This window comes from Oncorhynchus kisutch, linkage group LG16 (assembly GCF_002021735.2).
Source record: "Oncorhynchus kisutch isolate 150728-3 linkage group LG16, Okis_V2, whole genome shotgun sequence".
In the NCBI taxonomy this organism is placed as follows: domain Eukaryota; kingdom Metazoa; phylum Chordata; class Actinopteri; order Salmoniformes; family Salmonidae; genus Oncorhynchus; species Oncorhynchus kisutch.
Genome location: NC_034189.2, coordinates 9,201,640 through 9,309,139, shown reverse-complemented (window position 1 = coordinate 9,309,139; position 107,500 = coordinate 9,201,640). Strand labels below are relative to the sequence as shown.

At 44.7% G+C, this 107,500-nt stretch overlaps 2 protein-coding genes across 3 annotated transcripts in view; one reads left to right on the top strand and one right to left on the bottom strand.

Moving 5' to 3' along the window:
* dok1b (docking protein 1b) overlaps positions 1-15,347 on the top strand; it is a 29,892-nt gene extending 14,545 nt beyond the window's left edge. Inside the window, exons 3-7 of the mRNA XM_020475300.2 lie at positions 3,932-4,102; positions 6,127-6,220; positions 8,020-8,192; positions 12,645-13,086; positions 13,339-15,347. Of these exons, the coding sequence (XP_020330889.2) occupies positions 3,932-4,102; positions 6,127-6,220; positions 8,020-8,192; positions 12,645-13,086; positions 13,339-14,315 (1,857 nt within the window). The 3' untranslated portion in view covers positions 14,316-15,347. The remainder of the gene's footprint in view (positions 1-3,931; positions 4,103-6,126; positions 6,221-8,019; positions 8,193-12,644; positions 13,087-13,338) is intronic.
* An 11,832-nt stretch (positions 15,348-27,179) lies between these two features.
* On the bottom strand, positions 27,180-89,485 carry m1ap (meiosis 1 associated protein). Of its 2 annotated transcripts, none has more exons than XM_031791733.1 (13): positions 89,287-89,485; positions 85,504-85,785; positions 85,049-85,240; positions 79,194-79,311; positions 78,803-78,868; positions 45,460-45,645; positions 43,008-43,167; positions 39,969-40,028; positions 39,681-39,762; positions 37,462-37,665; positions 33,964-34,079; positions 33,397-33,475; positions 27,180-27,643 (listed from the first exon to the last, which is right to left on the bottom strand). In XM_031791733.1, the coding sequence occupies exons 2-13, from the start codon at positions 85,756-85,758 to the stop codon at positions 27,461-27,463; spliced, it is 1,701 nt and encodes a 566-aa protein (XP_031647593.1). In that variant the 5' UTR covers positions 85,759-85,785; positions 89,287-89,485; the 3' UTR covers positions 27,180-27,460. The 2 variants fall into 2 exon arrangements, with proteins under 2 accessions (XP_031647593.1, XP_031647594.1); XM_031791734.1 differs by having other exon boundaries at positions 27,180-27,640.
* Positions 89,486-107,500: the final 18,015 nt, after the last annotated feature.

Sequence of the window (107,500 nt, the reverse complement as noted above, 5' to 3'; positions counted from 1 at the left end):
GATACCTAGTCAGTGTTGAGGAGAGGGGATACCTAGACAGTGTTGAGGGGAAAGGGGATACCTAGTCAGTGTTGAGGAGAGGGGAAAGGGGATCCCTAGTCAGTGTTGAGGAGAGGGGAAAGGGGATCCCTAGACAGTGTTGAGGGGAAAGGGGATCCCTAGTCAGTGTTGAGGGGAAAGGGGATCCCTAGTCAGTGTTGAGGGGAAAGGGGATACCTAGACAGTGTTGAGGGGAAAGGGGATACCTAGTCAGTGTTGAGGGGAAAGGGGATACCTAGTCAGTGTTGAGGGGAGGGGAAAGGGGATACCTAGTCAGTGTTGAGGGGAGGGGAAAGGGGATACCTAGTCAGTGTTGAGGGGAAAGGGGATACCTAGACAGTGTTGAGGGGAGGGGAAAGGGGATACCTAGTCAGTGTTGAGGGGAAAGGGGATACCTAGTCAGTGTTGAGGGGAAAGGGGATACCTAGACAGTGTTGAGGGGAGGGGAAAGGGGATACCTAGTCAGTGTTGAGGGGAAAGGGGATACCTAGACAGTGTTGAGGGGAGGGGAAAGGGGATACCTAGTCAGTGTTGAGGGGAAAGGGGATACCTAGTCAGTGTTGAGGGGAGGGGAAAGGGGATACCTAGTCAGTGTTGAGGGGAGGGGAAAGGGGATACCTAGTCAGTGTTGAGGGGAAAGGGGATACCTAGTCAGTGTTGAGGGGAAAGGGGATCCCTAGACAGTGTTGAGGGGAAAGGGGATACCTAGACAGTGTTGAGGAGAGGGGAAAGAGGATCCCTAGTCAGTGTTGAGGAAAGGGGATACCTAGACAGTGTTGAGGGGAAAGGGGATACCTAGACAGTGTTGAGGAGAGGGGAAAGGGGATCCCTAGACAGTGTTGAGGAGAGGGGAAAGGGGATCCCTAGACAGTGTTGAGGAGAGGGGAAAGGGGATACCTAGACAGTGTTGAGGAGAGGGGAAAGGGGATACCTAGACAGTGTTGAGGAGAGGGGAAAGGGGATACCTAGACAGTGTTGAGGAGAGGGGAAAGGGGATACCTAGACAGTGTTGAGGAGAGGGGAAAGGGGATACCTAGACAGTGTTGAGGAGAGGGGAAAGGGGATACCTAGACAGTGTTGGGGAAAGGGGATACCTAGACAGTGTTGAGGGGAAAGGGGATACCTAGACAGTGTTGAGGGGAAAGGGGATACCTAGACAGTGTTGAGGGGAAAGGGGATACCTAGACAGTGTTGAGGAGAGGGGAAAGGGGATCCCTAGACAGTGTTGAGGGGAAAGGGGATACCTAGTCACTGTTGAGGGGAGGGGAAAGGGGATACCTAGACAGTGTTGAGGGGAAAGGGGATACCTAGACAGTGCTGAGGAGAGGGGAAAGGGGATACCTAGACAGTGTTGATGGGAGGGGAAAGGGGATCCCTAGACAGTGTTGAGGGGAGGGGAAAGGGGATACCTAGACAGTGTTGAGGGGAAAGGGGATACCTAGTCACTGTTGAGGGGAGGGGAAAGGGGGATACCTAGTCACTGTTGAGGGGAGGGGAAAGGGGATACCTAGACAGTGTTGAGGGGAGGGGAAAGGGGATACCTAGACAGTGTTGAGGGGAGGGGAAAGGGGATCCCTAGTCACTGTTGAGGGGAGGGGAAAGGGGATACCTAGACACTGTTGAGGGGAGGGGAAAGGGGATACCTAGTCACTGTTGAGGGGAGGGGAAAGGGGATACCTAGTCACTGTTGAGGGGAGGGGAAAGGGGATACCTAGACAGTGTTGAGGGGAAAGGGGATCCCTAGACAGTGTTGAGGAGAGGGGAAAGGGGATACCTAGTCAGTGTTGAGGAGAGGGGAAAGGGGATACCTAGTCAGTGTTGAGGAGAGGGGAAAGGGGATACCTAGTCAGTGTTGAGGAGAGGGGAAAGGGGATACCTAGACAGTGTTGAGGGGAAAGGGGATCCCTAGACAGTGTTGAGGAGAGGGGAAAGGGGATACCTAGTCAGTGTTGAGGAGAGGGGAAAGGGGATACCTAGTCAGTGTTGAGGAGAGGGGAAAGGGGATCCCTAGACAGTGTTGAGGGGAAAGGGGATCCCTAGACAGTGTTGAGGGGAAAGGGGATACCTAGACAGTGTTGAGGGGAAAGGGGATACCTAGTCAGTGTTGAGGAGAGGGGAAAGGGGATACCTAGTCAGTGTTGAGGAGAGGGGAAAGGGGATCCCTAGACAGTTTTGAGGGGAAAGGGGATACCTAGACAGTGTTGAGGGGAAAGGGGATACCTAGACAGTGTTGAGGGGAAAGGGGATACCTAGACAGTGTTGAGGGGAAAGGGGATCCCTAGACAGTGTTGAGGGGAAAGGGGATACCTAGACAGTGTTGAGGGGAAAGGGGATACCTAGACAGTGTTGAGGGGAAAGGGGATACCTAGACAGTGTTGAGATCACATCAACTCGCTATTTGCATTCGAGGTTTGGTCCAACAGAATGGGTCATACGGACACCAAAACACATGGAGACGTTATTACACTGTAATAGAGGAGAAGATAACAATACTCTTTTTATGTCTCAACTACTCCAATTGAGACAGACACTAGTAGACAGACACTAGTAGACAGACACTAGTAGACAGGCACTAGTAGACAGGCACTAGTAGACAGGCACTAGTAGACAGGCACTAGTAGACAGGCACTAGTAGACAGACACTAGTAGACAGACACTAGTAGACAGACACTAGTAGACAGACACTAGTAGACAGACACTAGTAGACAGACACTAGTAGACAGACACTAGTAGACAGACACTAGTAGACAGGCACTAGTAGACAGGCACTAGTAGACAGGCACTAGTAGACAGGCACTAGTAGACAGACACTAGTAGACAGACACTAGTAGACAGACACTAGTAGACAGACACTAGTAGACAGACACTAGTAGACAGACACTAGTAGACAGACACTAGTAGACAGACACTAGTAGACAGACACGAGTAAAACAAGAGTATCAATGAACATTGATTCAGGAAAATGAATGCTCAGTTTGTAGCGAGCGGCATTGGGGTAACCACGTTCCGTTAGCAGCATTTCAGTCCAACACTGTTATACTAGCTGTCTAGTCTGTGTTTTATACACGTGAAATAAGCATAATACACTATATAACCTGTTCTCATGCTGAGAAATAAGGTTGGCCACTTGATTTCAACATCTGAACTAAGTGGACAGGCTAGCCTGCTGTTAAAACAATTGGAGATGGACAGAATGGGGTGTTCATAATAATTAGACTGTTCAACCTCGTTAGCTAGCAAATAGATCCAAGTTGCCTAAACTTGAAAAATGAACATTAGCTACTCACTAGCACGTGGGCTTGTGCTTGACAGATTGTTTTAAGACAACTGTGTTAATGTTCTATAATGGACAACTGTGTTAATGTTCTATAATGGCTGCTACCAGAAGTTGGTCATTATTAGTGAATGTGCATTTTGCATGGTTCTGGTTACATCTGTGACAAAAATGGCAATTTTATAAAACAGACTTGAAAGCCAAATCAGTGATTATTGCAACAAACAAAACTTTGATAAAATAATTGTGATTGTGGAAGGCTTATATTTAGCCTAGGTTTATCTTCACAAGCCCTGAATTCATAAGATTATTGCTGACTGATTGAAATGCAGTGTATTTGGGTCTTTAATTATACAATGTTTATTTAGATATATGTCTTGAATCACCCATAAGTTTGAAAAACTGTAGATATGATTTTTAGGCCATATCTCCCAGCCCTAGTTGTTGGTTCAAATCCCCGGATCGATGGGAAAATGTGGTAGGGGGGAGGGGCTTGAGGGGTTGGGTTGAAAGTTCAAAAATAAGAATGAATTTTTCTGTCCCAAGACTATATAAAATGAATAATCATCTCTATCTCTCTCTCCCCTCTACTGCTCTGTCCCTCTCTCTCCTCCTCAGGTTATCCGTCTATCAGATTGTATCTCTATCCTCCCTGCCCTCACTGAAGCCTGTCCCAAAGACAATATGTCCGCCTTTTGTGTGGAAACCAACGACAAGACTCATGTGCTCGCCGCAGAGAGAAGCGTCAGCACAGAGTGGGTGGAGAAGATGTGTGAGATCGCCTTTGGGGTATGGAGTGAAGAAACACCTCTCTCTCTCCCTCATTCTTTCTCTCTCTCTCTCTCCCTCATTCTTTCTCTCTCTCTCTCTCCCTCATTCTTTCTCTCTCTCTCTCTCTCCCTCATTCTTTCTCTCTCTCTCTCTCCCTCTGTTTCTGTGCTATGTGGGTTTTCAGTACCAGATACTGAGGGAACTTCCTTAGGTCTTCTAGCCGTTTAGCCTTCTAGCCGTTTAGCCGTCTAGCCTTTTAATATTCTAGCATTATAATCTTCTAGCCGTCTAGACTTTTAGCTGTCTAGCCTTTCAGCTGTCTAGCCTTCTAGCTGTCTAGCCTTTTAATCTTCTAGCTGTCTAGCCTTTTAATCTTCTAGCTGTCTAGCCTTTTAGCTGTCTAGCCTTCTAATCTTTTAGCTGTCTAGCCTTCTAGCTGTCTAGCCTTTTAATCTTTTAGCTGTCTAGCCTTTTAATCTTCTAGCTGTCTAGCCTTTTAATCTTCTAGCCTTTTAGCTGTCTAGCCTTTTAATCTTCTAGCCTTTTAGCTGTCTAGCCTTTTAATCTTCTAGCTGTCTAGCCTTTTAGCTGTCTAGCCTTCTAATCTTTTAGCCATCTAGCCTTTTAGCCATCTAGCCTTCTAATCTTTTAGCCGTCTAGCCTTTTAATCTTTTAGCCGTCTAGCCTTTTAGCCGTCTAGCCTTTTAGTATTCTAGCATTTTAATATTCTAGCCTTCTAATCTTCTAGCCTTTTAATATTCGAGCCTTTTAAACGCCTAGCCTTCTAGCCTTTTAATATTCTAGCCTTCTAATCTTCTAGCCGTCTAGCCTTTTAAAATTCTAGCCTTTTAATCGTCTAGCCTTCTAATCTTCTAGCCTTTTAATATTCTAGCCTTTTAATCTTCTAGCCGTCTAGCCTTTTAGCTGTCTATTCTTTTAATCTTCTAGCTGTCTAGCCTTTTAGCCGTCTAGCCTTCTAGCTGTCTAGCCTTTTAATCTTTTAGCTGTCTAGCCTTTTAGCCGTCTAGCCTTTTAGCCGTCTAGCCTTTTAGCCGTCTAGCCTTTTAATCTTTTTCGCTGTCTAGCCTTTTAGCTGTCTAGCCTTTTAGCTGTCTAGCCTTTTAGCCGTCTAGCCTTTTAATCTTTTCGCTGTCTAGCCTTTTAGCTGTCTAGCCTTTTAATCTTTTCGCTGTCTAGCCTTCTAGCTGTCTAGCCTTTTAAGCCTTTTAGCTGTCTAGCCTTTTAGCCGTCTAGCCTTTTAGCCGCTTCGCCTTTTAAGCTGTCTAGCCTTTTAATATTCTAGCCTTTTAATCTTCTAGTCGTCTAGTCTTCTAGCTGTCTAGCCTTTTAATCTTCTAGCCTTTTAATCTTCTAGCCTTTTAATCTTCTAGTCGTCTAGCCTTTTAGCTGTCTAGCCTTCTAATCTTTTAATCTTCTAGCCGTCTAGCCTTTTAGCTGTCTAGCCTTCTAGCCTTTTAATCTTTTAGCTGTCTAGCCTTCTAGCATTGTAACGCTTCCAGCCCTTTGAGTATAGGGTGTAGGCTGTATATCAGTTAGAGATGTTCACCTGCACTGAGAAGGAGAAAAGGGAAGATACTCTTCAGACAGCGTGGGAGTTTAGATTTGCTCACTCAGTGTTTCTCTCTCTCTCTCCACCCTCCCTCTCGCCCTCTCTCCCTTTCTCTCTCTCCCTCTCTGTCTCTCTCTCCCTCTCTGTCTGTCTCTCCCTTTCTCTCTCTCTCCCTCTCCCTCTCCCCCCCCCCCCCCTGTCTCTCTCTCTCTCCCTCTCTGTCTCTCTCTCTCTCCCTCCCTCTGTCTCTCTCTAAGGTTGTAAAATGTGTGGAAAAGTACGATTCTTATGTGAGTCTGAATTATAGCAATAACTGAATCAATTAATAATTTCCACCTCCCTCTCGCCCTCTCTCTTTCTCCCCCACACTCTTTTCTCTCTCTCTCTCTCTCTCTCTCTCTCTCTCTCTCTCTCTCTCTCTCTCTCTCTCTCTCTCTCTCTCTCTCTCTCTCTCTCTCTCTCTCTCTCTCAGGGGGTTAGTGGTAGCAGCAGTAGCGTGTCTGACTCTAATGGAAAGACTAATCTACAGATGGCTGAGAATCTCATCTATTCCAGCCGAGAAGAGGGTAAATACACACACACACATACACACACACAGCCACTAATACCCCGTGAGTTTTGTGAGTGCATTGAGCCTGTAAAAAAAAAAACACTTCTTCCACAAACAGTGGTTATGGACTAATCATTTCTTAGCAACGTTCATATCAACAAGACTCTGTGGAGACCGGATTAGCTTTCTTAATCAAATCACCTCAGTGTCCCAAATGGTCAACACAGCCCCTCCCTTTCACAGACAGTGAGAGTCTGTCTGTTGACATATATTTATATGGAGAAGCTGGGGGAAGGTACAGCATTTCAAGGTTTTATTATTATTATTAATTAGACTGTAACATCTTGTAAATGTTCCCAGCTAAAAGCTGAATTTCAGTATACAGACAAATGGTCAACACAGCCCCTCCCTTTTCAGTATACAGACAAATGGTCAACACAGCCCCTCCCTTTTCAGTATACAGACAAATGGTCAACACAGCCGCTCCCTTTTCAGTATACAGACAAATGGTCAACACAGCCCCTCCCTTTTCAGTATACAGACAAATGGTCAACACAGCCCCTCCCTTTTCAGTATACAGACAAATGGTCAACACAGCCCCTCCCTTTTCAGTATACAGACAAATGGTCAACACAGCCCCTCCCTTTTCAGTATACAGACAAATGGTCAACACAGCCCCTCCCTTTTCAGTATACAGACAAATGGTCAACACAGCCCCTCCCTTTTCAGTATACAGACAAATGGTCAACACAGCCGCTCCCTTTTCAGTATACAGACAAATGGTCAACACAGCCCCTCCCTTTTCAGTATACAGACAAATGGTCAACACAGCCCCTCCCTTTTCAGTATACAGACAAATGGTCAACACAGCCCCTCCCTTTTCAGTATACAGACAAATGGTCAACACAGCCCCTCCCTTTTCAGTATACAGACAAATGGTCAACACAGCCCCTCCCTTTTCAGTATACAGACAAATGGTCAACACAGCCCCTCCCTTTTCAGTATACAGACAAATGGTCAACACAGCCCCTCCCTTTTCAGTATACAGACAAATGGTCAACACAGCCCCTCCCTTTTCAGTATACAGACAAAAAAACAAAGAAGAAGAAACATATTGAGAATGGAAGTTCTTAAAGGGAGAGAGGGAAAAGCAGGGTTGTACAGCGTTCATCGCTATGGTGATGCAACAAACTGTCACTTTCTGTTCAAGGCTGACTGACAAACGAAAAGGCCAAGGGTTAAAAAAAGAACACACATTTTAAACCACAAGACCCGCAGTTTTATTTGAATCTAGAATGGTTTAATTCTACTTCTGACTTCCCTTTCAATTTAAATTGCTAAACAGATTGTGAAAATAGTATGGAAGGCAAGTCTTCCGAACGACACTCCTGCTTTCTCAGTCTGTGTTCTTTGTAGACTAGTCCCTGGCATTGGGTTCATCACTGTCTCTAGAGGAAAGTGGAGACTACTGGGGAAAACAACTGGGGAAAACACTCTCTCTGTCCCTCTCTCTCAGTCTCCCTCTCTGTCCCTCTCTCTCTGTCCCTCTCTCTCTCTCTCTCTGTCTGTCCCTCTCTCTCTGTCCCTCTCTCTCTCTCTCTCTCTCTCTCTCTCTCTCTGTCCCTCTCTCTCTCTCTCTCTCTCTGTCTGTCCCTCTCTCTCTGTCCCTCTCTCTCTCTCTCTCTCTCTCTCTCTCTCTGTCCCTCTCTCGATCTCTCTCTGTCTCTCTCTCTCTGTCCCTCTCTGTCTCTCTCTCAAAATAAAGGTTAGATTTATGGTTTTGTCCCTTACCCCTCCCTCTCTCCCCCTCTACAGTGAATGAGTTCTGGGTAAGTGTGCAGAGGACCGAGGCCTCAGAGCGTTGTGGTCTGTTGGGAACCTACTGGCTGAAGGCTGACAATGACAGTCTTATACTGAAGGAGTCCAGGACCAAGAGCAGTCTACTGATCTGGCCCTACAAACTACTGAGGAGATATGGACGTGACAAGGTGGGTTTATATATACACACACACACACCAGCTTTTTCCGTTAGGTAAATGTGGCGCCCGACAACGTGACCAGGAAGATTTTAATTTCCCAGTAATTTGAGAAATGCACCAGACCCATATGCATTGGGTGAGTAACCTATTAGGGCGTCTCAACCACGGTGCTCAGAATGACACAAATCACATGTAGATTATGGTAATTCATATTAACAGAACATACAACTCCTGTAATGGAACAGCCAATAAAACGTCATTTTCAAACATTTGCCAAAATACAATTTGTGAGAAATCACCATTCTAAACAGAGCACCTGATGCATTATATGACAGAGATGAACATCTCCTTTAGAAACGTAGAAAGACGATGAATCTGAAGATACAACAACTAGGATTGGTCGCAAATATGACTAGGATTGTGCTTTTGGCTTCTGGACAATGAATGAAAGAAAGTTCAAGTGAAAACCAATGTAACAGGAGATAAATGGCATATGAGGAAGTCCTTTCATTGGCAGCTCGTGACAAAACAACTAGCTGGTTATTGAGTTGCTGCTGTCCGTGAAAAAACATCTCAAATATGTGAAGATAATGTGTCTTGAGTATCATTTAAAATGTTGAGGAGGAGTCTGTGGTGAGGATAGCCTATCGCCGTGTCCCTCTCCAGAATCCACCCAGCTGTCTCCTGCTGATTTTTGAACATTCATTGTTTCATTTCATAACCATCATTTGGGAGTTTTGTATTTGTATTTTGCAGGGATGTAAACTGCTGAGGGCCCAAAAAGGTGACACTGTTTTGTTGTTGCACTGAAACATGTAGTAAATCCCTGCTAGGAGGCAATGCAGGTTTTAACTAATTAAATAACACAGATGAGGATGATCTACATGATCAGTCTCTGTGTGTGAAATAAAAAGTGGTTGATGTGAACCTAACTCACAGCTAAAACATGTAAAGAAAGCAATCCAATGTTATTTGTTGCCTAGACTTTACTGCAAATGACACTCAAGTCTTGAGAAAAAACAATACATTACTATTGCAGTTAGCCATGACAGCCTTTATAACAGAATGCTTGTTACCATGACAGCCTTTATAACAGAACGCTTGTTACCATGACAGCCTTTATAACAGAACGCTTGTTACCATGACAGCCTTTACAACAGAACACTTGTTACCATGACAGCCTTTATAACAGAACGCTTGTTACCATGACAGCCTTTATAACAGAACGCTTGTTACCATGACAGCTTTTATAACAGAATGCTTGTTACCATGACAGCCTTTATAACAGAATGCTTGTTACCATGACAGCCTTTATAACGGAATGCTTGTTACCATGACAGCCTTTATAACAGAACGCTTGTTACCATGACAGCCTTTATAACAGAACGCTTGTTACCATGACAGCCTTTATAACAGAACGCTTGTTACCATGACAGCCTTTATAACAGAATGCTTGTTACGATGACAGCCTTTATAACAGAATGCTTTTTACCATGACAGCATTTTTAATAGAACGCTTGTGACCTCACATAAATATTGCACTTGGGAAAACAACATCTTAAAGTAGAAATATAATGAAACAAACAGGCATTGTATTTTTGTTCCATTATAGTGGCCACTACAGTAGACATCGATCAAGTGCACAAGGCTACATGTGTGCAGAAATAACGTTCACAGAGTAAAAAAATGTTATAATTCCCCCTCACTCACACCACAAGTGTTACTGTCAAGTTCAACACAACAAAAGCAATATATTTGGGCTACACGGCACATTATTACATTGTACACTTTCTGCCTGTGGACATCTGTTCTACAATGTGCCAGCAGAGCAAGATACCCTTTGTTGGCATAAATGATCTCTTTCAGTCAGAGAGGACACCTGGGACAACCCCTTTTTATCCACTGTATTGAAAGAGGGAAAGTGTGTGGTGTTCCTTTTCACATCTATGGTGGCATCCAGCTTAAACCAGGCCCAGCTCCAGGCCCAGCTCCAGGCCCAGCTCCAGCTCCAGGCCCAGCTCCAGGCCCAGCTCCAGCTCCAGCTCCACTTGATCCCTGAATCCACTTGTTTAAAACCTCTCTGGGCTAGGTGGGACATTAGCGTCTGACAGCCTGCTTGATCCCTGAATCCACTTGTTTAAAACCTATCTGGGCTAGGTGGGACATTAGCGTCTGACAGCCTGCCTAACATATTCTTTTTTTTTTCTTCACCCGGTCAATTTGGCCGGTAACAATTTTATTTATCGACTTTTTTCATATATTTTTTTTTACCGACCAAAAGCCTGCCATTATTGGCTAACGGAACCTCTGACACACAGGTGTATGGATGCCGAACGCACGCACACACTCATTTTAACATTCTGTCATAAAAAACACATGTTCAAAGTCAATAAAAAACATGTTTTCCTGTCTTAAGAGGTACGTTTTTTAAATTTAATTTTTTAACTATAGTCAATTTCAAAATAAAGTAACGGGGTTGACCGTAAGAGGGTTAACGATTTCTTCTTAAATGAGCCTTAAATCCCTTTGTGAGGGGGAATGGAAGCTTGTTGTGTGCAACAGGAAGTTGCAATTGAATACAAGCTTCATCCTTTTTTTTGTGTCATTGTTAATTCATTTCTAGCCTGTCTGTCTATGCGTAACAGGTTGGACGTGTTTTTCTGGACCCGCTCCCCTGCTTTTAGTCTATGATTTAGAATATTAGATGTTCAATGGTAAAAAAATAATTTTTAAAGGAGTAGTTTCACCATATAAAAACCGAGAGGTCAGTTCATGTAACATGGTTGACCTGAAAATGAGTTAAAGTAAAATACTAAAAAGAATAACCTTCGGAACTGACTTTGTCAAAGCAACACAATAACTAGGGCTTTACAATGATGCTGAAACCTTGGACAAATGTTGGGATTGAGGTGGTTCACATCTTCCTCGAAGTGACACAGGGTTGCTGAATTATTAGTTATTACTGAGTTATTACTATTACCACTACCTATTACTATTATCACTACCTGGGGTTATTACTATTACCACTACCTATTACTATTACCACCACCTGGGGTTATTACTATTACCACTACCTATTACTATTACCACTACCTATTACTATTACCACTACCTATTACAATTACCACCACCTGGGGTTATTACTATTACCACTACCTATTAATATGACCACTACCTGGGGTTATTACTATTGCCACTACTTGGGGTTATTCCTATTACCTCTACCTGGGGTTATTACTATTACCACTACCTATTACTATTACCACTACCTATTACTATTATCACTACCTGGGGTTATTACTATTACCACTACCTATTACTATTACCACTACCTATTACTATTACCACTACCTGGGGTTATTACTATTACCACTACCTATTACTATTACCACTACCTATTACTATTATCACTACCTGGGGTTATTACTATTACCACTACCTATTAATATGACCACTACCTGGGGTTATTACTATTACCACTACCTATTACTATTACCACTACCTATTACTATTACCACTACCTATTAATATGACCACTACCTGGGGTTATTACTATTGCCACTACTTGGGGTTATTCCTATTACCTCTACCTGGGGTTATTCCTATTACCTCTACCTGGGGTTATTACTATTACCACTACCTATTACTATTACCACTACCTATTACTATTACCACTACAACAACCACCCGAGCCACTGCCTGTTCACCCCGCTATCATCCAGGCGAGGTCAGTACAGGTGCATCAAAGCTGGGACTGAAAGAGACTGAAAAACATCTTCTATCTCAAGGCCATCAGACTGTTATATAGCCACCACTAGCCGGCTACCACCCGGTTACTCAACCCTGCACCTTAGAGGATGCTGCCCTATGTACATAGTCATGGAATCACTGGTCACTTTAATAACGGAACACTAGTCACTTTAATGATGTTTACATACTGCTTTACTCATCTCATGTGTATATACTGTATTCTATTCTACTGTATTTTAGTCAATGCCACTCCGACATTGCTCGTCATAATATTTTATATATTCCTTCATTTCATTATTTTACTTTTAGATTTGTGAGTATTGTTGTGAATGGTTAGATACTACTGCGCTGTTGGAGCAAGAAACACACGCATTTCGCTACACCCGCAATAACATCTGCAAAATATGTGTATTTGACCTGTGGGTTTTACTTCATAACCATGATGGTGACTTGCTTTCTTTCAGTCAGTGGCTTTAGAGATGTTTTTTAGGAGATGGGTGTTGTCAGCTGCTGTTTTGTTTATACGGCCTGATGTCTTGTCTTATGAATCGTATCAATTTCACAATAACATTTCACAGACTAGAGACAATAACACTAAGTTATTATACATTTATCATCAAAATAAGAGTCAGAATAAAATGAAAGCTTGTTTGTCCCTCTCTCCAGGGGACACTATGTTGTATAATGTTTGTTTGTTTGTTTTGTTTTCAGGTGATGTTTTCGTTCGAGGCAGGGCGGCGCTGCGATTCTGGTCCGGGGAACTTCAACTTCGAGACCAAACAGGGTAACGAGATCTTCCTCATCGTGGAGCAGGCCATCCAATCACAGAAAGCCCTGGCCGAGGAGTGCCACTCCAGCTACCATTTGAGCAGCCTGGAATCCGACCTTGGCTCTGCCCTCATTCAGCAACGCAGCTCCGTGGCAATGGGAGGTGGCCTGGTAGTCGACGGCAACACCAGTAACCGGGATCTGGATGGAGATTCCAGTTCCGGAGGGAGTAAGCCCGGATCAGCCGATGGAGTGTTCGGGAGGAGGGAGGGAGATGGAGGGAAGAGCCAAAATCAGAACCAAAAAGGGAGGAGTTTACCAGAGCCACCGCCGTTGGTGATAGGAATGGGGGGGACGCCCCCGCGCTCACCCATGCCTCGAGGAGGTTAGTCTCATCATGTTTAGTGTACTTTTAGAATCATACTCATTTTAATGTGACTGGGGGTTTTGAAAAGTGCCTAAAATTAGATGTATTATTGTAAGTAGGAGGAGGAAGTTGTGATTATTGTATTGAGATTGTAAAACGTTTGATGTTTTAAATACTTTGATTGTTTTCTTTTTTTCGTGACTGAGTGTACATGCTGATGACTGACAAACCAATTTTAATATTGATTAATCCAATATTTGTTGTCTTTAGGTAAAGGAGTCGGAGCGACCTCGTCTCAAGAGGAACAGGGGAGTGTGTACTCTGAACCCGCTGACTCTGTCCGTCTCTCCTCTCTCTCCGCTGGCGACTGTCTCTACTCTGACCCTGTGGATACAATCAAGACACAGACCCCCAACTCCCTAAACCTTCCAATCCCCACCCCCCGACTCCGACCCCTCGGCGACGAGGGAGGGGTCACCGGGATTGGGGGTCGTAACCATGGCAACACCCAGCCCGATCCCCTCTATTCGGACCTCTATGATCGAATCAGTTTGGATCTGATACAGAAGATGGGTGTTATGGGGCTGGAGGAAGGAGGAGGAGGGAGAGGGAGAGGAGGGAGAGGAGGAGGAGGGGGGAGAGGAGGAGGGGGGAACATGCGTTCTCTCGGGGGTCAGGCGGAAGGAGCATCGTCATCGTCACTCACCGACGCCGAACACATCTATGATGAACCAGAGGGGCGAGCAGGAGGTGGTGTTTTGGGAAAAGACAGCCCTCCTCCTCAGCCCCACGAGGGGCTCTACAACCTGCCTACAGACAACTACGCAGTCCCCTCCTATGGAAAACAACCACAGCCTCCCCTCGTCATCAGAGGACCAGGGGGCTCCAAGTGGCCACCCAAGCCTGCTACCACCCCCAAGCCCAAAAAGGCTGCTCTTCCTCGGAAGGATCCCGTGCCTCTGCCCCTGGGGAAGGCTGGGCCTGGAGGTCCAACTAACCTGAACAATAATAACAGTAGCGGAGGAGGGGCCAGGGGTGTAGTTGGGGGAGGGGGAGACCGGGCCTGGGGTGTAGGTGGGGGAGGGGGAGACCGGGCCAGGGGTGTAGGTGGGGAAGGAGGAGGGGAAGGTAGGCACACAGAGCTCTACAGTAAAGTGTCAAGACACAAGCCCCCTCCTAATCCCTGGTACCCCCACACCGGCCTGCGATCCCCTGATATCATCTATGACAATTTGGGAGACATTTAAGCCCCTAAACAGGACTGGATGGTTGTATTCATGAGGCACCAAATGGAAGAAAACGGACTGAAACAGTGAGGACAACCTGGACTTGTCCCATAAGAAACTCCATTTTGAACACGACCCAGGAGATTAAAAAGTGGTGGCTTGACCGCGATCTTCTCCTGTTGCATCTTGGGACATGTAGTTCAGGGAAGACGCGTACCATACCATGGGTGTAAGCAAAGCTAACCAAGAGGACATGGGACGTGTGTGTGGAATGTTTGGTCAAACACAACAGTTGGCCAACAGAAACCTCTATGTGGCTAAGCAGACAGAGACACAGGTTGTTTCCCAAAGAGCACCCTATTCCCTAATATAGTGCACTACTTTTGACCAGGACCCTATAGACCCTGGTTAAAAAGAATGTACTTCATAGAGAATAGGACACACATTTGGGACGCACACTCAGAAGTGGGAAATACTTATGTGGTTGCAGCAAGTTGAGTGTTCTGCGTGTCAGCGGGAGACGTGTGTGTGTGTGTGTGTGGCTGTGTCAATGTTGACTATGCACTTACTGGAAAGACTATAACATGTTTCTGCTTTGTAAACTGATATGATGCTAATCACTCATCATAATCTGTAACCTTCAAACAGACATTTTAGAGCAAAAAAACTGTGATTGTTATTTTTTTCATCATCACGTCTAAACTATGGAGACTCAACTGTTGGAGATCGAGAACTTATGAAATGGGGGACTTTCAGAATTGGGACCTCAATGGACACAACATGTGATTGTTTTGTCTGTGTCCCAAGTGGCACTATGTTCCCTATTTGGTGCATTACTTTTGACTAGAGTCCTATGGGCCCTGGTCAAAAGTAGTGCACTTCATAGGGAATAGGGCACCCTTTGTTCATTTTGTTTGTTGTTGTACCTATCTCCAGCTACTAAACATGTAATGCAGGTGTGTGTGTTTTTTTCTTTCTGTGTGTCAAAAACAGCTGTGCTGTGTTGTAAATATGATAAAAATTCTATTAATAAAAATCTGAGAAAGAAATATACCTATATTTAGTGTTTTCCATCTAAAGCAACATTCATTCCAACTACAGTGTCACAGATTGAACAGTCGTTGGCTGCTGAATTGTAAAACCTATTGGTCAAAAGAAACTCAAAACAGCTGTTTTGAGTGTGTGTGTGTGTGTGTGGACTATCCCTATAGAATAGTCAGATAAGACTCAAGGGGAATATTTTTGATTTCTTTGACAGATGTGACCTTTGGATTGGACCAGAGTGTGTTTTGTAACGAGTTGAACCAGGAAGACAGAAGTTTTTATGTCTGCTCCCTCGTTTCGAAACTACAGGTTAAACTGTGCGAGTGGAGTGGTGTGTGTATGTGGGTCTGTATAGGGTTGAGAGAGGAGGGCAAAGTGATGGACAGACCAGGGATTCAGAAAGATGGGGGGGGTGGAGGTGTATCTAAAATATAATCGCGAGGTAAAGGAGCGGGAGCTGGAGGGAAAGAGGGAAGAGAAAGGAAAGTGAGAGAATTTTAAAAAAGAAGTCAGAGAAAGTGTTTGTGTGAGGTGATGAGTGAGGAAAAGGGAGAACGAGAAGGTATGTGGAAGAAAGAGGATTAAGAAAGGGTGAGAGGGAGGAGAGAGACAGACAGGAAAAGGCCTATATAACAGCCAACCAGACACGATGTTAATTTAGCCAGCATTCTTTCATCCACGTCAATTTAGTTTGTTTTTTAAAAGTTTTTTTCTTTTTTTCCCTGAGGTCTTGGTTAAGATTCACGGCATGCTAGCGCTGGCGTCCCTGGAACGTTGCTAACAACAACCAGACAACAGAACGCCACGGTGAAAAGAAAGAAAGGAATCTTTCAGGTCAATTTCATGGCCTCGGTAGCAGCCGGTCGTTAGGAAAACAACAAAACAAAAATGGGGATTCTAGAAGATGTCATAATGCTATCGTTGAGAGCATGAACACTCAAGCCACCTCTTCTCTCTCTCTGTGTCTCTCTCTGTCTCTCACACACCTTTAACCTTATATTTAAATAGATCATTCACACATTAAATGTATTGTGTGTGGGGACTGTCTGCTATATTTTAGCCAAGCTCCAGTGGTTTAGTTTATTCAGTGAGGAAGTGCCTAAATGTTTCTCTCCTCCCGTGCTTTCCCTTTGACCTTTTAGACAGCTGTTATGGTTAGTGCTATGCGGGGTTCCTTGGGACGACCCTACCCTAAACCTTAACCAATGGGGGGAGGGGCGTCCCAAGGATCTCATCTGCGCCATAACTTAATTTAACCTAGTGAGTGTCTGACTGTGTGTGTGTGTCTGTGTGTTACAGCCTGGATGCCTGATAACATCCGGCCAGCAGGTATTTTCTATTAACCTCTGTGTACCGTGTGTGTGTACTGTGTCTGTACTGTGTGTGTGTCTCGCCGTGTGTTTACAGCTGTCCGGTCTCCCACGCATCTGCCATCAAGGCACTCAAGAAGCAGAGTCACTCAGATCTCTTCGATCTGTATCCATGAGGCACAAGATGGTTATTTCTTACATTATTCAGCCCAGCAAATGTTTTGTGTTATTACACACAGCCGGAAATAACTTTTGGATATCAGAGCGGCGGTAACTCACCAGCATTACCAGTTATACGACCAGGAATACGACTTTCCCGATTTGGATCCTTTGTTCGTACCCCCCTTGGGATTTTAACTTATTCCAGAGGCTGTGAGTGTCACAAAGCTCTGTGATGTCACAAGTGGGTGAAATTTATGTTTTTGTGAGTGGACTTCTAGTCCGACTCAGGAGGCGCGCACACCACCCACCGCTTCCGAGTATATTACTCGCTAATGTTCAGTCTTTGGCTAATAAAGTTGACGAGCTCAGGGTGAGGATCTCCTTCCAGAGACACATCAGGGATTGTAACATTCTGTTTCATGGAAACATGGCTCTCGGGATATACTGTCTGAGTCCATACAGCCAGTTAGGTTGTCAGTTCATCGCGCAGACAGGAATAAATATCTCTCCGGGAAGAAGGGCGATGGTGTATGTTTATATAATTAAACGACTCGTGGTGTTACAGTGATAACGTACAGGAACTCAAGTCCTTTCGTTCACCCGACCTAGAATACCACACAATCAAATGCTGACCGTATTACCTCCCAAGATAATTATTTTTAGTTATAGTCACAGCCGTGTATATTCTCCCTCAAGCCGATACCACGACGGCCCTCAAAAGAACTACACTGGACTCTATGCAAACTGGAAACCACATATCCTGAGACTGTATTTATTGTAGCCGGGGATTTTAACAAAGCTAATCTGAGAAAAATGCTACCAAAGTTCTACCAACACATTGACTGTAGCACTCGCTCTGGTACAACATTGGACCACTTCTACTCAGCTTTTCGAAATGCCTACAAAGCCCTCCTCTGTCCTCCTTTCGGCAAATCTGATCATGACTCCATTTTGCTCCTCCCTGCCTATATACAGACACTTAAACAGGAAGTACCCGTGCTATGGACTATTCAGTGCTGGTCTGACCAATCAAGCTTCACTATTGTGTTGATCCCGCCGACTGGGATATGTTCCAGGTAGCCTCTGAGAATAACATTGACGAATACACAGATACGGTGACTGAGTTTATTAGGAAATGTATAGTAGATGTTGTTCCCACTGTGACTATTAAAACCTACCCAAACCAGAAACGGTTTGCATTTGCGCAAAACTGAAAGCCATGGTTAATTGCTGTGGTGTGCGCAAGGTGACTGGGAAAATGGCAAAATACAAACAGCGTAGTTGTTCCAGGGAGGCAGGTAGCCTAGTGATTAGAACGTTGGACTAGTAACCGAAAGGTTGCAAGATCGAATCCGCGAGCCGACAAGGTAAAAATCTGTCATTCTGCCCCTGAACAAGGCAGTTAACCCACTGTTCCTAGGCCATCATTGAAAATAAGAATTTGTTCTTAACTGACTTGCCTAGTTAAATAAAGGTAAAATTAAACAATTTAAAATTCCCTCCGTAAGGAAAACAAGCAAAACCTCAGAACAGAAACAAAGTGGAGTCACAATTCAATGGCTCAGACATGTGGCAGGGTCTACAGGATATCACAGATTACAAAGAGAACACCAGCCATGTCACAGACACCAATGTTTTGCTTATGGACAAGCTTAACACCCTTTTCAACCGCTTTGAGGATAACACAGTGCCACCGACGCGGCCCGCTACCAAGGACTGTGGGCTCTCCTTCTCTGTGGTTGTTGTGAGTAAGACATTTAAGCGTGTTAACCCTCGCAAGGCTGCTGGCCCAGACGGCATCCCTAGCCGCATCCTCAGAGCATGTGCAGACCAGCTAGCTGGAGTGTTAACGGACATATTCAATCTCTCCCTGTCCCCACATGCTTCAAGATGGCCACCATTGTTCTTGTACCCAAGAAGGCAAAGGTAACTGAACTAAATGACTATCGGCCCGTAGCACTCACTTCTGTCATCATGAAGTGCTTTGAGAGACTATTCAAGGATCATATCACCTCCACCTTACATGTCACTCTAGACCCACTTAAATTTGCTTACCGCTCCAATAGATCCACAGACGATGCCATCGCACTGCACACTGCCCTATCCCATCTGGACAAGAGGAATACCTATATAAGAATGCTGTTCATTGACTGTAGCTCAGCATTCAACACCATAGTACCCTCCAAGCTCATCATTAAGCTCGGGGCCCTGGGTCGGAACCCCGCCCTGTGCAACTGGGTTCTGGACTTCCTGACGGGCTGTCCGAGATAAGGTATTGAGATAAACTTTTGTTATTGACCAAATACGTATTTTCCACCATAATTTGCAAATAAATTCATTAAAAATCCTACAATGTGATTTTCTGGATTTTTTTCTCTCATTTTGTCTGTCATAGTTGAAGTGTACCTATGATGAAAATTACAGGCCTCTCTCATCTTTTTAAGTGGGAGAACTTGCACAATTGGTGGCTGACAATTCTTTCTTTTTTGCCCCACTATATATAGTGCAGCAGCTTCTAAGGTGCTTGTGGTGGCTATTTAACAGTCTGATTGTCACGTTCTTATCTCAGTTCCTTTGTTACTGACTAAATACTTTTTTGCCCCACTGTACATAGACTTGAAATCCCTGGCCACTTTAATAATAGAACACCAGTCACTTTAATAATGTTTACATATCTTGCAGTACTCATCTCATGTGTATATACTGTATTATATTCTACTGTATCTCAGTCTATGCCGCTCCAACATCGCTCATCCTAATATTTATATATTCTTAATTCCATTCCTTTACTTTAGATTTGTGTGTATTGTTGTGAAATTGTTAGATATTACTGACTTGTTGGAGCAAGAAACGTAAGCATTTCCGCTACACAATTAACATGTGTACGTATAACATCTGTTAAACATGTGTATGTGACCAATAGAATTTGATTTGGTCAGAAGTAAAGAGGGACTTAAGGGTGCCACTTGGAAACACACCCTCGTTTGAAGAAGTTTCAGTTTGTCTCTTTATTTTCCTTCATTTCTCTTTATTGGAAGATTTACTTTGACTTCCTCGCCTGTGTAGACTTCAGTTATAAACTTAGCTTGACATCCCCCTCCCAGAAGTTTATTCATAGATTTTGTAATTCGGTACATTGTTAAACTACTTCTATCTCAGTGGTTGACTCAGGGTAGTGTAGCATCACGTTGACTTCCTGTGTCTGTGCGTTTCATTTCCTTGTCCTCTCCTCTAACTCTGCACCGCAGCAGAAAAATATGCCCCCTGCTCAGCTTTTTCCTTCGATTGTCCTCTCTCTGACTCACACACACACACACACAACTGAAACTGAAACGGCTGTGAAAAGAGGAAGTCCAGTATGAAGGGCACACCAGCCCTCTGAACTAACATTAACCCGCGTCCTTCTCAAAACACTTTGGAGGACAAGGTCGACGGACCTCTGGCTTTCTCATACAGTAGGTTTTGAGAAGGAGATGAGGAGAGATGACGCCCAGAAGTATGCAATTGAGATCTTCCCCCTTGTGTTTTAGTTTGTGTGTGTGATGCGTATGTTTTGGGTGTGTCACTATTTGGCCACAGGGACTTCTAATCAGTGATAACTGCTGATCACAACTGAAACTAGCAGGTTCCACATGCAGGAACTTGTTTTATTTGAATATATTTCGATCTGTACAGTTAAAGTATTATCAAATACAGTACACTGGATAGGTTCAGTGAAATGTGTTGCTTTACAGGGTCAGCCATAGTAGTACGGCGCCCAATGGAGCAAATGAGGGTTAAGTGGCAACTAACACAACAGAGGACCACAACAGAACATGAACATTTTTGTGAACATTTAAATAGAACAACACTGATTACATTCAACTACATTCACAGCCAGTCAAACAGAACTTCTATCAAAGTTTCAATATGGGGAGTTGTGGTTTATATCAGAGAGTAGTTGAGATGAGAGACAGGTTTCCATATCAAAGCTCTGTGATGTCACAAGCGGGTGAAATTTGTTTTTTTTTTGTTGACAAAGATAAATAATAAAATATAGTCAGGCAAGAACACACAAAAAACACCTGAACTTGGTCAGTGACTGAAATTCATCTCTCAGTGGGTGGAGGGGTTCTGTTCTGTGACATCACAATGCCATGACCTCGCCCCGTACACTGTGAGTGGGTGGAATGGCGGGAGCCTTTTAAACGATTGGCTGTCTTGTGTGACATCACAATGCCATGACATCACCCGGACACTGTGAGTGGGTGGAATGGCGGGAGCCTGTTTAACAATTGGCTGACAGTTTCAAGTCTTGTGTGACATCACAACGCCGTGATGCCACAGTGTCATACTCTTCAGGGTTGTAGAGTTCAGTGGGTGGGCGGAATGGCGGGAGCCTGTTTAACCACTCAAGTGTGTGTGTGTGTGTGTGTATGTGACTGTGTGTAATTATGAGTGTGTGACCGAACTCCTTGAATGGGTATATTATTGAATGACATCGTCACACAACAACCTCAGTTCTAGCCTCAACCCCGCTCTGACCTGTTCCTCCAGTACCCCCTCCATCACTCCATCCACCCCGATCCAGCTTCCTTTACCCCCTCTGTCACCCCCCTGATCCAGCTTCCCTTTCCCCCTAGATTACAGCCCTGGTCTACGTCTCAAACCGAACCCTATTCCCTATATAGTGCAGTACTTGTGACTAGGACTGACAGGGCTGGCCCATAGGGCTCTGGTCAGATGTAGTACACTAAGCAGAGAATAGGGTGCCCTTTGGAACTGAAGAGAGAGAGAGAGAGAGAGAGACCCCCTCTGTTTATTATGTCTCAGCAGTACACAGCAGGCGTTTGACTACTGGGGTGGGACAATGCAGACAATGCCTGCGTTTTACACATCGAACCTGTTTAAATCAGTCGTTATTTTTTTTCTGGTCTTTAATTGGTTGCTTTTTATGCCGCCTCAGCACTCTGGGCACGGCAGCGAGGGAAACGAAATCTAACTAATTAAGTATTGTGAGAAGGTTTTTAACAGGGGTGTTAAATCCATGAAACAACTATAGCTCTAACGATACTGTTGGAAGAGTGTGTGTTTGTGTGTGTGTGTGGTTGTAGGGTTACTGTAGGAAGAGTGTGTGTGTGTGATTGCAGTGTTACTGTAGGAAGAGTGCGTGTGTGTGTGTGATTGCAGTGTTACTGTAGGAAGAGTGCGTGTGTGTGTGTGTGTGGTTGCAGGGTTACTGTAGGAAGAGTGTGTGTGTGTGGTTGCAGGGTTACTGTAGGAAGAGTGTGTGTGTGTGATTGCAGTGTTACTGTAGGAAGAGTGCGTGTGTGTGTGTGTGTGGTTGCAGGGTTACTGTAGGAAGAGTGTGTGTGTGTGGTTGCAGGGTTACTGTAGGAAGTGTGTGTGTGTGTGTGGTTGCAGGGTTACTGTAGGAAGAGTGTGTGTGTGTGGTTGCAGGGTTACTGTAGGAAGAGTGTGTGTGTGTGTGTGTGTGTGTGGTTGCAGGGTTACTGTAGGAAGAGTGTGTGTGTGTGTGTGTGTGGTTGCAGGGTTACTGTAGGAAGAGTGTGTGTGTGTGTGTGTGTGTGTGTGTGTGTGTGGTTGCAGGGTTACTGTAGGAAGAGTGTGTGTGTGTGTGTGTGGTTGCAGGGTTACTGTAGGAAGAGTGTGTGTGTGTGTGTGTGTGTGTGTGTGTGTGTGTGTGTGTGTGTGTGTGTGGTTGCAGGGTTACTGTAGGAAGAGTGTGTGTGTGTGGTTGCAGGGTTACTGTAGGAAGAGTGTGTGTGTGTGGTTGCAGGGTTACTGTAGGAAGAGTGTGTGTGTGTGTGTGACCAAGCTTCTTTTGAGGCCTCACCGACTCACCGTACAAATGACTCTACCATATGAACAGTTGGAAGCGTGTCCATCTTGTTTGCAAACTTTGGATGTGGCCTAGAATTGCAGTCCCTCAGGGTAAGGGTTGAACTGGCTCGTTCCTCGAGTATAGCATTCGTGAGTCTACTTGCGTGTTTGCCATGTCTCTTCCTTAAGAGGTAAGTAGAAGTTGCTTGGAGCTCGAGGGAGTAGGGTGAAGTTGCCCCCTAGACGCTGATCTTGGGTCAATGTTATATTTTTCCCACTAAGGGTTATTTGTTAGGAATTGGGCAGGCAAAGATGATCCTAGATCTGTACCTAAGGGAAACCTGCTTGCTTGTATGTTAAAGTGCTTTGAGTTTAACATTGGGGGGGGGCCTACTTGCATGTTGAGCTTATTGGTTGAGTTCAGTCTAACACGGAATCGTCAGTAAATGTTCATAGGTCTGTGTCTAGGAGAAACTTCACCCTGGAGCGAGGTGGAATAACAGTCTCACAGCATCGTTCTGTGTCTAGGAGAAACTTCACCCTGGAGCGAGGTGGAATAACAGTCTCACAGCATCGTTCTGTGTCTAGGAGAAACTTCACCCTGGAGCGAGGTGGAATAACAGTCTCACAGCATCGTTCTGTGTCTAGGAGAAACTTCACCCTGGAGCGAGGTGGAATAACAGTCTCACAGCATCGTTCTGTATCTAGGAGAAACTTCACCCTGGAGCGAGGTGGAATAACAGTCTCACAGCATCGTTCTGTGTCTAGGAGAAACTTCACCCTGGAGCGAGGTGGAATAACAGTCTCACAGCATCGTTCTGTGTCTAGGAGAAACTTCACCCTGGAGCGAGGTGGAATAACAGTCTCACAGCATCGTTCTGTGTCTAGGAGAAACTTCACCCTGGAGCGAGGTGGAATAACAGTCTCACAGCATCGTTCTGTGTCTAGGAGAAACTTCACCCTGGAGCGAGGTGGAATAACAGTCTCACAGCATCGTTCTGTGTCTAGGAGAAACTTCACCCTGGAGCGAGGTGGAATAACAGTCTCACAGCATCGTTCTGTGTCTAGGAGAAACTTCACCCTGGAGCGAGGTGGAATAACAGTCTCACAGCATCGTTCTGTGTCTAGGAGAAACTTCACCCTGGAGCGAGGTGGAATAACAGTCTCACAGCATCGTTCTGTGTCTAGGAGAAACTTCACCCTGGAGCGAGGTGGAATAACAGTCTCACAGCATCGTTCTGTGTCTAGGAGAAACTTCACCCTGGAGCGAGGTGGAATAACAGTCTCACAGCATCGTTCTGTGTCTAGGAGAAACTTCACCCTGGAGCGAGGTGGAATAAGTCTCACAGCATCGTTCTGTGTCTAGGAGAAACTTCACCCTGGAGCGAGGTGGAATAACAGTCTCACAGCATCGTTCTGTGTCTAGGAGAAACTTCACCCTGGAGCGAGGTGGAATAACAGTCTCACAGCATCGTTCTGTGTCTAGGAGAAACTTCACCCTGGAGCGAGGTGGAATAACAGTCTCACAGCATCGTTCTGTGTCTAGGAGAAACTTCACCCTGGAGCGAGGTGGAATAACAGTCTCACAGCATCGTTCTGTGTCTAGGAGAAACTTCACCCTGGAGCGAGGTGGAATAACAGTCTCACAGCATCGTTCTGTGTCTAGGAGAAACTTCACCCTGGAGCGAGGTGGAATAACAGTCTCACAGCATCGTTCTGTGTCTAGGAGAAACTTCACCCTGGAGCGAGGTGGAATAACAGTCTCACAGCATCGTTCTGTGTCTAGGAGAAACTTCACCCTGGAGCGAGGTGGAATAACAGTCTCACAGCATCGTTCTGTGTCTAGGAGAAACTTCACCCTGGAGCGAGGTGGAATAACAGTCTCACAGCATCGTTCTGTGTCTAGGAGAAACTTCACCCTGGAGCGAGGTGGAATAACAGTCTCACAGCATCGTTCTGTGTCTAGGAGAAACTTCACCCTGGAGCGAGGTGGAATAACAGTCTCACAGCATCGTTCTGTGTCTAGGAGAAACTTCACCCTGGAGCGAGGTGGAATAACAGTCTCACAGCATCGTTCTGTGTCTAGAAGAAACTTCACCCTGGAGCGAGGTGGAATAACAGTCTCACAGCATCGTTCTGTGTCTAGGAGAAACTTCACCCTGGAGCGAGGTGGAATAACAGTCTCACAGCATCGTTCTGTGTCTAGGAGAAACTTCACCCTGGAGCGAGGTGGAATAACAGTCTCACAGCATCGTTCTGTGTCTAGGAGAAACTTCACCCTGGAGCGAGGTGGAATAACAGTCTCACAGCATCGTTCTGTGTCTAGGAGAAACTTCACCCTGGAGCGAGGTGGAATAACAGTCTCACAGCATCGTTCTGTGTCTAGGAGAAACTTCACCCTGGAGCGAGGTGGAATAACAGTCTCACAGCATCGGCTTTGGTTGATAGTGGTGGTTTATTGGGTTATTAGTATGGTGGTTGGTTGTGGAAAGTTATTTGTGTTGTTGAGCTTTGGTGTGTTATTAGTGTTGTCGAGGTGTTATTAGTGTTGTTGAGGTGTTATTAGTGTTGTTGAGCTGTTAGTGTTGTTGAGGTGTTATTAGTGTTGTTGAGCTGTTATTAGTGTTGTTGAGCTGTGGTGGGTTATTAGTGTTGTTGAGCTGTTATTAGTGTTGTTGAGCTGTTATTAGTGTTGTTGAGCTGTGGTGCGTTATTAGTGTTGTTGAGCGGTGGTGGGTTATTAGCGTTGTTGAGCTGTTATTAGTGTTGTTGAGCTGTGGTGGGTTATTAGCATTGTTGAGCTGTAGTGGGTCCATAGTGTTGAGCTGTGGTGGGTTATTAGTGTTGTTGAGCTGTTATTAGTGTTTTTGAGCTGTTATTAGTGTTGTTGAGCTGTTATTAGTGCTGTTGAGCTGTTATTGGTGTTGTTGAGCTGTGGTGTGTTATTAGTGTTGTTGAGCTGTGGTGTGTTATTAGTGTTGTTGAGCTGTGGTGGGTCATTAGTGTTGTTGAGCTGTGGTGGGTTATTAGTGTTGTTGAGGTGTTATTAGTGTTGTTGAGCTGTGGTGGGTCATTAGTGTTGTTGAGCTGTGGTGGGTTATTAGTGTTGTTGAGCTGTGGTGGGTCATTAGTGTTGTTGAGCTGTGGTGGGTTATTAGTGTTGTTGAGGTGTTATTAGTGTTGTTGAGGTGTTATTAGTGTTGTTGAGGTGTTATTAGTGTTGTTGAGCTGTGGTGGGTCATTAGTGTTGTTGAGCTGTGGTGGGTTATTAGTGTTGTTGAGCTGTGGTGGGTCATTAGTGTTGTTGAGCTGTGGTGGGTCATTAGTGTTGTTGAGCTGTGGTGGGTCATTAGTGTTGTTGAGCTGTGGTGGGTTATTAGTGTTGTTGAGCTGTGGTGGGTCATTAGTGTTGTTGAGCTGTGGTGGGTCATTAGTGTTGTTGAGCTGTGGTGGGTTATTAGTGTTGTTGAGCTGTGTTGGGTTATTAGTGTTGTTGAGCTGTGTTGGGTTATTAGTGTTGTTGAGCTGTGTTGGGTATTAGTGTTGTTGAGCTGTGGTGGGTCATTCGTGTTGTTGAGCTGTGGTGGGTCATTAGTGTTGTTGAGCTGTGGTGGGTCATTAGTGTTGTTGAGCTGTGGTGGGTCATTAGTGTTGTTGAGGTGTTATTAGTGTTGTTGAGCTGTGGTGGGTCATTAGTGTTGTTGAGCTGTGGTGGGTTATTAGTGTTGTTGAGCTGTGGTGGGTCATTAGTGTTGTTGAGCTGTGGTGGGTTATTAGTGTTGTTGAGCTGTGGTGGGTCATTAGTGTTGTTGAGCTGTGGTGGGTCATTAGTGTTGTTGAGCTGTGGTGGGTTATTAGTGTTGTTGAGCTGTGGTGGGTCATTAGTGTTGTTGAGCTGTGGTGGGTCATTAGTGTTGTTGAGCTGTGGTGGGTCATTAGTGTTGTTGAGCTGTGGTGGGTTATTAGTGTTGTTGAGCTGTGGTGGGTCATTAGTGTTGTTGAGCTGTGGTGGGTCATTAGTGTTGAGCTGTGGTGGGTCATTAGTGTTGTTGAGCTGTGGTGGGTCATTAGTGTTGTTGAGCTGTGGTGGGTCATTAGTGTTGTTGAGCTGTGGTGGGTCATTAGTGTTGTTGAGCTGTGGTGGGTCATTAGTGTTGTTGAGCTGTGGTGGGTCATTAGTGTTGTTGAGCTGTGGTGGGTCATTAGTGTTGTTGAGCTGTGGTGGGTCATTAGTGTTGTTGAGCTGTGGTGGGTCATTAGTGTTGTTGAGCTGTGGTGGGTTATTAGTGTTGTTGAGCTGTGGTGGGTTATTAGTGTTGTTGAGCTGTGGTGGGTCATTAGTGTTGTTGAGCTGTGGTGGGTCATTAGTGTTGTTGAGCTGTGGTGGGTCATTAGTGTTGTTGAGCTGTGGTGGGTCATTAGTGTTGTTGAGCTGTGGTGGGTCATTAGTGTTGTTGAGCTGTGGTGGGTCATTAGTGTTGTTGAGCTGTGGTGGGTCATTAGTGTTGTTGAGCTGTGGTGGGTCTATCTCCTGTAGTACATTTCTGCTGTTTTATTGAACTATCATCTTTGAGATGTTTGTTCTCAGGACTCCATTGTGAATGAGACACTGGTCTCAACTGGGATCCCGTGAATAAATAAAAAGTTCAGTAAAAAATAACAAAATGAATCTATCAGTACTATCTATCTATCTATCTATCTATCTATCTATCTATCTATCTATCTATCTATCTATCTATCTATCTATCTATCTATCTATCTATCTATCTATCTATCTATCTATCTATCAGGGGAAACTTCATTCTGGAGCAAGGTGCAATAATAGTCTCACAGCATCATCAGCAAATCGTCGTCGTGGGAACAGAGGGGTGTGGCGGTGGCCCGGGGGTCTGGGGTCATGGTGAGGGTGGGGCGAGACATCTTAGAGGGAGGAGGGGCTGAGGGGAGGGGCGCCACGGTGGCCCTGACTCTCCTGTTACCCCCCTGGAACTGACGACCCTGCTGCTGCTGCTGAGGGGGATGGAGGGAGGAGATAGAGAGGAAGGAGTAAGTTCCTGTGTATTGTGTGGGAGAGAGAACAAACACCGTTGTAAATACAACTCATATTTATGTTTATTTATTTTCCTTTTTGTACCTTAACTATTTGCACATAATATGACATTTGTAATGTCTTTATTCTTTGGATGTACATTTTTATTGTTTATTTCACTTTTGTATATTATCTAAACTTAGCAAAAAAAAGAAACGTCCCCTTTTTCAGGACCCTGTCTTTCAAAGACTACAGGACGGACAGCTGATCGTCCTCACAGTGGCAGACCACAATGTAACAACACCTGCACAGGATCGGTACATCTGAACATTACACCTGCGGGACAGGTTCAGGATGGCAACAACAACTGCCTGAGTTACACCAGGAATGCAATCCCTCCATCAGGGCTCAGACTGTCGGCAATAGGTTGAGAGAGGCTGGACTGAAGGCCTGTTGTAAGGCAGATCCTCACCAGACATGGCCTATGGGCACAAACCCACCGTCGCTGGACCAGACAGGACTGGCAAAAAGTGCTCTTCACTGACGAGTAGCGGTTTTGTCTTACCATGGGTGCTGGTCGGATTTGCGTTTACCGTCGAAGGAATGTTACACCGAGGCCTGTACTCTAGAGCAGGATCGATTTGGAGGTGGAGGGTCCATCATGGTCTGGGGCAGTGTGTCACAGCATCATCGGACTGAGCTTGTTGTCATTTCAGGCAATCTCAACGCTGTGCGTTACACAGAAGACATCCTCCTCCCTCATGTGCTACCCTTCCTGCAGGCTCATCCTGACATGACCCTCCAGTATGACAATGCCACCAGCCATACTGCTCGTTCTCTGCGTGATTTCCTGCAAGACAGGAATGTCAGTGTTCTGCAATGGCCAGCGAAGAGCCCAGATCTCAATCCCATTGAGTACATCTGGGACCTGTTGGATCAGAAGGTGAGGGCTCGGGCCATTCCCCCTAGAAATGTCCGGGAACTTGCAGGTGCCTTGGTGGAAGAGTGGGGTAACATCTCACAGCAAGAACTGGCAAATCTGTTGCAGTCCATGAGGAGGAGATGGACTGCAGTACTTAATGCAGCTGGTGGCCACACCAGATACTGACTGTTACTTCTGATTTTGACCCCCCCTTTGTTCAGGGACACATTATTCAATTTCTGTTAGTCACATGTCTGTGGAACTTGTTCAGTTTATGTCTCAGTTGTTGAATCTTGCTTGTTATGTTCATACAAATATTTACACATCTTAAGTTTGCTGAAAATAAACGCAGTTGACAGTGAGAGGACGTTTATTTTTTTGCTGAGTTTAGTTCACTTGCTCTGGCAATGTTAACATGTTTTCCCGTGCCATTAAAGCCAGAGAGAGGGAGAAAGACAAAGTCACTGTGTATTTCACATTACAAATCGATTTTGTTATTTGCGAGAAAGGGAGTGGAAAGAGAAAGTGACAGAGAGAAAAACAGAAATAGACGAGAGGTGAGATACTGTTAAGGGGGAGGAGAGAGAGGCAGACCTGTCTGTCAAGAGACGACAGGCTATGTGCACACTGCCCACAAAATGAGTTGGAAACTGAGCTGCACTTCCTAACTTCGTGCCAAATGTATGACCATATTAGAGACACATATTTCCCTCAGATTACACAGACCCACAAAGAATTTGAAAACTAATCCAATTTTGATAAACTCCCATATCTACTGGGTGAAATACTACAGTGTGCCGTCACAGCAGCAAGATGTGTGACCTGTTGCCACAAGAAAAGGGCAACCAGTGAAGAATAAACACCATTGTAAAACACAACCCATATTTATGTTTATTTATTTTCCCTTTTGCACTTTAACTATTTGCACATTGTTACAAAACTATATATAGACATAATATGACATTTGAAATGTCTTTATTCTTTTGGAACTTTTATGAGTGTAATGTTTACTGTTCACTTTTTATTGTTTATTTCACTTAAGTTAATTATCTATTTCACTTGCTTTGGCAATATAAACATATGTTTCCCATGCCAATGAAGCCCTTTGAATTGAGAGAGGTCAGGGGGAGAGAGTGAATTACATGATCTATTTGCATTGCAGGAGACCTTATCAGAGATGACCCATAAAGCTCGCTCACACACACACACACACACACACACACACACACACACACACACACACACACACACACACACACACACACACAACCAAATGACCCGATCAGGAAACACTATGGGCTGTAGTAATAGCTGAAAGCGACATGTATGGCATGATAATGAGTGACTAGGAGTTCATAGCACCAACAGACTGGCAACTCAGGCTAAAAAGAATACCTAAGAATTGACTAAAAAAGAAGAAGTCTATTGGTTGTGAGGTAATCATTGGAAGACACAGAGAAGTCTCCACGGTAACGGCCGGGTGACAGTTCCAGTTCCGCTCTCTCTCTCGTCTCTCTGACCCAGATTGAGACAGGGCGATTCGATTCGCTCAATCACTCCTCTAATACAATGAAATCACCCTGGAGACAGAGTGTGTGTGTGTGTGTATGAGTGACTGTATGTTTGAGTGAGTGAGTGAGTGAGTGCATGTGTGCGTGCATACGTGTGAGAAACCTTTGATACATATGTCTCTGAAGTCAAGAAGTAAAATACTGCCATCTAGTGCATACTTTCAGAAGCAAAATTATCAGCTATATCATAATACAACATCTATATCATCTATATAATTTATATAGTCTATCATTTATATAATCTATAACATCTATATCATAATACAACATCTATATCATCTATATAATCTATATAATCTATAACATCTATATCATAATACAACATCTATATCATCTATATCATCTATATAATCTATATAATCTATAACATCTATATCATAATACAACATCTATATCATCTATATAATCTATAACATCTATATCATAATACAACATCTATATAATTGATATAGTCTATATAATTTATATAATCTATAACATCTATATCATAATACAACATCTATATCATCTATATCATCTATATAATCTATATAATCTATAACATCTATATCATAATACAACATCTATATAATTGATATAGTCTATATAATTTATATAATCTATAACATCTATATCATAATACAACATCTATATCATCTATATCTATATAATCTATATAATCTATAACATCTATATCATAATACAACATCTATAACATCTATATCATCTATATAATCTATATAATCTATAACATCTATATCATAATACAACATCTATATCATCTATATCATCTATATAATCTATATAATCTATAACATCTATATCATAATACAACATCTATAACATCTATATCATAATACAACATCTATATCATCTATATAATCTATATAATCTATAACATCTATATCATAATACAACATCTATAACATCTATATCATAATACAACATCTATAACATCTATATCATAATACAACATCTATATAATTTATATCATCTATATAATCTATATAATCTATATCATTTATATCACCTATATAACCTATATCATCTATATAATCTATATAATCTATAACATCTATATCATAATACAACATCTATAACATCTATATCATAATACAACATCTATATAATCTATATCATCTATATAATCTATAACATCTATATCATTTATATCACCTATATAACCTATATCATTTATATAATCTATATAATCTATAACATCTATATCATAATACAACATCTATAACATCTATATCATAATACAACATCTATATAATCTATATCATCTATATAATCTATAACATCTATATCATTTATATCACCTATATAACCTATATCATTTATATAATCTACATCATAATACAACATCTATATCATTTATATAATCTATAATTTATATAATCTATATCATAATATAACATCTATATAATCTATATCATAATATAACATCTATATAATCTATATCATAATATAACATCTATATAATCTATATCATAATATAACATCTATATAATCTATATCATAATATAACATCTATATAATCTATATCATAATATAACATCTATATAATCTATACAATCTACATCATCTATATCATTTATATCACCTATATAACCTATATCATTTATATAATCTATATCATAATACAACATCTATATCATCTATATTTTTATTTTTTTAACCTTTATTTTACATTTATCATTTATATAATCTATATCATAATACAACATCTATCTAATCTATATCATAATACAACATCTATATAATTGATATAATCTATCATTTACATCATCTATATCATAATACAACATCTATATAATCTATATCATAATACAACATAAACTATATCATAATATAACATAATCTATATCATAATACAACAAGGAAGTAATACTACGTGTATGTTGTGTAGTAAGCTGTTAGTAGCCCATGTGCCTCACCCTAATAAATTGGTCTATTTTCACCTCTTAATTTCACCTACTGTTCTGACTTGGTGGTGAACATGTAGCCTATAACCTGTTTTTGAGAAATATAATCATTGAATATTGTAAGAGCTTTCATTGTCTGCTTCTAGGCCCCCTTTATTTATCCTACGGTTCTGACTTGGTGTACAGGGAGAACACTGTAAAAACAGCCCATGTTCTGAATTTTGTCGGCTGTACATTTCAAAAGTGCAGAACAAATAGTTACATTGACTACGTCCGTCCTAGCTCGCTCATTAATGTCTTAATCGAAATTACGGATTGCCTCTTATCCGCTTGTCGTCCCCTTATGCCATAGTTTGTACATCTCAATTGTCAGTAGAAACCACATTTGTTTAAGCAAGTCAGCCATATCAGCTATGTTTTGTAAATGAGGCTGAATGAACCGGTATAGTTCAATTAACGTGTTGTTTAGTGTTGTTGCTTTGCTGGCATGTATCCCACATTTTTTTTGTTGCCCCACCAAGATTTACACACTAAAATCGCCACTGCACAGAGATACCGTGACGAGATCCTGAGGCCCATTGTCATGCCATTCATCTGCGGCCATCACCTCATGTTTCAGCGTGATAATGCACAGCCGCATGTTGCAAGGATCTGTACACAATTCCTGGAAGCTGAAAATGTCCCCGTTCTTCCATGGCCTGGAAACTCCCCAGACATGTCACCCATTAAGCATGTTTGGGATGCTCTGGATCGACGTGTACGACAGCGTGTTCCAGGTCCCGCCAACATCCAACAACTTCGCACAGCCATTGAAGAGGAGTGGGACAACATTCTAAAAGCCACAATTAACAGCCCGATCAACTCCATGTGAAGGAGATGTTTCGCGCTGCATGAGTCAAATGGTGGTGAGACCAGATACTGACTGGTTTTCTGATCCAATCCCCTTCCTTCTTTTAAAGGCGTCTGTGACCAACAGAAGCATATCTGTATTCCCAGTCATGTGAAATCCATAGATTAGGGCCTAATGAATTTATTTCAATTGACTGATTTCCTTATATGAATTGTTACTCAGTAAAATCTTTGAAAAATCGTTACATGTTTCGTTGATATTTTTTGTTGTTGAGTGAATGTTATTACACTACAATCAAGTTGAAACAGAACAAACAGCTCAAGTACAACCATGAACTTTGACCCCAGTCATAAATGTCCAACGGTTAAACTAATCATTCACCAGGAACACATCATAAGCAGAGAAAAAGATGGTTCTGTGGTCATAGAAAAGGAGAAACAGAGTTAAGGATCGTTAGTAGTAGACTGAACAGGGACAAACAAACCTGTCTTGGCTGTCGAGCGGGTGTAGTTGACGGGCCCACTGCTGGCCGTGGTTGGTCCCTCCGGGCAGTCTGTTGGGGTCTGTAGGGGAAATGACAGATCAACTGTTGTATTGTAGTAAGGGTGGTGACAGCAGTCCCCTGTATGGATATGAGGGTGGTGACAGCAAGTACCTGTATGGATATGAGGGTGGTGACAGTAGGTACCTGTATGGATATGAGGGTGGTGACAGCAGTCACCTGTATGGATATGAGGGTGGTGACAGTAGGTACCTGTATGGATATAAGGGTGGTGACAGTAGGTACCTGTATGGATATGAGGGTGGTGACAGCAGTCACCTGTATGGATATGAGGGTGGTGACAGCAGTCACCTGTATGGATATGAGGGTGGTGACAGTAGGTACCTGTATGGATATGAGGGTGGTGACAGCAGTCACCTGTATGGATATGAGGGTGGTGACAGTAGGTACCTGTATGGATATGATGGTGGTGACAGCAGTCACCTGTATGGATATGAGGGTGGTGACAGTAGGTACCTGTATGGATATGAGGGTGGTGACAGTAGGTACCTGTATGGATATGAGGGTGGTGACAGTAGGCCCCTGCTCCTTAGGTGCTGGTAGAGGTTACTCCTCAGAGAGAGAGGGTTGAAGAGAGACTCTTCTTCTAGCTGACCCACACAACTCTGATGAGAGAGAAGAGAGAGAGAGATCTTTTTATTTTTAAATTCATTTTATTTCACCTTTATTTAACCAGGTAGGCTAGTTGAGAACAAGTTCTCATTTGCAACTGCAACCTGGCCAAGATAAGGCAGAGCAGTGTGACACAGACAACAACACAGTTACACATGGAGTAAACAATAAACAAGCCAATGACACAATAAACAAGTCAATGACACAGTAGAAAAAAAAGAAAGTCTATATACAGTGTGTGCAAAAGGCATGAGGAGGTAGGCAATAAATAGGCCATAGGAGCGAATTATTACAATTTAGCAGATTAACACTGGAGTGATAAATGAGCAGATGATGATGTGCAAGTAGAGATACTGGTGTGCAAAAGAGCAGAAAAAAAAACTATGGGGATGAGGTAGGTAGATTGGGGGGGCTATTTACAGATGGACTATGTACAGCTGCAGTGATCGGTTAGCTGCTCAGATAGTTGATGTTTAAAGTTGGTGAGGGAAATAAAAGTCTCCAACTTCAGCGATTTTTGCAATTTGTTCCAGTCACTGGCAGCAGAGAACTGGCAGGAAAGGCGGCCAAATTAGGTGTTAGCTTTGGGGATGATCAGTGAATTATACCTGCATCCAGTTTGCTGAGTAGAGTGTTGGAGGCTATTTTGTAAATGACATCGCCGAAGTCGAGGATCGGTAGGATAATCAGTTTTACTAGGGTAAGTTTGGCGGCGTGAGTGAAGGAGGCTTTGTTGCGAAATAGAAAGCCGAGTCTAGATTTGATTTTGGATTGGAGATGTTTAATATGAGTCTGGAAGGAGAGTTTACAGTCTAGCCAGACACCTAGGTATTTATAGTTGTCCACATATTCTAGGTCGGAACCGTCCAGGGTAGTGATGCTTGTCGGGCGGGCGGGTGCGGGCAGCGAACAGTTGAAAAGCATGCATTTGGTTTTACTAGCGTTTAAGAGCAGTTGGAGGCAACGGAAGGAGTGTTGTATGGCACTGAAGCTCGTTTGGAGGTTAGTTAGCACAGTGTCCAAGGAAGGGCCAGAAGTATACAGAATGGTGTCGTCTGCGTAGAGGTGGATCAGGGAATCGCCCGCAGCAAGAGCGGCATTGATATATACAGAGAAAAGAGTCGGCCCAAGAATTGAACCCTGTGGTACCCCCATAGAGACTGCCAGAGGTCCGGACAACAGACCCTCTGATTTGACACACTGAACTCGGTCTGCAAAGTAGTTGGTGAACCAGGCGAGGCAGTCATTAGAGAAACCAAGGCTATTGAGTCTGCCGATAAGAATACAGTGATTGACAGAGTCGAAAGCCTTGGCCAGGTCGATGAAGACGGCTGCACAGTACTGTCTTTTATCGATGGCGGTTATGATATTGTTTAGTACCTTGTGCGTGGCTGAGGTGCACCCGTGACCGGCTCGGAAACCGCATTGCACAGCGGAGAAGGTACGGTGGGATTCGAAATGGTCAGTGATCTGTTTATTAACTTGGCTTTCGAAGACTTTAGATAGGCAGGGCAGGATGGATATAGGTCTGTAACAGTTTGGGTCTAGGGTGTCACCCTCTTTGAAGAGGGGGATGACCGTGGCAGCTTTCCAATCTTTAGGGATCTCGGACGATACGAAAGAGAGGTTGAACAGGCTGGTAATAGGGGTTGCAACAATGGCGGCGGATAGTTTTAGAAAGAGAGGGTCCAGATTGTCAAGCCCAGCTGATTTGTACGGGTCCAGGTTTTGCAGCTCTTTCAGAACATCTGCTGTATGGATTCGGGTGAAGGAGAAGCTGGGGAGGCTTGGTGAGTAGCTGCGGGGGGGGAGGAGCTGTTGGCCGGGGTTGGAGAAGCCAGGACGAAGGCATGGCCAGCCGTTGAGAAATGCTTATTGAAATTTTAGATTATCATGGATTTATCAGTGGTGACCGTGTTACCTAGCCTCAGTGCAGTGGGCAGCTGGGAGGAGGTGCTCTTGTTCTCCATGGACTTTACAGTGTCCCAGAACTTTTTGGAGTTAGAGCTACAGGGTGCATATTTCTGCTTGAAAAAGCTGACCTTAGCTTTCCTAACTGACTGTGTGTATTGGTTCCTGACATCCCTGAACAGTTGCATATCGCGGGGACTATTTGATGCTATTGCAGTCTGCCACAGGATGTTTTTGTGCTGGTCAAGAGCAGTCAGGTCTGGAGTGAACCAAGGGCTATATCTGTTCTTAGTTCGGCATTTTTTGAACGGGGCATGCTTATCTAAGATGGTGAGGAAATTACTTTTAAAGAATGACCAGGCATCCTCGACTGACGGGATGAGGTCAATATCCTTCCAGGATACCCGGGCCAGGTTGATTTGAAAGGCCTGCTCGCAGAAGTGTTTTAGGGAGCGTTTGACAGTGATGAGGGGTGGTCGTTTGACCGCGGACCCATAGCGGATACAGGCAATGAGGCAGTGATCGCTGAGATCCTGGTTGAAAACAGCAGAGGTGTATTTGGAGGGCAAGTTGGTCAGGATAATGTCAATGAGGGTGCCCGTGTTAATGGATTTAGGGTTGTACCTGATGTGTTCCTTGATGATTTGTGTGAGATTGAGGGTATCTAGCTTAGATTGAAGGACTGCCGGGGTGTTAAGCATATCCCAGTTTAGGTCACCTAACAGAACAAACTCCGAAGCTAGATGGGGGGTGATCAATTCACAAATGGTGTCCAGGGCATAGCTGGGAGCGGAGGGGGGGTCGATAGCAGGCGGCAACAGTGAGAGACTTATTCCTGGAGAGGTACATTTTTTAAATTAGAAGTTCAAACTGTCTGGGTATAGACCTGGAAAGTATGACAGAACTTTGCAGGCTCTCTCTGCAGTAGATTGCAACTCCTCCCCCTTTGGCAGTTCTACCTTGACAGAAAATGTTGTAGTTGGGTATGGAAATCTCAGAATCTTTGGTGGCCTTCCTAAGCCAGGATTCAGACAAGGCAAGGACATCAGGGTTGGCGGAATGTGCTAAAGCAGTGAGTAAAACAAACTTAGGGAGGTTTCTGATGTTGACATGCATGAAACCAAGGCTTTTTCGATCACAGAAGTCAACAAATGAGGGTACCTGGGGACACACAGGGCCTGGGTTTACCTCCACAAGAAAGAGACAAAGAGAGAGACATTTGTAATGCCTTTATTCTTTTGGAACTTCTGTGAGTTTAATGTTTACTGTTCATTTTAATGTTTTTTCCCTTTTGTTTATTATCTATTTCACTTGCTTTGGCAATGTATGTTTCCCATGCCAATAAAGCCTTACATTGAATTGAAATTGAGAGAGAGAGAAAGAGAGATGAGAGACATACAGAGAGAGAGAGTGTGTATGTATATTTAGTCATAGTAAAACAGGTGATTTATCTACAGTCTGTACCTGTATGGTGGTGAGTGCATCAGGTGGGGGGTCCTGATTTGAGACAGGCAGTTGGCAGGGCAGCAGCATCTCTCTGTTTGCCACAGGTTTGAGGAGGAGGGAGAGAGAGGCAGAGGGCTGAAGGAGGTAGTGGCAACACACACCAGAACCAATAGAACTGGAACCAATCGGCTCTGAACGCACCAGTAGGAACCAGTCACGAGCCTGGAAAGAGAGAGGGAGCATTGAGGAGGAGGGAGAGAGAGAGAGAAAGAGAGCAGAACAGACCACCCCAGACCATGACCATGGCCTCGACATCACAGCAGGACAGACAAATGAAGAAACCCAGGGGATCACAACCTCTCTGAGCACCCTCCCTGTCAGCTACCCCCCCTGTCAGCCACCCTCCTGACAACCATCCCTGTCAGCCACCCTCCTGACAACCCTCCCTGTCAGCCACCCTCCTGACAACCCCCCCTGTCAGCCACCCTCCTGACAACCCTCCCTGTCAGCCACCCTCCTGACAACCCCCCCTGTCATCCACCCTCCAGACAACACTCCCTGTCAGCCACCCTCCTGACAACACTCCCTGTCAGCCACCCTCCTGACAACCCCCCCTGTCAGCCACCCTCCTGACAACCCTCCCTGTCAGCCACCCTCCTGACAACCCCCCCTGTCAGCCACCCTCCTGACAACCCCCCCTGTCAGCCACCCTCCTGACAACCCCCCCTGTCAGCCACCCTGATAGTCCTCCTGACAACCCCCCCCCCTGCCAGCCACCCTGATAGTCCTCCTGACAACCCCCCCTGTCAGCCACCCTGATAGTCCTCCTGACAACCCCCCCTGTCAGCCACCCTGATAGTCCTCCTGACAACCCCCCCTGTCAGCCACCCTGACAACCCCCCCATCAGCCACCCTGATAGTCCTCCTGACAACCCCCCCCCTGCCAGCCACCCTGATAGTCCACCTGACAACCCCCCCCCCGTCAGCCACAAAAGTTAATATTATGTGTAAATAGTTAAAGTACACAAGGGAAAATAAATAAGCATAAATATGGGTTGTATGTACAATGGTGTTTGTTCTTCACTGGTTGCCCTTTTCTTGTGGCAACAGGTCACAAATATTGCTGCTGTGATGTAACACTGTGGATTTTCGTTTATCAAAATTGTGTTTGTTTTCAAATTCTTTGTGGGCCTGTGTAATCTGAGGGAAATATGTGTCTCTAATATGGTCAGACATTGGACAGGAGGTTAGGAAGTGCAGCTCAGTTTCCACCTCATTTTGTGGGCAGTGAGCACATAGCCTGTCTTCTCTTGAGAGCCATGTCTGCCCACGGCGGCCTTTCTCAATAGCAAGGCTATGCTCACTGAGTCTGTACATAGTCAAAGCTTTACTTAAGTTTGGGTCAGTCACAGTGGTCAGGTATTCTGCCACTGTGTACTCTCTGTTTAGGGCCAAATATCATTCTAGTTTGCTGTTTTTTTGTTAATTCTTTCCAATGTGTTAAGTAATTATCTTTTTGTTTTCTCAGGATTTGGTTGGGTCTAATTGTGCTGCTGTCCTGGGGCTCTGTAGTGTGTGTTTGTGTTTGTGAACAGACCCCCAGGACCAGCTTGCTTAGGGGACTCTTCTCCAGGTTCATCTCTCTGTAGGTGATGGCTTTGTTATGGAAGGTTTGGGAATCGCTTCATTTGAGGTGGTTGTAGAATTTAACGTCTCTTTTCTGGATTTTGATAATTAGTGGGTATCGGCCTAATTCTGCTCTGCATGCATTATTTGGTGTTCTACGTTGTACACGGAGGATATTTTTGCAGAATTCTGCATGCATCGTCTCAATTTGGTGTTTGTCCCATTTTGTGAAGTCTTGGTTGGTGAGCGGACCCCAGACCTCACAACCATAAAGGGCAATGGGCTCTATGACTGATTCAAGTATTTTTAGACAGATCCTGATTGGTAAGTCAAATTTTATGTTCCTTTTGATGGCATAGAATGCCCTTCTTGCCTTGTCTCTCAGCTCGTTCACAGCTTTGTGGAAGTTACCTGTGGCGCTGATGTCTGTCTCTCTCTCTCTCTCTCTCTCTCTCTCTCTCTCTCTCTCTCTCTCTCTCTCTCTCTCTCTCTCTCTCTCTCTCTCTCTCTCTCTCTCTCTCTCTCTCTCTCTCTCTCTCTCTCTATATATATATATATATATATATCTCTCATCATCCCTCGTTAACTTTCCCTCCCTCCCCCCTACTGACCCGGAGTGTGTGACAGAGAGCATGGAAGAGGTGATGGTTTCTCTCCATCTCATCCCAGTCCATTTGCCAACAGGTGGTAGGCCTGAGGATCAAATTAAACTTTATTTAAGTGCATTTCAATTTGCAAAACACTTTTTTATTTTATTTTTTATACTGTAAAACAATGAAATGAAAAGACGCCGATAATAAGTAAAAGAAGATTAAACACAAATAAAACATTTAATGAAATGATTGAATAAAGGCTAAAAACTTGGTTTAAAAACCTCAGTGGACCTCAGTCCATCTCACCTGATGATGAGGGGCAGGCCGTACAACACACTCTCACACACACCGTCTGCACGCAGTGTCCTGCAACATACACATTAATACAGTAGACACACAGTGTCCTGCAACATACACATTAATACAGTCTGCACGCAGTGTCCTGCAACACACACATTAATACAGTCTCCACGCAGTGTCCTGCAACATACACATTAATACAGTAGACACGCAGTGTCCTGCAACATACACATTAATACAGTCTGCACACAGTGTCCTGCAACACACACATTAATACAGTCTGCACGCAGTGTCCTGCAACACACACATTAATACAGTCTCCACGCAGTGTCCTGCAACATACACATTAATACAGTAGACACGCAGTGTCCTGCAACATACACATTAATACAGTAGACACGCAGTGTCCTGCAACATACACATTAATACAGTAGACACGCAGTGTCCTGCAACATACACATTAATACAGTCTGCACGCAGTGTCCTGCAACACACACATTAATACAGTCTCCACGCAGTGTCCTGCAACATACACATTAATACAGTAGACACGCAGTGTCCTGCAACATACACATTAATACAGTCTGCACGCAGTGTCCTGCAACATACACATTAATACAGTAGACACACAGTCTGGAAGCAGTGTCCTGCAACACACACATTAATACAGTAGACACACAGTCTGCACGCAGTGTCCTGCAACACACACACATTAATACAGTAGGCACACAGTCTGGAAGCAGTGTCCTGCAACACACACATTAATACAGTAGACACACAGTCTGCACGCAGTGTCCTGCAACACACACATTAATACAGTAGACACACAGTCTGGACGCAGTGTCCTGCAACACACACGTTAATACAGTAGACACACAGTCTGGACGCAGTGTCCTGCAACACACACATTAATACAGTAGACACACAGTCTGCACGCAGTGTCCTGCAACACACACACATTAATACAGTAGACACACAGTCTGGAAGCAGTGTCCTGCAACACACACATTAATACAGTAGACACACAGTCTGCACGCAGTGTCCTGCAACACACACATTAATACAGTAGACACAGTCTGGACGCAGTGTCCTGCAACACACACGTTAATACAGTAGACACACAGTCTGGACGCAGTGTCCTGCAACACACACATTAATACAGTAGCCACACAGTCTGCACGCAGTGTCCTGCAACACACACGTTAATACAGTAGACACACAGTCTGCACACAGTGTCCTGCAACACACACATTAATACAGTAGACACACAGTCTGGACGCAGTGTCCTGCAACACACACACATCCTCCATAGTTGTTTTGCATCTGATTTACATACACGTGTGTGTGTGTGTTTGTGTGTTTGGTTTTGGAAAAATAATGATTATAATTTACATAGCGATGAGCCAACCGTCCCCAGTGGTGACATCATAGGACAATACATCCTCTCATGCTCACCTTGGGACTGTGTGTGTGCGTGTGTGTGTGCGTGTGTGTGTCTGTGTCTGTGTGTGTGTGTGCGTGTGTCTGTGTGTGTCTTTGTAAAATAATTACGTCAGGCATTCAGGTAAACAGGTCTCTGTGTGTGTGTGTGTGTGTGTGTGTGTGTGTGTGTGTGTGTGTGTGTGTCTGTGCGTGTGTCTGTGTCTGTGTGTGTGTGTCTGTGTGTGTGTGTCTGTGTCTGTGTCTGTGTGTGTGTGTGTGTCTGTGCGTGTGTCTGTGTCTGTGTGTGTGTGTCTGTGTGTGTGTGTCTGTGTGTGTGTCTGTGTAATATAATTACGTCAGGCAATCAGGTAAACAGGTCTCTGTGTGTTTCAATAACAACCTTTCATGAAACCATCCGTGATGCATTCAGGTTCTGTTCACAATAGTCCAACTGTTTATGTGTCAATGTGTGTGTCAGTGTGTGTTATTGAAATGAGTGTGTGTTACAGACATGTGTGTGTCAGTGTGTGTAATTTAAATGTGTCTGTATGTGTCAGTGTGTGTTATTGAAATGTGTGTGTGTGTGTTACAGACTTGTGTGTGTCAGTGTGTGTTACAGACGTGTGTGTGTGTGTTACAGACTTGTGTGTGTCAGTGTGTGTTACAGACGTGTGTGTGTGTGTTCTATGTGAGTAATGAGCATGGTTCCTCATAGATCCAAACATTTCAAAGCCACTCTACAAATTAGGCTAAATTTAAATGGTTTAATTACATTGGGATAGCGATAAGCATTACATTTCAAAACGAGTAAAAGTGTGTGTGTGCATGAGTGTGTTCGCATGAGTGTGTGGCGTGTGTGTGTGTCCCACAGCCCTAGGCCATGTATCCATGTCTGGTTATGAATGAGTCCATTCTTTGTAGTTCTGGAATGCCCAGGCCGACCAATCACATCAAAGTCTGCTTTGTTCTGAAGACACAGTGAGATGTGTTCATCGCTATGTTTTAATGGGGCAGAAATGGACACTTTAACATGTCTGTGTGTGTCATGATTTTAGGCTGCAACGCTCTCTCTCTGTGTCTCTCTCTCCCTCTGTGTCTCTCTCTCTCTCCCTCTGTCTCTCTCTCTGTGTCTCTCTCTCTCTCCCTCTGTCTCTCTCTCTCTGTCTCTCTCTCTCCCTCTGTGTCTCTCTCTCTCTCCCTCTGTCTCTCTCTCTCTCCCTCTGTCTCTCTCTCTGTGTCTCTCTCTCTCTCCCTCTGTCTCTCTCTCTGTGTCTCTCTCTCTCTCCCTCTGTCTCTCTCTCTGTGTCTCTCTCTCTCTCCCTCTGTCTCTCTCTCTGTGTGTCTCTCTCTCTCCCTCTGTGTCTCTCTCTCTCTCTGTCTCGCTCTCTGTGTCTCTCTCTCTCTCTCTCACTCTGTCTCTCTCTCTCACTCTGTCTCTCTCTCTCTGTGTCTCTCTCTGTGTCTCTCTCTGTGTCGCTCTCTCTCTCTGTGTCTCTCTCTCTCTCTCTGTGTCTATCTCGGTCTCTCTCTCTCTCTCTCTGTGTGTCTCTGTCTCTCTCTCTCTCTCTCTCTGTCTGTCTCTCCCTCTCTCTGTCTCTCTGTCAGTCTCTCTCTCTCTCTTACTTGATGACTCTGAGTCTCTGAGGCGGAGGGCTCTGATTGGCCAAGCCCTTGCCTGACACCAGGAAGTCCTTGGTGCTCTCCGTCTTGACCCCAAGGTCAGGGATCAGAGGTAAGAGGGCGGGGCTTAGGAGACGCTCCTGCATGTCACACTTCACACACACTGCAGACAGGGACAGATGGACAGAGAGAGAAAGAGAGGGGGGGTATGAGTGATGGGGAGAAAGTGGAGAAAAAGAGGGGATAGAGACAGAAAAGAGAGACAGAGAGAAACAGAGGGAGACAAGAGGAAACATACAGAGACAAGAGGAAACATACAGAGAGACAAGAGGAAACAGAGGGAGACAAGAGGAAACATACAGAGAGATGAGGAAACAGACAGAGAGAAACAGACAGAGAGACAAGAGGAAACAGACAGAGAGACAAGAGGAAACAGACGGAGACAATAGGAAACAGACAGAGAGACAAGAGGAAACAGACAGAGAGACAAGAGGAAACAGACAGAGAGAAACAGACAGAGAGACAAGAGGAAACAGACAGAGACACAGACAGAGACAGAGACACAGACAGAGAGACAAGAGGAAACAGACAGAGAGACAAGAGGAAACAGACAGAGACAAGAGGAAACAGACAGAGACAAGAGGAAACAGACAGAGAGACAAGAGAAAACAGACAGAGAGACACAGACAGAGACACGAGGAAACAGACAGAGAGACAAGAGGAAACAGACAGAGAGACACGAGGAAACAGACAGAGAGACAAGAGGAAACAGACAGAGAGACAAGAGGAAACAGACAGAGAGACAAGAGGAAACAGACAGAGAGACAAGAGGAAACAGACAGAGAGACAAGAGGAAACAGACAGAGAGACAAGAGGAAACAGACAGAGACAAGAGGAAACAGACAGAGAGACGAGAGGAAACAGACAGAGAGATGAGAGGAAACAGACAGAGACAAGAGGAAACAGACAGAGAGACAAGAGGAAACAGACAGAGAGACAATAGGAAACAGACAGAGACACGAGACAGAGACAAGAGGAAACAGACAGAGAGACACAGACAGAGAGACAAGAGTAAACAGACAGAGAGAAACAGACAGAGAGACAAGAGGAAACAGCAGAGACAATAGGAAACAGACAGAGACACGAGACAGAGACAAGAGGAAACAGACATAGAGAAACAGACAGAGAGACAAGAGGAAACAGACAGAGAGACAAGAGGAAACAGACAGAGACAAGAGGAAACAGACAGAGACAAGAGGAAACAGACAGAGACAAGAGGAAACAGACAAGAGAGATGAGAGGAAACAGACAGAGACAAGAGGAAACAGACAGAGAGATGAGAGGAAACAGACAGAGACAAGAGGAAACAGACAGAGAGATGAGAGGAAACAGACAGAGACAAGAGGAAACAGACAGAGAGACAATAGGAAACAGACAGAGAGACACAGACAGAGAGACAAGAGTAAACAGACAGAGAGAAACAGACAGAGAGACAAGAGGAAACAGCAGAGACAATAGGAAACAGACAGAGAGAAACAGACAGAGAGACAAGAGGAAACAGACAGAGAGACGAGAGGAAACAGAGAGAGACGAGAGGAAACAGACAGAGAAACGAGAGGAAACAGACAGAGACTAGATGAAACAGACAGAGAGACAAGAGGAAACAGACAGAGACAAGAGGAAACAGACAGAGAGATGAGAGGAAACAGACAGAGACTAGATGAAACAGACAGAGAGATGAGAGGAAACAGACAGAGACAAGAGGAAACAGACAGAGAGACAATAGGAAACAGACAGAGACAAGAGGAAACAGACAGAGAGACACAGACAGAGAGACAAGAGTAAACAGACAGAGAGAAACAGACAGAGAGACAAGAGGAAACAGCAGAGACAATAGGAAACAGACAGAGAGAAACAGACAGAGAGACGAGAGGAAACAGAGAGAGACGAGAGGAAACAGACAGAGAGACGAGAGGAAACAGACAGAGAGACAAGAGGAAACAGACAGAGAGACACAGACAGAGAGACAAGAGGAAACAGACAGAGACAAGAGGAAACAGACAGAGACAAGAGGAAACAGACAGAGAGACACAGACAGAGAGACAAGAGGAAACAGACAGAGAGACACAGACAGAGAGACAAGAGGAAACAGACAGAGAGACGAGAGGAAACAGACAGAGACAAGAGGAAACAGACAGAGACAAGAGGAAACAGAGAGAGAGACACAGAGAGAGAGACAAGAGGAAACAGACAGAGACAAGAGGAAACAGACAGAGACAAGAGGAACAGACAGAGAGACAAGAGGAAACAGACAGAGAGACAAGAGGAAACAGACAGAGAGACAAGAGGAAACAGACAGGGAGACAAGAGGAAACAGACAGAGAGACAAGAGGAAACAGACAGAGAGACAAGAGGAAACAGACAGAGAGACAAGAGGAAATAGACAGACTACTACCTGGACTAGCTCTCTGTCCATGACTAGGTGTAGTAATCTCTCCCTGTAGTCCAGGTGGTAACAACAGGTGGAGTTGTTCCTTCTTCCCGCCCTGGTCATGAAGCCACGCCTTCAACACCATCTCCATGGCAATCACACTGTTCTCTACATGCTGCAGGTCGATCTCTGTACCTAACATCAGACTGGCTGGGGGAGGGAGGGAGACGGGGGGGGAGAAAGAGGTGAATATGGAGATAGGGGGAGAGAAAGAGAGAGGGGGATGAATATGGAGATAGGGGTAGAGAAAGAGAGAGGGGGATGAATATGGAGATAGGGGGAGAGAAAGAGAGAGGGGGATGAATATGGAGATAGGGGGAGAGAAAGAGAGAGGGGGGATGGAGATAGGGGGAGAGAAAGAGAGAGGGGGATGGAGATAGGGGGAGAGAAAGAGAGAGGGGGATGGAGACGGGGGAGAGAAAGAGAGAGGGGTGGAGACAGGGGGAGAGAAAGAGAGAGGGATGGAGACAGGGGAGAGAAAGAGAGAGAGGTGAATATGGAGATAGGGGGAGAGAAAGAGAGAGGGGGATGAATAAGATAGGGGGAGAGAAAGAGAGAGGGGGATGAATATGAAGATAGGGGGAGAGAAAGAGAGAGGGGGGATGAATATGGAGATAGGGGGAGAGAAAGAGAGAGGGGGATGAATATGGAGATAGGGGGAGAGAAGAGAGAGGGGGATGAAGACGGGGAGAGAAAGAGAGAGGGGTGGAGACAGGGGGAGAGAAAGTAGAGAGGGGATGAATAAGTAGGGGAGAGAAAGAGAGGGGGATGAATATGGAGATAGGGGGAGAGAAAGAGAGAGGGAGGAGAGAAGAGGGGGAGGGAATGAAGACGGGGGAGAGAAAGAGAGAGAGGTGATATGGAGATAGGGGGGAGAGAAAGAGGAGGGGGGATGAAGACGGGGGAGAGAAAGAGAGAGGGGGTGGAGACAGGGGGGAGAGAAAGATGAGAGGGGTGGAGACAGGGGGAAGAGAAAGAGAGAGGGGTGGAGAAGGGGGAGAGAAAGAGAGAGAAGGAAGGGTGGAGACAGGGGAGAGAAAGAGAGAGAGGGATGAATATGGAGATAGGGGGAGAGAAGAAGAGAGAGGGGGATGGAGACGGGGGGAGAGAAAGAGAGGAGGGTTGTAGACAGGGGGAGAGAAAGAGAGCAGGAGGGATGTAATATGGAGATAGGGGAGAGAAAGAGAAGAGGGGTGGAGACAGGGGGAGAGAAAGAGAGAGGGGGATGGAGATAGGGGAGAGAAAAGATGAGAGGGGTGGAGACAGGGGGAGAGAAAGAGAGAGGGGGATGGAGACAGGGGGAGAGAAAGAGAGAGAGGGATGGAGACGGGGGGAGAGAAAGAGAGAGGGGGATGGAGACAGGGGGAGAGAAAGAGAGCGGGATGGAGACGGGGGAGAGAAAGAGAGAGGGATGGAGACGGGGGGGAGAGAAAGATGAGAGAGGGGGAGAGATGAATAGAACAATAGATAGAGAACAGTATCTATCTCCTGCAGGTCGTTGTCAGGGCTCTGTTTAAAGCAGATTCGCACTTGCATCACCTAACAACTAGAGGGCAGTAAAGCCCAGCTTTTGCAGCCCAAACAGGCGTTCTTGAGTTAGCCAAACAGAGCATGAGTTGAGTTTGCCAACAGAGCATGAGTTGAGTTAGCCAACAGATCATGAGTTGAGTTAGCCAACAGAGCATGAGTTGAGTTAGCCAACAGAGCATGAGTTGAGTTAGCCAACAGATCATGAGTTGAGTTAGCCAACAGAGCATGAGTTGAGTTAGCCAACAGAGCATGAGTTGAGTTAGCCAACAGAGCAATGAGTTGAGTTAGCCCAACAGAGTGTTCAGAAATCACCATGGAGATGATCATACAGGATATAGTGTACTATAGAGAATGGCCAACAGACGTACACTGAAGAGTCTCCAAAAGACTGACTTACATTACGGCCAAGAAACCACGACGTAGGCCTGGAGTGCCTGGATACAGCCCTTAGCCGGGGTATATTGGCCATATACCGCAAACCTCCCGAGGTGCCTTATTGATATTATAAACTTGTTACCAATGTAAACAGAGCAGTAAAAATACATGTTTTGTCATACCCGTGGTATACGGTCTGATATAACACGGCTGTCAGCCAATCAGCATTCAGGGCTCAAACCACCCAGTTTATAATAGCCATTTAGTACTAGGCAGTGTCTTCCATCCTCTCAAACAGCACTCTATTCCCTACATAGTGCTGTGCTCCTCTGGCTGAAAGCAGTTGCACTACATAGGACATAAGATGCAGTTTGAGACTGATATTCTTGTAGAGAGCAATACCCAGGTACATTCAGGTCTGACAGGTAAGTTCTCCCGTCCAATTTCCCTTTTCTCTCATTCAGTTCTCCATTCTGGTTTCTCTTTTCCTCTCTCCCCCTCCCTATCTCTGCCCCCCCCTTCTCTCTCTCCCCCCTCCCTATCTCTGCCCCCCCTCTCTCTCTCCCCCTCCCTATCTCTGCGCCCCCCCCGCCCCTTCTCTCTCTCCCCCTCCCTATCTCTGCGCCCCCCCGCCCCTTCTCTCTCTCCCCCTCCCTATCTCTGCCCCCCCCATCTCCCCCCCCCTTCTCTCTCTCCCCCTCCCTATCTCTGCCCCCCCCTTCTCTATCTCTGCCCCCCCTTCTCTCTCTCCCCCTCCCTATCTCTCTCCCCCTCCCTATCTCTGTCCCCCCCCTTCTCTCTCTCCCCCTCCCTATCTCTGCCCCCCCCTTCTCTCTCTCCCCCTCCCTATCTCTGCCCCCCCCTTCTCTCTCTCCCCCTCCCTATCTCTGCCCCCCCCTTCTCTCTCTCCCCCTCCCTATCTCTGCCCCCCTTCTCTCTCTCTCTCTTCCATGTATTCTCTACAGAGAGGCATTCAATATTTGTGTGTGTGTGTTAGGGACTTAGCCTGCTACGACACTGATTGACGGGTTCCCATAATGTATCTGCACTCAGTGCTCCACACACACACACACACACACACACACACACACACACACACACACACACACACACACACGAGAGGAATCAAATTTGATTTGATTTGACACACACACACACCTTACTCAGGGCAACAGGAAAGTATGGGCTAGAGATCATAAATCCCTATGCGTGTTTCTGGCCCAAAAGAAGTGCACTATGTCATTGACTAATGTGACTCTCCCTACCCGATCGACAAGTCAAATCGCTTTCTGAAACGTCTGTGTGTGTCTCTTCTAATGTTAGTCTACAAGAGCCCTGTGAGAGCCCTAATGTATAGAATAGGGGATACTGGTGGAATCTTAAATAGTACCCTATAGTAGTGCACTACTTTTAACCAGGGGCTCTATAGGGAATAGGGCGCCAAAAATAGGGAACAGGGTGCCAGATTTGGGACACGAGCAAGGTGTCATAAATAGGGAACAGGGTGCCAGATTTGGGACACGGGCAAGGTGCCATTTGAGATGCAAGCCTATGTCGTTGACCCTCCCTACGGATTCACACACGTCGGATATCCCTTCTAAAGCGCTCCTCTTGTCAGGATCGACCGTGACAGAGGTGCTGACTAGAGGACACACACATACTATATTAAATGTACCCACACGTCTGACGGGGCTACGTCCCAAATGGCACCCGATTCCTGCACAAGCAGGGTCTATAGGGCTGTGGTCAAAAAGAAGTGTCCTTTATAGAAGGGTAGGGCGCCAGCTGGGATACATCACAGGAATCTGATTTGTCTCTGTTTGCTCTTTAGGGGTTAAATGGGTCGTGCCCAGACTGCTGAATAGGCACTACCGCAAACAAATAGATGTCTGTGAAAAGGGCTGCATAAATGTATCGACAACTGATTGATTGATGATTGATAAGCAACATCTTTATTGAACCACAACGACGCAATAACAACAGGAGGTTCCCAATACTGCCTGTCATCACTTCTGTTATGTACTAGGCCTAATCAATACAGTTAAAGATCAATAGGCATGATCTACAATTAGTACACCTGTGTGTGTGTGCGCGTGTGCGCGTGTGCGTGTGGGTGATGGCAAGTGTAGAGGATGTAGAGAGGAGGAAGAGGATGTAGAGAGGATGAAGAGGATGAAGAGAGGATGTAGAGGATGTAGAGAGGATGAAGAGGATGAAGAGAGGATGTAGAGGATGTAGAGAGGATGAAGAGAGGATGTAGAGAGGATGAAGAGGATGTAGAGAGGATGTGGAGAGGATGTGGAGGATGTAGAGGATGTAGAGAGGATGTGGAGGATGTAGAGAGGATGTAGAGAGGATGAAGAGAGGATGTAGAGAGGATGTAGAGGATGAAGAGAGGATGTAGAGGATGAAGAGGATGTAGAGGATGAAGAGAGGATGTAGAGGATGAAGAGGATGTAGAGAGGATGAAGAGGATGTAGAGGATGAAGAGAGGATGTAGAGAGGATGAAGAGAGGATGTAGAGAGGATGAAGAGAGGATGTAGAGGATGAAGAGGATGAAGAGGATGTAGAGAGGATGAAGAGGATGTAGAGGATGAAGAGAGGATGTAGAGGATGAAGAGGATGTAGAGAGGATGAGAGGATGTAGAGAGGATGTAGAGAGGATGAAGAGGATGTAGAGAGGATGAAGAGGATGTAGAGAGGATGTAGAGGATGTAGAGAGGATGAAGAGGATGTAGAGGATGAAGAGAGGATGTAGAGAGGATGTAGAGGATGAAGAGGATGTAGAGGATGAAGAGAGGATGTAGAGAGGATGTAGAGGATGAAGAGGATGTAGAGAGGATGAAGAGGATGTAGAGGATGTAGAGAGGATGTAGAGAGGATGAAGAGGATGTAGAGAGGATGAAGAGGATGTAGAGAGGATGTGGAGGATGTAGAGAGGATGAAGAGAGGATGTAGAGGATGAAGAGAGGATGAAGAGAGGATGTAGAGGGTGAAGAGAGGATGTAGAGAGGATGTAGAGAGGATGAAGAGAGGATGTAGAGAGGATGTAGAGGATGAAGAGAGGATGTAGAGAGGATGTAGAGGATGAAGAGGATGTAGAGGATGTAGAGAGGATGTAGAGAGGATGTAGAGAGAATGTAGAGGATGTAGAGAGGATGTAGAGAGGATGTAGAGAGGATGAAGAGAGGATGTAGAGAGGATGTAGAGAGGATGTAGAGAGGATGAAGAGAGGATGTAGAGGATGAAGAGAGGATGAAGAGAGGATGTAGAGAGGATGTAGAGAGGATGAAGAGAGGATGTAGAGAGGATGTAGAGGATGTAGAGAGGATGTAGAGAGGATGTAGAGGATGAAGAGAGGATGTAGAGAGGATGTAGAGGATGAAGAGAGGATGTAGAGATGATATAGAGAGGATGAAGAGGATGTAGAGAGGATGAAGAGAGGATATAGATGATGTAGAGAGGATGAAGAGATGATGTAGAGGATGAAGAGAGGATGTAGAGAGGATGTAGAGGATGTAGAGAGGATGTAGAGAGGATATAGAGGATGTAGAGGATGTAGAGGATGTTGGATGTAGAGGATGTAGAGGATGTTGGATGTAGAGGATGTTGGATGTAGAGGATGTAGAGAGGATGAAGAGAGGATGAAGAGAAGAGTGAAGACAACAAAACTATGAAATACCATATATGGAGTCATGCAGTAACCAAAAAAGCATTATTATTTTATTCTATGTAGAAAATAGTAAAAATGAAGAATAACCCTTAAATGAGTAGGTGTGTCCAAACTTTTGACTGGTACTGTACATATATGTTGTATTTACAATGGTGTTTGTTCTTCACTGGTTACCCTTTTCTTGTGGCAACAGGTCACAAATCTTGCTGCTGTCAAAAATGGATTTGTTTTCAAAATCGTTGTGGGTCTGTGTAATCTGAGGGAAATATGTGTCTCAAACATGGTCATACATTTGGAAGGAGGTTAGGAAGCTCAGTTTCCACCTCATTTTGTTGGCAGTGTGCAAATCAAATCAAATCAAATTTATTTATATAGCCCTTCGTACATCAGCTGATATCTCAAAGTGCTGTACAGAAACCCAGCCTAAAACCCCAAACAGCACATAGCCTGTCTTCTCTTGAGAGCCAGGTCTGCCTTCGGCAGCCTTTCTAAATAGCATCTCTCTCTCTCCCTCCCCCTCTCCCTCCCTCCATCAGTCCTTTCCTCTCTATTTTGCGTTAGAGAACTTTAAGTGCTCATCCACCACAACATCCTCCCATCTCCGTCTGGATAGGAGGAAGAACAACTCTCAGCCTGCTTTTATGACATGCAAAAGCTTCCTCTACCAAACAGAATGTGTGTGTTTTGTGTGTGTGTATGTGTGTGTTGTGTATGTGTGTGTTGTGTGTATGCAGACTCAACTGTCTAACAGCATGCACGCTAAAATAACACATACTAAAAACTGTAGACTTTTCAACCTTTTGAAAATACGATCGAGTGATCGATGAACAGCACTCAACCCTGTCCGGTTGAAGTTGCTCAACAAGAATGAGAGGTGTGTGTGTGTGTGTGTGTGTGAGAGCGTGTGTCCATGCATGTCATAAAAGCAGGGAGGGGGGTAATCTTCTCTGAAAAGATGAATAGATCATTGATCGTTTCTAAGAAGAAACCTTTGAGTCCTCTTACTGAGAGATTCACCACACGAGGCAACGACAGGAAAGTGAACCTCACAGTCATCAGAGTGAATTGTGCCTTGGGGCTAATAGCACAAAGGAGCCATGAAGAGAGAGGCTGGATAATAACACTGAACTGGAAAATGGCTGCCGTTTAACAAGGGGTCAACATGAAGGGTTATTTAGTTCATTCTGTTGGAGAGACAGAGAGAGAGAGAGAGAGAGAGAGAGAGAGAGAGGAGGGGTGGAGCAAAGAGAGTAGTGTTGTCACGATACCGTTTTACCAACGATACAATACCACGATCATACAATATCACGATACCAACGATACAATACCGGTATCATAAAATATCACGATACCAATGTTTTACCAACGATACAATACCACTATCATACAATATCGCGATACCAACGATACAATACCACTATCATACAATATCACGATACCAACGATACAATACCGCTATCATACAATATCACGATACCAGCGTTTTTCCAACAATACAATACCACTATCATACAATATCACGATACCAACGTTTTACCAACGATATAATACCACAATCATACAATATCACGATACCAACGATACAATACCGTTATCATACAATATCACGATACCAACGTTTTTCCAACGATACAATACCACTATCATACAATATCACGATACCAACGTTTTACCAAGGATACAATACCGGTATCATACAATATCACGATACCAACGTTTTACCAACGATACAATACCACTATCATACAATATCACGATACCAACGTTTTTCCAACGATACAATACCACTATCATACAATATCACGATACCAACGTTTTACCAAGGATACAATACCGGTATCATACAATATCACGATACCAACGTTTTTACCAACGGTACAATATCACGATACCAACGTTTTACCAACGATACAATACCACTATCATACAATAACATGATACCAACGTTTTACCAAAGATACAATACCCCTATCATACAATATCACGATACCAACGTTTTACCAACGATATAATACCACTATCATACAATATCACGATACCAACGTTTTTCCAACGATACAATACCACTATCATACAATATCACGATACCAACGTTTTACCAACGATACAATACCGGTATCATACAATATCACGATACCAACGTTTTACCAACGATACAATACCACTATCATACAATATCACGATACCAACGTTTTTCCAACGATACAATACCGGTATCATACAATATCACGATACCAACGTTTTTACCAACGATACAATATCACGATACCAACGTTTTACCAACGATACAATACCACTATCATACAATAACATGATACCAACGTTTACCAACGATACAATACCACTATCATACAATATCACGATACCAACGATACAATACCACTATCATACAATATCACGATACCAACGTTTTACCAACGATACACTACAGGTATCATACAATATCACGATACCAACGTTTTGCCAACGATACACTACATGTATCATACACTATCACGAAACCAACCTTTTACCAACGATACAATACCGGTATCAAACAATATCACGATACCAACGTTTTACCAACGATACACTACAGGTATCATACAATATCACGATACCAACCTTTTACCAACTATACACTACCGGTATCATACAATATCACAATACCAACGTTTTACCAACGATACAATACCACTATCATACAATATCACGATACCAACGTTTTTACCAACGATACAATATCACGATACCAACGTTTTACCAACGATACAATACCACTATCATACAATAACATGATACCAACGTTTTACCAACGATACAATACCACTATCATACAATATCACGATACCAACGTTTTACCAACGATATAATACCACTATCATACAATATCACGATACCAACGATACAATACCGTTATCATACAATATCACGATACCAACGTTTTTCCAACGATACAATACCACTATCATACAATATCCCGATACCAACGTTTTACCAAGGATACAATACCGGTATCATACAATATCACGATACCAACGTTTTACCAACGATACAATACCACTATCATACAATATCACGATACCAACGTTTTACCAAGGATACAATACCGGTATCATACAATATCACGATACCAACGTTTTACCAACGATACAATATCACGATACCAACGTTTTACCAACGATACAATACCACTATCATACAATATCACGATACCAACGTTTTACCAAGGATACAATACCAGTATCATACAATATCACGATACCAACGTTTTTACCAACGATACAATATCACGATACCAACGTTTTACCAACGATACAATACCACTATCATACAATAACATGATACCAACGTTTTACCAACGATACAATACCACTATCATACAATATCACGATACCAACGATACAATACCACTATCATACAATATCACGATACCAACGTTTTACCAACGATACACTACAGGTATCATACAATATCACGATACCAACGTTTTGCCAACGATACACTACAGGTATCATACAATATCACGATACCAACCTTTTACCAGCGATACAATACCGGTATCAAACAATATCACGATACCAACGTTTTACCAACGATACACTACAGGTATCATACAATATCACGATAGCAACGTTTTACCAACTATACACTACCGGTATCATACAATATCACAATACCAACGTTTTACCAACGATACAATACCACTATCATACAATATCACGATACCAACGTTTTATCAAGGATACAATAGGAGAAGGTAGGAGATGCTGAGAGAAGCAGGTGAGTGAGGGCTGGTAGGAGATGCTGAGAGAAGCAGGTGAGTGAGGGCTGGTAGGAGATGCTGAGAGAAGCAGGTGAGTGAAGGCTGGTAGGAGATGCTGAGAGAAGCAGGTGAGTGAAGGCTGGTAGGAGGTGCTGAGAGAAGCAGGTGAGTGAAGGCTGGTAGGAGATGCTGAGAGAAGCAGGTGAGGACTGGTAGGAGATGCTGAGAGAAGCAGGTGAGTGAAGGCTGGTAGGAGGTGCTGAGAGAAGAAGGTGAGTGAAGGCTGGTAGGAGATGCTGAGAGAAGCAGGTGAGGACTGGTAGGAGATGCTGAGAGAAGCAGGTGAGTGAAGGCTGGTAGGAGATGCTGAGAGAAGCAGGTGAGTGAAGGAGAGAAAGAGAAGAGAGAGACAGGAGAGAGGCAGAGAAAGAGAGAGACAGGAGAGAGGGAGAAAGAGAGAGGGGAGAGAAAGAGAGCGAGAGAAGAGAGAGAGGTGCGGTAGGAACAAATGAACAAGTGCTTTGTCTGTCAGTACTGTGCAATGTTAATACAGTTTCCATATCACACTGTGTGGAGTGATAGTCACCTGACGTGTGTGTGTGTGTGTGTGTGACTGCCCTGTCTGTCTGGTTCCACATCTGTTGCCGTACGTCATACACTGTGAGAGGCCTGAGTTTGTGTGTGTGTGTATGTGTGTGTGTGTGTGTGTGTGTGTGTGTCTGGGTGTTGTTTCCTATTATTCTACACACACTGAGCCTGGTGGAAAATTATCAAAAAAGAAGGAGAGGTCGAGAGAGAGGGGTCTGGTTCACACCTCTCCCTCCTCTCTCTCTCATATCTGTTTCCCATGACAATAGAGGTATAGAGGTAGAGAGAGAGAGAGAGAGAGAGAGAGAGAGAGAGAGAGAGAGAGAGAGAGAGAGAGAGAGAGAGAGAGAGAGAGGTAGAGGTAGAGGTAGCGAGAGAGAGAGAGAGAGAGAGGTAGAGGTAGAGAGAGAGGTAGAGGTAGAGAGAGAGGTAGAGGTAGAGAGAGGTAGAGGTAGAGAGAGAGAGAGAGAGAGGTAGAGAGAGAGGTAGAGGTAAAGAGAGGTAGAGGTAGAGAGGTAGAGAGAGGGGTAGAGGTAGAGAGGTAGAGGTAGAGAGAGAGGTAGAGAGAGAGGTAGAGGTAGAGAGAGAGGTAGAGGTAGAGAGAGAGTGAGAGGTAGAGGTAGAGAGGTAGAGATAGGTAGAGGTAGAGGTAGAGAGGTAGAGAGAGGGGTAGAGGTAGAGAGAGGTAGAGGTAGAGAGGTAGAGAGAGAGGTAGAGGTAGAGAGAGAGTGAGAGGTAGAGGTAGAGAGGTAGAGATAGGTAGAGGTAGAGGTAGAGAGGTAGAGAGAGGGGTAGAGGTAGAGGTAGAGAGAGGTAGAGGTAGAGAGGTAGAGATAGGTAGAGGTAGAGGTAGAGAGGTAGAGGTAGAGAGAGGTAGAGGTAGAGAGAGGTAGAGGTAGAGAGGTAGAGGTAGAGAGAGGTAGAGGTAGAGAGGTAGAGAGAGGTAGAGAGGTAGAGAGAGGGGTAGAGGTAGAGAGGTAGAGAGAGGTAGAGGTAGAGAGAGAGGTAGAGGTAGAGAGAGGTAGAGGTAGAGAGAGAGGTAGAGGTAGAGAGGTAGAGAGAGGGGTAGAGGTAGAGAGGTAGAGGTAGAGAGGTAGAGGTAGAGAGGTAGAGGTAGAGGTAGAGAGAGAGTGAGAGGTAGAGGTAGAGAGGTAGAGATAGGTAGAGGTAGAGGTAGAGAGGTAGAGGTAGAGAGGTAGAGGTAGAGAGAGGTAGAGGTAGAGAGGTAGAGGTAGAGAGGTAGAGAGAGGTAGAGGTAGAGAGGTAGAGGTAGAGAGGTAGAGGTAGAGAGGTAGAGATAGGTAGAGGTAGAGATAGTGAGAGGTAGAGATAGGTAGAGGTAGAGGTAGAGAGGTAGAGGTAGAGAGAGGTAGAGGTAGAGAGGTAGAGATAGGTAGAGGTAGAGGTAGAGAGGTAGAGGTAGAGAGAGGTAGAGGTAGAGAGGTAGAGGTAGAGGTAGAGAGAGGTAGAGGTAGAGAGAGAGGTAGAGGTAGAGAGAGAGGTAGAGGTAGAGAGAGGTAGAGGTAGAGAGGTAGAGGTAGAGAGAGAGGTAGAGGTAGAGAGAGAGGTAGAGGTAGAGAGAGGTAGAGGTAGAGGTAGAGAGAGAGGTAGAGGTAGAGAGAGAGGTAGAGAGAGGTAGAGGTAGAGAGGTAGAGAGAGGTAGAGGTAGAGAGGTAGAGGTAGAGAGGTAGAGGTAGAGAGATGGAAGGAAATAATATTAATAATTTGGTGGGTGTTTGTATTAAAACGTGTGATTTAGAAATGTGTATTTTTTTTTTTTGCATATCCCAACTCTCCCTGAGACGTCCTCGGAGAGTCTGCCATTATCAACAGTGATCCTGGAGCAATTATAAGTGCCTTGCTCAGGGGCACATAGGCCGATCTTTCACCTAGTCGGCTCGGGGATTCGAAACTAGCAACCTTTTGGTTACTGGCCCAACACTCTCGGGAGGGACCACCCCAGAAAGAAAGGGATATTCTGTTGACAGGCTGGTCTGAGGGAGAAGAGAGAATAAGAAATATGGAGAAGAGGAGAGGAGGGGTGTGTTTATCTAAGCTAGAAGCTGACAGAAAGGGGTTGATGTGTGTGTGTGTGTGTGTGTGTGTGAGTGAGTGAGTGAGTGTGAGTATGAGGAGGATAAAAGAAAAGCCAGGATGAAAACAGAAGGGATTACTAGCATGTGCGTGTCGTTGTTGAATGAATATCTGACTACCAAGAGACGACACACCAACTCAGTCAATGTGTCCCAAACGACACCATAGGGCCAAAAGGAGTGCACTGTGTAGGGAATAGGGCCCTGGTCTATAGTAGTGGACTGTGAGGGAATAGGGCCCTGGTCTATAGTAGTGGACTGTGTAGGGAATAGGGCCCTGGTCTATAGTAGTGGACTGTGAGGGAATAGGGCCCTGGTCTATAGTAGTGGACTGTGTAGGGCCCTGGTCTATAGTAGTGGACTGTGTAGGGAATAGGGCCCTGGTCTATAGTAGTGGACTGTGTAGGGCCCTGGTCTATAGTAGTGGACTGTGTAGGGAATAGGGCCCTGGTCTATAGTAGTGGACTGTGTAGGGCCCTGGTCTATAGTAGTGGACTGTGTAGGGAATAGGGCCCTGGTCTATAGTAGTGGACTGTGAGGGAATAGGGCCCTGGTCTATAGTAGTGGACTGTGAGGGAATAGGGCCCTGGTTTAAAGCAGTGGACTGTGTAGGGAATAGGGCCCTGGTCTATAGTAGTGGACTGTGTAGGGAATAGGGCCCTGGTCTATAGTAGTGGACTGTGTAGGGCCCTGGTCTATAGTAGTGGACTGTTGTAGGGAATAGGGCCCTGGTCTATAGTAGTGGACTGTGTAGGGCCCTGGTATATAGTAGTGGACTGTATAGGGAATAGGGCCCTGGTCTATAGTAGTGTACTGTGTAGGGCCCTGGTCTATTGTAGTGGACTGTGTAAGGCCCTGGTCTATAGTAGTGGACTGTGTAGGGCCCTGGTCTATAGTAGTGGACTGTGTAGGGAATAGGGCCCTGGTCTATAGTAGTGGACTGTGTTGGGAATAGGGCCCTGGTCTATAGTAGTGGACTGTGTAGGGCCCTGGTCTATAGTAGTGGACTGTGTAGGGCCCTAGTCTATAGTAGTGGACTGTGTAGGGAATAGGGCCCTGGTCTATAGTAGTGGACTGTGTAGGGAATAGGGCCCTGGTCTATAGTAGTGGACTGTGTAGGGAATAGGGACCTGGTCTATAGTAGTGGACTGTGTTGGGAATAGGGCCCTGGTCTATAGTTGTGGACTGTGTAGGGAATAGGGCCCTGGTCTATAGTAGTGGACTGTGAGGGAATAGGGCCATGGTCTATAGTAGTGGACTGTGAGGGAATAGGGCCCTGGTCTATAGTAGTGGACTGTGTAGGGCCCTGGTCTATAGTAGTGGACTGTGTAGGGAATAGGGCCCTGGTCTATAGTAGTGGACTGTGTAGGGCCCTGGTCTATAGTAGTGTACTGTGTAGGTTCCTGGTCTATAGTAGTGGACTGTGTAGGGAATAGGGCCCTGGTCTATAGTAGTGGACTGTGTAGGGAATAGGGCCCTGGTCTATAGTAGTGGACTGTGTAGGGCCCTGGTCTATAGTAGTGTACTGTGTAGGTTCCTGGTCTATAGTAGTGGACTGTGTAGGGAATAGGGCCCTGGTCTATAGTAGTGGACTGTATAGGGAATAGGGCCCTGGTCTATAGTAGTGTACTGTGTAGGGCCCTGGTCTATAGTAGTGGACTGTGTAGGGAATAGGGCCCTGGTCTATAGTAGTGGACTGTGTAGGGCCCTGGTCTATAGTAGTGGACTGTGTAGGGAATAGGGCCCTGGTCTATAGTAGTGGACTGTGTAGGGCCCTGGTCTATAGTAGTGGACTGTGTAGGGCCCTGGTCTATAGTAGTGGACTGTGTAGGGAATAGGGCCCTGGTCTATAGTAGTGGACTGTGTAGGGCCCTGGTCTATAGTAGTGGACTGTGTAGGGCCCTGGTCTATAGTAGTGGACTGTGTAGGGAATAGGGCCCTGGTCTATAGTAGTGGACTGTGTTGGGAATAGGGCCCTGGTCTATAGTAGTGGACTGTGTTGGGAATAGGGCCCTGGTCTATAGTAGTGGACTGTGTTGGGAATAGGGCCCTGGTCTATAGTAGTGGACTGTGTTGGGAATAGGGCCCTGGTCTATAGTAGTGGACTGTGTAGGGCCCTGGTCTATAGTAGTGGACTGTGTAGGGCCCTGGTCTATAGTAGTGGACTGTGTAGGGAATAGGGCCCTGGTCTATAGTAGTGGACTATGTAGGGCCCTGTTATATAGTAGTGGACTGTATAGGGAATAGGGCCCTGGTCTATAGTAGTGTACTGTGTAGGGCCCTGGTCTATAGTAGTGGACTGTGTAGGGAATAGGGCCCTGGTCTATAGTAGTGGACTGTGTAGGGCCCTGGTCTATAGTAGTGGACTGTGTAGGGAATAGGGCCCTGGTCTATAGTAGTGGACTGTGTAGGGCCCTGGTATATAGTAGTGGACTGTATAGGGAATAGGGCCCTGGTCTATAGTAGTGTACTGTGTAGGGCCCTGGTCTATAGTAGTGGACTGTGTAGGGAATAGGGCCCTGGTCTATAGTAGTGGACTGTGAGGGAATAGGGCCCTGGTCTATAGTAGTGGACTGTGAGGGAATAGGGCCCTGGTTTAAAGCAGTGGACTGTGTAGGGAATAGGGCCCTGGTCTATAGTAGTGGACTGTGTAGGGCCCTGGTCTATAGTAGTGGTCTGTGTAGGGAATAGGGCCCTGGTCTATAGTAGTGGACTGTGTAGGGCCCTGGTATATAGTAGTGGACTGTATAGGGAATAGGGCCCTGGTCTATAGTAGTGTACTGTGTAGGGCCCTGGTCTATAGTAGTGGACTGTGTAGGGAATAGGGCCCTGGTCTATAGTAGTGGACTGTGAGGGAATAGGGCCCTGGTCTATAGTAGTGGACTGTGAGGGAATAGGGCCCTGGTCTATAGTAGTGGACTGTGAGGGAATAGGGCCCTGGTTTAAAGCAGTGGACTGTGTAGGGAATAGGGCCCTGGTCTATAGTAGTGGACTGTGTAGGGAATAGGGCCCTGGTCTATAGTAGTGGACTGTGTAGGGCCCTGGTCTATAGTAGTGGACTGTGTAGGGAATAGGGCCCTGGTCTATAGTAGTGGACTGTGTAGGGCCCTGGTATATAGTAGTGGACTGTATAGGGAATGGGGCCCTGGTCTATAGTAGTGTACTGTGTAGGGCCCTGGTCTATAGTAGTGGACTGTGTAGGGAATAGGGCCCTGGTCTATAGTAGTGGACTGTGTAGGGCCCTGGTCTATAGTAGTAGACTGTGTAGGGCCCTAGTCTATAGTAGTGGACTGTGTAGGGAATAGGGCCCTGGTCTATAGTAGTGGACTGTGTAGGGAATAGGGCCCTGGTCTATAGTAGTGGACTGTGTAGGGCCCTGGTCTATAGTAGTGGACTGTGTAGGGAATAGGGCCCTGGTCTATAGTAGTGGACTGTGTAGGGCCCTGGTCTATAGTAGTGGACTGTGTAGGGCCCTGGTATATAGTAGTGGACTGTATAGGGAATGGGGCCCTGGTCTATAGTAGTGGACTGTGTAGGGCCCTGGTCTATAGTAGTGGACTGTGTAGGGAATAGGGCCCTGGTCTATAGTAGTGGACTGTGTAGGGCCCTGGTCTATAGTAGTGGACTGTGTAGGGAATAGGGCCCTGGTCTATAGTAGTGGACTGTGTTGGGAATAGGGCCCTGGTCTATAGTAGTGGACTGTGTTGGGAATAGGGCCCTGGTCTATAGTAGTGGACTGTGTAGGGCCCTGGTCTATAGTAGTGGACTGTGTAGGGCCCTGGTCTATAGTAGTGGACTGTGTAGGGAATAGGGCCCTGGTCTATAGTAGTGGACTGTGTAGGGCCCTGGTCTATAGTAGTGGACTGTGTAGGGCCCTGGTCTATAGTAGTGGACTGTGTAGGGCCCTGGTCTATAGTAGTGAACTGTGTAGGGAATAGGGCCTTGGTCTATAGTAGTGGACTGTGTAGGGCCCTGGTCTATAGTAGTGGACTGTGTAGGGCCCTGGTCTATAGTAGTGGACTGTGTAGGGCCCTGGTCTATAGTAGTGGACTGTGTAGGGCCCTGGTCTATAGTAGTGGACTGTGTAGGGAATAGGGCCCTGGTCTATAGTAGTGGACTGTGTTGGGAATAGGGCCCTGATCTATAGTAGTGGACTGTGTAGGGAATAGGGCCCTAGTCTATAGTAGTCGACTGTGTAGGGCCCTGGTCTATAGTAGTGGACTGTGTAGGGCCCTGGTCTATAGTAGTGGACTGTGTAAGGCCCTGGTCTATAGTAGTGGACTGTGTAGGGCCCTGGTCTATAGTAGTGGACTGTGTTGGGAATAGGGCCCTGGTCTATAGTAGTGGACTGTGTAGGGAATAGGGCCCTGGTCTATAGTAGTGGACTGTGTAGGGAATAGGGGGCCATTTGGTACCCCGACGATTTCTGACAGCGCTGAGAAATGCTGAGCTGAATATAATTGTTGATGGCTCTGCAGTGAGCTCTGAACAGGGCTTCGGGAAGGGATGCACTTTCTGCCTGTCAAGAAGACAGGAGAGGGATTTCATGTTCAAAAAAATTATTTACAGATGGTTTGAAGATTTATTTAAAAAAGAAAACATTTAAAAACCGAATAGATAAAAAAAACAAGAGGGTGTATTTGTCACGTTCATTATTATGATCGTTCCATATATCAGTCAAATTCAAAATGAAGAGAACGGTTGAACTTTGAAGAGTGGGTCTCATGCATTGGTGGCGTAGAAAATTACATCTCTGGCCTAAATTTCATGCAACTTGCATCACCGAGATTTAACATTTCAAGCTGGACAATAAATTCAAAGTTGACATTCCTGATTGCTTGTCCTGATTTTAGGCAGTGGGAGGAAGAAAAGAGGGGAAAAAGCCCTGAAACTTTTCCAGTGTATTTCGGGAACAGTCTCATCAAAAGTCTCTCTAACAGATCTAAGAGTGTGAATTAGTTATGGTAGGAGCAGTGGGAGGGAGAGGGAGATGAGTGAGAGAGAGAGAGAGAGAGAGAGAGGGAGTGTTGTTTACTCCTCTCTATAGAGACAGAGATGGTGTTGTTTACTCCTCTCCATAGAGACAGAGATGGTGTTGTTTACTCCTCTCTATAGAGACAGAGATGGTGTTGTTTACTCCTCTCCATAGAGACAGAGATGGTGTTGTTTACTCCTCTCTATAGAGACAGAGATGGTGTTGTTTAGACATCTCTATATAGAGACAGAGATGGTGTTGTTTACTCCTCTCCATAGAGACAGAGATGGTGTTGTTTAGACATCTCTATATAGACAGAGATGGTGTTGTTTACTCCTCTCCATAGAGACAGAGATGGTGTTGTTTACTCCTCTCTATAGAGACAGAGATGGTGTTGTTTAGACATCTCTATATAGAGACAGAGATGGTGTTGTTTACTCCTCTCCATAGAGACAGAGATGGTGTTGTTTAGACATCTCTATAGCACATCCTGTGTGATCTTGTTGCATTTTGGAACAAGGTATCTTTTAGTCTCTCTCTCGTTCCCTCCCTGTAATACTTTCTTTAGGAACTACCACCATCCATCTCTTTTAATCCTTTCTCTTTCTTTCTTCACATCCCTTGTTCATGTTGCCATAACACTAATCTATCCATCTAATAACGGAAATCGAACATTGAGTACCCACTCTTTTGAGACACTGTTAAACACTCACTGTGAACTTAGTTTTTTTGCTTATCTGACAACCAAAAGCACTTTACCTCTTTACCTCAGAGTTCTAAACGAGTGATAAGAAACAAATGAGACTGATAACGTCTCCAAAGTCAGATAAGAATTGTCTTTGTCTCAGAGGATAACACAGTCACTTAGCTTTGATTTATTTCACTGCAAAATTAAAAGTTGGTTGTTTTGCGTGTGTGTGTGTGTGTGTTTTTTTTGTGTGTGGTGATGAGGAAGTCCTATGGAGACGCTGTCTGGGCCTCTGATTTGTCATTCGACCCCTGATCCTTGACCTCTAACCTCTCTACGTCAATGGACAGACACAGAGTCTGACTGTTATAGATATGTTTATGAGTACTGCATGACCCTTCGCTCTTAGAAAAAAAGGTGCCATCTAGAACCTAAAGGAGTAACCCATTGAAGAACCCTTTTGGGTTCCAGGTTGAAGAACCCTTTTGGGTTGTAGGTTGAAGAAACCTTTTTTGGTTCTAGGTTGAAGAACCCTTTTTGGTTCCAGGTTGAAGAACCCTTTTGGTTCCAGGTTGAAGAACCATTTTTGGTTCCAGGATGAAGAACCCTTTTTGGTTCCAGGATGAAGAACCCTTTTTGCGTTCCATGGAAAACCCTTTCCACAGAGAGTTCTACATGGCACCCTAAAGGGTTCTACCTGGAAAACAAAAAGGGCTCACCTATGGGGACAGCCAAAGAACCCTTTAAGTATCAATGTGCTTTCTCTCATTCTGATGGTTTTCTACTCAACCAAACTAGGACAGTGGCAGTGACAGTGGAGGAGTCCAACTTGTAGAACTTTTCAAAATATCATTATAGACGGTATTGTAAAATTCTATAACGGTATGTGGATCCATACCGGTATACTTTAAAATAAGGAAATCTATAAATCACTTCTTACAGCTGATCTAAGGACTGTTTTGGTCATGGGGTTCTTATTGGTTTAGCACAGGTCAGCTAGGGACAGTTGAACTGAGATCATTTGTTAAGAAAAATCTCTGGCACACCTTGGATGACCTAATAAATTAAGCATAGAGAGAGAGAGAGGAGAGAGAGGGGGGGAAAGAGAGGATGTAAAAGAGAGAGAGAGAGGGGAGAGAGAGAGAGAGAGAGAGAGAGAGAGAGAGAGAGAGAGAGAGAGAGAGAGGGAGAGAGAGAGAGAGAAAGAGAGAGAGAGAAAGAGAGAGAGAGAGAGAGAGAGAAAGAGAGAGAGAGAGAAAGAGAGAGAGAGAGAGAGAGAGAGAGAGAGAGAGAGAGAGAGAGAGAGAAAGAGAGAGAGAAAGAGAGAGAGGATGTAAAAGAGAGAGACGGGCAGAGTGTGAGAGAGAGAGAGAGAGGAGAGAGAGAGAGAGAGGATGTAAAAGAGAGAGAGACGGGCAGAGTGTGAGAGAGAGAGAGAGAGAGAGAAAGAGAGAGAGAGGATGTAAAAGAGAGAGAGACGGGCAGAGTGTGAGAGAGAGAGAGACAAACAGAGAGAGTGCCAGGTGTTCCCGGAGCTCGTAGGGAGACAGTCAGACAGGAGCTATCCATCACTCTGTGTGAGTGTGTGAGTGTCCTCTTGTCGCCAAAGAACTACTCTCAAGTCTCTCTCCCTCGGACTCTCAGTTATAAAACAAACGGAACAGACTCCAGACTTGTGTTTAGAAACCTCTGTCAGAGGAATCTATATGTATCCTGTAGTGTCTGTCTAGCCTGTCTGGAATCCTTAGTGACGTGTATGAGTGTGTGCAAATTTACGGTAGGGAGTTAGTAAGATTTATTGACGGAGTTTGGCTGGAAACACAGACACACACACACACACTTCCGACACAAACATGCAGACACACACACCAGCCATTAGCACAACTGAGAATTAAGAGTTTTACTAATTTGAAGAGCAGATAGGCTGCCAGCTTTCCTGCCGGGCCTCTGATTGCTGGTATGTGTGCGTGTGCATGTGCGTGTGTGTGTGTGTCACTCATCTCTCCCCTTGCCACCCAGTGAAATATTCAGTGAAATATTACCAGTCATCCGTCCTTTTCACATCCCCATGTTACCCCCGGCAACTACCTCCAAGCAGCCGGTCTCCTTGACAACCCCACTCAGGCCGAGCGATAGAGAGAGGGCCGAGAGAAAAGCCACAGGCGTCAGTCTACTCAACCCCCTACCAGCCACCCTGCCCTAAATCTACCTACAAATAACAGAAAAGAAAACGGCCATCACCTCCAAAACTGCCGTGAGATACTGGAGAGGAATGGAGACGGGTTATCTCTGTCTCTACTGATCAACAAGGGGAGAGAGAGAGAGAGAGAGAGAGACAAGTGAGAGAGAGAGAAGAGAGAGAGAGAGAGACAAGTGAGAGAGAAGAGAGAGAGACAGAGAGACAAGTGAGAGAGACAAGTGAGAGAGAGAGAGCGAGAGAGAGACAAGTGAGAGAGAGAGAGCGAGAGAGAGAGACAAGAGAGAGAGAGACAAGAGAGAGAGCGAGAGAGAGAGACAAGTGAGAGAGAGAGAGAGAGCGAGAGAGAGAGACAAGTGAGAGAGAGCGAGAGAGACAAGTGAGAGAGAGAGAGACAGACAAGTGAGAGAGAGAGAGACAAGTGAGAGCGAGAGAGAGACAGACAAGTGAGAGAGCGAGAGAGAGACAAGTGAGAGAGCGAGAGAGAGACAAGTGAGAGAGCGAGAGAGAGACAAGTGAGAGAGCGAGAGAGAGACAAGTGAGAGAGCGAGAGAGAGACAAGTGAGAGAGCGAGAGAGAGACAAGTGAGAGAGCGAGAGAGAGGCAAGTGAGAGAGCGAGAGAGAGACAAGTGAGAGAGAGAGAGAGAGAGAGGGAGAGACGAGACACACGAGAGAGAGAGAGAGAGAGAAGATAGAGAGATGAGAGAGAGAGAGAAGATAGAGAGATGAGAGAGAGAGAGGAGACAAGAGAGAGATGAGAGAGAGAGACGAGACGAGAGAGACACAATACACAAGAGAGAAAGAGAGAGAAGAGAGAGAGAGAAGTGAGAGAGAGAGACAGACGAGAGAGACGGGAGAGAGACAGACGAGTGAGACAAGAGAGAGAGACGAGACAAGAGAAACACGAGACACACAAGAGAGAGAGAGAGGGGGAGAGAGAGAGAGAAGAGAGAGAGAAGTGAGAGAGCGAGACAAGTGAGAGAGAGAGAGACAAGAGACAGACGAGAGACAGACGAGAGAGAGAGAGAGACAAGAGAGACAGAGAGACAAGAGAGAGAGAAGAGACGAGACAAGAGACACGAGAGAGAGGAGAGAGAGAGACAAAAGAGACAAGTGAGAGAGAGAAGAGAGAGAGACAGACGAGACAAGAGAGAGACGAGACGAGAGACACGAGAGAGACGAGAGAGAGGGAGAGCCCCCCCCAGAAAAACAGCCGTCAGTCTGCCCTCACCACTACTTACCAGTCTGCCCCCCAACCTACCAGTCATCCTGAATCTACCTACAAAAAGAAGACCTGACTAAATTGTCTCAATCTTTACATCTGTGGCTCCATAATGTTGTACAGTGAATTCGGAAAGACTTCAGACCTCGTTGACTTTTTCCACATTTTGTTACAGCCTTATTAACCATTTACTCAGTACTTTGTTAAAGCACCTTCGACAGCGATTACAGCCTTGAGTCTTCTTGGGTATGACACTACAAGCTTGGCACACCTGTATTTGGGGAGTTTCTCCCATTCTTCTCAGCAGATCCTCTCAAGCTCTGTCAGGTTGGATGAGGAGCGTCGCTGCACAGCTATTTTCAGGTCTCTCCAGATATATTAGATCGGATTCAAGTCCGAGCTCTGGATGGGCCACTCAAGGACATTCAAGGACTTGTCCCGAAGCCACTCCTGCGATGTCTTGGCTGTGTGCTTAGGGTCGTTCTCCTGTTGGAAGGTGAACCTTCGCCCCAGTCTGATATCCTGAGCGCTCTGGAGCAGGTTTTCATCAAGGATCTCTCTGTACTTTGCTCCATTTATCTTTATCTCGAAACTTACTAGTCTCCCAGTACTGACTAGTCTCCCAGTCTCCTTGCCGCTGAAAAACATCTCCACAGCATGATGCTGTCACCACCATGCTTCACTGTAGGAATAGTGCCAGTTTTCCTCAAGACTCTGTCAGAGCTCTAGTTGTTGGTCACCTCCCTGAACAAGGCCCTTCTCCCCTGATTGCTCAGTTTGGCCGGGTGGCCAGCTCTAGGAAGAGTCTTGGTGGTTCCAAACTTCTTCCTCTGAAGAATGATGGAGGCCACTGTGTTCTTGGGGACCTTTAATGCTGCATGCAGCATTTTGGTACCCTTCCCCAGATCTGTGCCGCGACACAATCCTGTCTCAGAGCTCTACGGACAATTCCTTCAACCTCATGACTTTGTTTTTGCTCTGACATGCACTGTCAACTATGGGACCTTATATAGGCAGGTGTACCTTTCCAAATCATGTCCAATCAATTGAATTTACCACAGGTGGACTCCAATCAAGTTGTAGAAACATCTCAAGGATGATCAATGGAAACAGGATGCACCTGAGCTCAATTTCGAGTGTCATCACAAAGGGTCTGAATACTTATGTAAATAAGGATTCATCCCTCCCTGTGTCAGGGATTCATCTCCTCCGGCCTTCAGGTAATCCCTCCCTGTGTCAGGGATTCATCTCCTCCGGCCTTCAGGTAATCCCTCCCTGTGTCAGGGATTCATCTCCTCCGGCCTTCAGGTAATCTCTCCCTGTGTCAGGGATTCATCTCCTCCGGCCTTCAGGTAATCCCTCCCTGTGTCAGGGATTCATCTCCTCCGGCCTTCAGGTAATCCCTCCGTGTCAGGGATTAATCTCCTCCGGCCTTCAGGTAATCCCTCCCTGTGTCAGGGATTAATCTCCTCCGGCCTTCAGGTAATCCCTCCCTGTGTCAGGGATTAATCTCCTCCGGCCTTCAGGTAATCCCTCCCTGTGTCAGGGATTCATCTCCTCCGGCCTTCAGGTAATCCCTCCCTGTGTCAGGGATTAATCTCCTCCGGCCTTCAGGTAATCCCTCCCTGTGTCAGGGATTCATCTCCTCCGGCCTTCAGGTAATCCCTCCCTGTGTCAGGGATTCATCTCCTCCGGCCTTCAGGTAATCCCTCCCTGTGTCAGGGATTCATCTCCTCCGGCCTTCAGGTAATCCCTCCCTGTGTCAGGGATTCATCTCCTCCGGCCTTCAGGTAATCCCTCCCTGTGTCAGGGATTCATCTCCTCCGGCCTTCAGGTAATCCCTCCCTGTGTCAGGGATTCATCTCCTCCGGCCTTCAGGTAATCCCTCCCTGTGTCAGGGATTCATATTCATATCGATTTGTAACTGCTTCTCTACTTGTGGGAAATCTCTGAAGAGGTCAAAATGTAATTAACCTGGTTAAACCCCTAGATTACAATCCCACCAACCTGGAGGGACTGTGGGGAATAAGATGTCACACATATGCAGGGACACACACACACACACACACACACACACACACACACACACACACACACACACACACACACACTGTGTTCCCCTCTGTCTGTCTGCCTGGTTAACTCTGTTCCCCTCTGTCTGTCTGCCTGCCTGGTTAACTATGTTCCCCTCTTGTCTGCGTGGTTAACTCTGTTCCCCTCTTGTCTGCCTGGTTAACTCTGTTCCCCTCTGTCTGCCTGGTTAACTCTGTTCCCCTCTGTCTGCCTGGTTAACTCTGTTCCCCTCTGTCTGCCTGGTTAACTCTGTTCCCCTCTGTCTGCCTGGTTAACTCTGTTCCCCTCTGTCTGCCTGGTTAACTCTGTTCCCCTCTGTCTGCCTGGTTAACTCTGTTCCCCTCTGTCTGTCTGCCTGGTTAACTCTGTTCCCCTCTGTCTGTCTGCCTGGTTAACTCTGTTCCCCTCTGTCTGTCTGCCTGGTTAACTCTGTTCTCCTCTGTCTGTCTGTGTAGTTAACTCTGTTCCCCTCTGTCTGTGTAGTTAACTCTGTTCCCCTCTGTCTGTCTGTCTGTCTGTCTGCCTGGTTAACTCTGTTCCCCTCTGTCTGCCTGGTTAACTCTGTTCCCCTCTGTCTTCCTGGTTAACTCTGTTCCCCTCTGCCTTCCTGGTTAACTCTGTTCCCCTCTGCCTTCCTGGTTAACTCTGTTCCCCTCTGCCTTCCTGGTTAACTCTGTTCCCCTCTGCCTTCCTGGTTAACTCTGTTCCCCTCTGCCTTCCTGGTTAACTCTGTTCCCCTCTGCCTTCCTGGTTAACTCTGTTCCCCTCTGTCTGCCTGGTTAACTCTGTTCCCCTCTGTCTGTGTAGTTAACTCTGTTCCCCTCTGTCTGTGTAGTTAACTCTGTTAAATAACAGTAAACATTACACTCACAGAAGTTCCAAAAGAATAAAGACATTACAAATGTTATATTATGTCTATATACAGTGTTGTAATGGTGTGCAAATAGTTAAAGTACAAAATGGAAAATAAATCAATATAAATATGGGTTGTATTTACAATGGTGTTTGTTCTTCACTGGTTGCCCTTTTCTTGTGACAACAAGGTCACACATCTTGCTGCTGTGATGGCACACTGTGGTATTTCACCCAGTAGATATGGGAGTTTATTAAAATTGGATTTGTTTTGGAATTCTTTGTGGGTCTGTGTAATCTGAGGGAAATCTCTCTCTCACTTGAGTCGGAGTAAAAACAGGATGCTTATCTAGGCGTTAGCTTGGCGACACGCACACTTTATGAACAATAGGAGGCTTGTGAAGCCTCTCACTGATATTAGTGCACACCTGTGTGGGCCTGAGTTCGTCTGTCCGTGTTAGAGGTCGTCTGTCCGTGTTAGAGGACTAGAGGTCGTCTGTCTGTGTTAGAGGACTAGAGGTCGTCTGTCTGTGTTAGAGGTCTAGAGGTCGTCTGTCCGTGTTAGAGGTCGTCTGTCCGTGTTAGAGGTCTAGAGGTCGTCTGTCCATGTTAGTGGTTGAGAGGTGTCAGACTCAGGGCAGTGATTTAATACATAGAGTACAATGTTAAATTCAAACAAAAGAAGTTCACTGATTAGATTTATTTGATTCTTTGGATTAGTCCCAAATGGCACTCTAATCCTGGGCAAAAGTAGTGCACTACATAGGAGATAGGATGACATTTGGGATGCTGATCTTTGTCTACAGTTATGCAATTTCCATCCACTTCTTCGCCAAGAAGGTTGAGAAGTCCGTTCATGAGAAAAGGAGAAAGAGGGAGAGAGAGAGAGAGAGAGAGAGAGAGAGTGTGTGTGTGAGGGAAAGAGATTGTTCTAGATTAACTTTGAAAGGGAAAATCCACCCAGTTCAACTATATTGTAATGTTACCTAGCTAACATACACAAACACTAAGATACATACAATTGAAGTCAGAAATGTACATACACCTTAGCCAAATACATTTAAACTCAAGTTTTTCACAATTCCTGACATTTAATCCTAGTAAAAATCCCCTGTTTTAGGATCACCACTTTATTTTAAAAATGTGAAGTGTCAGAATAATAGTAGAGAGAATGATTTATTTCAGCTTGTATTTCTTTCATCACATTCCCAGTGGGTCAGAAGTTTACATACACTCTATTAGTATTTGGTAGCATTGCCTTTCAATTGTTTAACTTGGGTCAAACGTTTCGGGTAGCCTTCCACAAGCTTCCCACAATAAGTTGGGTGAATTTTGGCCCATTCCTCCTGACAGAGCTGGTGTAACTGAGTCAGGTTTGTAGGCCTCCTTGCTCACACATGCTTTTTCAGTTCTGCCCACAAATGTCCTATGTGTTTGAGGTCAGGGCTTTGTGAAGGTCACTCCAATACCTTGACTTTGTTGTCCTTAAGCCATTTTGCCACAACTTTGGAAGTATGCTTGGGGTCATTGTCCATTTGGAAGACCCATTACTTCAATATATCCACATAATTTTTCTGCCTCATGATGCCATTTATTTTGTGAAGTGCATCAGACCTTCCTGCAGCAAAGCACCCCCACAACATGATGCTGCCACCCCCTGTGCTTCACGGTTGGGATGGTGTTATTCGGCTTGCAAGCGTCCCCCTTTTCCCTCCAAACATAACAATGGTCATTAAGACCAAACAGTTCTACTTTTGTTTCATCAAACCAGAGGACATTTCTCCAAAAAGTACGATCTTTGTCCCCATGTTCAGTTGCAAACCGTAGTCTGGCTTTTTTATGGCGGTTTTGGAGCAGTGGCTTCTTCCTCGCTGAGCGGCATTTCAGGTTATGTCAATATAGGACTCGTTTTAATGTGGATATAGATACTTTTGTACCCGTTTCCTCCAGCATCTTCACAAGGTCCTTTGCTGTTGTTCTGGGATTGATTTGCACTTTTCGCACCAAAGTACGTTCATCTCTAGGAGACAGAACATGTCTCCTTCCTGAGTGGTATGATGGCTACATGGTCCCATGGTGTTTATACTTGCGTACTATTGTTTGTACAGATGAACGTGGTACCTTCAGGCATTTTGAAATTGCTCCCAAGGATAAACCAGAATTGTGGAGGTCTACAATTTTATTTCTGAGGTCTTGGCTGATTTCTTTTGATTTTCCCATGATGTCAAGCAAAGAGGCACGGAGTTTGAAGGTAGGCCTTGAAATACATCCACAGGTACACCTCCAATTGACTCAGGCTCTTTGACATAATTTATCAGAAGCTTCTAAAGCCATGACATCATTTTCTGGAATTTTCCAAGCTGTTTAAAGGCACAGTCAACTCAGTGTATGTAAACTTCTGACCCACTGGAATTGTGACACAGTGAATTATAAGGGAAATAATCTGTCTGTAAACAATTGTTGGACAAATTACTTGTGTCATGCACAAAGTAGATGTCCTAACAGACTTGCCAAAACTATAGTTTGTTAACAAGAAATTTGTGGAGTGGTTGAAAAACAAGTTTTAATGACTCCAACCTAAGTGTATGATGTAAACTTCCGACTTCAACTGTAAATAGGACAGGTCTCAGGGAAACTAGATAGACACATCTGTAGAAACACAAACATTCCAATTCCAAGATTCCAACACTCTTAAACCACCACCTCACCCACCGACACAATTAACATTCCCCACTACCCATTCCCCACTACCATTCCCCACTACCATTCAGCACTACAATTCCCCACTACCCATTCCACACTACCATTCAGCACTACCCATTCCCCACTACCCATTCCCCACTACCATTCCGCACTAGCATTCAGCACTACCATTCAGCACTACCATTCAGCACTACCATTCCCCACTACCATTCAACACTACCATTCAGCACTACCATTCAGCACTACCATTCCCCACTACCATTCAGCACTACCATTCAGCACTACCATTCACTAACATTAGACGCTGTATCTATTCCAGACTAACATTAGATACTGTATCTATTCCAGACTAACATTAGATACTGTATCTATTCCAGACTAACATTAGATACTGTATCTATTCCAGACTAACATTAGATACTGTATCTATTCCAGACTAACATTAGATGCTGTATCTATTCCAGACTAACATTAGACGCTGTATCTATTCCAGACTAACATTAGACGCTGTATCTATTCCAGACTAACATTAGATACTGTATCTATTCCAGACTAACATTAGATACTGTATCTATTCCAGACTAACATTAGACGCTGTATCTATTCCAGACTAACATTAGATACTGTATCTATTCCAGACTAACATTAGATACTGTATCTATTCCAGACTAACATTAGACGCTGTATCTATTCCAGACTAACATTAGATACTGTATCTATTCCAGACTAACATTAGATACTGTATCTATTCCAGACTAACATTAGATACTGCATGCATTCCAGAACCCAACACCCTGTACAATACTGTAACATACGGACAGACATTAGACAAAGTTCACTCAGCCTATGACTGTATTTACACTACTGCTAAAATACACCAATATGACTCCCTGCTACAATACATGTGAAATAAAATGTAGAAAGTTAACTGTCTATCTATGAGGCTTAGACAGGTAACAATCTAGTATTTAAGTTGACTCAGCCTTCACATGGTTAACTATCAATCGGTGTACTTTTGTTTAGGCACATGTCTTCTATTTAATACAGTTTTAATTTCCCCCCTAACTATTTATCTCAAATCAAAATCACATGTTATTGGTCACATACACATGGTTAGCAGATGTTATTGGTTACATGGTTAGCAGATGTTATTGGTTACATGGTTAGCAGATGTTATTGGTCATTACACATGGTTAGCAGATGTTATTGGTCACCTACACATGGTTAGCAGATGTTATTGGTTACATGGTTAGCAGATGTTATTGGTCATTACACATGGTTAGCAGATGTTATTGGTCACATACACATGGTTAGCAGATGTTATTGGTTACATGGTTAGCAGATGTTATTGGTCATTACACATGGTTAGCAGATGTTATTGGTCATTACACATGGTTAGCAGATGTTATTGGTCATTACACATGGTTAGCAGATGTTATTGGTCACATGGTTTTCAGATGTTATTGGTTACATGGTTAGCAGATGTTATTGGTCACATGGTTAGCAGATGTTATTGGTTACATGATTAGCAGATGTTATTGGTCATCACACATGGTTAGCAGATGTTATTGGTTACATGGTTAGCAGATGTTATTGGTCATTACACATGGTTAGCAGATGTTATTGGTCATTACACATGGTTAGCAGATGTTACTGGTTACATACACATGGTTAGCAGATGTTATTGGTTACATGGTTAGCAGATGTTATTGGTCATTACACATGGTTAGCAGATGTTATTGGTCATTACACATGGTTAGCAGATGTTATTGGTCATTACACATGGTTAGCAGATGTTATTGGTTACATGGTTAGCAGATGTTATTGGGCACATGGTTGTCAGATGTTATTGGTCACATGGTTAGCAGATGTTATTGGTCACATGGTTAGCAGATGTTATTGGTTACATGGTTAGCAGATGTTATTGGTCACATGGTTGTCAGATGTTATTGGTCACATGGTTAGCAGATGTTATTGGTCACATGGTTAGCAGATGTTATTGGTTACATGGTTAGCAGATGTTATTGGTCACATGGTTAGCAGATGTTATTGGTCATTACACATGGTTAGCAGATGTTATTGGTCATTACACATGGTTAGCAGATGTTATTGGTTACATGGTTAGCAGATGTTATTGTTCACATGGTTTTCAGATGTTATTGTTTACATGGTTAGCAGATGTTATTGGTCACATGGTTAGCATATATTTTTGGTCATTACACATGGTTAGCAGATGTTATTGTTTACATGGTTAGCAGATGTTATTGGTTACATGGTTGGCATATATTTTTGGTCATTAAACATGGTTAGCAGATGTTATTGGTTACATGGTTAGCAGATGTTATTGGTTACATGGATAGCAGATGTTACTGGTTACATGGTTAGCAGATGTTATTGGTCACATACACATGGTTAGCAGATGTTATTGGTTACATGGTTAGCAGATGTTATTGGTTACATGTTTAACAGATGTTATTGGTCACATACACATGGTTAGCAGATGTTATTGGTTACATGGTGAGCAGATGTTATTGGTTACATGTTTAGCAGATGTTATTGGTCACATGGTTAGCAGATGTTATTGGTTACATGGTTAGCAGATGTTATTGGTTACATGGTGAGCAGATGTTATTGGTTACATGTTTAGCAGATGTTATTGGTCACATGGTTAGCAGATGTTATTGGTTACATGGTTAGCAGATGTTATTGGTCACATGGTTAGCAGATGTTATTGGTTACATGGTTAGCAGATGATATTGGTTACATGGTTAGCAGATGTTATTGGTTACATGGTTAGCAGATGTTATTGGTCACATGGTTAGCAGATGTTATTGGTTACATGGTTAGCAGATGTTATTGGTCACATGGTTAGCAGATGTTATTGGTCACATGGTTAGCAGATGTTATTGGTTACATGGTTAGCAGATGTTATTGGTCATTACACATGGTTAGCAGATGTTTTTGGTCATTACACATGGTTAGCAGATGTTATTGGTTACATGGTTAGCAGATGTTATTGGTCACATGGTTAGCAGATGTTATTGGTCACATGGTTAGCAGATGTTATTGGTCACATGGTTAGCAGATGTCATTGGTCACATGGTTAGCAGATGTTATTGTGAGTGTAGCGAAATGCTTGTGCTTCTAGATCCGACAGTGCAGCAGTATCTAACAGGTCATATCTAACAATTCCACAACTAAACCTAATACACACAATCTAGTAAAGGAATGGGATAAGTATATATGAGTATAAAATATATGGATATATCTACGTGGGTAAATATTTTCATAATATAGAATCCCTCCCTCAGTGATATACCGCCTGGATACTTTACTTAGAGCAGTAGAACTGGAGAACACACACACACAGACACACTGGGGTTTGGCGCCACTACGATGACATCATGTTGTGTTCGTGTGGTCCTAAACAGCTAAGTAATTTATCGGTTCTGTCAACTCTCCCATACTCAACACTGTACTTATCCTTACACACACACACACACACACACACACACACACACACACACACACACACACACACACACACACACACACACACACACACACACACACACACACACCCACACACACACACACGGCCCTTAAACTTCCATGCTTCCGCACTCCTAGACTTTTCCAGTAACTACAAAATTAGTGTCTACAAGATCTACTTGTGTTTGGTTCATAAGTTGCACAGTTAATGGCTGGGTTTTCTCAAAAGGATGTACATTATGGATTTCTCTATGGCCCTGAGTCCCAAATGGCACCCTTTCCCTATGTAGTGCACTTCTTTTGACCAGAGTCCTATGAGCCCTGGTTAAAAGTAGTGCACTACATAGGGAATAGGCTACCATTTGGGATGAAGCCATGGTCTCAACTTGAAAATAGCTCACCAGAGTGAGTTACCGCCACAACACCCTAATGAGTATAATCAAGAAAGAGGAGGGACAGAGGGGGGACAGAGGAGGGAGAGAGGGGGGACAGAGGAGGGAGAGAGGGGGGACAGAGGAGGGAGAGAGGAGGGAGAGAGGGGGGAGAGAGGAGGGACAGAGGAGGGACAGAGGAGGGAGAGAGGGGGGACAGAGGAGGGAGAGAGGAGGGAGAGAGGAGGGACAGAGGAGGGACAGAGGAGGGAGAGAGGGGGGACAGAGGAGGGAGAGAGGGGGACAGAGGAGGGAGAGAGGAGGGAGAGAGGAGGGACAGAGGAGGGAGAGAGGAGGGAGAGAGGGGGGATAGAGGAGGGAGAGAGGGGGGACAGAGGGGGGAGAGAGGAGGGACAGAGGAGGGACAGAGGAGGGAGAGAGGGGGGACAGAGGAGGGAGAGAGGGGGGACAGAGGAGGGAGAGAGGAGGGAGAGAGGGGGGACAGAGGAGGGAGAGAGGGGGAGAGAGGGGGGACAGAGGGGAGAGAGGGGACAGAGAGGCGGGAGAGAGGGGGGAGAGAGGGGGGACAGAGGAGGGAGAGAGGGGGGACAGAGGAGGGGAGAGAGGGGGGACAGAGGAGGGGGGGACAGAGGGGGGGACAGAGGAGGGAGAGAGGGGGACAGAGGAGGGAGAGAGGGTGGGGGGGAGGGGGGACAGAGGAGGGAGAGAGGAGGGTGACGAGGAGGGAGAGAGGGGGGACAAGGAGGGAGAGAGGAGGGAGAGAGGGGGGACAGAGGAGGGAGAGAAGGGGGGACAGAGGAGGGAGAGAGGGGGGACAGAGGGAGGGAGATAGGGGACGAGAGGAGGGACAGATGGGGGGACAGAGGAGGGAGAGAGGGGGGGACAGAGGAGGGAGAGAGGGGTGTACAGAGGAGGGAGAGAGGGGGGACAGAGGAGGGAGAGTAGGAGGACAGAGGAGGGAGAGAGGGGGGAGAGGGGGACAGAGGAGGGAAAGAGAGGGCAGAGAGTGAGGTTAGAGTCAGGGGGAATAGGAGGAGGGAGAGAGGGGGGACCAGAGGAGGGGAAAGAGGAGGGCAGAGAGGAGGGAGAAAGGAGGTAGAGAGGGGGGATCAGAGTGGGGAAAGAGAGGGCAGATGAGGAAGGTAGAGAGGGGGATAGAGGAGGGAGAGAGGGGGGGGACAGAGGAGGGAAAGAGAGGGCAGAGAGAGGAGGGAGAAAGAAGGTAGAGAGGGGGGGACAGAGGGGGGAAAGAGAGGGCAGAGAGGAGGTAGAGAGGGGGGGATAGAGGAGGGAAAGAGAGGGCAGAGAGGAGGGAGAAAGGAGGGTAGAGAGGGGGGACAGAGGAGGGAGAGAGGGGGCAGAGAGGAGGGAGAGAGGGGGGACAGAGGAGGGAGAGAGGAGGAACAGAGGAGGGAGAGAGGGGGGACAGAGGAGGGAGAGAGGGGGGAGAGAGGGGGGACAGAGGAGGGAAAGAGAGGGCAGAGAGGAGGTAGAGAGGGGGATAGAGGAGGGAGAGAGGGGGGACAGAGGAGGGAAAGAGAGGGCAGAGAGGAGGAAAAAGGAGGTAGAGAGGGGGGACAGAGGGGGGAAAGAGAGGGCAGAGAGGAGGTAGAGAGGGGGGATAGAGGAGGGAGAGAGGGGGGACAGAGGAGGGAAAGAGAGGGCAGAGAGGAGGGAGAAAGGAGGTAGAGAGGGGGACAGAGGGGGGAAAGAGAGGGCAGAGAGGAGGTAGAGAGGGGGGATAGAGGAGGGAAAGAGAGGGCAGAGAGGAGGGAGAAAGGAGGTAGAGAGGGGGACAGAGGAGGGAGAGAGGGGGCAGAGAGGAGGTAGAGAGGGGGGATAGAGGAGAGAAAGAGAGGAGGGAGAAAGGAGGTAGAGAGGGGGGACAGAGGGGGGAAAGAGAGGGCAGAGAGGGGCGAAAGAGGAGGGAAAGAGGGGGCAGAGAGGAGGGAGAGAGGATGAAGAGAGGGGGGAAAGAGAGGGCAGAGAGGAGGTAGAGAGGGGGGAAAGAGGAGGGAAAGAGGGGGCAGAGAGGAGAGAGAGAGGCTGAAGAGAGGAGGGAAAGAGGGGACAGAGAGGAGAGAGAGAGGATGAAGAGAGGAGGGAAAGAGGGGACAGAGAGGAGAGAGGGGGGAACAGAGGAGGGAAAGAGGAGGGAGAAAGGAGGTAGAGAGGGACAGAGAGGATGAAGGGAGGAGGGAAAGAGGGGACAGAGAGGAGAGAGGGGGGGAACAGAGGAGGGAAAGAGGAGGAGGAGAGGAAGAGAAGGGAGAGAGGATGAAGAGAGGAGAGGAAGAGGGGGCAAAGAGGGGGAGGAGCGGGGCGAGGAAGAGGACGGAGAGAGGGGAGAGAGGAGGGGATGAGAGGGCAGAGAGAAGAGAGCGAGGAGGTAGAGAGGCGAGGAAGAGGAGGGAGAGAGGAGGGGAAGATGAGGGGAGGGGAGAGGAGGAGAGAGAAGATGAGGGAGAGAGGAGGGGAAGATGAGGGGAGGGGAGAGGAGGGAGAGAGGATGGGAGAGGAGGGGAAGATGAGGGAGAGAGGAGGGAGTGTTGAACATAGCAGAGAAAAGAGCATAAAGATTTAAAGAGTTCTGAAGAGTGTTTCTGTTTTAAGTTAAGGTGTGTATTTGTACGTCACTGCATAAAGGTGTATCTAGTCTGTGTGTGTGCGTGCGTGCGTGCGTGCGTGTGTGTGTGTGTATTCCTACCTTCAGTCTCCTCTGCAGTCTCAGGTGAGGGTGTGTCCTGCCCCCAGCAGTCAGTCTCCCCTCTCCCTGCAGTAAATATTATGTTTAATTATTATTATTATGTACTTCTAGCTACTAACTTATATTAATACTGATAACAAATAACAATCGGTGGTAGAGACATACACACAATGGTACAGAAGTATTATTGAAGTTACGAAAGGGACTGGTTCAAATACCTCTGGACCAGCTGAACCCTTCCCCCTCCCCAAGGCATGTTCAGCAGCACGCAACAATGTTGTTACGTTCAGATAGAAATACGCTAAGTAGAACAAAAAAATACTTCTCTGACATGTAGAACAGAAGTCCGTCCCAGCTCCACCCACTAGAAAGACAGAGAGGCCTCTCCTACCTGCAGTACTGACGTGGACCACTAGTAGGCGTCGTAGAGACACCAAGTCAGTGTCCTTTAAGCCCGCCTCCAACTGCCTCACCACGCCACGCCCTGGCTGGCTCGTCACCACAGTTACCTGGAAGCCAATGGGAGATCAATGAGTCAATACGTCAATCAAACCACTTAGTGTGCAAAACATTATGAACACCTGCTCTTTCCATGACAGACTGTCCAGGTGAATCCAGTTGAAAGCTATGAACCCTTATTGATGTCACTTGTTAAATCCACTTCAATCAGTGTAGATGAAGGGGAGGAGACAGGTTAAAGAAGGATGTTTAAGCCTTCAGACAATTGATACATGGATTGTGTTTGTGTGCCATTCATTGGGAAAATGGGAAAGACAAAGAGAACGAAGTGCGTTTGAACAGGATATGGCAGTAGGTGCCAGGCGCACCAGCTGGTGTTAAGAACTGCAACACTGCTGGGTTTTTCAAGCTCAACAGTTTCCTGTGTGTATCAAGAAAGGTCCACCACCCAAAGGACATCCAGCCAGCTTGATACAACTGTGGGAAGCATTGGAGTCAACATGGTCCAGTATCCCTGTGGAACGCTCTCCACACCTTGTAGAGTCCATGTCCCAACGACTTGAGGCTGTTCTCAGGGCAAAAGGGGAGGGGGGTACAACGCAATAAAGATGTTCTTAATGTTTTGTCCACTCCGTGTCAGTCACCCATTCAATGAGTCAAGACTACAAGTCGTTTGATGGAGAGAGTGTGTGTCTGTCTGACTGACTACAAGTCGGTTGATGGAGAGAGTGTGTGTCTGTCTGACTGACTACAAGTCGGTTGATGGAGAGAGTGTGTGTCTGTCTGACTGACTACAAGTTGGTTGATGGAGAGAGGGTGTCTGTCTGACTGACTACAAGTCGGTTGATGGAGAGAGTGTGTCTGTCTGACTGACTACAAGTCGGTTGATGGAGAGCAGTGTGTGTCTGTCTGACTGACTTGATGGAGAGAGTGTGTGTCTGTCTGACTGACTACAAGTCGGTTGATGGAGAGTGTGTCTGTCTGTCTACAAGTCGGTTGATGGAGAGATCGCGTCTGTCTAATTTAATCTACAACCTTTCTACAATACACCTGGAGATCCCCCAGACAGAGCAACGTGTCCTTGGGACATTCTGAAAATATTCAGACCCATTGACTTTTTCCACATTTTGTTTACGTTATAGCTTTATTCTAAAATGGATTAAATAGTTTTTTCCCTCATCAATCCACACAATACCCCATAATGACGTCACAATAACCCATAATGACATCACAATAACCCATAATGACATCACAATAACCCATAATGACATCACAATACCCCATAATGACATCACAATAACCCATAATGACATCACAATACTCCATAATGATAAAGCAAAAACAGGTTCAGAATTTTAGCAAGTTAATCAATAAAAAAAAAGAAATATCACATTTACATAAGTATTCAGACCCTTTAGTCATTTGTTGAAGCACCTTTGGCAGCGATTACAGCCTTGAGTCTTCTTGGCTATAACGCTACAAGCTTGGCACACCTGTATTTGGGGAGTTTCTCCCATTCTTCTCAGCAGATCCTCTCAAGGTCTGTCAGGTTGGATGGGGAGCGGCACTGCACAGCTATTTTCAGGTCTCTCCAGAGATGTTCGATCGGGCTCAAGTCCGGGCGCTGGCTGGGCCACTCAAGGACATTCAGAGACTTGTCCCAAATTCACTCCTGCATTGTCTTGGCTGTGTGCTTAGGGTTGTTGTCCTTGGTTTCATCAGACCAGAGAATCTTGTTTCTCATGGTCTGAGAGTCCTTGGGCTGTCATGTGCCTTTTACTGAGGAGTGGCTTCCATCTGGCCACTCTACCATAAAGGCCTGATTGGTGGAGTGCTGTAGAGATGATTGTCCTTCTGAAAGGTTCTCCCATCTCCACAAAGGAACTCTGGAACTCTGTCAGAGTGACCATCGGGTTCTTGGTCAACTCCCTGACCAAGGCCCTTCTCCCCTGATTGTTCAGTTTGGCTGGGCGGCCAGCTCTAGGAAGAGTCTTGGTGGTTCCAAACTTCTTCCATTTAAGAATGATGGGGGCCACTTTGTTCTTGAGGACCTTCAATGCTGCAGACACTTTTTGGTACCCTTCAGATCTGTGCCCCAAAACAATCCTGTCTCAGAGCTCTACAGACATGGTGCAGACATGGTTTTTGCTCTGACATGCACTGTCAACTGTGGGACCTTATATTGACAGGTGTGTGCCTTTCCAAATCATGTCCAATCAATTCAATTTAACACAGATGGACTCCAAATTAACATCTCAAGGATGATAAATGGCCAGGGCCCTTGTTTCTTTCCCTTTAGCTTCTAGAAATGGAGCACAAGAGATTGGTGTTGTAATGGGCTCGTGGTAACGGCTGGAGCGGAATCAGTGGAACGGTATCAAACACAGTTCGTTGACATTCCATTCGCTCCGTTCCAGCCATTATTATGAGCCGTCCTCCCCTCAGCAGCCTGAAACGGAGAGCTTCTTCTTGTAGACAGCCAGTCTGTGACTTGATGATGGAAGATCACAATCAGTAGGCCTACTTTATGGAGAGAAAAAAAAAACATAAAGCCCTTATTAAACTCCTGATTACACCTTTTTGTCCGGTTTGTCCTAAAATCTCTTTCTGACACATTAACACACCAGATCAGAAGAGAAAGAAAAAAAAACTGATAAATGAATTAAATTCAACCCTGAGTAACATCTTTCAGTAGTAATAAGTTCATCACAAAAACATGACAAAATCACATTACTGGGACCAGAAAATAATAATATATAATCCTAGTAAATATCCAGGTCCTAACAGCCCGTATTCCTAAATACTACACTACATCTGACCAGAAATACCTAGGTATTTGGTTAGATGACAAGTTGTCCTTTAAAGTTCACGTCGTGGATAAAAGCTGTGATAAAAGCTTAAATTGGGTTTTTAATTTTAGTAATAAGGCTTGCTTCCCGCTTATGGCTAGAAAGAAATTTGTTCAGGCCACGTTTCTCTCTGTAATTAATTATGGTGACTTGTTGTATATGGATTATATGGGTTAAATAAAAAACGGAGAACCCTGAAGATGGCCATTTGGTTGTCTTCTCCTGTTTCTTCTCTTCCTGTATAGAAGCACATCAGTGCTGGTCGAGAATGCATCCCAAATAGTACCACATTTCCTCTATAGTACACTACTGTTGACCAGAACCCTATGAGGGATATACTGTAGGCCTATTTAGAGAATAGGATTCCATTCAGGACACAGGCCAAAATAGGAAGTCTGTTTCAGAGCTAAGATGGAACACAGAGCCATATGTTTAGTGTCTGTGTTCTCTAATGGTGTTCTGTGTTCTAATGGGTCCATTCATATCAGCTCCTGGTCGGAAGCTAGTACGCTAATGGCTCTGACCGGAGCTTCTACAATCTGAGAAATGCTCAAAAACCTAAAGGGCTGCCCATCTCTCTCTCTCTCTATATATATATATATATATATATATATAATATCGCACACATAGGATAACCCTTTAGTTGTCCTAATGCATTCATTACACTCAGGGATTTTTCTGCCGTTAAAATCGCTGTAAGTACAGCTGTAAGTCGCTTGGGGTATGTCTCTATCAGTTTTGCACATCGAGAGACTGACATTTTTTCCCATTCCTCCTTGCAAAACAGCTCGAGCTCAGTGAGGTTGGATGGAGAGCATTTGTGAACAGCAGTTTTCAGTTCTTTCCACAGATTCTCGATTGGATTCAGGTCTGGACTTTGACTTGGCCATTCTAACACCTGGATATGTTTATTTTTGAACCATTCCATTGTAGATTTTGCTTTATGTTTTGGATCATTGTCTTGTTGGAAGACAAATCTCCGTCCCAGTCTCAGGTCTTTTGCAGACTCCACCAGGTTTTCTTCCAGAATGGTCTTGTATTTGGCTCCATCCATCTTCCCATCAATTTTAACCATCTTCCCTGTCCCTGCTGAAGAAAAGCAGGCCCAAACCATGATGCTGCCACCACCATGTTTGACAGTGGGGATGGTATGTTCTGGGTGATGAGCTGTGTTGCTTTTACGCCAAACAAAACGTTTTGCATTGTTGCCAAAAAGTTAAATTTTGGTTTCATCTGACCAGAGCACCTTCTTCCACATGTTTGGTGTGTCTCCCAGGTGGCTTGTGGCAAACTTTAAACGACACTTTTTATGGATATCTTTAAGAAATGTCTTTCTTCTTGCCACTCTTCCATAAAGGCCAGATTTGTGCAATATACGACTGATTGTTGTCCTATGGACAGAGTCTCCCACCTCAGCTGTAGATCTCTGCAGTTCATCCAGAGTGATCATGGGCCTCTTGGCTGCATCTCTGATCAGTCTTCTCCTTGTATGAGCTGAAAGTTTAGAGGGACGGCCAGGTCTTGGTAGATTTGCAGTGGTCTGATACTCCTTCCATTTCAATATTATCGCTTGCACAGTGCTCCTTGGAATGTTTAAAGCTTGGGAAATCTTTTTGTATCCAAATCCGGCTTTAAACTTCTTCACAACAGTATCTCGGACCTGCCTGGTGTGTTCCTTGTTCTTCATGATGCTCTCTGCGCTTTTAATGGACCTCTGAGACTATCACAGTGCAGGTGCATTTATACGGAGACTTGATTACACACAGGTGGATTGTATTTATCATCATTAGTCATTTAGGTCAACATTGGATCATTCAGAGATCCTCACTGAACTTCTGGAGAGTTTGCTGCACTGAAAGTAAAGGGGCTGAATAATTTTGCACGCCCAATTTTTCAGTTTTTGATTTGTTAAAAAAGTTTGAAATATCCAATAAATGTCGTTCCACTTCTTGATTGTGTCCCACTTGTTGTTGATTCTTCACAGAAAAAAGACAGTTTTATATCTTTATGTTTGAAGCCTGAAATGTGGCAAAAGGTCGCAAAGTTCAAGGGGGCCGAATACTTTCGCAAGGCACTGTATCCTTCGGGATGGAAAAACACTCAATATAAACGTGAACGGCTAACACCGGATATAACGTATGTAGGAAAGATAATGGACCTATATCTTTTTTTAAATATAATCTTTGAGAATTAACAATCACCAAAATATAAAAAAATTTAGATATTAAGCAGAGAATTGAAATTTCCAAAACCAATTAATTTAGTAGTATTGATTTTGTTATTATGTTTGAGCAAAAGAACACAGCATTATGTGTTGGTAGAATGCATATAATTGCAGGAAATTAGCTTTAAAACTGTCAATTCTCTCACCTTTATGGAGAAATTTATAGAATTGCAGGAAATTAGCTTAAAAATGCACAAAGATAAATCTGCTCTGCCAAGATGGGGGACTCTAAAATGTTCAGCCACGCCCTACACAGCCACTTTTTGATCCACAAAATGCCCTGACACTGTCATAAAATGCCCTGACACTGCCATAAAATGCCCTGACACTGCCATAAAATGCCCTGACACTACCATAAACAGGTGACCTAGCAACCTTGACCTTTCATAGTTTTCTTGTGCGACCCAACAACTAATAGGAGGAGCCAGTTTCAAGCAGTAACCCAAATGAAATCATCTGTAACACATCAGTGAGGTGAGGCGTTCTTCAAACTTGGTTCAAACCTAGTCCAATCCTGGTCCAAACCTGGTTCAAACCTAGTCCAATCCTGGTCCAAACCTGGTTCAAACCTAGTCCAATCCTGGTCCAAACCTGGTTCAAACCTAGTCCAATCCTGGTCCAAACCTGGTCCAATAGGGTGTGCGTGTTTTTTGTTCTAGCCCAGCTATAACAGACCTGATTCAACGGATCAAAGGCTCTCGTTTCAGTACTCACCTCTACAGATCCATTGTTGTTGGCCTGGTTCGGAGTGGTAGTGTGTCGCGTGTACTGTTTAAACTGCTGCAGGCTGTCCAAAACAGCCTGTTTGAGCAGTTCCCCTCTAGGTGCGCGGACGCACCCCTCTCCGGGTATGGACCTCAGCTCCTCCACACAGGAACGCAGTCGGGCCAGGTTACCCCTCACCTGCTGGAGTGGGGAGAGGGATGGAGGAAGGGGGAGAGGAATAATGTGGGGGTTAGAGAGAGAGAGAGAGACAGAGAGAGAGACAGAGAGAAACAGAGAGAGAGAGAGACAGAGAGAGAGAGAGAGCGCAATGATTTATTTACTTCATTACCTTGCCAACATTCTGACTCACATATAAGTCATCAGGCATGCATCTTTTAAAGAGAAGAGAGAGAGAAAAGAGAGAGATAACACAACACACTTCTCTCTCCCTCCTTCCCTCTTACCACGAATGGCAGCAGACATTCATGCTGTCTACTCAGAGCGTAAAGGCTAAGCAGGGGCAGTCTACAGGGTCCGTCCAGACTACAGGCCAGAGTCAGGAAGTTATCCAAAGCCTCACACAGCGTAGTACCAGTCTCTGACCACCAGGGCGGTGACGCGTCCACGATCAGAACACGGGGCGGTTGCCGTGAGAACAAGGAGGGGCGGCACACCTGGAAGGAGGAGGAGGGGGGGCCAGAGCGGTTCCTTGCGTCCATGGCAACAACGGAATCAGTAATCGGGATCTAAACAAAACAATAGCAAAGGAAACACGAGGATGAAGCAAGAGGAAGACAGTAAACAAACATGAAATCATTTGTTGTTTAAAGTTACAATCTGGGATTCATTTTTTGAAGGGAAATGTCTGCCCCGCCACTTGCTTTGGTATATACACTACCGTTGAAAAGTTTGGGGTCACTTAGCAAATTTTTTGTCCATTAAAATAACATCAAATTGATCAGAAATACAGTGTAGACAGTGTTAATGTTGTAAATTACTATTATAGCTGTAAACTGCAGATTTCTTATGGAATATCTACATAGGTGTACAGAGGCCCATTATCAGCAACCATCACTCCTGTGTTCCAATGACACATTGTGTTAGCTAATCCAAGTTTATCATTTTAAAAGGCTAATTGATAATTAGAAATCCATTTTGCAATTATGTTAGCACAGCTGAAAACTGTTGTCCTGATTAAAGAAGCAATAAAACTGTCCTTCTTTAGACTAGTTGAGTATCTGGAGCATCAGCATTTGTGGGTTCGATTACAAGCTCAAAATGGCCAGAAACAAAGCACGTTCTTCTGAAACTCGTTAGTCTATTCTTGTTCTCAAAAATGAAGGCTGTTCCATGCGAGAAACTGCCAAGAAATCTCGTACAACGCTATGTACTACTCCCTTCACAGAACAGCGCAAACTGGCTCTAACCAGAATAGAAAGAGGAGTGAGAGGCCCCGGTGCACAACTGAGCAAGAGGACAAGTACATTAGAGTGTCTATTTTGATAAACAGATGCCTCATAAGCCCTCAACTGGCAGCTTCATTAAATAGTTCCCGCAAAACACCAGTCTCGATGTCAATAGTGAAGAGGCGACTCCGGGATGCTGGCCTTCTAGGCAGAGTTGCAAAGAAAAAGCCATATCTCAGACTGGACAATAAAAATAAAAGATTAAGATGGGCAAACAAACACAGACACTAGACAGAGGAAGATTGGAGAAATTTTTTTATGGACAGACAAATCTAAGTTTGAGGTGTTCGGATCACAAAGAAGAACATTCGTGAGACGCAGAAAAAATGAGATGCTGGAGGAGTGCTTGACGCCATCTGTAAAGCATGGTGGAGGAAATGTGATGGTCTGGGGGTGCTTTGGTGGTGGTAAAGTGGGAGATTTGTACAGGGTAAAAGGGATCTTGAAGAAGGAAGGCTATCACTCCATTTTGCAACGCCATGCCATACCCTGTGGATGGCGCTTAATTGGAGCCAATTTCCTCCTACAACAGGACAATGAACCAAAGCACAGCTCCAAACGATACAAGAACTACTGAGGGAAGAAGCAGTCAGCTGGTATTCGGTCTATAACGGAGTGGCCAGCACAGTCACCGGATCTCAACCCTATTGAGCTGTTGTGGGAGCAGCTTGACCGTATGGTACGTAAGAAGTGCCCATCAAGCCAATCCAACTTGTGGGAGGTGCTTCAGGAAGCATGGGGTGAAATCTCTTCAGATTACCTCAACAAATTCACAACTAGAATACCAAAGGTCTGCAAGACTGTAATTGCTGCAAATGGAGGATTCTTTGACGAAAGCAAAGTTTGAAGGTCACAATTATTACTTCAATAAAAAATATATATATTTATAACCTTGTCAACTATATTTCCTATTTATTTTGCAACTAATTTTCATGTATGTTTTCATGGAAAACAAGGACATTTCTAAGTGACCCCAAACTTTTGAATGGTAGTGTACACGAAGGAGAGCAGTCATTCATCATGAAAAGGATGTTACAGTTTGGTGAGCCTGGGGAAAGTCCCCTCATGCCCGAGAGCTCCAGTCAGTTAATGAGAGTAGCCTATCTCACCCATGTCATTATGAAGGGGGAACCCCGCCATTATGACAACATGAATTACCCCCTGACTGTCTTCATCACACTAGAGTTACTATGGTTTGTCATTTGATGGAGCAAGAACAGGAGGACGGACGGAGGGGGGGGGGGTGAAGTAATTGAGACATATAGGGAGTTTTCAACAGTCAGTCGATCCATCAATCACGAAACAGATGATGCTTAGTCAAAGTGATGGTGAAATAACAGTGAGTCAAGTCCTCTCACACACACACACACACACACACACACACACACACACACACACACACACACACACACACACACACACACACACACACACACACACACACACACACACACACACACACACACACCTGAACAAATCCTTAAAATTTTGAGCTGGAAAAGAGGAGCAAAGAGGAGGAAGAGCTAGCATCCTTAGATGATTATCACAAGAGGCACACAACTTATCCCTTATTGGATTCTCATTTAGCTCACAGCTGTGACCAAACAACAATGAACAAGACTCTTATGGCTGGTCAAAAGAAGTGCACTAAATAGGGAATAGGGTGCCATTTGAGATGAAACACAAGACCGTTATGTGACACTGAGGTCTGATAGAGAGATAGCTAGAATCAGAGAGGTTTAAATAGGGCCAGATCAGAACATTCTGTTATCTATGCTTTCATTCCAAATGGCAGCCTGGTTAAAAGTTGTGCACTATATAGGGAATTAGGGTGCCATTTGGGACAGAACCCTTCAGAATCATCAATAGAACCATCTCCATTCACAACGGAACTCTGTGTTCTATCTGTCCTGTTCTATATACCCATGTTACGGAAGGATCCTCTCTCTCTCACTGTGCCTTCAGGCAGACGTTTCTAGTCAACAAGACTGGCGTGATGACAAAAGGACACATTGTGTGTGTACAGTGTGTGTGTGTGTGTGTGTGTGTGTGTGTGTATGTCTCTCTCTCTCGCTTGCACGCAACATGCAGGCACACACACAGCCTGGTAATATCAATTGGTGCGTCATTAGATGAGTAGTATGATCCAAGGGCAAAAGACAAGATTTAGGAGGGAAGAGACTGATAAAAACGGGCGCTGTTACACACACCATCAAAACCCTTGCCGCCCCCGCAACTAAAATCCTTATAGACTGTTATAAGCATTTAGCAAGCTAGCTATGCTAATAGAAACGGCCTGGTATGGAAGGATGTAGGCCTGTAATTAGGAGATAACAGCCAGGTCAAGATGAGGGAGTAACGCTGAGCTCCACTACACCCCAGGGCCACCTTCAGTTGTCAAAACGTTGCAGATATAAATGTCATGAAATTAATAGAGCTGATGTGATTCATTATTCTACGTAGCCTATTTCTATATGAACGTTCATAAAAACGTCCTGCTGAACTCGGCCAAGATCTCTGATCTGTTTGTGACTGGAATCCATATAACTCTTAACAAAGTCATGCTGTTGCTAGAGTGCTGAAGAACGGTGTTATCTGTCCAGAAATACGAAATAAACTACTTTTGGGGGCCACTGTCTACCGCCAGACTACTAGCCAGCTCATAGTAGCGTTTTCCCCACCAAACAAAATGTAACATTCGTTGGAGAACATGCAAGTCAGTCTCATTAGCTAGCTTTAGCTAGATAGCTAGCTAGGTACTTGTTAACAAATTTATCTTACCTCTGAAATGTACTTTTCTTTTCGTGTTTCTTATTGAATTTCCTGTCCTGGTGTATGTTCTGGTTATTTAGCCAAAAGACACATTAGTTTTAGCTGTAAAAAAAATAAATACAATTTTAATTTAAAATAACGAGGTTATTTTCAGATTGTTTGAAAAGTATACGTGACGTCACGTCTCGCGCTCTCCCGCCAAGGCAGCTGCGCGCGGGCAGGAGGCACGCTGAACTGAAAGGTCACGGCGGGATACCAAATATATGTCATTCATTATTATAAACCATTAGTCATAAATAGCATTACAATTGAGTCTAAATGTGTGTGTTTTTACTATACTGTTTATCTTGTCATTAAAACTAGTCAGTAGTCTGATTGGATGAAGGTGTAACTGGAGAACCCTTTTCCAATAAAACGGTTTTCTCTCCCAGTCATCCGTAACTGAAGTTCAAATCCACTTTAGCAGGCCATGGGGAGAGGGAAAGATGGGGACAGATCTGCTACTCTCTCTACCAATTTCTTGTCACAGGTAGGCCTAGAATTATATCTGCATGACATAAATTGACTATAAGCTTATGGCACAAAACTTCCCCAAGCTTCCCTCTCTCTTTCTCTCTCCATTCCTCCCCCTCACTCTCCATTTCTCTTCATCCCTTTCGCTCCATTCCTCCCGCCTCTCTTTTCATCCCTGTCTCTCCATTCATCCTCTCTCCATCCCACTCCTTCCACCCTTTCGGTATGCCCCCCCCCCCCCCCCCCCCCCCCCTCCCGCCCATCTCTCCATTCAGCCACTTTACCTTGAAGTAAATGGAAATAAGACACGGAAATGATGGCAGCATCTGAGGGAATGAATGAATAGTTTAGGGAAATAATAATGTTTTATTTCAAGGCCTGGAAAACTCAAAATCTAAAAAGGTCTGTGTCGCATATAGCACCCTATTCCCTATATAGTGCACTACTGTTGACCAGGGCCCATAGTGCTCTATCCACATTGGAGAACCCTTTTGGGTTCCAGGTAGAACCCTCGATTAGTCATCAAAAGTAGTGCACTATAGGGGATTGGGTTCCATTTGGGACTCAGACAAGAAATCCTTCAGATTTAACCCTTCAAGTTCTATTCCCAATCATAAAGGCCCTCTAAACACACACACACACACACACACACACACACACACACACACATACACACACACACACACACACACACACACACACACACACACACACACACACACACACACACACAGACACACACACACACAGACAAGACTACTGATTGGATGAAAGGCAGCCATTTATGCGTGAAATATAATATATTCAGTTAGTTTTCCCACATGTTTTCCCTCCTTCATAACTTGGGATATGTTCAAGTGTACAAGATTAAGTGTTGCACAAGTTTGGTAAGAGGCTTAGATGAATGCTGGGTAGTGTGAAATGAGAGCTGACACACACACACACACATACAGAATGACTCCGAGAGACATGTAGCATGCACATCTGTTTGCTGGAGATAAGAAGTGTGTGTGTGTGTGTGTGTGTGTGTGTACTAAATGAACATCCTCTTTGATCCTAACAGAATCACTCTGACGAATTTGTCTCAGCAGAATTCCTGATTCGGTAGGCTCAGTGTGTGTGTGTGTGTGTGTGTGTGTGTGTGTGTGTGTGTGTGTGTGTGTGTGTGTGTGTGTGTGTGTGTGTGTGTGTGTGTGTGTGTGTGTGTGTGTGTGTGTGTGTGTGTGTGTGTGTGTGTGTGTGTGTGTGTGTGTGGATTAACGTTGCTGAGAGCAGCTTGACAAGATAAAGATCACTGAATTCAGAAACCTTTTCCAATAACCTGCCCTCGTTAATTATTCTGTTCAAGAAGTTACACTTACTAATAGATTAAACTTTGTCTTTCAGCTAAATTAATGTCCACTTCCTACTGTTTGTTTGAAATCTTTTAGCATCTACCTACTTTCACCTCACCTGAGCGAGGCATGGAAGCCAAAGCTATACTCTTAGAAAAAAGGGTTCCAGAAGGGTTCTATCTACCAATAGGGACAGCCGAAGAACCCTTTTGGAACACTAAGAGTGTAGCTTTGGCTTCCAGGCCTCGCTTCCAGGAACCCTTTGGAGAAAGAACCCTTTTTGGTTCCACGTAGAACTCTTTTGGGTTACATGTAGAACCCTATGGGGACAGATCTGCTACTCTCTCTACCAATTTCTTGTCACAGGTAGGCCTAGAATTATATCTGCATGACATAAATTGACTATAAGCTTATGGCACAAAACTTCCCCAAGCTTCCCTCTCTCTTTCTCTCTCCATTCCTCCCCCTCACTCTCCATTTCTCTTCATCCCTTTCGCTCCATTCCTCCCGCCTCTCTTTTCATCCCTGTCTCTCCATTCATCCTCTCTCCATCCCACTCCTTCCACCCTTTCGGTATGCCGAATCAAATCATATATATATATATATATATATATTTTTTTAACATTTCAACAAGTACAAGTCTCTTGTCAACAGACAACAACACTATGTGTAAAGGGTTCTACATGGAACTCAAAAGGTTCTACCTGGAGCCAAAAAGGGTTCTTTTAGTTGTTTAAAAAAAAATGTTTTGCCCTTTATTTAACCAGGTAGGCCAGTTGAGAACAAGTTCTCATTTACAACTGCGACCTGGCCAAGATAAAGCAAAGCAGTGCGACACATACAACAACACAGAGTTACACATGGAATAAACAAACATACAGTCAATAACACAATAGAAAAGTCTATATACAGTGTGTGCAAATGAGGTAAGATAAGGGAGGTAAGGCAATAAATAGGCCATAGTGGTGAAATAATTACAATTTAGCAATTAAACACTGGAGCGATAGATGTGCAAGTAGAGATACTGGGGTGCAATTGAGCAAAAAATAAATAACAGTATGGGGAGGAAGTAGTTGGTTGGGCTATTTACAGATGGGCTATGTACAGGTGCAGTGATCTGTGAGCTGCTCTGACAGCTGGTGCTAGGTTCTAGATAGCACTTTTTTCAATGAGTGTAGAGACCTTTAAGGACAGTATATATTTAATAAATCATTTAAGTGGTAATGTTCCTTCAGATAGGCGAGTAACCTCTTTGCTAAAGGGTCGTTCCACCTCAAAAAGCGCAAGAGAATTTCAACACCCACCATCTCATATTGTTCTGAAATTGTTTCTGTTGTTAGAAACAGATAAGATTAGCATTCCTGCAACATTCATTTGTTGACATTTAATTTGATCTCTGAGAAATTAATAAATTAAGCTAATTGACTGCACCCCGTTACAGTTGATAGGTTTCATATAAAATTCAATAAATATCAGTGGCGGTTGGTGTCGTTTAAGATGAGGGAGGACACTTCATTTTCTTCATGAGGTATGGCCTTATTATTTCTATTACATCATGTTGGATGACTGTCATTCATATTCCATTCACCCAGTTCAATGTAATAGCAATATGTTTCTATCACTACTACATGATAGAGCTGGGCAGTATACCATATTTTACTATATATTTGGGTTTTTACTTTACCTTCAATAATGGTATTTGAATGTTTGGTTTGTTAAATGTGATACGCTGTGCGTAACGTCCATTTTTATAGTTTACTCCGCTAATTGAGTCATTCCTCTCTCTCTCTCTCTCTCTCCCTCTCTCTCACTCTCTCTCTCTCTCTCTCTCTCTCTCTCTCTCTCTCTCTCTCTCTCTCTCTCTCTCTCTCTCACTCTCTCTCTCTCTCCACGCCGCTTTCCACACAGACCTAGTCCCTCCCCCTGTCACTCAAGGAAGGCATTTGTTGTTGCTTGACCACGAGACACTTGTGTTCAGTCTGCATGGTCAACGCAGCACATGAAACAATGTTGATGACAACGATGTTGTTTGCACTTTGATCTTAATATAAATCCACAAGCTTTCTATAATTACAATATTAGTTTGTGTGTCTTACATTTGCAAACAGCTATTTTCTTAGCAAGTTAAGCTAAATTGTGTTAGCCACTAATGCTAATCGCTGATACCAATACTGGTGGAGGCTTAAATCAGTGTAACCGATGTGAAACGGCTAGCTAGTTAGCAGTGGCGCGCGCTAATAGCGTTTCAATCGGTGACGTCACTTGCTCTGAGACCTTGACGTCGTGGTTCCCCCTTTGCTCTGCAAGGGCCTTGGCTTTTGTGGAGCGATGGGTAACGATGCTTCAAGGATGTCAGTTGTCTATGTGTGCAGAGGGTCCCTGGTCCGAGCCCGGCGAGTGGTCAGACCACAGTTAAACTGTTACATCAGCATGTTGTTTCTAAATCTAAGAGGAATAGGCGACGCATGAATATGTATGCTATATAAATAAATATTTAATTTCGCCAAAGATTATAGGGTCGCCTAGGAAACACTAAACATCACTTTGGTTCCTACCCTGTCACAATAACTTGTCCCTGGCATTTTCATTCGTTGTCATGTCAACCACTGTATTCAAAGTGCCCACTGTTATTTATATTCTAATAATTATATTTTGGCCATATCACCCTATTACATGACACTCAAATTTCCCCTATACCCATCATGAGGTTGCTACAAGCCTATGAATGAAAGTTTGCAATGTAGTCAAGAGAAAAATTTGAGCTGACAGACTGTGACACATGGACAGACAGTGACACATTCAATACCGCCTTGCACAATCTTGACTGCATCTAGCTGATGTAATCATCAGTCCAACAGTTTTAAACGAGAGTTTCTATTGGACACGTTTTTCAACAGAATCGGAAGAATGAATACTTCCCCGATCAAAATGTGAACACAGTTCACTTTCATAACAGTCACATACAAACAGCTCGTTGTATTCCTTCTCGCATCTAAGTGCTCTCCTCATCTAAACTGTTCCCTTTCCTTGTTGACTTACATTCACAACACATCAGCTGTATGTGACCAGGTGAAAAAAACATTTCCAAGCCAAACCATATCATCATAACCGCTACACACAGTGGAACGCTCGTCATCGTAAGGAAGAGTGGACCAAAGCGCAGCGTGGAAAGTGTTCATGATCTTTATTGTCAAGAACAAACAAACAAAAATAACAAATACAAAAAAACAAAAGCGAACAGTTCCGTCAGGCACAGATACTAAACGGAAAACAATACCCCACAAAACCCAAACGGAAAATCACAACTTATATATGATCCCCAATCAGAGACAACAATATACAGCTGCATCTGATTGGGAACCACACTAGGCAAAAAACAACAAAGAAATAGAAAACATAGATTCTCCAACCCGAGTCACACCCTGACCTAACCAAACATAGAGAATAAATTAGGGTCTCTAAGGTCAGGGCGTGACACACAGCCTTCATCGTTGTCACCATATTATCTAAAGTAACGTAATAGTCAACATAGCTAACAGAACTAACATGTTAGTAAACCTGCTTCAATCATGCAGTAACATCAAAGTGATCAGTCAGTGAGCAGTTTATCAGTTACACTGGCGGGCCCCGGTAGCAATAAATTAGTTATACCAAAAGCTTACCTTGAGTTCGAGTGTCGTGTTGGAAAGTCCTAGCCAGCTAGCTAACATATCATCCCTCTGTTTGAGCTGGGTGTTTGAGTTAAACTAGTTAAACTAGCTAGCTGCATTTGCTAGCTAAGTAAGTGAAAATAAAATGACTCTTTCACTTCTCCTTCATTTTGGAAGAAATGAATATGTTAAAAACTTCTAAACTATTGAGTCAACTACTCAACATATATGTTATACTCTGCAGTGCTGGCTAGCTGTAGCTTATGCTTTCAGTACTAGATCAATTATCTGATCCTTTGATTGGGTGGGCAACATGTCAGTTCATGCTGCAGAACTCTGATAGGTCTGTGGACGTCCTCCGGAAGTTGTCATACTTGCTGTGTAAGTCTATGTAATGGGGTGAGAACCATGAGCCTCCTAGGTTTTGTATTGAAGTCAATGTACCCAGAGGAGGACGGAAGCTAGCTGTCCTCCGGCTACACGATGGTGATACCCTACAGAGTACTGTTGAGGCTACTGTAGACCTGTAACGAGTGTGCTGAGAGTCGGGAAGCAAGTTCAGGGAGTGAGTGTTTTAATAAATAAAATAAACAATGAACACGAAACACAGACAATGCACCTACATGAAAACAGAGTCAATAACACCTGAGGAAAGAACCAAGGGGAGTGACAGATCTAGGGAAGGTAATCAAGGAGAAGATAGAGTCCAGGTGAGGGTATGAAGTTGCGCAGGTGCGCGAGACGACAGTGACAGGTGTGCGGGATAATCAGCAGCCTGATGACCAAGAGGCCGGAGAGGGAGTAGACGTGACAAGACCTTCATTGCAAACACAGTGTGTTTTAATCAATTATTTAAGAGGGTGGGTGTCATGGCTTGCTGTAATAACATGGAAGGACCCTTCAACCTTCAGTTGTCATGAAAGGACGGCAACAGTGAACTCATTCAACCCCAGCTCTTATCACCATGAGCTCCATATACATTCTGAAGGCTATAAACTCATTACATCCCCTCCTCATCTCTGTCTCCCCCCTTCCTTTCCAGTGAAAAGCTATAGCTTAACTCTTCACTCAGATGTAAATATCTTGCCGCCTGGGAGAGAAATTAAACGATGCTGGCTCTATTAATGGAATCACAGTGACCCATGTAGTTAGTGTATTTGTATGCGTGTTCGGATTGGGTGATGATGATTGGGAGTTTGCTATTAATTCAAATCAAATCAAATCAAATTTTATTTGTCACATACACATGGTTAGCAGATGTTAATGCGAGTGTAGCGAAATGCTTGTGCTTCTAGTTCCGACAATGCAGTAATAACGAACAAGTAATCTAACTAACAACCAATGAGGCAACCAATGAGGCTTATATCAGGCCAAGAAGAGTTCTCCACTGCGATGTATGTGTAGGCTGAACTAATCCTGTATACAGGCCTCCTGAGTGGCACAGCGGTCTAAGCCACTGTATCTCAACGCTAGAGGTGTCACTACAGACCCTGGTTCAATTCCTGGCTGTATCACAACTGGCCTTGATTGGAAGTCGCATAGGGTGGTGCACATTTAGTCCAGGGTAGGCTGTCATTGTAAATGGGGCGGAAGGTAGCCTAGTGGTTAGAGCATCGGATTAGTAACCGGGAAGGTTGCAAGATCGAATCCCTGAGCTGACAAGGTAAAAATCTGTTGTTCTGCCATTGAATAAGGCAGTTAACCCACTGTTCCTAGGCCATCATTGAAAATAAGAATTTGTTCTTAACTGACTTGCCTAGTTAAATAAAAAATAAATGCAGATGTTTTTAACTTTAGTAAGTATGCATGTTTAGTTGTTGAAGCGTTTAATGGTTTTCAGATGAGTTGAGTGTGTTTTTCCCAGGTGGGGTGGGATGCTATAGCCTGGTTCCAGTCATTTTCAAGCCAAACAGTTGAAGTTGTAGTTGACATGATAGCACAAACAGACTGGCACTCAGGCTAGGATGCATAGAATTATCACACATCCTGGTGTCTGTATCTACAGTGAGAGGAAGAAGGGTTACACTGTGATGTCATAGAACTCAAGGTTCTACAAAACAGGAAGTTGGCTGTATTTGCAAAGTCTGGCATCACAAATGGCACCCTATTTGCTATATAGCGCACTTTTTTTTGGGCCAGACCCATATGGGCCCTTGTCAAAGATAGTGCACTATATAGCGAATAGGGTGTCATTTGGCACACCGGTCTGGGAGCCAAATGGAACACCAACCACAGTGATCGGAACTGAATGGAACCATTGGAACAGTTGGTTGGATTGTGTACTTACCACTTCCTCCTGGTCTCTTTTTATGATATAATCTCTGTTTATTATCTCTGCTTAATCTCATTCTAGATCTCTGTGTGTTTACACATTAAGCATTTATTAATCTCTCACATTTAGCTTAGTTTACACACTGCTGCCAGTGAGAGAACAGACATAAAGATGGTCTCTGTGTCTCTGTCTCTCCTTCTCTGTCTCTCTCCCTCTGTCACACACACACACACACTTTAAACTCAAGTCATAGCTTTATATCTAGCTAATGAGTGTTTACAACTAGCTAATTGTGCACTGCACCATGGTTACTCTGTGTGTAAGCCATGTGAGAGTGAATAGACTATGATCCTATTGTTAACTGGGTGTGTTGTTTGTATGAAAGTATCTGGAGGATTAAGGGAATAGGGGCCACCCCACAGGGCTGAGGTCAAAAGTAGTGCACTATAAAGGGAATAGAGTGTGATTTGGCATGCAGTCTAAGCTTTGTGGGAGAAAACCACCAGTGGAATGTTTTAGCACAGTGTCCTATTGTGAACAGAATCACATTCGTATGATGTTGATTATTTTAACCGATTACCTCCTAAAAGCAAAATAAGTGTCACGTTCTGACCTTAGTTCCTTTGTTTTGTCTTTGTTTTAGTATGGTCAGGGCGTGAGTTGGGGTGGGCAGTCTATGTTCCTTTTTCTATCATTTGGGATTCTGTGTTTGGCCTGGTATGGTTCTCAATCAGAGGCAGCTGTTTATCATTGTCCCTGATTGAGAAACATACTTTGGGGAGCCTGGTTTCACTTTTGAGTTGTGGATGTTTATTTTCCGTGTCAGTGTTTGTTACCACACGGGACCATTTCGTTTGTTTCACTTGGTTATTTTGTATTTTGTAGTGTTCAGTTTGTCTTATTAAAATTGACACTTACCACACTGTACATTGGTCATATCTCTCTTACTCCTCATCAGAAGAAGAGGACAAGCATGACAATATGTCACCTTCAATGTTGTGTAAGCAGCCTCCATCGTAAGAAACCCAATGTGTGTTTTCTGTTATCAGGGACATTGAATGCTTTGTGTTTTGTACTTTTATTATTATTTATATATATTTATTTAACCTTTATTTAACCTTTATTTAACCTTTATTTAACCTTTATTTAACCTTTATTTAACCTTTATTTAACCTTTATTTAACCTTTATTTAACTAGGCAAGTAAGTTAAGATCAAATTCTTATTTATAATGATTATAATGATTGCCTACAGTCCCCGGCCAAACCCTAACCTAACCCAGACGACACTGGGCCTATTGTGTGCAGCCCTATGGGACTTCAAGCTTGAAAAGGATCATAATATCATGATCTCTTACTGTAAAATGTCCAAGTCATTAATATCATGATATCTCTTACTGTAAAACGTCCAAGTCATTAATGCCATAAGAAGCCAATTTAGTTTTCTCCCCAGTGTCCATTTAACTGTATGGGTATGTCCCAAATGACACCCTATTTCCTTTTATAGTGCACTACCTGGGTTTTGGTCAAAAGTAGTGCACTACATAGGGAATAGGGTGCCAGCTCTAGTCTAAAGTAGTGCACTACACAGGGAATAGGGTGCCAGCTCTGGTCAAAAGTAGTGCACTAAATAGGGAATAGGGTGCCAGCTCTGGTCAAAAGTAGTGCACTACATAGGGAATAGGGTGCCAGCTGTAGTCTAAAATAGTGCACTACATAGGGAATAGGGTGCCAGCTCTGGTCAAAAGTAGTGCACTACACAGGGAATAGGGTGCCAGCTCTGGTCAAAAGTAGTGCACTACATAGGGAATAGGGTGCCAGCTCTAGTCTAAAGTAGTGCACTACACAGGGAATAGGGTGCCAGCTCTGGTCAAAAGTAGTGCACTATATAGGGAATAGGGTGCTATTTGGGATGCATTCCAAGTCATTAATATCATAAGAATCCAAACTAACAGTGTTTTCCTCCCCGGTGACTGTTTAACTTTAGGCTGTCTCTTTTCCCCTTCTTCCAATCAGATGTACGCTTTGGGCCTCGACACGAGACACCAGCTGCACAGCCTTCTGGGTAATGACATCCTCAACCAATGCCGTTAAGACCGAACGAGTGAGACAGGTTTGTGCACCACACACACACACAGACAGACACACACACACATACACACACACACTCACTCACTTATGGCAGCAAGAGGTCTCGCTGGAGGTCACTGCATTCCCATAATTCCCTGTTCTGACAAGGCTTGTTCCCTGGTGTGTGTGTGTGTGTGTGTGTGTGTGTGTGTGTGTGTGTGTGTGTGTGTGTGTGTGTGTGTGTGTGTGTGTGTGTGTGTGTGTGTGTGTGTGTGTGTGTGTGTGTGTGTGTGTGTGTGTGCATGTGTGCGTGCGTGTGGTGCACAAGTCTGTCACACTCTACTGATATAGTGAGACGAGTGTGTGTCTGTGTGTGTGTGTGTTCAGATATGATGTTATGTTTTAAGTCTGTGGGAAACTCAGTGGGTGTGATCTCATTAAACCTAAAGGCTTCTGATGTGTTTTCTTGTAATATGTCTAGTGGGTGATATGATCACATTGTCCTTCAGTGTGTAAAAGGCCTCTGGTGTAGAACTGTGTAGGCTGATCTGATCTTGATTCAGTGGTATATGTTTTTAAAGGCCTCTGGTAGCTAACCTGTGTGTGTGTGTGTGTGTGTGTGTGTGTGTGTGTGTGTGTGTGTGTGTGTGTGTGTGTGTGTGTGTGTTGTGTGTGTCTAGGCTGATCTTAGATTTATAATCCAACTGGGAACTAGGATCAGTGCTGTGGTTTTATGGCCCAACTAAGAACCCACACACTCATCCCTGCCTTAGGGCCGCCAGAAGAAGGAGTGTTACTCTGAGCATACTGTGGTTTTTCCATTCCTTTATCTTATGTTCATTGTACTGAATAAACACAGAAGTAGGTAGTCTAGCGGTTAAGAGGGTCGGGCCAGTAACCGAAAGGTTGCTGGTTCGAATCCCTGAGCCGACTCTGTGAAAAATCTGTCGACGTGAACTTGACCAAGGCACTTAACCCCTAGTATTGTATTAAATATGCACATGTTGTCATATCAGAACTGCAAGGTTGGGTGTCAGAATTATAAGACTTTCAGTTGGTAGTATTCAAGTAGATTATAGCATTCAAGTAGGAGATGGTAGGATTGTCGAATTCAAGTAGGTTTGTAGGATTGTAGCATTCATGTAGAAGTTGGTAGGATTGTAGCATTCAAGTAGAGGTTGGTAGGATTGTAGCATTCAAGTAGAGGTTGGTAGGATTGTAGCATTCAAGTAGAGGCTGGTAGGATTGTAGCATTCAAGTAGAAGTTCGTAGGATTGTAGAATTCAAGTAGAGTTGGTAGGATTGTAGCATTCATGTAGAAGTTGGTAGGATTGTAGCATTCATGTAGAAGTTGGTAGGATTGTAGCATTCAAGTAGAGGTTGGTAGGATTGTAGCATTCAAGTAGAGGCTGGTAGGATTGTAGCATTCAAGTAGAAGTTCGTAGGATTGTAGAATTCAAGTAGAGTTGGTAGGATTGTAGCATTCATGTAGAAGTTGGTAGGATTGTAGCATTCATGTAGAAGTTGGTAGGATTGTAGCATTCAAGTAGAGGTTGGTAGGATTGTAGCATTCAAGTAGAGGTTGGTAGGATTGTAGCATTCAAGTAGGAGTTGGTAGGATTGTCGAATTCAAGTAGGTTTGTAGGATTGTAGCATTCATGTAGAAGTTGGTAGGATTGTAGCATTCAAGTAGAGGTTGGTAGGATTGTAGCATTCATGTAGAAGTTGGTAGGATTGTAGCATTCATGTAGAAGTTGGTAGGATTGTAGCATTCATGTAGAAGTTGGTAGGATTGTAGCATTCAAGTAGAGGTTGGTAGGATTGTAGCATTCAAGTAGAGGTTGGTAGGATTGTAGCATTCAAGTAGAGGTTGGTAGGATTGTAGCATTCAAGTAGAAATAGCAAGAACCTCCATTACTTGTTCCTGTAATGACAGGAAGCAATACTTATCATCCAATCAGGTTGCTGTTCCATCAGTGGTGTTCCACTGTTGCTATGGTAACAAACCTGTTGAACCTCTAGACTTTCTGATTAACTCGAGACGGTCTATTATAACAGAGTAACAAGTGCACTCTAAAAGAATAAGCCGTGTGACAAAATGGCACCCTATTCCCTATTTAGTGCACTTCTTTTGACCTAGGGAATAGAATGCCATTTGGGATGCCACCAGGGTCTATTGTAATGGAGTAACAAGTACACTCTAAAATCGTAGAACCACCATACGAGGTTATTCACACCGCTCTGCTTGCATCAACGCGCAAAAAGAGACATTTCGGGCCCTATCTAAAAAGGATAGATAACTGCTTTCTTATATTTAAACATGAAGGCCTGAGGGGATTTGGCTACCTCACAAACTCAGCAGGTGAATGCAAATTCAGCGTTTAAAAATAAAGCCCCCCCCCCCCCCCCCCTTCTTTCTCCTCTCCTCCTTTTTGTGAGAGAAGATTACAGCTGAATATCCTTTGCTACGAGCTGCGTGGCCCACTCTCAAAATCACCCTTCATGGGAGGACTGGTCAATAGCCTCCATTTGAGAGGGTTATTACCATGACAACGGGACAGGATTAGGTAGACACAGTCATTCCGGGGCAATTGTGAAACCAGCTTGATTTGCTGAAATGCACTCAAGATTACCTTTGGGGGAGGGAGAAGTAGAGGTGGGTGAGAGGTAAGTGGGCGGGTGGCTGGGTGGGAGGGAGAGAGGGATGGAGGGGGGGTGAGGCTGAACGAGAAAATGGAATGAACTAAAAACAGAATCCGACCATGAAAAATTCTTAGCTAGGACTTTACATGTTTTTATATAAATGTTGAAAGTTAGTTTTAGGATTTGTGAAAGGTGACTGGTTCCACAGTAGGTCAAGTTTAAACACACACAGACACACACAGACACAGACACATAGACATAGACATAGACATAGACACACACACACACACACACCCCACACACACACACACACACACCCCCCCCCACACACACACAGACACACACACACAGACCCCCCCCCACACACACACACACAGACACACAGAGACACACACACACCCTCACACACACACAGACACACAGACACACAGACATTACAGCTGTGAGGCTTTCTGGGTAAGTCTCTAAGAGTCATTACAGCTGTGAGTCTTTCTGGGTAAGTCTCTAAGAGCCATTACAGATGTGCGGCTTTCTGGGTAAGTCTCTAAGAGTCATTACAGCTGTGAGGCTTTCTGGGTAAGTCTCTAAGAGTCATTACAGCTGTGAGTCTTTCTGGGTAAGTCTCTAAGAGCTTTTGTACACCTGGATTGTACATTTACACATTATGTTTTTAAATGTTCAAGTTCTGTCAAGTTGGTTGTTGATCATTGCTAGACAGCCATTTTCAAGTCCTTTTTTTTCAAGATGATTTAATCCAAAACTGTAACTAGGCCTCTCAGGAACATACAACATCATCTCGGTAAGCACCTCCAGTGTATATTTGGCCTTGTGTTTTAGGTTATTGTCCTGCTGAAAGGTGAAATTCTCTCCCAGTGTCTGTTGGAAAGCAGACTGAGCTAGGTTTTACTCTAGGATGTTGCCTGTGCTTAGCTTTATTCCGTTTCTTTTTATCCTCCAAAAAAACTCCCTAGTCCTTGCCGATGACAAGCATACCGATAACATGATGCAGCCACCACCATGCTTGAAAATATGAAGAGTGGTACTCAGTGATGTGTTGTGTTGAATTTGCCCCAAACATAATGCTTTGTATATAGGACATATATGACCCGTTTCAAGAAGCTATATGACCCGTTTCCAGAAGCTATATGACCCGTTTCCAGAAGCTATATGACCCGTTTCAAGAAGCTATATGACCCGTTTCAAGAAGCTATATGACCCGTTTCCAGAAGCTCTATGACCCGTTTCCAGAAGCTATATGACCCGTTTCCAGAAGCTATATGACCCGTTTCCAGAAGCTATATGACCCGTTTCAAGAAGCTATATGACCCGTTTCCAGAAGCTATATGACCCGTTTCCAGAAGCTATATGACCCGTTTCAAGAAGCTATATGACCCGTTTCAAGAAGCTATATGACCCGTTTCCAGAAGCTATATGACCCGTTTCCAGAAGCTATATGACCCGTTTCAAGAAGCTATATGACCCGTTTCCAGAAGCTATATGACCCGTTTCCAGAAGCTATATGACCCGTTTCAAGAAGCTATATGACCCGTTTCAAGAAGCTATATGACCCGTTTCAAGAAGCTATATGACCCGTTTCCAGAAGCTATATGACCCGTTTCAAGAAGCTATATGACCCGTTTCCAGAAGCTATATGACCCGTTTCCAGAAGCTATATGACCCGTTTCAAGAAGCTATATGACCCGTTTCAAGAAGCTATATGACCCGTTTCAAGAAGCTATATGACCCGTTTCCAGAAGCTATATGACCCGTTTCAAGAAGCTATATGACCCGTTTCCAGAAGCTATATGACCCGTTTCCAGAAGCTATATGACCCGTTTCCAGAAGCTATATGACCCGTTTCCAGAAGCTATATGACCCGTTTCCAGAAGCTATATGACCCGTTTCCAGAAGCTATATGACCCGTTTCCAGAAGCTAGCTACTTCACAGAGGCATTGGAAAGCAATTCACTTTTTTTTTAATCAATGTTTTTTAGGCTGAAATACCTTCTGAAACATGTGAACTTTCATGTGCCTTAATAACAAACTTGTTTGCCATCTATAAATACGAATACAATTGTTCAATTATGAGCCTAGTTGGTTTAGCCACGGAAAAAGCCAGGAACCTTCCCCCTAGCCATGATTGGCTGAGATCATGGATTAGCTAGCTAACATTGAACCTAGTTTGTTAGCTTTAGCTACCTGCAGTTTCATACTACAGCATTTCATGCATAGTGGCTAGCTATAACAAACTGTTTGTGCTGTATCTATGTTTTGGGATTAAGGTTAATTTTTTAGCTAGCTAGCTAAGGAAAAGACTCCACTTCGCTAGGTGATTACATGACTCATCAAGTTAGCCAGGTTTGTCTGAGGGTAACTATGGTCATGTATTGTATGTGAATCCTTAAAGAGATGGGTGGGACTACGGCTTAAGAGGGTGTGAACGATGCTAAATGGGTGTAAACAAAGACGAGCTCTCCAGTAGGTGTACCAAAACATTTTTATTTATTTTTTATTTTACCTTTATTTAACCAGGTAGGCAAGTTGAGAACAAGTTCTCATTTACAATTGCGACCTGGCCAAGATAAAGCAAAGCAGTTCGACAGATACAACGACACAGAGTTACACATGGAGTAAAACAGACATACAGTCAATAATACAGTATAAACAAGTCTATATACAATGTGAGCAAATGAGGTGGGAAGGGAGGTAAAGGCAAAAAGGCCATGGTGGCAAAGTAAATACAATATAGCAAGTAAAACACTGGAATGGTAGTTTTGCAATGGAAGAATGTGCAAAATAGAAATAAAAATAATGGGGTGCAAAGGAGCAAAATAAATAAATAAATAAAATTAAATACAGTTGGGAAAGAGGTAGTTGTTTGGGCTAAATTATAGGTGGGCTATGTACAGGTGCAGTAATCTGTGAGCTGCTCTGACAGTTGGTGCTTAAAGCTAGGGAGGGAGATAAGTGTTTCCAGTTTCAGAGATTTTTGTAGTTCGTTCCAGTCATTGGCAGCAGAGAACTGGAAGGAGAGGCGGCCAAAGAAAGAATTGGTTCTGGGGGTGACTAGAGAGATATACCTGCTGGAGCGTGTGCCACAGGTGGGAGATGCTATGGTGACCAGCGAGCTGAGATAAGGGGGGACTTTGCCTAGCAGGGTCTTGTAGATGACATGGAGCCAGTGGGTTTGGCGACGAGTATGAAGCGAGGGCCAGCCAACGAGAGCGTACAGGTCGCAATGGTGGGTAGTATATGGGGCTTTGGTGACAAAACGGATTGCACTGTGATAGACTGCATCCAATTTGTTGAGTAGGGTATTGGAGGCTATTTTGTAAATGACATCGCCAAAGTCGAGGATTGGTAGGATGGTCAGTTTTACAAGGGTATGTTTGGCAGCATGAGTGAAGGATGCTTTGTTGCGAAATAGGAAGCCAATTCTAGATTTAACTTTGGATTGGAGATGTTTTATATGGGTCTGGAAGGAGAGTTTACAGTCTAACCAGACACCTAAGTATTTGTAGTTGTCCACGTATTCTAAGTCAGAGCCGTCCAGAGTAGTGATGTTGGACAGGCGGGTAGGTGCAGGTAGCGATCGGTTGAAGAGCATGCATTTAGTTTTACTTGTATTTAAGAGCAATTGGAGGCCACGGAAGGAGAGTTGTATGGCATTGAAGCTTGCCTGGAGGGTTGTTAACACAGTGTCCAAAGAAGGGCCGGAAGTATACAGAATGGTGTCGTCTGCGTAGAGGTGGATCAGAGACTCACCAGCAGCAAGAGCGACCTCATTGATGTATACAGAGAAGAGAGTCGGTCCAAGAATTGAACCCTGTGGCACCCCCATAGAGACTGCCAGAGGTCCGGACAGCAGACCCTCCGATTTGACACACTGAACTCTATCAGAGAAGTAGTTGGTGAACCAGGCGAGGCAATCATTTGAGAAACCAAGGCTGTCGAGTCTGCCGATGAGGATGTGGTGATTGACAGAGTCGAAAGCCTTGGCCAGATCAATGAATACGGCTGCACAGTAATGTTTCTTATCGATGGCGGTTAAGATATCGTTTAGGACCTTGAGCGTGGCTGAGGTGCACCCATGACCAGCTCTGAAACCAGATTGCATAGCAGAGAAGGTATGGTGAGATTCGAAATGGTCGGTAATCTGTTTGTTGACTTGGCTTTCGAAGACCTTAGAAAGGCACGGTAGGATAGATATAGGTCTGGGCCATTTTCAAAAGTGGGGTTACAAGTTTATCAACTTTCAAGCAGAATTACTTTCCCATTGTCCCTCAACTGCAGGGTATGATATACCATTTTGTAGCTCTGAGTCTCTACTTTTATCCAGTGTAACAAAACAAAAAAAATATTTCAAATTTGTACTACAATCTAGTCAGCGGAGATATCCCCATCATGTGGTGTTACTCAACACTCCAGTACTAGAGCACTGAACACAGTCACACCAAATGACTTGGCTGTTTTCTCCCTGTTCCACGTTCCATATTCTCCCTGTCTCATGAATGGCCCCTCAGGGAGGTCATTTAGTTCAGTTCAGGATGAGTTTCTGAGTCCCCACAGGGGTAATGAAAGCATTGTTGGACAATAACACATTGACATATGGCCCTTCACATGTAGTACAATCCAACGTACATAGACATTAATGTTTTATTAAGCTACACACACATACATACATAGAGTTTGCATGTACATTACACATTACTGGTACATAAAGTTGTATACTGTGAACAGCAGTGTAAAGCACATCATTCGTGTTCTCAATGGTCATTGGTCAGTCACAGTGGTGGTCAGACCCAGTGGTGGTCAGACCCAGTGGTGGTCAGTCACAGTGGTGGTCAGACCCAGTGGTGGTCAGTCACAGTGGTGGTCAGACCCAGTGGTGGTCAGTCACAGGGGTGGTCAGTCACAGTTGTGGTCAGACCCAGTGGTGGTCAGACCCAGTGGTGGTCAGTCACAGTGGTGGTCAGTCACAGTGGTGGTCAGACCCAGTGGTGGTCAGACCCAGTGGTGGTCAGACCCAGTGGTGGTCAGTCACAGTGGTGGTCAGACAGTCTGACGGAAACAACACTGTGCACACTACTAGAGACCATGAGATCCGTGTGACCAATCAGCAGAGGCCATGAGATCCATGTGACCAATCAGCAGAGGCCATGAGATCCATGGGACCAATCAGCAGAGGCCATGAGATCCGTGGGACCAATCAGCAGAGGCCATGAGATCCGTGTGACCAATCAGCAGAGGCCATGAGATCCGTGTGACCAATCAGCAGAGGCCATGAGATCCATGTGACCAATCAGCAGAGGCCATGAGATCCATGGGACCAATCAGCAGAGGCCATGAGATCCGTGGGACCAATCAGCAGAGGCCATGAGATCCGTGTGACCAATCAGCAGAGGCCATGAGATCCGTGGGACCAATCAGCAGAGGCCATGAGATCCGTGTGAACAATCAGCAGAGGCCATGAGATCCGTGTGACCAATCAGCAGAGGCCATGAGATCCATGGGACCAATCAGCAGAGGCCATGAGATCCGTGGGACCAATCAGCAGAGGCCATGAGATCCGTGTGACCAATCAGCAGAGGCCATGAGATCCGTGGGACCAATCAGCAGAGGCCATGAGATCCGTGGGACCAATCAGCAGAGGCCATGAGATCCGTGGGACCAATCAGCAGAGGCCATGAGATCCGTGGGACCAATCAGCAGTCCCTCTGAGGAACACAACACAGTAGAAGTA

Bases quoted from the DNA above. Each gene is read 5' to 3' on its own strand.
- m1ap (XM_031791733.1), bottom strand. From the start codon at position 85,758: ATGGACGCAAGGAACCGCTCTGGCCCCCCCTCCTCCTCCTTCCAGGTG. The intron at 37,666-39,680 runs GTCAGTAGGGGG...CTCTCTTTCCAG, and splicing joins CTCTCTGTCACACACTCCGG to GCTCGTGACTGGTTCCTACT. The intron at 33,476-33,963 runs GTACCTACTGTC...TTTCCCCTACAG, and splicing joins CCACCCTCATATCCATACAG to ACCCCAACAGACTGCCCGGA.